Raw genomic sequence first — 144,179 nt, forward strand, 5'->3', positions numbered from 1 at the left:
TCCTCAGCCCACGGCGGTGCCGGCTAACACGGACCGAGTCCTCCCCCTCCCGCCTCGGCGCCGCAGGGGGTCGGCCCCGGCCGCTTTCCGGCTTCGGCCCTGCTGCCGCCAAGCCGGCCGCAAGCGCCGGCCAGCCCCGAGAGAGCGGGCAGAGGGTCGCCCCGCGGGAGGCGCCCGGAGAAGCCACCGCCGCGCTCAGCAGCCGTGTCGCAACACAGCCGCCACCTCCGCCCGCTTCCGCTTCCTGCGGCCCCCGCGCGACGGCCGCCGCTCGCCCAATCCCCGCGCCGCGCCAGGGGGCGGGGCCTCGGTTGCCAGGGCGCGCCTCCGCGCGGCGTCACGCCGCGCTGCCGGTCGGACTGCCACCATCGCCATGGTGAGCGCCCCGCGGGCGGTGGGCGAGCCGGGGGGACGGGGGTCGGCGGCGGCGGCTCCGCGCTGCCGTGCGGGGCTGCTGCCGAGGCGGGCGGCTGGGCGAAGCTGCCGGAGTGGCGGCCGCGGGGCCCGCCCGGGGCTCGCTCCCCTCAGGGGCTGCGCTCCCGGGTGCGCCGGCCGCGTCAGCAGCGCGGGAAGGTGCCGCCGCCCGCCCGGTGGGCACCGGTGGGGTTTGCCCTGGCTCGGGGTTTGCCCTGGCCCTTCCTCCCGCTCTTTTCCGAGGGATCCTGTGCCGCGCAGTAGGCGGGCGATTTCAGACCGCCGTTAGCTCCCGCTGGTACCCAGCCGAGCCGCCCTCGATTGGGAACAGGCTGGTTCGGAAACTCGTGAGGGACCCAGTCGCAGGCAGCCGGTGAATTTTAAGACGGGAACACGTTTCAGGTGCTACAGTCTTTATTCTTGCCTGGATCTTCTGTCTAGTAGTGCAAGGAAGATGACAAGGATTCATGGCGGGGACATGAGAGGAAAAAAAAAAAATTGCAATGGTAAAACAACCGACTGAGTCACAAAATCACAGAATGTTAGGGATTGGAAGGGACCTCAAAGGATCATCTAGTCCAATCCCCCTGCCGGAGCAGGACCACCTAGATCAGATCACGCAAGAACGCGTCCAGGCGGGTTTTGAACATCTCCAGAGAAGGAGACTCCACAACCTCTCTGCGCTTTGCTGAAGGTGGTGTGCAAAAACCAGTGTTGCAAAGCTGATTAAACCCCAGCAACTTTGAGCTGAATTTTGTAGTCAAGCACGTGCGCAAGATGCGTGCAAGAGCCTGGCCGGAGCACCAGCTGCTGCGCAGCTTTGAACGCCTGCCTGCAGCAGCGCAGGTGCGCCCCAGCCCCTCCAGCCTGCGCAGAGCTTTGTTTGCACCCTGCTTTCAAAAAACCCAACATCAGCATTTGCCGCTTCAGGAAGAACGCTACTGCTTGTTTGCAAATACAGAGGGTACAGGTCTGTTGTTTAATCCAGGAAAAATTGTAATTTTCAGTTCCCATGTTGAATTCATTCACATCCCGCGTTGTGGGTCTGCGCAGACAGCACTTCGGTAAAACGTTGGCTTTGTTGCAGTTGACTGCCACTGTGAGTGCGGTGTGTTTCTAGCCTGCCTTTATTTCTGAGGTGACACCAAGTTAACTGATTCATTGAAGTGGTGCCGAATCTTACAGCAACCTCTAACAAAATGTTTCGTGGTGAATTTGTTTAACTTGTTTTGAAGTCTTCAGTGACAAGAACTGCATGATCCTTTGACGTAGTTCCATTACATGATGATTTTTATAGTTCACTGAAGTTTTTTCCTAATGTATTCTGTGCCACAAACAATGCCAATGATTACTTGTTCTAACCTTGGTCAGTATAAAGATACTTCATTTTTGTCTTTTATGTGCAGAAGAACTTGAAGTTTATAACTTCGCCCTTTCCTCTTTTCACATAAGTCTACACTAAAAAAATTTTGTTGTCTTAGTATTTTCCTACTGATCATGTATTTTTAAAGTTTAGGTTTTTTTCTCACTCAGCATTTTTCTCTAAACGTGGTGTTTAATCTGTAGATTGTTTGCCAGCTGCTGTGTGTTTCACTGCTGCTGAACAGAGCAAAGTACTTGTTCTTGTGTCTTAGACCTTCATTCATAGTGCCAAGTTTGCCATCCTTGTCTTTCTAACTGTACCTCGCTCTCTAACTGCAACTGTCTGTAACTTTTAGATTTTTTTTCCTGTTTTTGTTATCTGTCTAGTTTTCCCCCTTGAATTTGAATTTGTTTTCTTGATCATCATTGTAGTACTTTGTCTGTCTCTATAGATTTTTCAGATCATCATTTTGAGTTCCACTTCTGTTTACTAAACTGCTTGCAATGTTTCCCATCTTAGTTATCAGCCCAGATTCTGAAAGTGTGCTTTCTCAGTTTCATTGTCAGTGTAAGAAGGAAAGTATGAAATAAAGCTAGATGCATGGCCGATCATTGTGGAACGCCATTTGACTCCTAGTTTGCAAAAGAAGTATTCCTAATTACTTCTTCCTCTCGTAGTCATAACTGCTCTTCAGTTCAGGCCATAATCCCCCACTGAGTTTGTCAAGACTCTCCGGTGACTTAGATTAAAAGCCCAATCAAAGCTAAGTTGGTCACGTCTGTGGCTTCTCCTTTGCTCATCGTATCGAAAACGGTTTGTTCTTGACAAATTCACAGTCTGCTTTTTTTATCGTATTGTCTTCTCAGATGCTCAACAACTGACTGCTTAATAACTCATTCTGTCATCTTCCCAAAGACTGCAGTTAGGTTGACTGTCTCTCTTGCCCATCTCCAGTGGCCTGGGACCTCTCTCTTGGTTTTCTCTGGCCTTTCAAGTATTACAGAGTCCTGCTTGTTTCTCTCATACTGCATGGTTTAGCCCAGCCAGCAACTAAACACCACACAGCCACTCCCTCCCTCACCCTTGGGGAATGGGTAAGAGAATTAAAGCGGAAAAGGGAAGGAGACTCGTGAGTTAAGTACAATTTAATAATAACAATTAAAAAGTACTAATTAAAAAAAATTAAAAGTACGAATGATAATAATAATATATGAATATATGTGTGTACAATGAAAATAATATATACAAACAAATGATGCACAGTATAGTTTTCACCACCTGGTGACCAATGCCTGTCCCATCCCCGTAAACAATTCCGAAACAGATAAATCTCGACACCGTAATCCTGGATGAGCAAGAGGCCCAAAAAGACAGCAAGAGAGAAATATCACACCAAAGGAGTCCAAGAGAATCCTCGGAAGAACAAGAGCCCTTCTTCCTGGTCAGTTCTCCATTATATACTGGGCATGACGTTGCATAATATGGAATGCTCCATTGGCCGATTTGGCCCTCAGTCTTAATTAAGTTCAAATCATAAGGGCAGTTGTGGACCCCCTGTCCCGGCCTTGCTCTGCCCCACCCTGTTGTGCTCCTGCACACTGGCAAGAACACGGGAAGCTGAAAGGTCCTTGAGGCCTCAGTGCCAACTGTAAACATCAGTGTGCTGTCAGCGTTCTTCTCATAGTGAATCCCAGACTAAACCCAAAACACAGAAGAGCTCTTCTAGCAGCTACAAAGAAAAACTAACTCTGCCCCAGTCAAAACCAGGACATATACTTACAAAGCCATCAGTTTTCCCACTATGTACCCTTCCTCCTGACAGTTTCCTAAAATACAGTAAGAATAATTTGATAGCTGGAAGACGATGGGAAAATAGATGTTTTGGGAACATGCGCTGCCCAGTTAGTTATGGACACAGCATCCTGGGAAAGGGATAGGTTATATGACTGTTAGACACCATGACTTTACACACCTGATCCATCTCTAACATTTTCAAAACATCTTTTCTCAGGAACAATGAATCGAAAAATAAAATACTTTTTCCAGTGGATTCAAATATTCCTCAGGAACCTAATTATATTCTGAAAGAAATGAATTTTCTACTAGAAAGCTTGGCCAACCTTTAGTACTGTGTTGCTTCCAGTCGGTTGTATAGATTAGTTTTAACATATATGCCTACTCAGGAAAAAAATGCTACAAGTCATATCATGGCCACAGAAGGAAAAATGTCATAACTTTTAGTGGGATTGGTTTGGAGTGTATTAGTGTCAGACCCCGTACTTCAGTCATGGAAACAGCACACTGGAAGTAGTTGTATTGTAAAACTGAACAGGTAACAGTGGTGGAAGCTAAGGTAAGGGGAGAAATGTTCTGAAATACCGTGCAGTTATTTGTCTTTCTGTGACAGCACTGTGGCTTAAAGGTCTGCTAATCATTGGAAAACAGTTCTCATTGTTGTCAGATGACAGTATTTCAAATCAAATGTAATGCATTCTGGCGTCTAGAGTCTACATGCCTGACACATGGCTGCTGTGGATGGTGAACAGTAGATTCCCAAAGGGAAACTTACTTATCTGCATCTGAGATGTGCTGTCTCTCTTGGCTGCTGGAATGCATTGTTCTTTAATGGTGCCTTTCATGTAATCACATGCAGAGGCGTTATTGGACCATCACCTTAACGATGTTAGTTCCTTTTTGTTAATGAGTTTGTTGTGCTCTGACACTTGAAAGTGTTCCAAATATAGAAATACAGCATTTGCCAGAAAACAATGGCCTCTGTAGGCAAGCAGCATGTCACATAGATACAGAGCCTTATTGAACTTGGAGAGGCTGTACATAGGTGCAGCTGTATGATTTCCATTCCCTCCACTCTTTAAACCAATTACTCTTACCTCTGCACATCTGAAGCTGCAGCCTGCAGTTCAAAGACTCTTTGAACAAAAGGGTAGACAAATATTATTTCTGTCTTGCCCAAAAAGAAATCAAGACACATAAAAGCCAGGTGACTTGTCTAATATGGTGCCACCTGGCTTTGATTTTGTGGATGTAGAAGCACATGGTTAGTGGAATTTGAGTGTCCAACTACCTGAGTTCTTTTTACAAAGATGGGGGAAAACATATATGAAGTAGACTCTCCTGGAGTAGGTTGCCAGAGCTTGCAGTCTTGTATTTTGACCATCGTCTTGAATATATCTGGAGATGAGCAGTTCAGCTCACTTCAAGAGAAAATTTTAAGACTTATATGTTATGTGTTTATTGTTATTATCATCAGTTCAGTGGTAAAACCCCCAGTTTAGAGAATATCAACATGGAATTGCCTGTGAGAACTTAATGAAGTTCAACAAGGCCAAGTGCAAGGTCCTGCACATGGGTCGGGGCAATCCCATGCATAAGTACAGGCTGGGCAGAGAATGGATTGAGAGCAGCCCTGAGGAAAAGGACTTGGGAGTGCTGGTGGGTGAGAAGCTCAACATGAGCCGGCAATGTGTGCTGTCAGCCCAGAAAGCCAACCGTATCCTGGGCTGTATCAAAAGGAGCGTGGCCAGCAGGTCGAGGGAGGTGATTCTGCCCCTCTACTCAGCTCTCATGAGACCCCACCCGGAATACTGTGTTCAGCTCTGGAGTCCCCAACACAAGAAGGACATGGAGCTACTGGAACGTGTCCAGAGGATGGCCACGAAGATGATCCGAGGGCTGGAGCACCTCTGCTATGAAGACAGGCTGAGAGAGTTGGAGCTGTTCAGCCTGGAGAAGAGAAGGCTCCGGGGTGATCTCATAGCAGCTTTCCAGTACCTAAAGGGGGCCTACAGGAAAGCTGGAGAGGGACTTTTTACAAGGGTGTGTAGTGATAGGACAAGGGGCAATGGCTTTAAACTGAAAAAGGGCAGAATTAGGTTAGATATAAGAAAGAAATTCTTTACATTGAGGGTGGTGAGGTACTGGAACAGGTTGCCCAGAGATGTTGTGGATGCCCCATCCCTGGCAGTGTTCAAGGCCAGGTTGGATGAGGCTTTGGGCAACCCGGTGTAGTGGAAGATTTCCCTGTCCATGGCAGGGGGGTTGGAACTAGATGATCTTTAAGGTCCCTTCCAACCCTAACCATTCTATGATTCTATGATTCTATGGAAATCCTCAGTTTAGACAGGGAAGAAAAAATGTGTAATTTTCAAAAACTCTTTGACTCGTCATCAAAAATATGACATGGTTTCTTCTCGAACTAGTGTTTCCAAATACTGCTAATTTACTTCTTGAGCAGATAGGCTATGTACGTGGCAGAAGATGTAGCTGATAAAATAACAGAATCTTTGGCCCTCTGTCAGCCAAATGAAAACTGCTAAAAAATATAACTTTTCTTTGTTTCAGGAGCTCCATCTGTGTTTGATGCTACCATCTTTATGACATTACGTGCTACATAAAGTACCACCCTATAAATATAAAGTTGGCAGATTCAGAATCTGTGAGATAAATTACCTCCTACTCCAGCCAAGTCTTGGCTTTGCCTTGCAGAAATTGCCATCTCTCTAATTTTAGATGCATTGATGGCACTTCTGATAGAGTGGCTCAAATAGTTGACAGTATGATAGTCAAAGTTATCTAGCATTACCTAATGATAAATTTGATACTAATCTCCCTTTATCATCCAGAGTTATGTCTACGGATGCTCCAGGTTGTAGCTGCAGTTCTTAATAACTTTGACACACCTGTTCTAATTGTGTGTTGTGGGTTTTTTTATGTTGCCAGAAACTGAAGAAATTCAGGAATTAGTCAGTGAACCATTGCCAGGAATGAAGAAAAGTTACAAACTTTCCTTTCATTTGATAATAAAAAATAAAAGGATTTGATGACAGAGACAGTGCTTGTTTAGAGAATTGTTCCAGGCATATTTGATGTGGATAAAATTTATAATTGAGAATGTTGTGTCAGAGCTCTTGATTTTTGGAAGCAGATCTAGGCTGTTGGGCAAGGAGCTGCCAACCTATCAAAAGAATCATAGAATCATCATTTAGTTTGGAAGGGACCTCCAACCTGCTCGAAACTGGTCTAACCAGACCAGGCTACTCCAGGCCATGTCCAGGCTAGTCCTCAACGTCTCCAAAGATGGAGATTGCACACCTCCTCTGGGCAGCCAGTGCCAGTGTTTGACCACCCTCTTGGTAATTTTTGTTTTCCTAATACGTAACTGGAATGTCCCATGTTTCAACTTGAGTCCTTTGCAATTTTTTGCTATCACTGTGTACCTTCGACAAGAGTCTCGCTCTGTCTTTTTGGTGTCTTTCAGTTAGGTAGTTGTAGGCAGCAGTAAGGTCACTCTCTTCTCCAAGGTCTCCTATGGCAACCAATCATTATTACCCAGCTGGACTGAGTTGAGATAATGAACTAATTACTAATCAACTCAAGGTACCGATCCTGCCTACAAGAGGCAGGCCATTTCCTCCTGGCTGTGGAAGATGCAACAGTGTCCTTGGTGCTGCAGCCCAGGCTGGTGAGCAACAACTGGTGACCCCGACGTGATACATCCATGAGGCCCTGGGAAGCCCTGACTCCCTTGCCGGAGCCGAGAGCCTGAGCCAAAAGAGCTGGAGCCGGGAGCCCGAGCGAGAGTCCTTCGGAGAAGAAGGTAAAGCCACAAGCCCCGACGTGGTATTCACGGGAGGGAAGCGTGCTGGAGTTGGATGAATGGGCTGGGTCTCTGCTCACCTTAAAGCCTTTGTGAAAACAAAAAAATGGTAAAACAAAAAGGGGGAATTATGGCAACCAATCATTATTACCCAGCTGGACTGAGTTGAGATAATGAACTAATTAACTACTCAACTCAAGGTACCGATCCTGCCTACAAGAGGCAGGCCATTTCCTCCTGGCTGTGGAAGATGCAACAGCGTCCTTGGTGCTGCAGCCCAGGCTGGTGAGCAACAACTGGTGACCCCGACGTGATACATCCATGAGACCCTGGGAAGCCCCGACTCCCTTGCCAGAGCCGAGAGCCCGAGCCTGAGCCAAAAGAGCCGGAGCCGGGAGCCCGAGCGAGAGTCCTTTGGAGAAGAAGGTAAAGCTGCAAGCCCTGATGTGGTATTTGTGGGAGGGAAGCGTGCTGGAGTTGGATGAATGGGCTGGGTCTCTGCTCACCTTAAAGCCTTTGTGAAAACAAAAAATGGTAAAACAAAAAGGGGAATTATGGCAACTGATCATTATTACCCAGCTGGACTGAGTTAAAGATAATGAAATTAATTAATTAACTCAAGGTACTGACCCTGCCTACAAGAGGCAGGCCATTTCCTCCTAGCTGTGGAAGATGCAACAGTGTCCTTGGTGCTGCAGCCCAGGCTGGTGAGCAACAGTCTCCTTCTTTTCTCCAAGCTGAGCTGGCTCAGTTTTTCCAGCCTCATCTCATGTGTCGTGTTCTGCAGCCCCTGACTGTCTTGGTGGCCGGTAGCTAAACACTAAAACCTGAACCTTTTATCTTTTTCTGTTCAATAGGGTCTGTTTCATTTAAGCCAAGGCAATAATGCATCTCTGAAAAGTGTTTTTAGATGTTTAGTTGAACATTTTGGTATCAATTTCTAAACTATTATGGTCATAGAGTTGTAGAATGGTTTGGTCATCTAGGATATCCAGGTGGAATACTCTGTTAATCATTAACTGGCTGGTGAGAAACAGAGGTAGCAGGGAACAGGGCTTTTTCCATGAACATTGACCTTTAACTATAGCTCTGGCTAATCACCAAAAGTACTGTTTCCTGGAAGTAAACACCGTGTTTGGCCTAATCCTTCTAAACTATTTTGTGTTCACTTGTGTCCTTACACAGATGGAAGCCAGAGGCACTGGTGCCTAAGCAACATGCCAAGGTCACTCAGTAGTGTCGTGTGGGTAGAACCTGGTAGTTCTCTCCCAGCCAACAAAATGGAAAAAAAAAAACAGTGTAAAGTTTGATAAAGGGAGCAAATTTTGTACAGCTGGGCTTTGGAACACAGTGCTGCAGCTTAATACTGAGTTTGGCAAGTATTTGCATGTATAATGAGAATATCCCCTGATCAGGTGAGTGCATACAAAAGAGAGAAATTCTTTTTTTCTAACACTAGTGCCTAATAGAGAAGTATGTTCCCAGTATGAGAGAAGGTCTGTGAAGTGGCCCTTGCAAGTTGTCCTGGAGTGGAGAGCTCTGATATTCATTTAAAACATGTGGCATTGGCATTTTTGGAGGCTGGGTATTGAAGGCCATGTGCCTGTGTGTCAGCAGTTTTCCTGTGTGAAAGGACTTTATCACCCAGGCTGTGGTGGCCTGTGCTTTATAATTTAGTCATTTCTACTTCCTCTTACAAGATTACTAATTTTGAGGCATAGCGCACTAGGAAGGCATAGCAAACAGAGATGGCTTCTTACTGATCGTTTCAGAAGTTAATTCTTGACGTTTAAATAAGGTGCTCAACCTGCCTTTGAGCACCAGAGGGTGCTCCTGTATTGCAAAGATGTGGCTCTCCGGAGATGTGTTCTGGAGAAGCTATTTCATGTTCTTTGTTTGCGTGGGATTCTTCAATAATTTTAACTACCTTAATTGTTTTTTTATCACACTTTTTCTGCAGAATATTCTAACAGACTTGGAAAGAGAGCCATGTATAAGAGAGGTCTACACATGGGACGGGGAAGATGTGGGCATGTGTGCTTGAGGCTGTTCTTCATGAACACAAGCACATTTAAGTGTGATACTTCACTAAACTTATTATCCCTCCTATTTTTGCCCTTTCTACGTATTCTTTCTCTTACTGTCTCTAGGAGCAGGACTGCCTTATGCTGTATGTTTTCTAGTTATGTAATAGCAGTGCTGTCCTCACCCTGTCTGATGTTCTCTGTCAGAAGCTCTGACTGTTCAAGGTAGATGCAGCATGTGTGGTCTTCAGAGCATTCATACAAACTCCTGGGTGCTAATGCTTATGGTACCAGCTGGCTGAAGGACCCTCTCTCCCTTAGCTGTGATTCCAAGGCAACCAACTGTTGTTAACAGTTGCTAACTTTTGGTTAAAAATGCTTTTCAGAAGGTTATTATAAGCTGAGATAATCTGAAGATGCTGTAGGCATTATAATACTTTGAAGTGCTGTTGACAACTTTAGTTCAGGATTTGTAGATGTTTCAAACCTCTACTTCCAGCTGCTCGTAACTTTCTGAAATTTTAACCATTCTGCTCGAAGATTTCCAGACAGATTCTACTGGAGGTTGAAAATTTAATGCAAGACTTGAGTAAAAATGTGTAGGGGAAAAAAAAGAAAATATTTCAGACTGCTAATTTAAAAAAAATAAAATCAGTGTTATTTTGAAGAGTTTTGATTCTGAAAAGTTTGGAAATTGAAAGCTGAAAGTTTGCCAGAGGAATGATGTCTGCAAAAGAAGACTGCCTTTTAGTATTGCCATAACTTTAATGTTGGGCCAATGCTTTTCCTGTAAGTAAAATATAGGTTGGAACTCGTAACAGGATGTGCACAGGTAGCTCAACGTGTGTGTAGCGCTGTTTCCCTTTCTGGGACCACATCATAGTCAGAGACCCCACACTCAGCAGCTGACCATGGCAGCGTTAGTTCTGCCACTACTGACTGTTTTGGTGCAAAGCACCTAAACTTTGTGCACAAATGTAATTGTGTGACCTGACTTGTGTTACAAATGCTGTTCTGAGTCAGGGAACAGCTCTGCTTTTGCTAAAATTCCTGTCAGACTCTTCTGGAGTTAGTGGAGGCAGATGGGCGCATTCTGAGCGCTACCATCTGCTCTTAGAGGAATTACCTGTGATCATGTAATTAAGAGAACAGTAATATAACTTCAGATCTGCAGCTTTCTACACATGCATGAAATGGGGACATATTCCCCTAAAGACAAGGTTTAGCTGTGCCTTCTAAAGCTAAACCTGTCTCTACAGAGTAGTGGACAGCAGTATGACATCCTTCCTGTGTTTTAGAGAAATTGTGTTCCATAATTAGAAAAATAACATGGATCCTGTAAGTAAGTACTTAACTATAACATGTAATTGCAGAGGATTGGAGTTAATGGTTGATGATTTGAAATCTTGATTCTCTTATATGAGAGACTGGGAAAAAAAAAAATAGGTTACAGTAGTCATGCCTACATGCTTCATAGGAAGCTTACAGAATTTACATAATCTAGTAGTAAAAGAAGATTTCTTGCATAGTAAATTGACAGAACAGCAAGATAATTTTGCTGATGTGAAGTGGCATTGCAGATTGCTAAATCTGAGAAGAAAATTTGAGGCCTTCAGCCTTCTCGAGCTGTGTTCACCACAATCCTTGAGCATATGGGGATGATTTACTGAACTGAGATCCCAGTCAAAGAGGAAGATTCACTTGGATAGTGCTACTGAGACAGAAGTATCTCCATGTTACTTGGCAACAGATGGTCCAGGCAGCAATAGCCATAGGAACACATATAGTCCAAAAGGCATCTGAGAGGCCTTGGTACCAGTAATATCGGGAGTCAAATAACCATGGATCTATAGAATGTAGCACTTATTTGCAGGAGGGCAAATGTAAATGCAATTGAATGACTCACTTAATAGACTTCCAAAGATGATTAAGAATTTTAGTAATTTAACCAATACTTAATTAGTTTGAAATACTTGTCTAACATTTGTGTGAAATTTTCAATAGGCAGGATTTGCTTTCTATGAGGGGAGGATAAGAAGAAATACACTTACAAAATTCACCAGTGAGCTTCTAAATATGAGGAGGTTTAGATTGAGGATCGTCTGTAGTCAAGACATTGTCATGGAAATTGCAGTTGCCAGATGTTTCTCCATTTGAAAAGTGATCTTTTGATTTTACTTTTTCACTAAAGAAAAGCCTGTTGAGAAACCGGTGGGAGGTCCAACAGCAGCGAGGGGGCTGCAAAATTGGAGTTCTAAAAATTATACCAGCTCGTGTGTCAGAAACATGAATAGAAGAGGAGGAGGAAAATGAGTTTTAAGAGACAGAGCTAATTGAGTGCTCTATCTACACAGCGTTGTGGATTTAAGTTTTGCCTGGAAAATATCCTGTATTACAGGAACTGTGAGGGTAGAAGATGGGTTGAATAATGCAACTTAATTGTGTACTGCTGAGGTTTTGTTTCAGGATTTAAGGTGCATTACAATGCTGAAAATGAGGGCACCCTCTGCCACTCAGAATGTTATTTGTTAAATACCACCAGTATGTCTGAAGTCTCTTATTTCTGTCTTCCAAAATTGTTGCTAACATTTAATGGTTTAGCTACATTTTTTTCCTTTCCCTTTTCTTTCACAAATGGAGATTTTTCTTTTAAAGAATAATTGATGATGGAAAATTACTTGTAGCGTGCAAATACAATTTTTCATACAGCTGCTTTCAGCCTGTTTGCCTCAGAAAACCCAAGACTGTGTGATCACAGTCTGTTGGTGTGTATTTGACCACCAAGTTTTCCCCCTGAGAAGTTTGAAATTTACTGGCCGATTTCAGTCAGATTTGGCAGAGAGATAATGATGTTCCTCCAGGTTTCACAAGAATGGAGAGGAGGAAGAAAACCTCTAAGGCACCTTTAAAGAAAGAATTCAGTGTGAGCTCAACTCTAGTTAGACATCAGAGAATCCAGGTGGGTATAAGCCTTTATTAAATGCCTGAGCTGAAAAGAGGCTGTGGTCAAAACAGTCAGGGATGAGAAACACGAGTATAGAGAACCAGGCCTCACTGTTTCTGGTGCTTTGCAGAAGTACTTGTCATTCAGTTATGACAAGTAGTCCTAAAGAAAGGCAGAGAATAGTGGTTTGGAAGTTAATTTGCTTGAGATTGTTGCCTATTGTAGTTAAACATACTGTTCTTCATGTTCAGTGAAGGGCATACAGTGCCTGGAAACTACGAAGATAGACACATTTGATGAAAAAGCAAGTGCTTTGCGCTGTGATGAAGTGACACCACCCATTTTGCTTCCATTCCTTTGCTCTCTGAGATGCATCTCGCTGTAGCAGCCCAGGCACAGGTTGTGTAAGAGGAAGTTAAGCCTGTTTGGTATGAGCCTCGAGTTGCTTTACAGCTTTTATAATAGAAGTATCCCTTTCATTCACTAGTGCCCAGCATGGCAAGCCCTCCCAGGATAAGGATTTTGTTACAGCTGGAGAAAAGGACACACAAAAGGTTAAGTCGACTTGTCTGAGACTGCACAGAAGGCCTTGAAGAGCTTGACACATCCCATTTGATGTCTTGACTCTTTATATTACATTTCTGTAGAGATTCCAATTGTTTTAAATGTTATTTATTTTCCTTTTTCAGCTTTATAGATTTATCTGCAGGGGACTACCACATTTAAGATGTCATTGCATGAAAGAAAAGCACTTCTCACCCATTGGTTGAGACCATCTTTAAAGCTAATTGAAATTAGATTTTTTTTGTCTGGGATTCTGACTTCAGGAGCCCTCAGTGCTACTCGGAAAGCTGGGTGTGCTGATGGGCCTGCGGCTCCCTAGACAGATGCACTTAAAAGCATTCAGCTGAAAATAAAACTAAGCCAGCTGGATGTTAGAGTTGGAGAACAGGAAAGCCAGTAAGTGAACCATTTGAAGCAATCAAGTTCCTGGGGCTGTAAGGAAAGCAGGTGCTACTGTGACATTGCTTACATCTGTGGCCTGCTGGGGGAGTGTAAGACTGTGAGTAGCTGCCTTTGAGGCAGGTGGAGACTTGCTCCTCACCCTGGGAGTTTGTCAGTGGCTTTCTTTTCCTTCCTGCTGAAGTCCTCTTCAGTACTAGGAAGCAGAGTTAAATCTGAAGTGGTGACTCGTCTGCAAGATGAGTGGTTGGTGATTTGTGAGCTTTGAGGAACTGTTTCAAGTAATTCATAACAGAACGTAGATAACTGGCTGTTAGAGGTTGATCATACATCTGCAACAATAACTTCTGGACCCGATTCTGAGAATAATGTTCTTGGTGAAGGCAACTGATAAGGTCCCCCACTTCGGCCCACTGTCTGAAGAGCATGAGGCCAATGTTTGTCTAAGGAATGCACCAACACATACAGCAATAGTGGTGGTTTTTTTTGTAGAACCTACAAGGAGGAAAGACAAGGAGAAACTGTTTGTCTGTCCCCGTTTCAACAAATGCTATTTTTTGCCAAAGAGAGTGGTTGGCAAACTCGCCTACATTTGTGATTTTTTCTTTTTTTTAAAAGTGTGAGGTTAATGCGCAAGCAGAATACCTGATGTTGGAGTCAGTCAGCCTCATGATATCTTCACCTGAAAAGTTTTAAAGTAATTTGTATCCTTGTCTTTTGATGCCATCTCATTTTTTATACAAACGTTCTTGCTCTTACAAAATATTTTGAGAGTGCCACCAGCCTGGTTTGGGGGGGAACACATTGCGAAAGAAATACTAATCTTAAAATTATTGCCAGAATTGTAGCAAGTTTCAGGGCAATCTTTCCAGAAAGTGTGTTTTTTTTGTGTATTAGGAGAAATACCCATTCAATGTGAGAAGAGTCCCTGTGTGCTGGTCCTTCCTGTTCCCAGTAATTTTCATAGAAACAGCTTGATTCTTAAGATCGGTGCTTGACCACAGGTTTTCCCTGTGACAGCACGGAGTTTTACAAAATATAGAATATAGATATCAGGATGGGTCCTTTTGGCTCTGATTCAGCTTTCACTGCGGTTTGTGCAGTCTTTTTATTGCTTCACTGGGAGTTGATTGAGGTCCTTTGATTCTTTTTCTCTCTGGTCTGATTTCAGAGTCACTGAGTCACTGAGAAAATCAACAGAGCAGCCGCCATGAAGCTGCCTGCTTGAAACGTGGCAATACTCTTCATGACTCCTAAATTTGTAAATCTGTGGGCAACGGGCTGTGAGCCTGTGTCAAATATGTCACACATGTCGAAGTTCCTGAGCGTGTATAAGCCTCACAGGGACTAGAATGCTACTAGTGTATGACGATGCACTTTCTAGATCTCTTAGGGCTTTTCTAATTTTAAGAACTGTTTTGGTGCTGTTTCATGTGAAGTTTTCTTGAGTAGCAAGCTAAAGAGGTTGTGATATGTTGCAGGCTGATAACTAGATTAAGCACAGGTAGTTGTTTCCAGTCAATTACAGATCACAGATTAGAACGGAAAAGCATGAAGTGACAAACTGGCAGAAAAATACTAACTTCAAGCTTACAGATGGGACACAATTATCTGTAAAATGGAAAAAAGAAAGTCATGTGAAAGGCAAGATCTTAGTAAAAATATGTTGCCTATATAATAGCGAGGGGAATCATCTAAACTGACTTATCACTGACACCGGTAAATCCGAGAGTGCGTATGACCAGCAGAAAAAAATTCCATAGCTCCTGATTTGCTGTGTTGTCCATTGTAAGAGAAACTCTAGGATGAAAATTTCCAGTCAAAACTAGGACAGAAGTACTCACTGCAGAACAGTAACATAGTGTGGCAGTTAGGACACACCTTAAAACTGGGAAAAACAAATCCAGATGTATGTTTTGCATGGTTCAGGCCAGAGGGATAAAATTGTTTCTCCACCTTCCCATGTGAGTTCCTTAGTCTCTGAGCTGCTGTTCTACCACATTTGCTTCTCATGAAAACGTTTGGAAGATCTGCTTTTGTTTTACTGCAGATCAGAAGCGCTTTGGAAGTGTAAAATGTTTACAGGACAAGAGATAATTTCCTGTCCAGCTTCCTAAGTGTTCTGCTTTCTGGTTATGAGCTTCCTTGGCAGCTATATTCCAGACAAAATGATTCCCTCTGCAGCAGAGTTTTTGTGAGCATGGTTCTTTCATAAATGCTTGGATTTAGCTTCTAGAACTTAGTCCCATGCTAGCTAAGAGTGACTGTGTCCCCCATCACTTTCAGAACTAAGTACAAAATGTAATTTTTTTCAATTCGGCTGTACTTCAGTAAATGTTTCTCATGTGCACAGAGCCATCCTACTGCATATTCACATGTGCTAATATAAACAAAACAACGTAAGCTAGCAAAACCTACACATGCACCCAAGTATTTTTCCATGCAGCTTGTAAAAGGAGGAAGAAAGAGATTATTCTTTCCATATTTGCAGTAGGTGAACTCTTGACATCATTAATTTCAGTGGCCCTAGATTTTGCCATGGAAGGAGGATGTAAAAATTGAGGTAAAGACAGCTACTCTGAAACTATCGGTATGTAAATATAAAGTGCGCAGTCACTGCTGAGTTTTTTAATGCTGGTAATTTTTCCAATGATGTGAAAAGTTACGAAAAATTACTTCTCCCTCACTAGGTCTTGCTTGGTTAATTGCGTAGTGATGAGACCAGAGGCTATGTGTGATTTTAATGAGAGTACAGTATAGAAATAATGGAAACTAATGCTTTAAAGCAAGAATTTTCTGAGTTATAATGTATTTATAGATTCATTTGATTTGCGATTACTCCAGCTGTTCACAGCGATGTGATTTCTCTAGTGACTAATGTGTTTCAGCAGTTTCCTGGGGGAATGAGGTGCTGAGGCTCTCTGTCAAGGGCTGTGAAATTTTCCCCTTTCAGGACTTGGTGTGGGTCCGGAGCAGCGTGATACATTGAACATGATATGACCTGACAGGTCATCACTGGTCTCTAATCACTGTGCTCTGAACCGTTATTGTCTCTCAGAGTTTCCTGTGTTAGGAGGAGGAACAGAAACCAAGGATGGAACTTTGCCTGTCTTCTGTAGTACTTTCTCATCTTTGAGACTCCCTCCCACATTGCAGTCAGGGCATGCTAGTGAAAGGGTGTATAAGAAGGTTGTTTGCTGTACCAGTTCTGTTCATTGAGCAGTAAATTGATTCAAAGTGGATGTTCAGGAAAGATCCTTTCAGGGCTGTGGAGACTTAAAGTTTTATTGCAATCCTTACAGTATGTGATGGGAAGTGGACAAGTTTTTGTGTTCGGTTTTTGCCTTCAAAATCCTACTCCTGCATTAAATAAGTAAATAAAAGTCTCAGTTCTTATTTAAAATTATGTATTATGAGCTTAATATGTAGCCACTTTTTAAAACTCATCACAGAAGGTTAGGGATTGGAAGGGACCTCAAAGGATCACCTAGTCCAATCCCCCTGCCTGAGCAGGACCACCTAGATTAGATCACACAAGAACGCGTCCAGGTGGGTTTTGAACATCTCCAGAGAAGGAGACTCCACAACCTCTCTGGGCAGCCTGTTCCAGTGTTCTGTTACCCTTACTGGGAAGAAGTTCTTCCTCATGTTTAAGTGGAACCTCCTATGTTCCAGCTTATATCCATTTCCTCTTGTCCTGTTGTTGGATGCCACTGAGAAGAGCCTGGCTCCATCCTCATGACAGTCACCCTTTCCATATTTATAAACATTAATGAGGTCCCCCCTCAGTCTCCTCTTCTCCAAGCTAAAGAGACCCAGCTCCCTTAGCCTTTCCTCATAAGGGAGATGCTCCACTCCCTTCATCATCTTTGTGGCCCTGCACTGGACTCTCTCAAGCAGTTCCTTGTCCTTCTTGAACTGAGGGGCCCAAAACTAGACACAATATTCCAGATGCTGCCTCACCAGGGCAGAGTAGAGGGGGAGGAGAACCTCTCTGGACCTGCTAACCACACCCCTTCTAATACAGCCCAGGATGCCATTGGCCTTCTTGGCCTCAAGGGCATATTGCTGGCTCATGGTCATCCTGCTGTCCACCAGGACCCTCAGGTCCCTTTCCTCTGTGCTGCTCCCCAACAGTTCAGTCCTCAACTTGTACTGGTACATGGTGTTGTTATTACCCAAATGCAAGACTCTGCACTTGCCCTTGTTGTATTTCATTAAATTTCTCCCTGCTCAACTCTCCAGCCTGTCCAGGTCTCTCTGAATGGCAGCACAGCCTTCAGGTGTGTCAGCCACTCCTCCCAGTTTAGTGTCATCAGCAAACTTGCTGACCATGCACTCTATTCCCTCATCCAAGTCATTGATGAATATGTTGAACAATACAGGTCCCAGTACTGACTCTTGAGGGACTGCACTGGACACAGGCCTTCAACTGGACTCTGTCCCATTGACCACTACTCTCTGGCTTCTATCCTTCAGCCAGTTCACAATCCACCTCACTACCTGATCATCCAGACTGCACTTCCTCAGTTTAGCTGTGAGGATGCTGTGGGAGACTGTGTCAAATGCTTTACTGAAGTCAAGATAGACCACATCGACTGCTCTACCATCATCCACCCACTGGGTGATGTCCTCATAAAAGGCTATCAGGTTTGTCAAGCACGACTTCCCCTTAGTGAAGCCATGTTGACTGCCCCTAATGACCCTTTTATCCTTGATATGCCTAGAGACAGCACCAAGGATGAGTTGTTCCATTATCTTTCCCGGGGTGGAGGTGAGGCTGACTGGTCTATAGTTACCGGGGTCTTCCTTCTTGCCCTTTTTGAAGACCGGAGTGACATTTGCTTTCCTCCAGTCCTCAGGCACCTCTCCCGTTCCCCATGATTTAGCAAAGATGATGGCGAGTGGCCTGGCAATAACATCTGCCAGCTCCCTCAGCACCTGTGGGTGTATCCCATCAGGACCCATGGACTTATGGATGGCCAGGTTGCTTAACTGGTCCCTAACCAAGTCCTCATCAACCAGGGTAGACTCCTCCCCTATCCTGACTTCCTCAGGAGCCTCAGGGTTCCGGGGCTCATCAGGATAGCCTTTAGCAGTATAGACTGAGGCAAAGGAGGCATTCAGTAACTCTGCCTTCTTCTTATCCTCTGTCACCAGGGCACCCTCCTCATTCACCAGTGGGCCTACATTGCCTCTAGTGTTAGTTTTATCTGCAGTGTATTTGAAGAAGCCCTTTCTGTTGTCCTTGACCTTTCATGCAAGGTTTAATTCCAAGGAGGTCTTAGCTTTCCTAGTTGCCTCCCTACATCCTCTGACAGCAGACCTATAGTGGCCTGCCCCTCCTTCCATGATCTGTACACTCTCTTTTTCCGCTTGAGTTTGCCCAACAGTTCCCCATTTAACCATGCAGGTCTCTTGGTACCCTTTCTCGACTTCCTACCTGTTGGGATGCACCACTGGTCTTGAGCTCGGAAGAAGAGGCCCTTGAAGGCTAACCAACTATCTTGGGCCCGTGAATGAGATCCTGAACTCCACCATTTCATGGTCACTACAACCAAGGCTACCCTCGACCTTCAGCGCTTCAACCAGACCCTCCTTATTAGTGAGAATAAGATCCAGCAGCGCTCCTCTCCTAGTAGGCTCATCCACTGTTTGCATCAGGAAGTTATCATCAATGCACTGAAGGAACCTCCTGGACTGTGGATGGCTGTCTGAGTAGGCCTTCCAGCAGATATCAGGGTAGTTGATTTATCAGGATAGTTGATAGTTATGATTTCAAATTGGTTGGTGTTTTTGATTACTTGGAGTGGCAGTTTTACAGTGATGCTTGGTAAGGGCTCACCAGAATATGTTCCTATTACTCCATGTCATGATTGTATTCAGGGTTATCTTTTATCTGTTTTAAGACTATTTGCACGAGTCTGCAATAGTAAAATTACAGTAAAATTACTAGATGACCTTTGAAGGTCCCTTCCAGCCCTAACCATTCTATGATTCTACTGTGTTTTACATTATACTCGTTTGGCAGGGTCTTTGGTTGGCTTTTAATATGGAATTTCTTCACTTTGCAGGGTGTGCTTCTGAAACTGTCTACCTGTTCGCAAACATAATCTGTTTCCAATTATTTTTAGTGTTTCCCATAAGCTCTTAAGTTTTCTTCTGATATTGTTCTCTGCTTTTAGAAATATTTGTAGTGATAATTTTATGTCCATAAAGCAGAGAAAATTCTAGTTATGGCCCAGGAGAAGCTTTACAGACTTTGTTTTGATAATTTTAGAAAACCGTTAGCTCACTCTATTTTCCAGGTACAAAATAATAATTGATTCAAATTTTCCTGCTTACTGGTAACATTACTGGGTGTTTGGCGGTTACCACTGCAGTGTTTTTCAAGTCTAAGTAGCATTTATTACCTTGCCTTTGCTTACAATGCTAGAAGAAGATAATACAGAATGGTCATTTCTGCCATTCAGCTGAGTAAGAAGCAGTAGCCAGCAGAGCTTGCTGAATAACAAACATGAATAGCTCAGGCATTAAGTAAGACCTTACAAAATGAATTTCAAGCGGATCTTAAAACCATGGTTGTGTTAAAAGAAAAAAAGCAGACCAATTCCTCACCAGACAAGACACACAATGGGGTTTCTCACTGTAAACGTGAAAGTGCCGATGATTGATACTGGTGACTAAGTGAAAAATCTAATGGTGTTTTCTTGCTTGTTCACATAAAAACATTACTTCCCCGAGAGAAGTAAGCATTTGGAAATTTTGCTTAAATGAAAATTAGTAGCTTCTCTGGCAGCTGCTACCTAGAAAATGTATTTGAAAGTGATGCTATGGTATGAAATATGTAGCATGAAGTAATGCAATTATATATGTCTTCATATTATGAGGAGGCATTGATGGATGGTGCATCTTTTTTTATTTCATACATTACTAGTCAACTTCTGGAGGTAGTACTCTAGAAACAGGACTTTTTTTCTTTTCAGGCAACCTCTTTGGTAGACAACTGCTTCTGTATAACATCCATCCTTGACAAGATGATGGTCAAATCAATCAAATGTTTCATCTTGTCTTCCAGCAGTATGAGTGTATTTAAGATAAAGGTTGAAATTAGTCATTTATTATTGTCTGCCAACCTTTATTATTGCTCATTGCCAACAACGTGCCTATACAGAAAAATCAAGGTGCGAGTTTTGACTTGAGAAAGAGTTTGTTCTGGCTCGCATGTCTCCAGAACGACGGCAGTAGCAATGAAGACACAAGTATGTCTAGCTTAAGTAAGTGCCAGAAACCAGGCTGAGTCTGGTTAAGTTTTGTGCTGGATGCTGCACCTAAAACATGAGTTTACGTATTGTCAAAGGCTGCAGTGCGTAGTGTAGAGGTAACACAGAAGTTAAAGTAGCTCGTGCAAATAAGTCTTTCAGTGCTGTACAGACTCCTACAGTTGGAACGGAAAGCTTTGCTTCCTTTGCAGAGCACTGTCTTGCTCCCCCTGAGCATGTCTTTCTGTGATGTAATAATATCTTTGTTTTGCGGTGTAGGGGTACCATAAGGGCTAACAGGAGCTTGGGGCACTTGCCATGATACTTTGAACTGAGCAGGTACAAGCATTCATCACATTGTAAAATTCTGAAATTGGTCTTCGTTATCTCATTCTTTCTTGCTGCTGCTTTTGCTCAGAGTTCAACCTGCAAAAGCGCTTGGTCCTGAGTGAGTTTTAAGCTGAAGATGCTGAAAGGAAAAGTGCACTGACAACAAAGGCGAGATCACTGTTGTTGCTACTCACTAGGAAAATGATGATGATTCTTTTCCTGATGGTGTTGCAGAACAGTCATGGAAGCCTATGGGAACTCCTTCTGCCCTGTTGCTTATTGAGCAGGCTTTGAAACAACTGAAATGCTGCTGTTTTCTAAACTCTGAAGGACTAAATAGCCTACATGGCTCAACTTGAACTCCCAGTGGTACCTCAATGTTTAAGATGTATAAGAAGCGTACAGATACCTCTACAGAGTTGGAAGCCTGTGATAAGACCATGCTTACCCTCAGGAATAGCAATCATATTTAAAGGAGGTGGGGAAAATAAACATTTAGAGCTCCGTCTAACAAACATAGACCACTGAGAGGTGATCCACATGCATTGCATCACCTTTGTGCTTACTGTCCTGCAGGGTGTTATCCTCTGAAGGATGAGGAGTGGAAAGAAACTATGGGGCTATGGATGTAGCTACAGTTTTAGAATTATTGTAGTCTAGCTTTCTTGTCACACTCCTTAGGGCAGAAAATGAGTTGTAAGTGAGATCAGGCTATTTATGCTTTATGTAAATATCAGGAAGTTAAGTAGTGAATCAAACTAATGTCATTAAATTGAATATGTTTATCTCATCATTAACAGGAGTTCAGATATGACTGACTGCTCAGGAAGAGGAAAGTTTTTTCTTTTAGGATATGCAGAAAATGTGTTAAGATTCTATAATTTAGTTTTGAGCAAACACGTCCTTTTTAACAAATGAAAGTAAATCAAACACTTTCACAAAGTTACAAAGTCTATCAACAACCTCTGCAATAGCCCACGTTTCATGACTGATGATATCAGAGTAAGTTCTGAGATCGCCTGGAAAACTGCCATGCCGTTTCCATCATACTTAAAAGATGATAGCTAACAAGTGAAAAGATGTCACCAGCTGTGGTGAGCAGATGATAATGGGCAGAAAGTGCAGGTGCATTTGCTAGTGATTTTTTTTTTACTTTTCTGATAACAAATGCAAGGAAGTTTTTTTATTTGTGTGTTTTTACATATAAAACGTCTGCTTTCTGTAATAGCCCTTTCCCCTCCTTTTCTTTTCCAGAGTCAAGATGACAGATTTGCTTTCACTGCTGAGTGGTATGACCCAAATGCTTCACTCTTTCGGCGTTATGAACTTCTGTATTATCCAAAAGATGGATCAGTTGAAATGGTAAGAATAAAAAAACCCACAAACAACTATTGTAATAACTGTAATATCCAATTAAACAGTTTGTAAAATGACAAGCCACTGCCTATGCCTATTAATTTTCCAAGTAGGGAAAACATAATTTAAGACGTACCTTGTTCTGTTTCTGTAACTAAAAGAAAAGCAAAATACAAGTTCACAGTGAAGGGTGTGGAAGATCTGTGTTTATGTTTTTTTTTTCCTCAAAGCTTGCTTCGGTGTGGAGAGATTTGTTTTCACAAATCTGTTTTCAGTCAATCTCTACTTGGGTTTCAGAATTGAAACTCAGCAGCCTTGACCAACTGTTTAAGAAACATAAATTCAAGCTGATTCCAAACAGAGGAATAAGCTTCAGCTAAAATTCCAGAAGTAAAATGTACAGGAGTCTTATCAAACTAGAGGAAATGGTAAATTGCTCTTTTAATGAAGCGAAGGATTTTTCAGACTGTGGGATCTAAATTTTTCCGTCAGTGGTGCTTGCACAGACCTTTCTGACTTGTGCTTCATACAACTAATCCCCCTTGTTTATTGATAGCAGGTTAAAACAAGCATTTTGCAGTAGCAGGCAGATATCTATAAACGTAACATGTACTGTAAAGATAATCCTAGTAAACAAACCAATGCTTTGCACTCCCTTTTAGGAATGAGTGAATGGTTTGGATTAGTCTTTTTTGATTTTAATGAAGACCCAAGGGTCTGAGGAATAGTCTATATTTAGATATTCACACTTAGTAAATTCATTATAAAATCTTAGTTTTTCTGCTATAAATATGAAATGCAGAAATAAGCAAGCTAGTGAAACCTGCCTTTTCTTACCCAAACTACTTCTCACTGAAACCATGGTACCCACCTGTGTGAGAAGATGCACTTTGCACTTTTGTCTCTTTGAACAAACTCTGTCATGATGTTGTTCCTTTTAAGTTAGTTATTTGTATGATGCCTGTGTGTGCACAGTTTTCAAAATGTGAGGATTTTTATTTTTTATTTCCCAGAGACAGTTTAGCTAATCAGTCAGGAGCCGTAATAATCTTCCTACACAGCGATGTGTAGGTTGGCAAAATTGTTGTTCATTTCACCTAGACGTCTCAAAATCAAGAGCTTTCAAGGTGTTCTCGAGCTTCTTAACGCATTCAGCATCAAATGCTGATGGCTTTGTGGATTTTACATTTTGCTAGTGTGCTCTTATGTTAATATCTTAAGTATTGTGTGTACACAGTCATGAGTGTGTACGGACTGTGTGTGATCAGGACAGGAGTTGAAAAAGCAAAAATACATGTAACGCTTTTATAGAAAGAATATATCAAAAGCAGGTTTCGGGATGAGTTTGTGGACAGAGATTAAATTTAGAATTATATTCTGGATTTTTTTTTTCATTTCTGCAGAATTTGGTGACTCTTTATTGCCGCTTAATTCTTCTGAATCTTTTGGTATCTTCCTGAGGGATGACAGCTGCCTGCTCTTTCCTGTAACATTTGTGAGGAGAAGGGAGGTAATGGATATGAACCAGCTTCTCCCTGCTTATGAGAGGTTTCATCCCTCTTCTCACCTCCCTGACCATTGCTCTGCTTTATGACACACCTCAGCTGAGGGTGGAGCAGAGATGTTGAAGGCTTCTGTTATCTGAAGTCCTCTGCTTCCCTCCTCTTTCTCAGTCCGTGTCTTCATTGTTCTTGTGACGAAAAATGACAGTGGGAATAATGAGACAAGTTTCCAGCTTGCTTTGCAGCTGGAGAAGACACCATAGGGTTTTATCCAAGGACAGCAAGCAGCTCTTGTGATCAAACTTGATGTCTGGACGAAGACATGCCCCATTCTCTGAATTTTCCATAGTTAATAACTCCCATGGGGAATTCTTAAAACCTGAACAACTTTTCTTTCTACAGGAGATTTCCTAAAAAGAGAGGACAGATCTTTAAAAAGAACAGATTCTTAGCAGAGAACTATTTTGTTCTGGATAACTTGATTCTAAATGTATATGGGCAGGAGGGGAACAGTCCACACTGTTTTATGTTTCTTCTGCTGTGGCTTATCATTCGCTTTATAAAAAGGTCTTTTAAACAGGTCCAAAATTCCACTCTAAAGAAGAATTCTTTAACACAGGTAGATTCCTCCCCACTCCCCCCCCCATCTTCATCTTCTGCTTGAGAAGAGGGAAACAGCTCCAGAGGTCCTTCTAGCAACTGTTAGTAAAATAATGAACAAAATGTTCAGATTTTTAGTCAAGATATTGAAGAATTTGAATATGCTCTAGTCAGTTAGTAGGCTTCCTGGAAAATCCAGGATAAAACAAGTAGCTGAATTCAAATGATTTTTTTTTTTTTCAGCATGTTGTCATTTCTTTTCCTGCCACGCTGAGTGAATAGGGGACACTGAGTAGGAGCACATATAAGGGGCTAAAGACATTTCAACAGGGAAGGATTCTTCCTTATAATCCTGCCTCAGCAGAAAAAAGTATTGGTATAATTTATATTCTCTGATCTGCAAAGCTTTGGCTATTCTGGAAAAAAATACAATTTTTCTAGTCTTCTAACAGGAGAGATGTGCTCACACATTTCAGAACATGGAGGAGTGGGTAATTTTGCTCTTAATGTTTTATTTTTCTCCAAAATTTGTGGAGAAAATTTTCTTTCTTTTAATGCTGTTCTAGCTTGTATATCATTGCAATGGAGGACCGTACATGTAATTCAAGACAGAGAAGCAGAAGTTTGCTCTGAGGAGGAAAAACTCTTCTTTTCATAGGATTACACTTACCCAGGAAACTGAAGGCATCTGTAATACCTACATGCAGTGAAGAAAACGTTCATCAGGTTGCCTTTTGTGCTTTGCCAGCTCACCCAGAAAACTACACATTAATGTCTTGCTTCTTGCTTGGAATGATGATACATAGCTGAATTGTCCTGACAGGCTTTTGAGCTTGCAGCCCTAGGCAGTGAGAACTTCTCAACCTAGTGTTGCAGTCACTCATCCGTCCCTAATTCTGAGTCTTCTGCAGTCAAATAAAGCACAGTATCACTGGAACGATGCCCTAAAGAGGAGATCTGCCACAGTATGTATCTTGATCGTTCCTGGTACGAGCCATTGGTCTGTGAAAGAGCATAGATCTGCTAGGGGGAACTGCTGGCAAGACTGGGCAGATGTACCCACTAGGCACCTGAACCATTTATCAGCTGGAATTAGCACAGCAAATGATAAAATAAAAAATGCAAAGCTAGCTGTCAGCCTGAGACTATTGAAATGGAACAAACTTGTAATTGTAGTTTAGTCTTTTAAGCTTTCTTGGTACACCTGCAAGTTCAAAGGGTTAGGAGTTAAATCAATTTAGTGATCAGACTAAATCCCGCAGTACTATGGAAATTTCTGAAGGCAGAGTAAAACTTATGTTGAGTTTGCCCACAGCGTAAATCTCATGTTGGGTAGATTTTAATGTTCTTTTCTCTGCAGTATGATGTGAAGAACCGTCGCACTTTTCTGAAGCGCACCAAGTATGAGAGCTTACACCTTGAGGATTTATTTGTAGGCAACAAAATTACTGTTTTTTCCCGTCATCTAACCTTAGTGGACTACGGGGATCAATATACAGCCCGCAAGCTGGGGAGCCGCAAAGAGAGGTAAGAAAGCGTGTTTTTTTGAAATCCTCCTTTGCGGTTGGGGTTTCAAAGTAGTTGTTCTTTGGCGGAAATGAGATAAGTTTTCTGTACTATGGGGAGAGGAAAAGAGAGCTACAAGTTTGCGTGCAGTTTGACATGATCTGGAATACTGATAGCTGGAGAGAAGCAAAGGGGCCCCTGCTTATCCGCAAACCCATGATTGTCACTGCTACCTGATAAATCAACAAGTCCAACTTCTCCATGTCATCAACTGCTGCCTCCTCTAGGTCTCTTGGGAGAGAAGAGGGGGAGGAGGAAAATACGAGGTCCTGTTCAGCTTTGTTACTCTCCTGGGGCAGGCAGCAGTGGAATTCTTGTGGTTTGTGGATTCCCTTGGGGCAGAATTTATATGATGACCCTGATGCGTGCTGGGCTTGAAAGGCCTGGATCTTGCGAAGCTAGCACCTGTCTCTCTGGCATCTGTGCAGAAGCCTAGTGCCTCACCAATCAGATATACTCTGTGTTAGTAGTTGTAGCTGAAAACAGTAGGAACAGGAGGGAGAGGCCCATTCCCATTCCCCATTGTTTTTCCCACTGTAGAGGATTCCTGCGTGTGGACAGGAAGTATAGAGTGAGACTGCTGATAAAACTTATAGGCTTCTTTGTTAAGACAAATTGTGTTTATAACGGATGGAGATAAGAGTCATCATCTCCTTTTGGTTGAAAGGCTTGCTTTGGAAAAGACTTTTAGAGCCCATCCAAGAGCAAAACTATCAGGAGAGGTGTAACGAAATAACAATAAGATTAATTTACAAGGAATTTAAATCTGGTTTGACTGCAGGTCAGGTAATCTCTGAATTTGTAAATTAATAAATTTTGATAATTTGCTCCAGCATTTTGAAAAAGAGCACAGAATATTTTAGGTATGATGTTCCAGTGAGCCCTATTTGCTTACTTTCTTGCTCCTTCCCACTAACTAGGCTTAATTTGAACTCTTTTCTGAGAGTTGTACATAACCAGACATACAAGAAGAGCTGCAAGTTTTGACATATATCTTTGCCCCAACCTCACAAAAACATTCCCTTGGAAATAACTGCCATAACATCTTTCCAGAAGGAGTTCTCTTGGTTCTTTTTCTCCAAGCTGGCATTGGGAATGCTGGAAGAGGAGCAAAGGACGTGGAGGACACCAGAGGGCAGCTTCTGTATATGTGGCTACTCTGTCTGTTCCTCAGTGGAGCCTTGGGTAGATTACATCTGTCTTGTTTATGGTTTTTATAGCAATCTAACTTTTGATAGTATTTCCTGCTCTGCCTAAACTAGCATAAGCCCTGGTGCTAATGCAGTTATACCAAGAAAAGGCAGCTTGTGATAAAATGACATTTTCTTCTTCTTGTAAGGGAAGTTGCTGCCTAAATGGCAACACTATAGTTGTGTCAATGAAGTGGTCCTGGGAGGAGGTGGATTTTTGTACTGCTCTACAAAAGGAAGAAATGGAATTTATGACATGTCAGCTGTTTGGAAAACATTTTAGGAATGTAGGCCGAAAGATAACATAGATATGCAAGTGGTGTTACATATTCAGAATAGCCCAAAGGAACAGAGTGAAAGGTGTCTTAAACAGACAAGGGATCCTCAAAATCCAGTTTCTTCACAGAAGCTTTCACTGGGTAAACAGGGTCATTTTAAAAGAGTCCTTGGGCAAGACAGTTATATATGAGGTGTTTGTCTTTTTGGCCTGTTCCTAGCAGGTTTTACAGCAGTTATTAGTTAAATAGATATAGTAAGATTTCTGCAATACATGAAAATTCCTAAAATAATCTGTAGATGGAATTTTATTAATAATTTTAAGGATGTTGTATGAGGTAGAATGTTTCCCTCTCTTTTTCTTCCCTTTGTGCTGTACAGAACTATCAGCAGTTTAGGTCGACTTTGGAAATACAATCTTTAGTCACTGAATATGTGTGCAGACAGGCTCAGCAAAGGTGTTTGAGGGGAGACTGAAGGAATGTATATAAAAAATCTTGCATGTTTTGCATCAAGGACCTTTGTTTTTGTCAATAAACCAAATGAATATTACTCTAGGTACATGAGGTACAAATTAGATGTGTAAAAAGGCTAGATTTGCGCAGACCCTTTCTAGAATTAGGCTAAAATTACTAAGACAGTTCTATGGAGTTTCAGTTTCTACACTCATTTTTCTTAATTCTTGGGTCATTTTTTAAATACAGCCGTATTTGGGTGTTCTTCTTCCCTGCTTCCCTCCCAGTGCATCATAAGGGAACTGTCACAAACAGTGACTAAAATGGGTAAGTAAGCATGTGCTGACTTACAGTGTACCAAATAAGGAATCACTGGCACGGGATGGGGATTTCTGCTTCTGTAGTCTTTCACTTGTGATCCTGGGTGGTTGTAACCTCAGGGAAACATTTGTCTGACTGGTGAGTCTTGTCTTAGTAGGCTATGCTTAGATTCAGTTAATATCACTGGTTTTGAAAATAGTGTTATAAAGCTTATATCTCAACCAGAAATACTTGAATTCTTTTTTGATTTGGATATATTATTCTTATGTTTCTAGTTATTGACCTAGTAAGTGTTTCTTCCCCTACAAGACATAAGCTACTGTACATGCGACAGGCCTTTTATTAGAAATAAGTAGATCTCACAAGCATGGCCACAGCGTGCTTTGCGCACCATTCCTTTGATCAGTTCCCATCTTCTGTTGTTTCAGTACTCATTGGAGTACTGTCATACAGTCCCTCTGAAAGTGTAGGCAAATGAGCTTAATTGTCATTCTTTCTCCTTTGTTCCTAGACATGAAACTGTTTCAAACAGTTGCGGACTGCATCATGTCAAACCACAAGAAACCTAGTCCTAATTAAAACTAAAAATAGGGCGCATGAATCAAAATCCAATCTCAAAAACAGCCTTCAGCATCCTGAATTATGCTTTTCTTACCCTGCATGCTTCTGAGAAGCTTACATGGAAATGTTTAAGTTTATATATCTGTGTTAGACAAAAGATGTTGTAAGAGTTGCCCATTGCAGTTTTTATTAATGTCTTCCAGATAAACTGCTTCATAATGCAATATTTCATTAGATATTGCTAGGAATTACAGTTTAACTAGAAAGCTTGAAATTAGCAAAATAAGGGACAGTTTATTTTCAGCGTCAGCAGCCTGTCTCAAATAGTCTATGCAATAACATCGATTCAAAAAAGTATTCCTCAAAGAAACATGAATGACACTGGAGATCTCGTTCCAGTGGTTTCATCCTTGCTGTCCATGGTAAGCGGCAGAGTTGAGAGCCTGTTCTGCCAGGATGCAGGTCATGCATTGTGCGACTGGATGGGTACCTGTCGTCAGTCCAGCGCGCAGCTGCTCCACGTCCTGTGCCTCGATGCACGTGGCACACCCTGTCGTGTGATAGATAATATCACAAAGTGAGGTGGAGCTGTGAAACCCTTGGGGAACAGGGGAACAGGCTACAGGCCGTAGGCTGCATGGAGTGTGCTGGCAAACTGTGTTGAATGTTGGCCAGAGGTCAGCCTTTCCTGATCTGAAGGTAGGGCTAAACCAGCTTTACTTTGTAGGCTTGGTTGACTACTCTCGTGCAGTTTCTGGCTACACCCTTAGTCCATCAGTGCTTCTGTATCATGTTTCCCAACGAATCTGGGCCTAAGCTGATCTGTGTGTATGAGCTTCCTTGTGCTTGAGGAAGCCTCTGTCTGTTTCTGAGCTCTGAAAGTCATCTATACTTCTCCCTTACTTTCAGATGAAGTGTCACATACCTTCAAATCTTCCTCTTTACATTTCCTGGTCCTAACGCCTCCCTTCCTTTGGATTTGCTGTGAAATAGTCTGTTCCCAAAGAATCTGTCGATCTGGGGTCACTTAAGGTTCAAAGTAAATGTAGTGGAAGTTCATCCATCTCCTGTAAGCTCAGCATATTTGCCCTGGCTAGAATATATTGCTGCTAACCTAAAGGCTGTTTTCCATGCTATGCTGGTACATACAACGAGAAATTTCCAATTATTTGCCTTTCTTTTAGGGAAGTAGAGCAATAAAAAATTCTGTCTTGGGTAGCCTTCATAATTGGAAACAGTGTAAAAGATGGAAAGAGCTCTTTAGGATTGTCAGAGATGTGGGGTTTCTGAGATCCAGGGTTGAATAAATCTGTTGATTTGTAAGCTGAGCACATATGAAGCTGACTCACCACAAGATGAATGCAAATAGAAAATGCAGTTTTACAGACCTTGTTTTTGTGCTTGTTATTTTTGATTAATAATATGTTTAATGCTGATGGTGTACTTGGTGCTATGCAAAGCACACTAATAAAACAGTCCTGGCCTTGAGGATGTACAGTATAAAAAGGTAATTATCGAGAAGACAGGATGTACTTGGAAACAAAGATGTGGGGTAGAGTGTAGAGATTTTTGGATTGGTCTCCCTTAGAATATAGCTGTCAGTCAGTGTAAGAGACGTAATACCTCCTCTGCCAACCTTTTATTGTGCCTATTAACAGTGTCAGCTATTTGGCATGCAAATTGTAGACCCTGAAGTGTTTGTACTGTACCGAGCACAATAGGACCTTTTTTTCACTGAGGCCTCCAAATATTTTAAAAGTAGTAATGAACCAATCATTTAACTTTGAGTTTTATGGAAGAGGCACATGTTTAAGTAGTATTTTTAAACAGAGAATTTTAATAGCTTCATTTTTATGTATATATTGATTAATGTTAGGAAAAAAGGGAGCTGAGCAAGCATAGGGAGACATTAACAAATCAATTGTATTTGAACCCAGACCCATGATTGAGGAGCTATAGAGATATACACTAGCTAAGGAAGAAGTGGTCAACTTGTTTGCTCTGAGAGTGAAGGGAGGAAGCCAGTAAACAATGACTGCTGGTGGAACACTGTGGGCTGACTTGGGTTAGAAAGCCGAGGAAATTGTAATGTACAAAGCTTGTTCTTATCAGAATAATGTCTTGCACAGGCATTCAAGAACAGCATGGAAATTGATGAGACACTGAGACCAGGATGTTTGACTGTGGCAGAATATCTCTCTTTGATGTGATGTTTTTTCATCTGAATATAAACTCAACATGCACATCAAGTGCTCTGAGGAAAGTAGCATTGGCTGTATTTCTCCACTTTTTTTTCTCCCCCCTCCAGAACGCTGGCTTTGATTAAACCTGATGCAATGCCTAAGATTGGAGAATTAATTGATATCATTATTAATGCCGGATTTACAATAACTAAGGCCAAAATGATGATGCTTTCAAGGTAAGGAATTTTTAAGGTTAGCTCTATTGTATCTAAATATTATTTTTACAGTTAAGAATGTTCATAGATTCATAGATTTTTAGGTTGGAAAAGACCTTAGAGATCGAGTCCAACCATCCCTAATCCCCATTAAACCATATCCCTAAGCAGTTCATCCACTCTATTCTTAAACACATCCAGGGATGGGGACTCAACCACCTCCCTGGGCAGCCTGTTCCAGTGGCTGACAACCCTTTCAGAGAAGAAATACTTTCTAACATCCAACCTGAATCTCCCCTGACTAAGCTTATACCCATTTCCTCTTGTCCTATCACCCATCACTAATGTAAAGAGCCCTTCCCCCACCTCCTCACCACCCCTTCTCAAGTATTTGTAGGCTGTAATTAGGTCTGCCCTCAGCCTCCTCTTCTCCAGGCTAAACAGCCCCAACTCCCTCAGCCACTCCTCATAAGTTTTATTTTCCAGCCCCTTGACCAGTTTAGTCGCCCTTCTTTGGACTCGCTCCAGGAGCTCAATATCTCTCTTAAAGCGAGGGGCCCAAAACTGGACACAATATTCCAGGTGCGGCCTCACCAGTGCCGAGTACAGGGGCAGGATCACTTCCCTGTTCCTGCTGGTCACACTATTCTTGATACACGCCAGTATCCCATTGGCCTTTTTGGCCACCTGGGCACACTGCTGGCTCATATCAAGCCGGTAGTCAACCAACACCCCCAGGTCCTTCTCTGCCGGGCAGCTCTCCAGCCACTCTTCCCCGAGCCTATAGCGATGCTTGGGGTTTTTACACCCCAAGTGAAGGACTCTGCACTTGGCCTTATTAAAGCTCATGCCATTGGCCTCAGCCCAACGATCCAGTCTGTTCTCTGAAACTATCTTGTGTTGTTTCACATATCAAATCCATTCCAGTGAGTAATAGAGGGAAGACTCATCTGTTTCATAATCATGTAGGTTTCTGAAAGCATGTAGAGAATTAAGCTAAGTATAAAAAAGTTCTGTGCAAATGGGTGATTAAATATGTAATGTCTCTGTATGAATCCAAGGTGACTACCAGAGCTTTAGCAATTTAGCAGTGTTTACTACTAACATGACTGTATGTCTTCACCTCGTGGCTGCCTGATACAAACCACATTGCTGATTATAACAGCATTGTCTTTAGAGTAGTTGGTTTGTTCTTGGTAAATCCATTGTCTGAATTTGTGCTCTCAGATCCCAAGCTTGTTTGTTTTTGACGAGTGGTGTTCCACAGGGGTCAGTACTGGGACCAGTGCTATTTAACATCTTTGTCGGCGACATGGACAGTAGGATCGAGTGCACCCTCAGCGAGTTTGCAGATGACACCAAGCTGTATGGTGCTGTGGACACGCTGGAGGGAAGGGATGCCATCCAGAGGGACCTTGACAGGCTGGAGAGGTGGGCCTGTGAGAACCTCATGAAGTTCAACAAGGCCAAGTGCAAAGTCCTGCACATGGGTCGGGGCAATCTCAAGAACAAGTATAGGCTGGGCAGAGAATGGATTGAGAGCAGCCCTGAGGAAAAGGACTTGGGAGTGCTGGTGGATGAGAAGCTCAACATGAGCCGGCAATGTGTGCTGTCAGCCCAGAAAGCCAACCGTATCCTGGGCTGCATCCAAAGAAGTGTGGCCAGCAGGTCGAGAGAGGTGATTCTGCCCCTCTACTCTGCTCTCGTGAGACCCCAGCTGGAATACTGTGTTCAGCTCTGGAGTCCCCAACACAAGAAGGACATGGAGCTGCTGGAGCGAGTCCAGAGGAGGGCCATGAAGATGATCCGAGGGCTGGAGCACCTCTGCTATGAAGACAGACTGAGAGAGTTGGGGCTGTTCAGCCTGGAGAAGAGAAGGCTCCAGGGTGATCTTATAGCAGCTTTCCAGTACCTGAAGGGAGCCTAGAAGAAAGCTGGAGAGGGACTTTTTACAAGGGCATGTAGTGATAGGACAAGGGGCAATGGGTTTAAACTGAAAGAGGGGAGATTTAGATTAGATATAAGGAAGAATTTTTTTTTCGGTTGAGGGTGTTGAAGCACTGGAACAGGTTGCCCATAGAAACTGTGGCTGCCCCATCCCTGGAAGTGTTCAAGGCCAGGTTGGATGAGGCGTTGAGCAACCCGGTGTAGTGGAGGGTGTCCCTGCCCATGGCAAAGGGGTTGGAACTAGATGATCTTTGAGGTCCTTTGCAACCCAAACCATTCTATGATTCTATGACTGGAAGTCCCAGGCAAAGCAAATGATCTTCTGATGTTGTTGCAGGCTTGGACAGATTTTACTCATGCATCTTCCTAATCCCCCCACTGTTGTTCGCTGTTCTCCACTTATCTTGTTGAGCCACGAGATTTAAAAAAAGGCATGGTGCAGAGGAAGGAAAGCGTAATTTACCCTAGAAGACTTCCCCAAAGTTACTGCACTATTTCTCCATTGCTGCTTTGCCAAACCTGTTCGTATATAACATGTCTTTGAAAAGAAAAGCTATCTGTCTTACATAAAACCATTTTCATGTGTTCTTATGGTTTCTATGTGAGGTCAGGAACAATTTTCCCCTATCTCAAAACCTTTTTGACTTTCCAAAATACTGATAAAACAGCTATGTGACTTCTCCTCTTGTCTCTGCGTTCACTTACTGCAATGTTTGGTGATACTGGTCCCAGGTCCTCCCTCAAACAACTCGAGTTTGTGAGTTCAATCAGGTTTCTAATTCTGATTGCAATTCACAGTGTCTTTCAAGCCAGCTTTTTTTTGGCTTGCTCTCCTGCAGTCTGAGAGATTTGATCCCGAAGTGTTGCGCTGGGTGGTTCTGTATTTCAGTGTCTGTCTGAAATCTTGAAGAACTGTTGAGCCAAGTCATGTGCTTTAGAATTGACTCACACTGAAGGGAAGAAACTTTGAGACTTGAACTTTTACTGCCTACTGCTGTATAAAAGTTTCTGCTTGTCTTGTATAGTTGAAAATAATTGTTAATAAGTGCAAGATTGCGCTGTGATAGTGGATATATTTAAAATAACATCTTGAGTATTTGTGGTTTCTCCACATACTATATACTCTTTCTTGGGACAGTGCCATTTTAAAATGATAGAACTATAGCTTTGCCAAAGTCTTCTACCCTTGGATCTCTGCAGGCATTCTTGTTCGAACCAGCATCATCATCTACTGCTTTTTTTGAAGGGATTATTACTGACATTTGTCTGGCAGTAACTATTAAATAGATTCATGCCCTCTGTAAAAATGTTAGCCAAGATATGAAAATGAGGGCAGGCACCTGCTTGGATAGGTCAGCTCCCCAGTCTCTTCATTTAATCATATGTCAGTTCACTCTGTTACTCCCAGATGAACACTGTTTTCCAGCCTTTAAAAGCAGAGAACTAATGAGAGAGATAAATGAAAAAGGAACTAAGTTACACAACACAACTGCAGTTTTGTGTTTATTGCAATAGGAATTCTTAACTGAGTAGTAGAACTCACTTTGTTTCAGAAACATATCTCTCAACTATTTCTTTGCATTCAGAAATTACAATACTTAATCTGTTTTCATATTTTCATATTTGCTTTCCAAAATTATTCGGTGAATTAGTTTCAGAAGAGGATTTTCTGTTGAAATAGTGAATTATAAGCAAAAACTGTAAAGACTATTTGCAGAATGTAGGTTTGAAGCTTGAGATTGCAAGAATTCTTGTGACTAGCATAATTTTAAAATTATGTTTCTGCCTTAGTCATGAAATGGAAGGCAAGTGTATTAGCTGTATGGTCAGTGCCTTTTGAATTTTGAATGACTCATACTTACACTGAACTGAAAACAACAAACCAGGAATTACTCAGTTCCAATGAGCAGGTGGTCATTTTGATAAAATGCTGGAGAAAGCTGTGACTGTTAACATACCTGCCAAGGTTAGGGAAATTAAATTCTTCTTAGTTTCTTCTTGAGGTTATTTCTTTCCTCTGGCAATATTGGGCTTAGGTCTGGACTGCAAATGGGAGAGAGATGTGAAAAGTTGCATTGCAGATGACAGAACCGTGCTTTTGTTCAGACTTAGAATCTGTTATTTGAAAAACATGCAGGTAATTTCTTTCAGAAAAGAGGGCTGCTCAAAGTAAGCAAAATTATGGAGACCAGAAAAGATCAGAAGACTGTTTCTGCATGTAAAAACTATATTTTCCAAGTGGGAATCTTTTAGTCTCCCTGCAGCTCTGCATTGATTATGAACTTTGTACTCAGACTAAGGGTGAGCAATATTGCTTGTTTTCACCTGTCAGTTCTCCGGAAGAACTTGTCCTTCTCCACAAATTCCAGCTTCAGAAAGTGGTACACACCAGGATTTGGAGGAAGCCAAGACCAAGCCTGCACTTCTGAACTGAAATTTCGAAGCTGAAGCTGCAAAATAACAGGGCTAGACTTGAAAACACTCATGGATTTTTCTAGCTGTTGCCATGCAAAAAAAAAAAAAAAAAAAGCAGTGCAGTAAGCAAGAGTTAAACACGAGAAGCAGCTGGAGAAAAAAGCAGGGAAGAGAGTAGGTTGGCTAGCTGCAGGGGGTGGTGGGGTGAAAAGCCACAGGACAGTACCCACCGGTGGGTGGATGGTGGGTCTGCACCATGGTCCCTAAATTTTGCATAGCGGGGTAGCTGAGCCCGGTGCTGCTAGCAGCGTGGCTGTGGGGCGATGCAGAGCTTGGAGAGGGCCACAATGCTGTCTGAAAAAGGGGTCTTTTTGCTTCCAGTACCTGAGTAAAGGCCAACAGCTGTGGTACAGACATACTGTGTATGCCTGGGGGCTTTTATTTGCCTGGCAATGTAAGGACCCTTCCTCATTACAGAAACTGCATTGCTTTGGGAGGAATCAGTGTGTAGTAACTGCTGTGTTCCCTGAGGGGAAGTGCAAGACCAAATTGAGTTTTCAAGTGGGAAACTGTGGGAGAAAGTAAGCTTTAATCTGAACGGCATTGTGCTGTCTGTGTGATTTGTAACATTTGAGGATACTGAATAGAAACCGGGTTATGCAATATTCTGCTGTGCACCAGTGGACTTGATAGGGAAATAAGTTCTATTTGTTTATTTGTGCTTTAAAACCAACCTTCATTAACCAACATACATGCTCAAACTGACATGAAAGACGAAAACAACATGACAGTGAATGGCTTGGCAGGAAGGTGACACTGCTGTATTTATTTCTCAACCTGAGAGTGTGGGGACCATCGGCGACCCTGAAAATCCATGCTACAGACTTCAGTAACTACTTCCTTCGCAGAGCAGGAGCATAAGGAGCAGTCAGCTACAAGCCTCACCTGTAGCTGCACTAAATATAATGGGAAATTAAATGTAGTTTCTGTTGTTGGGCATGAACACCCCGCACGCTATCCAGCTTGGGAAGACGTTACCTGTAGAAACATGTTGATGAATGATAGTTTGTGGTTTTCAGGGTTTTTATATATGTATATATCTCTCTATATATGTATATCTGTGTGTATATCTCTATCTAGATACCTATGTCTGTATCTTTTTACTCTTCCAGAAAAGAAGCAGCTGATTTCTACGTAGACCATCAATCAAAACCTTTTTATAAGTAGGTATATCAATTTCAGCTTGAAATGTATTAAGCTTATTTATTGAATGCACAGGATTCATTTACCGTATGTGGTACTGCAGGACCATGGGAACATCAGATCTTGTCTTAGTTGAGTGGAGCCCTTTGCAAAGTATGCACCCTGTTCATCTTCCTCCAGGGAGAGATCCTTATTTCAGCTATCCAGGGTTTTAACTCACACTCTTTACAGCCTGGTGATATCAGGGGAATGTCTTTGGTCTCTCAGAAGTGAAAATGTTCCTAGTGAGGCGAAACTTCAAAGCCAAGGGAGGAAGCATCTTCAAGATCAGGGTGGAGCTTGTAGGTAATGAGAATTAGGGGGAAATGCTCAGCTGTGAGAATTCATTTGGTAGCAAGTACCCCAAATCATAAGTAACTGAAAGGATAGTGCGTGGGGCAGTTGTTTACTGTACTGCTACCCTTGAACAAAATGTCGAACTTCCATGATGCTAGACTGCTCCACCTAACATGAAAAATCATGATTGACCAGATTGAAGCTTATGACCCAAAGATTGTGTTGTTTCTACTTTGCCTGAAAGTGCCAACAAACAACTTTCTTTTCCTCCCTCTGGATTTGGTGGTCTGCCTCTTTTAGGAAGAGAGTGCAGCTCTGCCTTTTGTTTTTTCAGCCATGTTGGAACCTGGATTTACACTTAGTTGGTCAAAAGACATGTTTTCAGTACTCTAATGAAATGCTTGAGTATTAGGATCTGCCAGCTGCTCTCCTGCAACAGCAACTGATTTATTGTGGGTCCAAACTCAAGCTCTTCATGGAGACGTGGCCTCAGGCTGTTCTGACCATGCTGGAGATCAGAGGAAGATTTAGAATTGCCTTTTCTTTGCTGAGTAAGCCTGCTTGAATATGTTGATAAACAAGCAAGAATTTTGCCTGTAGTGTTATTTCACAGATGTCTATCTACAACAATACTAACTAGCTGCGGAACTGTAGCCTTCGTCCACTGTGATGTGCCTGTCTCCCATCCTGCAGTTCTATTGGCTACGTCTTCTGTATAGGATTTTTCTCTAAATTAGAAACAAATGGTTATAAAGGATTACAAATCAAATAGAGCAAGAACCTTCAAGGCAGTGAAATGTGAAATCTCTGACTCATCTATATTTAGCATTATATTACTTGTCCTTAAATTCAGATTTAATTTTCAAAATCATGAGTCAATATAAGTCTAGTGAATAGTAGGAAAAAATAGCAGTTCTACTTGTTTGGAAAATAATGTTTTTCATATTAAATAATTTAATTTAAAAAATTTATTTAATATTTAGAATTAGTCTGCATAGTAAGCAGTGTTGTAGAAATTGCTTTTTTCTTGGGTGTATGTATGTCTAAGCCATTTAACTGTGTGCTAAACAAGCAGTCTCTGGCCAACAGATCCCGAGTTCCAGTAACTTCTCCCTGTGTAGTTTCTTCATGTTTATGTAACTTTTCATAATTTGATATTCCTTTAGCAAAGAACTAGTAGGATTTCTCTTCTTGCCAACTGATCATTGCATAAATGATCATTAGGAAGAAGATGGTTGGAGAAGCATGCACATCCACAGTTATAATTGTGTAAAGCTCTTTCTTTAAGTAGTACAAAAGCATTGAATCAACTTTCTCCTTTGTTGGTTCTGTCCAGACTATTACGGCGTTTTGTTTGTTTTTTAAATATAATATAGTTTGGGTTTCCAATTTTGGGTGGTTGTTTTCCATGTCAGTGAGTTGGTGAAGAGAGGAGGCAGGCTGCTCCTGACAATCTTTTCTCCCTACTCAGATTCATCCTATTAAAATCAGTTGACTTCTGCTTATGCCAGCATATGATAACTTACTTTGTGGTTAAGTCCCAGCTCATCTGCAAACTTTCCAAACTTTGCTTCTGTCTTCTCTGCCACTTTGGATTTTGGCTGGGCAAAATCCATGAGAGCAATCCATGGGCTAGTGAAGCAATATGTCCTGACAGCAGTTCTGGAGTTGTGTCACTGGGGAGCACACACAGGGCATGTGTGATGTTCCTGAAATCCTGCTGTGCAGAAGGGACATGTGTAGGAACCTTCCTGTCAGGCAAATATCTTTTAAAAATTCTTTTGAAATCTAACATACTACACAGTAGCTTGAGTGAGTGTGTGTTATGTGGTTCTTTTTCTACAATCATAGTAAGATGTGAATGTGTGTGCATGACCTAGTCCAACTTCCTACTCAAAGCAGAGCCAGCTTCAAAGTTAGATCAGGATGCTCAAGGCCTTGCTGAGTTGAGTTCTGATCATCTCTACTGAACCATATGTTTTTGTTGGTTTTAATTTGTAACGTGGATCACCATGTGCTGTTTCCATTTTGCAGTGAGCTTCTCCAGTTTATAACGAGTGGTCCCATTGTTGCTATGGAAATCTTAGGAGATGATGCGGTTTGTAAATGGAAAACATTACTGGGGCCAGCAAACTCTGCAGTGGCTCAGACTGATGCACCAGACAGCATTAGAGCGAACTTTGGACATGATGGCCTAAGAAATGCAGCTCATGGCCCTGATTCGGTTGCTTCAGCTGCTCAAGTAAGTTTTTGACTGTGTTTGTTGACTGAGGTTTATTTTTGCTTGATTTGGTAACAGCTGGGTCAGGAATTCCTCATTTTTTTTTTCCCTACTTGAGTTCAGAACTAGTTTAGATATTCTTCATGGATCTTTTTTAGCATGGAAAAATAACTGTCTGAAAACAGCAGTTTCGTTTATCTCTGTCACAAAGGGGAACCTTGGGCACTTGGATCAGGAGAGCATGCCTGGTCGTTTTCAGTGACTTCTGTACATCACAAACATTGAGTTAATTGCATAGTCTGCGTAATCTGCCTATAGCCTACCAATGTTGGTCATAAAAAGAAAGAGATTAAATAATTAAATCCTTTTGTGCCCTCCTGTGTTTCGCTTATCTGTTCTCCTCCACAGTCCTCACTAGTCCTCTGCCTTCAGCCTACTTTCCTCTGCTGTCAGTGTTCGGAACGAATAATTATGAGAACAGGCCACTTTGTATTGCTTTGTGTTTTGAGAGGTAATACAGTGGTCCTGACTTTGAGGAGTTCAATTCTCTTTTGCTTTGTTTGCAGTGTGTCTTTTCATAGTGCTAAGAAAAAGCCCTGGGAGTAGGTGATAGATATTACCAGCATTTCTGCAGAACTGAGGTGACTATTTCTGTGTGGTGTTGTGGGGTAGATATGCTGATGTATGATGGTAAGAATAAAGTTTACCTCATGATTGATTGGTATTGCACTGTGGTATCTTAGCTCTAGACCAGTGAGGGAAAGATGCCAGTTGATCCTAGTCTTTCCTCTGTTTAAATTGGAAGAGCTGCAATAGCACAGCTGGAGAGAGACCTGCCCTGGAATACCTAATAAGCTCCCAAGTGCTGTATAATAGAAAATATACGTAGAGATTATATCCTGGTGGTGAGGGCAGAGTTGGTTAACCTCTTCTTCTGGCTGGCTAGTAGGCAGTGTGGCATAGTAAGCTAACTGCAGAGCAGTGGATTTCTGCTGGTCAAGCACTCATCTCACTTACCTGCACTGTGCCTGGGCTGCTGGATTCTCCGCGTGTGCCTCTGGTTTTGACAAGAAATCTCATGCTGGACCTGAAGTACTTTTTCTGCTGGCAGATTTGATGAAGATGGTGCGTAGTCAGAAGGAGTTTGGGTGAAATTGATATTTTCTGATGAAGGAGAATTTTAATCAGAAAAGTCTTTGTAGTTCTGGTTAAAAAGCTAAATGTCTTCATATATAGGGTGAAAGTTTCTCCTTGTTCCTGTGTACTGCCATGACAACTGTGCCACCTTTTGAACCAAGAGTGTAGAAAAGAGTATCTATTAGCATAAGATTTTGATTAGAAGCATAAGCATAAGTATGTGCTTTGGCTTAAGTTTGTTGTCCTTTTCACATTTCATTATTTTTGAAATGCTGTTTGAAGGCCCCATTCATCTGCAGCATTTTTATGACTGTGAGATTATTTTGCCGAACTTTTGCAGGTGTGCGCATCTTTTGTGGTGTTACTGACACCAATCTTCAATAAATCAACCAAAATTGTTGATTTGATACCCTTGTGCCTGTTTTAGTTTAGTAGGCCCAGTATTACATGGCTGTATAGCAGTTCCCATGGAAACTAGTTGGCTGCACCTTCCAGAAGCTTTTTAGTAAAGAAATACAAGATAAAGGGACCTAAATGAACTCTTCTGAAGGAAAACCAAAGTCCCAACCACTTCTAATGAATGTATTGTAACTGAACAGTTCGGAGTGGAAGACTGAGTTGTTCTTTTGGAGGCTAAATGACTAGTGAAAGTATGCCTCCGGTATACTCTAAGCTGGTATCTCTCTGCAGGCTAAATTTGGGAATTTCTTTAGATCAGGAATAAAGGGAAAGGAAAAGAACTTTCATTTTAAGGCTACACTTGGTTTTAGTTTGGCTTTTCATTGTCCTAGTCCTTCAACATTATTTAGTTACTTTCCTTTTGTGATTTTTAATGGATAAAACGATGTGTTAAATACTGTAAATATTTTGCTGCCTTTTCCTGGATGCTTCTTTTAGAGTAAACATTAGTTAACAGAGTAGGAGAAGGCCTTTGAAGCAGGCAGTGTTTTACCAGTAGAAGGATGTAGGAAATGAACCCTTTCGTGTCAGATATGCCCACTTAAAATGCAGGTCATTTGGTAGGAGAAAAACAAAAAACATTTTCCCTTCTATTGAAAGATCCATTAGTTTGAATTGTATAATCGTTCAAGTAAGCATTACAGGAGTCATCAGAGTGCCATGAGCTAAAAACTGGGAGATAGCTAAGTTTGTTCCATCTGAATTGAGCTAGTAAATTAAATGAGACAATTCCAGGAAATGGCATTGCTGCTGTTACACAGGAAAAAATCAGATAGATTCAGTAGTAGTATCTCCAGGATATTATTATTCCCCTTAAATAGAAATTCATCAATTCTCTTCTTGAATTTGACCAATAGGTCTGAAATGGAATCTGTGTTCTGAGCATTTGACTAATGTTTATTGGCAGCTTGTGTAACATATGTGGATAAATCGTATGGAAAAAGTGTGAAGCAGGCAGTCAACAGTGAAAAAGTATCACTGAGGAAAGAAGCCTGGTTGTCAAGCTCAGCCCAGTATGGTCTAAGACCCAAGCTATATGATGCCTGAATAGTGATGGTGGGAAGAAAGGAAGTGATGGGAGACAAAGACATTCTTTTAATTTATCCCAGAAATCAGAGCAATTGAGTTCATCAGCTTCGATTCAGTAAGATAAAAAAAAAAATAAAATCAGGTCAATAAGGCATGAGGAGTGAGTCAACAATTTTACACCAAGTTTAGTTGTTTAAGACAAAAGGAAAAAAAGTTGTGAACAAATGGGATGGAGGTCAGTTTTGTATATGGAAAGAAAAATATTCTGAGAAATGGGTAGTAGTTGCATTTTTGCTCATGTAATGGAAAAGATGATGTGAAAAGAGGGAAGATAAAATATGTGTATTTGGGAGTGGATTGGGAAAGATACTGAGGAAAGAAAGAATTCAGAAAGCTGGGGACACCTCTACCAAGTGATTGTGACAGCTGCATTTTGAGTGCTCTGAATGGAAATGGATTGTGTCACGGAAGTGAAAAGAAAACACATTGCAAGAAATATTCAAATCACGTTTTTATGACTGTAGCAATGGTGTCAGAGAGGGAAATATATATTTGAGAGAATGTTGTAGGGAAAAAGTATTTGTAGCAGAAAAATCGATAATTAAGGTTTATCTTCTGTGACTATGGATACTTCAGATGTTGTTATTTATGATAAAAGCTGATGTATGCAGCTAAATCAAATTAAAATGTATTCAATACAATTGTTTTCAGGAGCTGGAGTTGTTCTTTCCCTCCAGTGGAGGTTGTGGACCAGCCAACAGTGCAAAATTCACAAACTGTACTTGTTGCATTATTAAGCCTCATGCAGTTAATGAAGGTAAGTAATGCAGATAGTGGATGTGGAAGCAGTGTGTGCTTCATTGTATGCATGATCGTTCCTGTGCCCTTTTTTGGGAGAATGAGACTGCAAGAGTACGGGGTGTATTTCATAGTACATGCAAAAGTGTGCAAATACATTGTCTTTCATGTGCCTTTAGTATTTCTGCAGTTCCTTCCATGAAGAGTGGGTCGTGTGCTTTCCATGTGGATATTTGTTAACTTCAGAATAAGGAGTGAGAGGTGAAAAAAAGAACAATACAAACATGTGTGAGCTTTGATGAATCTTACTGTGACAGCTTACCATGTCTTTGCTCCTGTCTGCCCACCGCACTTACCTGCTGGAGGTCAGCATCCCCATGGCAAAGTGAAAGCAGGACACCCGACTGTATTGTAGGGTCTTCCGTTCATGCAGTAACACGTTACATTAAAACTACTCACAGAGGGAGGTTTGTGCTGGTATGAATCTTGTTCTGCTGAATGCAGTGGGGATGGAAAGTAGAAAAGGCTTATTTACTCTACGAAAGTGAGCCAAAGTTCTAAAGCGTTTGCTGGACTCCAGGATGCTTTCTGAGCTGGAGAATGCTCTGTGAGCTCACCATATGAGTTTTGGAAATGTTTAATGCCCAACTGTTACCATGCAAAAAAATAATCTCACTTTTGTTTCCTGTACTTAAATAAAGGACCACGTGTAGGAGCAGAGAGTGCAGTAAAATATTTTGGCTCTGGCACTGCAACAGTATTTTGAGTGCAGAATAAATATTGCCGTGTGAGAGCATTGAGGTTTTTCTTAGTAAGATGCAGAGCACACTGCAACATTTTAATCACTTCTCTGTGGTTAGCTGAAATGGGAAGCAGCAGAAGTGGCCGTAGCAGTTTCCAGGCCTTTCACACCTCAAGTGGGATGTCTGGAGAGCTTGCTGAAAAAAAAATGGCTCTCACAAGAAAGGGTCTCGCACTCACTGCTGATAATATGCCTGTTATCTCTTTGAGGCCTCGCATGGTATCTGCTGCTGCTAAGTCTGCCATGCAGCAAAGACAGTGTGATGCTCCTTTTACAGACATATGGGCAGCAGCTGGAACTGTGATCTTACCTTGTGTCACGGAATGACACAGTATCCAACCAATAGAGGTCAGCTCAATAAAAGTCAGGAGCAATTCGACCAGTCTACCAGCTTCCCAAGAAAGACAATTCCCTTGCATCCGACCCACCTGCCCACCCTGGACAGCCCACTAAGTTGGAGGGTGTTTGCCTGACCTATCCAGGGACCTTGCCGGCAGCACAATGAGTCATCCTCCCTTATATTAAAGTTTCTGGAAACTTATATTCAAACAACAAATTTTAATACTGATGCTTGTGACAGGGTACAGATTCAAAGACAGCCGGTGATAGGGACTGACTGCAAAAATAGATTTGATTTAGAACAATATAAACTAGAACTGATCAGTGATAATACTCAATAGCTAGCAAAATGTTAGTAAGTACATGCACATAACACAGAGCTCTCACCCAACAGGCGTCCCAACTCTGGGGGAGAAGAGAGGTTCAGCCCGTTGACTGATCCCAGACGTTTCGATGGAAGTCTTCGCCCCTAACATCCCCCTTCTCTTTAGCCATTTTATACTATTTCTTTACTTTTAGGTGGAGCTTTGAGTGACTCTAGTCATACATATTATAATGACATTATAATGAGCAAAGTTCAGCTTCAGGGCACGATCCCACCATTGTGGTTGAGGAGGCAGTTGCGATCCATCTTTTTTGACAGCAATTGTGCTGTTATCTTCTGAAAACAGGGACAAGTCGTGGTACCTCCGCACCACTCTACTCCCCATTTCAGGGATATTGCATATTCCATCCGGCCAGATGCAGGCCTTAACTGTTTCTTGGAACAGCAACTGTGTATCACCTCAAAGCTGCTCTAATATTACAGCTCATTGTTTAAGATGTAAGCTGAACTTTGGGGGACAATATTCTCCCATTCCCCCAATTTCTGTTATTTTTCCACACCTTGCTAAATGTTTGCAGAGGACAAACTTTTCTATGGCAGGATTGTTGGAGTCCTTAGTTTGATTGTCAAAATAGCAAAGTGAGTGGTTGAGCGGCTTGAGCTGTGCTTTCTTAGACTTCAGGTATAGTTTCTATTACATATGGAGGCTTAGACTCTCTCTCTTAGTGAGCTCAGGTTTTTCCTTCCTACTTTTAATCTTAATTTCTATAGATTTCATAGTGCCCTGTCTGTTACTTTCTTTCTCTTTTCTTGAACTTCTCAGAATTTTTCTGAATCACCAAAGGACAAGTTCTGGCCCTGTTTGCACTCCCCTCTGTGAATGCGAGTGTCTTGGGGAGGTGGGGATGGTGAGAAAGAGATACAGGTACAGATAAACAGAAAATGTAAGTATACATCCAGCTTTGCAATGTGAGCACTAGAAAGACTGGACTAAAATTGAGTTTAATATCCACTATATAGTCCTTTTTCTCACACCATAGAGGGCTGGAAAGGCAGACTGCAGCTGCCAAACAGCAACTAAACTTTGAAAGACAAAGTGTGTCTTGCGTGAGCATTCTGCACCCATGCAGCTTTGATTACTACCCTCAACAGAATGGAGAAATCAAACTTGAATTTTCTGAGTCAACAAAGTGTTTTATCAGTTCTAAATTAATATCAAGAATGATAGAATTCAGGGGCTGGCTATACTTTTACCTCACTAACCTCTGTTGTTCCTGCCTGTTGTCTCCAGTGTGAGTTTGAGCGTTTCAAAGGCCACAGGTGCTGCATCTCTTAAAGAGATTGAGACTGAGGTGGTCCTGTAAAACTTTCCAGAGTTTTGGCTTATGATGGGGAGTTGAGCTTAGGGAAGGGAAGAGTCACTGTGGCTGGACAATGACCACCTGAGAGCACTGGTGTGGCTTCATAGTGCAACTGGGCTGTTTCCAGTCTGCAGTGTGAGGCAAGATGAATCCTTCTTCACAAGGGCTGCAGGAACTCTCCAGCATCAGCCCAAGGGGCCAGGAGGGTCGCAGAGGAAAGGATTTGGCTTTCTTAACCTGTCCTCTTCTGTCTTCCTTAGTCTTTCTCGTGTTGTTCTTCAGCCTATTTTATGAGTAACTAAAAATATCACTGAGTGGCATCTCTTTTGGTATGCTTGGTCTTCTTATAAAGCACTTTGCGTCGTCACAGTTGGAAGAACCACACGCAACAGAGTAGAGAGCTGCGCGCTAGCTTTGCAATAGTTTTTTGAAGTCTTAATTCTGAAACTACTCTCTTATGATTAAACTGCCTCCTTTAAAGTTGAAGGAACATAGCCTTTGCCTCCTATAGATTTTAAAGCTTTTCAAGTTTTGAGCATGCTGTGTGTCCAGTGGCAGGCTGTCTCTACAGAAATGCCACTGTTCCTCCTTCCCCGTGCAGATTGTTTTGGAGTCAGAGAATAGCATGCTGAAAGGGTTTGGGAGGACCAAACAATCTGCTCAAGAGAACTCCCAGCTGCTTGTCTGAGATAGGCAGACAAGAATGGAGAAGCTTGGCGTTAGGGATTAAAGAGCAGAGACGTGGCAGCGAGGCAGGTTGGCCCCATGGGATTGTGCATCTGTAGGCAGAAAGTTTGAGAAAGGGAAGGCCGACCAGTGTGAGCTCAGCGATCTGCGACAGAGCAGGGACACCCTGCTCTTCTCGTCTCCCTTTTAACAGCTGTTAGCGACTGTGTTCAGTGATACCCAAGACGTTCTTGTTATGCCAGCAACATCTCCTGTATCTCAGTTGAAGAAGGTGCTATAGCAACTAGTGAGCTGCCCTTTTGACAAAATTGCAGGTAGGAGACTGTGTGGTGTTAAAACTAAGCAACTTGCTTACCCCCAGCAACAGTGCTTCTAGCTATGGCTGTCCACCCTCCTGTTTCGGGTGAGCAAAATGTAAGTGGAAACACAGCAGCTGGAGAGGAAAGAAAATCCTGTGTGGCCATCAGTGTGAGAAGGTGGTTTGGCAGAGGCACGGAGAGGAATTTGTGTGGGTCAAAGCAGCAGAGCCTTGTATGCATTGTAGATTTGGTTTGTGCTCCACAATTTTTCAGTATTGAGTATCAAAAAATAAGCCTTTTTGCTATTTCCTATGCTCTGCTGAGGCTTTGAACTTGATTATCTAATTACCATGAATATAATCTGCTCATTACATGTGTACAATTACGTGAAGTTTCACTTACATGCTTGAGCTTATACAGAGCTTTAGTCTTTATTTCTGCAGAAACATTTGACCAAATTCGTGATTTGAATTTGACTTTCTGGTCCTTTTCCCCGTGTTTCTTTTTCCTCCAGAGTCTGTTGCTTAACTGATTCTTGGAAGGAGAAATCCTCCATTTTTGCATCCTAGAAGATGCAACCACAGCTGTAAACAAGAAAGCTTTTCAGTGAGCTTACCTCGCTGTCAAAGGCTGGATCTAATCTCTTGTTGATGCTGATTAATTCTCTGACAGTCCTTTCTTAGAAACTGACTTTGATTATTGCAGAGGGTTTGTAGGGTTCCCACCCAGTGACAGAGCAGTGGAAAATCACTGTTGGTTTTATCTCTGGCCGTGCCGACCCTCTCGTGACGGGCACACAGAGACAGCTGTCGCTAGGCAGCCACAGCAGCGCAGCCCCACCACCTGCAGCAGAACCTGGTCCAGCACTCCTGCACGCGATAAGTCCTGTAAGTGAGAGTGCCCAAAGTGTCTGCCAGGCTGCAGACGAGCCCTGGGGCTTGATAAAAGGTGTCAGGGCAGTTATGTGAAGTTTGACTTCAGCTGCCGACGGTGCTGGTAATGCTGGAGGAGTGGTGTCACCAGAACGTGTGTCATGCATGCCTCTTAAAGAATTAGGGCAATAGCTATTTTGTCAGTCTGGTGTCAGCATAACGTCTTCTGTGGAGGATCAGAGATGGGAAAAGAGCTGGGAAGGCCACTGAGGGGGTGTAGCCCAGCACTCCGGATTAGGCAGCTTTAGCTCATTCTCGAGCAGCTCCTCCCGGTGCAGATGAAGCACTTCCCTGGCTGGCTGGAAAGTTGGCAGTGGCGAGGTGGTTGTGTTTTAACTCTGAAGAGAGTTTCCAAGAGCAGGCCAATTCCTCTTTATTGGGAGCCGAAAGAACACAAAAGCAACCAGATGCTACTCCATGCAGACTTGTTCTGACCAGGGGTGTGTCAGAGAGACACAACGTGGTTTGACCCCTCTTTAATCTGCCACACTTTTCTGTGACTTTTAGCTTCCTCCTTCTCTTCTCCTGACACCAGTTTTCAGTGGAGGAGGATGGTAACTAGTAAGCACAGCTCCTCAGTGTGTTGACTAAGATTGTGGGGCTTAATTGTTTAATAATGGGAGAGTTTTAGTGTGGATCTGTGTTCTGTAACCCATTTGCTTCTTGTGCTGGGAGCTTCTGATAATTCAGATACAATCTGAATTATCTGCAATCGTTTAGACCTTCGCTTTTTGTAATTCTTCTCGTGTTATTAGATCTGGAGGTATTAGCAGTAGTACTCGGAAGCCAAAATTGTAAATGCACTAAAATGGATGAACTTCAGTTTAATGTCTTGAGGACAGTAATGGCTCGACTGTTTTGTTGGCAGAAAGAGCACCTTGTAGATCACTGGGTGGGATTAACTTTAATGTATTTATGTGTAACAGTTTAGTCACGTTTGCTTGTAGGAATTAGAATTTGGTTTTTCATGACTGGTTTAAAGTTTCTTTGATGTGGTTTTTACTTAATTCCTTTGAAAAATGACCAAGGGAAAAATGATGAAAAAGTAGAGGTGATCAGGTTATAAAGGCTGAGGTCAGAAGTTTGTTGTATTTCACATTTAGTACTTAGGTTACTGCACAAAGCTTGAGAGGCAAAATCCTGCCCTCCTTTTTTGCATTCCCAAGCTGAGACATGGGTTCTCCTAAAGTCAGAGTTCTGTCAAAAACAAATTTGGGACTAGAACAGTGCCATGAACTTGAAAAGCAAAACTGCTATTCAGGAGTTCGTTGGGCCTGATACAGATTGAAATGCCTGCCTAGAGATGAGGAAGAAACAGGATTTACTTATGCAGGATCTCAAATGAAGTTACTTTACAAGAGACAGTGGGGAGACAGGGACTAAAATCCATCATTTTAGTAGATTGTATGTCTGACTGCAAACAACTGAAGAGCCGTTCCTGACACTCGTTATGCTCGTTGCTCTTTGAAAGAGAGAAGGCACCACTCTGATGCCTCTGTAGTGTGCAATTGGCCTCTGTGGGGTGCTAAATATGGTTACATGTACAGAGTTAGGAAAGGAAATAAGCTGGAAGAGAAAAAGATGATGGAATACAAGAGGTGCAAATCTGTCATCATTCTCAGGACTAGGTATCTCTATCATTGTTTTTTATCATGATGATTTGTATTCATTAGGTAAGATTTTTGAAAATTGTGAACAAACTCTGGAACTTGGGTTGGGTTTTTTTCACCCTGGGTTTTTAGACGTAAGTTTGAGTGACTCATTATTTTGATTTTCAGGAAACTTAGAAGTAGAACAAGGTTTTCAGAAAGCTGTTTTCTCATATGTGAGAAAAAATGAGGAAAGCAATTTCCTCATAAGTAATCTGAAAGTATATCTTCTGTCTAAGATAAGTATTTGTAAGAGAAAGGTGAAGTGCAGGTGCTGTGGGCTTCACCTCATCGTAGGCAGAACTTTTCTTTGTGTCTTGTCTACAAGGTTGAGTACAAATGGACATCAGTGATAGTCTCCATACACTTAACAATTAGAAGTCTGGGAGGAACTGTTTGAAGATAGAATCCGAAAATGGAAAAAAAAGTGAGATGAACACAAATCTTTGCAGGTCCTTCAAAGAAAAACAGTGGATCATTTGAGGTGTGACCTCTGGATATTTCCACATGCAATATGGCAGTCTTAGTGCTGTGATCATGTGAAAACTACCTAGTAAAGCACTACGCTTTCAGATGCAGGTGTTTTTTTTCAGATGGATTTACTCAAGCAGAAGACATTTATGCAAAATTAAATGTAATTTTTTATTATTTTTTTCCTTGAACATATTATGTAGAGAGTGTTGAAGTGTCTGGTGGTGCTGGGGTTTTGTTTTATTTGTTTGGTTTTGTTCTGTTTAGAGAAACCAGGAAAAAATGATTAAAATAAAAGCAACCTACTTTATTACTTTATCACCATTTTTTAGAAAAAAAATTAGCTTCCATGAGAACAGTAGTCTATCCACTTCCATCGGTGTATTAAATTCTTTGCTGTAGTTGTAATGATGGATATTCATTGCTTGGGATGTTTTTTTTGAAACAAAGACTGTGTTGTTTCTTGATCATTTCCTGCATAGAGTTTTAGTAGCTTGGCATTGGCTTCCCAGCTTAGACTGACTGTGGATTTCAGTGGCTAGTGGGGATGTGACATTTATTTTTTCAAAGTATGAAAAATATATTTTGCATTTGAATTGATTAAGGTAGAGGAGGTGAACTGAATCTAGGAATCCTTTCTGACAGTTAGAGACTGGAAGGAAGAGGAGGAGGTATACTTCAGAGAGCAAACCAGATCAAATGGCACAGCCAGTCCTTACTGAAGCTTTTAAGTATCCGCCTACTACTGAAAAGAGTGTTTCCCAATACTGTTCGGTAGGCTTACATTAGCAGTGCTCCTGCTGCTGAAAATCATCTCTGTGCAGGGAAGATGGTATTAACATTTTATTTTTTAAAAAAGACATTAAGAATGAGTGTTTTATTACTGCATTTTGGGATTTTCATTCTTACAGGGTTAAAGAAAATTCTAAGAGTGGTCAGGGGAATTTCAGGCTAAGGAAACTTCTTTCATGCAAAGGAAACTGATGAATCAAGAGTTATAATTTAAACCATTTAGTGATGATACGATGGACATTTACCAACATGTCTTTTTTGAAGGAAAATATGCTTTGTTGATCTCTGAATTCTCTTAAGTATACTTTCCATAAAAGAAGGTAAAACAGAGCGAGATAGTCTAATTCACTTGAATATCAGTGCCTTTGTCAAAGTCCTTTGCTGTTAGGAAACCAAAATTTGCCTTTAGTAAAGTAATTCGTACGTATAGATCTCTGCAGTGTAGGCATCTGCATAGCTTTAAATGTCTTCTTGAACATTGGGCTGGACATGAGCACATCAAATGAAAAGGCCTTTACAAGTGAAATCTTGTCACCCATCCACGGGCCAGTTCTTGTCAATATTGTCATTAATGATTCGGATGGGGAAGGACAGAGCATGCTTGCAGTGTTTGCAGATGGTACCAAGCACATACTACAGTTTTTGAGGATGTGATCAGACGTCAGAATGTTCTTGATGAACTGCAGAAATGAAGTAATGTGAAGATGATGAAACTGAATATAAACAACTGCATAGCACTACCGTGGAGGAGGGAAAATAAACGCACAGATATAAAATAGAGAAGAACTGACAGGCTAACAGTGAAAAGTCTGCAGATAAATGTTTGGAATAGTGATATATTGTAAGTACAATCGGTGTTCACAATGTTGGAAACACTTTGCGCAGGGTTTTTTTTCAGCAGCTACTTCTGCTCAGTGCTGGTGAGAACCCAACTTGTGTACCATGTCCAGTTTCTGGGCACTCTGTTTCAAAATGAACGCAATCAACTGTGAGCAAAAAAAGTAAGAGATTTAGCCAATGAAAACATCATGGGTTTCATTTATTTAACCTGAGATGGAGAAGACAGGGATGTACAGCTTTCTATATGTAAATTTGGAAAATATGTGCATATTTACTAATTTAGGTGAAAGAAGATTTAGTCTAATCAGTAAGGAAAACTTCAAAGTATAGCACTGGCCTGATACCTGAGGATGTAATGGAACCTTGGTTACCAGAAGTTTTTGAGAACATTTTAGAAAAATTTCTATTTTTCTATGCAGCAATGCATAGTCTAACTTCACTGTACCTTGGAGCGAAAGATAAATATCTTGAAGTTTCTTCTCTTACTGCCCTTTTCAAATCAGAGCATAAAGAGAAAGGCAAGGTATTGTGTCTGAAAGAGCCAAGACGCAGAATGTAGAATATGTGATAGTCCTTTGTCTAGTTGAAAATAAATTATAGAGCTTACAGTATATTTACTATTGATTTAGGACAGTGAGTTAGCAAACCTTCCACAGGAAGTGGAATACAAAATTAGTAAAGGCTGGAGCAGCTTAAGGGCTATCTTCTGAGGGTTTTAAACTCCAGAGTTAAGTTAATTGACAGTGCCGTAGTAGATTAAAATTGTTTTTTATAATTATGGGCATACTGGAAGGCATCGTTTTAACCATTTCCTCTCTGTAACTGTAACCATTCATGAAAAGTCCCATGCACAGTATTCAGTAAGGATAACTAGAAAAAAATAATAATTAGTAAACATACAAATGGTTTGAATTATAATACTGAATGCCATTGTATGGTCCAGTGGTACAGTCTCAAATAAAATATGACATTTAGTTTTGTTCATACTCAATAAATAAATAAAAGTAACTGAAAATCATTATAGCCATAGAAACATTCTCCTGGCCAGCGTGATTGACCATATTCTTTTCAAGTGAGGGTGAGTGTGCTAAAGGAGTACAAAATAATGAACAACTCAAAAGAAGGAAGTAAAAAGAAAAACAAAGCGGATATTTCTTTTTAAGCTTTCTCTTAGCGCAAGAATAATGGAAAAGAAAAACCTAAGCCTTTCTGTTGTTTTTTTTGTTTTGTCTTGTTTTGTTTTTTGTAAACATACATCCATCAGTTTGAGTTCAGCATAACTTTTGCAGGGGTATTGATCTTTCCTTCTCAATCTTTCTTCTTCGAATTCCCTTCTCCGAGGGCACACACTGCACAGGCAAATTGCTGGCTATTTTCTGTAGCCTGGCTGTGATCTTTGACTTGAATTTCTGTATGGGTTTCTGTATCTGAATTTTAAGCGTGACCCTTTGCATCTGTTCCCATGCAAGAACTCCCAGAACAGTTTTTTTTTCCTACAGGTTTTCATCATTTTGTGTCTTAATGCCCTGTCTGGCATTCACAAGTGTGGTCTTGCCTTGTTCATAGTGGTTCAGAAAGTTGCAGCTGGGATTAAGCCTTTGAACCTTCCACCCCCTTTGAATCTTTCTATTGGTTCCCATTCTCAGGCACATCAAATGCCCAGCTGTTTTGGTTTCAAGGTCCCCTAAGATTTTCTGTCTGTATGCATAATTTTTCTTGTGCTAGCATAATGCTGACTGCTATTCTCTGGTAAAGCAGTGGTGATATCTTCTGTCTTCACCCTTTAAGTATTTTCAAATGAATTTTGTTTGTAAAGATTTTCACCAGTGCTGCAGCATTGACAGAGTTCTCTATAAATATCTGTAAAGTTGCCCTCCAAACGTGTGAAGATTCTTAAATAAAGTGCCTAGAGAGAAATGAGGAATGATGGAAAATCATGGATTCTATTACTATGAACAGTATTCTCTCCTAATTTCCTCACATGTTCCTCTTTATTTTCTGTCTGCATCCACTTGTGTTTTTTCCCCCCTCATGGTTAGGTTGGGTAGCTTTTGAGCTCCCCATCTCCTCTCTGTTGGCCCAGTATGGGTGTCTCAGGAGACTCTCCGTCCCTCTGTGACTCGCTGCTCTGTGCTCCAGAGTACAAATACAAAAATGACTGGATATCCTTTATCCTACAGTACACAGCAAGACTGGGAGATCAACAGCTGCAGATGATCACTATGGCCAAACTTTTGGGGAGTCTAGAAATGGTGCATTTATGTTGCATAATAAGAATGCCTAGAGAGTTGCATCATTTCTAAGTAGGAAGAACTCTCTTTTCTTCCTACCTAGGAGGTAGATAAACCTTGTTATTCAGGGAATGAGTTGATCAACTGATGGGAAGAAGTGCACTTTTTGAGAACATCTGTGTCAGCTTCCTACTGCACAGTGTTTTGCAATGTTGTCTGAAACAAAGACTAGTGAGAACTTCAACTGAAATACATTGCAGGAGGGCCCAGTTCCGAGTCCCACTTTTTCCTCTTTTGGAATTCAAAAAGGACTTTGCTCAGAGTCAAGCCTGATCATGATTCTCTGGAGTTTTGGGACAGGACTTTAACACTTGGCAATAAGGAATGAGATAATTTCATTGTACTGTGAAGCAAAATTACATTTTAAAATGTCAAAAATAGACATGAAATGAAATTGCTACTTATAGTTAGTGCTACTTTAAGCATCTGGTACTGGCTACTTCTAGAAGTATGTTACTGGATTAGATGGTTCATTGATCTGATCAGTCTCGGCAGTTTGTGTATTCCTGTCAAAAACCTGTTGTTTTTCCAGAGGAATTATTTATAATTATTGGAAGGGTATTTAAAAAAATGACATTTAGAGGTTGAGATGAGAAAGCTAGTTCTTGACTTGCTTTGAAGGCAGTCTGCTGTCTGGCCTAATAAGCTTTTAACGGTGGAATGGTTGAATCGGGAAACAGGCCAAGAATAAAGGGAAGAGAATGTAACATCCCTAGTTGTAGGGCTGGTGGTTCGTGGTGCGCTGGGACTGACAGGTCCCAGTAACACAGCTGCTACGTTCCATTAATTAAAGTGCTGTTAGGTTAAAAGTGACTTTCATGAACTGTTTTGTTTTGTTCCAATCCATAATTCTGGAAACAGCTGTAATATGTTTCAGTCTGATGTCTTCCCTGCTACTTTCTGCTTCTTAATGAAGCACATTTTTCAAATATTGTCTGTTGTAAAGCAACAAACTGTAGATCAATGTAACTGATGAGGTCTTGATGCTTTATCATTTTATCTGATTAAAATACGTTGGAAGATTATCTGTCCTGTATTAGGTGCGTAGTAACGTAACGCTGCCTAGGAGACGTGAAGCGTGTGCATGCTCTCTCACTCACATATTTGTTAGGATTAGTACTAAATTCCCCTTGGTTGTATTTTGTAATGCTTGTGATTCTTTTGTGCTTTGTGACTGAAAATTCATCATAACTGGTGCCTAATCTGCAGCTTTGATTTGGGTTCTTACTGTAATCACATTTTAAACATGCACTGGCTCAGTTTGAAGGGTCCTTAAAAAGTTTTTTCGCTACAGATCTGGATTTTAAAGTTGAAGACAAATGGGTGAAAGCTGCTGAAATGGCACTCTATGTAATTAGTTCTTCTTTTCCTCTGCCTTATCTGCCCACAAAGGAGAGGGCATGTCCCAATTCAGTCATGCAACTGGCTGAAAGCCTGAAATAGATCCCAGGCTGAGCCTTGAGCTTCCACTCTTCTGTTGCTCAGGGATTGCCTCTGTGCTTTTTGTTTCTATTTTGGTTCAGTTACAATTTGGAAGGAAAGTGTCCATAGGAGAAGGGATATGTATATTGTCTAAACTGGGACAAGGGAGGCCAAGTCACTGGATTTGTAGCTTTGCGCTGCTCCTGGCAACTCACTTATCCTCCTATGCCTCAATTCCCACATCTGCGAAGTGGAGCTAACGTCCCGCTTTGCAAACAGAAATGAAAGCTCATGCCTCTTTCTGAAGGCACTTTGATTTTTTTTTTTTTTTTTTGGCAAGACATCTATCTGTGTAGATTGGTGACAATAATTCCTTTGGTTGAGCCTTTTGGTGTTGCAGGTGTGGGCAAGCTCTCTGGAACAACAAGGTGCTCTGTTGCTCTGATGAGTGAGAGTGAACGGAGGAATACAATGCAGAGGAAAATCTTGATAGATTTATCACAGTTAATTATTAAACAAACATTGTATTAAAGATCTTCATGCAAAATGCATTCCTACTTTGATTTCTATCATTAAAAGAGCCTGTTTCTTCCCTACAGAGAAGAAAAACCTTCATGGCTTCAGTAGAGAAACAGCCTAGAAAGCTGAATGTTTGAATCTCACTTTGTTTCTCTAAAACATGGATTTTGCTTACAGCTGGTAAAACTGTCAAGGACAAAACTTCTGTAAAAAGCAGATCTCCATAGTACCCCAGAAGCTGATACTTATGAGTATCTAAATTAGATTCTTGCTGGCTGTGAGGGCCTATGCGAGTGGCCCATTCTTGACTGATAAAGTGGGACATGGAGATCTGTCATGCAAAGCAGCTTTCTCACACCAAAGTAGCCTTGTCCCTGCAAGTGGTCGTTGCCAGTTGTCTGCCACTGCTTTCCTGCCCTCTTTCTTGGTTTCTTGGGAAGCAGTGGCTGTTGACTGGTGTATTGGCTCTGAAAATTGAGAATGAGGAGATGTTTATACTCTGTCACAGATTGTTTATTCATTTATTTATTTCCTGAATGATCCTCAGCCAGACACTTAATCTCTTATAAACTGACTATTCATCTCTGAAGTCAAGACTGTAGACTGCCTGCCTCACTGGAACCTGTGTGTGGAAGTGCTGCTCAGCCTTTCCAGCAGCGTGGACAAAAAGAAACTAGAGGTCTGGTTTCAGTCTCCCATGTGGTCTTGCATTTCCTGGACAAACCAATCCAAGTCCCTTCATTTTGCTGCTGCAATTGGTAATTTTTTCACCTTGAAAAAAAGGGAAAATATGTGTTCCTGGTTTCACAAGAGTGTTATAATGAAACTTTTCTCAGTGCTAGTGAGCAATGGTGTAACAGTATAGTGGAATGGCAGGAACTGTACCTGCCTCCACTCATTTCTATGTTCTGTTAGCTCAAGGAACTGCATGGACCGAGTATGTAGCAAAATCTTAGGTTCTCCCTTTAATAATTTGAAGATTTTTTTTAAGAAATATGCATTGGTTTATATGTGGAAGGTTTTTCTACATAAACCTTAATGTGAAAACACAGTGGGGGATACTTCGGGAGCAGTTTAGCTTTTTTCATTTTCATTTGTAAATACAATTTTTGAAAGCCCTCCAGCTATCCGTGTCATTTACTCAGAGCTTCCAGTGACCTTTTAATGTGGTAGCAAGTTGACCAATCCTATGCCACAGGTATGAGCAGACTGTAAAATGGAGGTCTTGAGCGTGCTAGAACCTAGATATCAGATGTGTTTTATTCTTAGCTATTAAATTTATGCAGTGCTAAAAAATCCTACAATTTAAAGACTAGTTAATAAAAGAGTTTAATGATCAAGAGTCAAATCCTGCTGATGTTATTCATTACAGCCTATTCTTCCATGATTAATTCTGCTCTGAATAAATGTCCAGAAATGTGTACTTTCTCAAAAAGGACAGGCATTTATGTTCTATAAGAACAGGGATTCTATGAAATTCACTCACACAGAATACTGTGCTTGGCTGACATAATCTTTTGAATGACCTGATCTTCTAAGCACAGGCAAATCTAAAATACACATTTGGTGGAAAATCCGTGGTTCTTGTTCTCTGAAGTTTAGCGTTTTGTATTGCAATGTCATTCAGTCTTTGAGATGCATTCTGGAGAGAATACAGCAAGCAGTGTGATCAGCAACCACATATTTGTGAGTTATAACCTTAGAAGCCGTAGGTTATTTTGCACTAATGTGTTTTTCTCATGGAGGGCATGAAGTTTTGTGTTAGCTTATTTGGAATATTTATTATTATCCTGCATTGTGTCTAGCTTAAAGTAGGACCCTCACTCTGGTGAACATTGTATAAAACCAGCAAAATAGGCAGCCTGTGCTCTGAATTGATCCACTGCCAGTGGAACTTAATTAAAAGTTTAAATCTTGATCTTGAAACAGCTGGATGTTTTGCAGTTGATCTGAGAAAAGCAAAAGCTTCACTAATTACCTTTTTTTAGTAGAGATTCTTTTCAACAGCTGCATGAAATTTAGTTGTTTGAAATCTCAACACATCACTTTAGATAGAACACAGAGTATGTGAATTCAGCTCTGCTGTCTGCTTCCTCTCACAGCGTTAAGTGAACATTGGGTTTTTTTGGTTTGAAAATAAGTGGTAAATTGGCACAAATACCTTCCAGTTGTAAATTATGCATTTTAAAATTGAATACTGTCTTTTGTGTGTTTCTTCAGGGCTAGCTGGAAAGGTTATAAAAGCCATCATCAATGAAGGATTTCAGATCTCAGCTTTGCAGATGGTAGGTTTCCTTTTGTGTATGTTTTTCTAATGAACAGAAGTTGGAGAAGTGCTGCGTGCACTTCATAGCAACGCACAGATGTTTTCCTGCAATACAAAACCCTTGTGCAGACTGCATAGCAGTGTTTTGGGATAAGCACTGTCTCTGTGATATTGTGTTTTATTACTTGATTGATCAGCTGATCTGTTTCTCCTTACTAGGTGACCTTGGCTTGAGCCAAGACACACTACCTCTCTTTATCTCAGTTTTCCTAAAGTTAGAGGGGGGATCATGATATCTGTCTCTTCTGGAGCAATTTGAGATACCTTTACAAAATGTACTTGCTAACATTAGAGAAATGATTGTTAATATCCTTCCTCATTTTTTAAAAAATATACTTAGTATGAATTTAGGGGAAGGTTTTTAAAGATACTTTGAGGATTTTAACACCCTGGTCACCCTCAGCAGTTAAAGGAAGTTGGCACAGAGATCGTTTCCAAGAGTAGTCCCCTAAGTCCTGCCCTTTGATTTTTGTGAAAGTCTGGAGATCTGAAATCCCACTGTGACTCAAATCTCCACCACAAAAGTTACTATGTGACAAACAGATCCTCTTGCATGTCTTGGAGACATCAGCCAACACGACATTGTCTACTTGTATTTAAATTGGAAGAAGATACTGCGCGCTTTGTTGCCTATGGCATCATTGGCTGAGGTGTTGACAAACTTCATATTGAAGCTGTAAAGCCATTCCTTTTACCTAGTAGAACTTAAGAGAGTATTCTGAATGTTTGCTGGTTAGAGAAGGGGTGTCTGTTTTTTTTGTTTCTTGTTGATTAAGTCATAACTTTTTTTTGTTAGTTCAACATGGAGCGTACACATGTGGAAGAATTTTATGAGATTTACAAAGGTGTCGTTGCTGAATACATGGTAAGCATAAGTTTGAGAAGAATCTGTTTAAAAATAAAATATGATTAAATGAGGAAACAGTCACATCTTTCCTTTTATTCTGATTGTGGTAAGATTTCTTTTAGGAACCTGATATTGACCAGTTCTAGCTTGTTCTCAAATAAACTAACTCATCTTGAAAATTATGCTATTTATGCTGTGAGAAAGGAGAGTCTTTTGTGAAAATTGTTCAGCCAAGGAATTTGTAAAATACAGCAGAGTGGAAAAAAAAAATCCCTTAGATAAGTTATTTTATTGCGGTAGAGCTATGTCTTGGAGCAGAATGTATGTTTATTACTTTGTTTACAATAGGACTGCTGTATTTGAATGCTTTCCTAATGACGTTTTGAGCTATTTTCTGGCTTTTGTGGGTTTTCAGAAAATTTAAGAAGTTTAAGATATGCTGTAATCCCAGTGGATGTCTAAGACTATATATTATTATGCCTTATTGTACCGTCGCATAAAACTTCCTGACTGCAGATAGAACAATGGGAATACAGGAAGACGAGCTTGCGTTTCTCTGTCACGTTCTGTCAGAAGATTTTAGTTCATTTTACAAAGAGTAATGAGTTTAGCTTCACTGCCATGCTATGTCCTATGCAAATTACCCTTAATTTTTAAACGGTTAAATTATTAAAAGTTTTCTACACAGTTATTGATATTACTCTTATAATGACACTTTTATTTTCTGTTTTTTTCCCCTTTTATGATTGTTTAGTCTAATTTACTTCAACAGGGTTTGTGAATTTGTCTTTGAATAGATTAGGAATACCGTTAATTCACTCTCAGATTGGAGAATATTCTTAAAGTCTCCTTTGATAACACCATTTTTGATGAGGACCAAAGGAAGATTGGACAGGCAGACTTGGACTTGTAGGTACATGGCAGAATTCAAAGATGGTAATATCTGACCGGTATTTCACAGCCCAAAGAATCCCATGGTACTGCAAAAGTGTCTGCTTTGAGCCAAATTGGAAATTTTCTACCATCTTCTGCAGCTCTTTTGTACAATCTTTGACCCTTTAATAAGTTGCAAATTTTAGTTATACATCATTTTAATTGGAGAGTTACTCAGAAGGGAAAGTGACATTTAAACAGGCTAAATCAATGAAGATCTGTTTTTGACGGAATTTAAAGAAAAGTGAAAATCTAGAGCTCTGTCCTGCAAGCCATATGTGCTGGGTGTATTCAGTTGAAATGAAATGAAATTAATATCTTTGTGCACTCAGGATATCTGTGAAACAAGAAAACATGGAAAAGCTAATTATGATGGTAAAGGGTTCCAGAGAAGGTACATATGGGAACAGCAATAAATATTGTCAGTGCAGGCCAAATAGGAAGATGTTGTGAAATCGGATATTGAGGAAAGAATATGACCTCTTGTATCTGTGACTCAGAACCGTCTGTTTTGATCTGAATTTTATTTCTCATTCCAAAATAACTCAGCACAGAAGACACTTGGCATTCAGAAATCGTTTTCAAAAACTGTACTCCTGCTTCTCCTGGTTACCCCTTGTCAGTCAGATAAAGGCTTGACATTGTATACAAAGCACTTGTTCAGCTTTCTCTTTTCACAGAGAGTTGCCCAAGTTTTTAACTTTGTTGGTACCTCCTGCGTGGGATTCTGCATACTATGAATTAGTTTCTGAGCTGTTTTTCTTTGTATTTCCTTCTGTAGCCAGAATAGAAAATGGGGAAAAAAGGAGGGAGATTTTTTTGAGTTAGCTCAGAATCCACTTAGTTAATCAAAAATGCTTGAGCTTGATCCAGCTCCAGGGATGTTTTTGGTTGACAGCAAGCTGTGTTATTTGATGAATAAACTATTTGCTAAAGAAAATTTGATTTAGCTGTAACAGGGAGCCTTACCAGAGAAACAGTGTCTGCTGTTTAAATTCAACCCTGGGCTTGATGAGACTGTGTAAGGTGGACCAAGCTTGTCTCTGCTGTAGTTGATGGCAGCTGGTCTTCAGTCCTCGGCTTTGTGTTGTAATTAAGGAGTCAGGAGTAACTTTGCTCACATTGTTTGCTGTTGCTGGTGGGATGTCAGTGCTGATACAGAAACAGTAGAAAAGAGACAAACAGGAAAAACCACAGTTTGCAGGAAGGAATTCAGGTGATTCAACTAAAGTTAAAAGCCTGTTTTTTCTCCACTTCCCCGTTAACAGTTATTTAGATGACAAAATTCAATGAAATTGTACAGAGTAGTGACTTTGTGGCAATTTACTACTTCTTAACAGGTCTTTGACTTGTTCTTAACAGAGGATCCATTGGTGATAAGACAGTTTTTGGGATTAAAATATTTATTCATGTTGTAGAGCACGAAACTAGTCTGCACTCCTTTCATGTCCTCTCAGGAATAGTTTTACCTACGTTTCCTAGGATCAGGTTGATGATAGAGGGTCTTGGCTAAAATTTTGTCCTGTTGTCTTCAGAGTGGGGAGATTAAGCACGTGCTCTCAGCATGGAATCCATTATGAAGATACTCTTTGGAGCAATGCTGCTTGACTTGAAGTCTTTGTGTGTTTAGTTTCCATCACAAATCATAAAAGGCAGAGAAGGATTTAATTCTTCTTTTCCTGCTGCTCTTTTTTCTCATTCTGCTCTTGCTGTTTGCCATGGCTCATCCTTTACCTGCGCATGGCTGGTGGGTGTGATTGCAGTACCTTGCTTGTCCTTCCCTATGGTCCCTTATTTCCTGTGAATGTTTTCTCTTTTCTCCTTTCCTCATTGGTTTTGATTCTTTTAATTGTCCTGATTTGTTTAGAACTTGTCTGCCCAAATTTCTAGACAACTATGCAATTATAAGGGCATGTTTTGAAAAAGAAAGTCAGACTAGAACATCAAAATAGGTTCTTTCTGCTTGTGAAACCTATGCCTCTAATTAACAAACTCCAAATTGGCACTAGTGCCCGGAGTTACTTAAGCTTATGAACACTAAGACCCATGTTCATCAACCGCTCAGAACTCGCAGTGTCTCTTTACCCTCCAGGAAGCTCCAGCGAAAAAGATGATTTTGGTGTAACTGAGATTCTGGTTAACAGTACACCACAAGACTGTTGCCAGATCAAGGACAGTTTCCCTAACAGGTGGTGCCACAGGCCCTTTTCAGTTCTGTCCTGTTGGATCGCGTGTTTCAGCTTCTGTAATAATACATGAGGAAAAGACAGTGAGAATGAAAAGCCCAAGAGACATTTTAATGACTTAAAGCCATCAAACGGGTGTATATTTTTAAATAAATATAGGCTGCGTCTCGTACTCCCTGTAGGGAGCACTGCAAAGTACATTGCTGCCTGTGGAACTGGCTGAACATAGTGTGATTTTTCAGACTTACACCCAGCAAAGTATGTTGCATTGATTCAGTCTAGTTTGACAAGTTATGGGATACGTCTGTGAAATCCAGGCCCAGATCAATAAGGATCTACCCACAAAAGAGTTTAAAGTATTGTGGATGCTGTTGCATGCTATTCAGTATCCTGTTGAAGCTGAATATCTGATTTACCTCAATCTCCACCTTCTAAACCGAGTACCAAAATGTAAAACATTTCTGTTGTGAATACTAATGACATCTTTGTTTATGTCTTTGCTTTCCTAAATGCACCAATATGTCTTAATTATTCCCGTCCTGCAAGTTTGGATCTAGTTTTGGGGAGGAATACAGCCCTTGCTGATGCCCTGAGAAGCTCAGATTTGTTTGTCTTTTTTCTCTTCCAGGAGATGGTTACAGAGTTGTGTTCAGGTCCTTGCATAGCAATGGAGATTATACAGCCCGAGCCTCCAAAAGTGTTCAGAGACTTCTGTGGTCCTTCTGACCCTGTAAGTACTTGCTTGATTGATAAGGAATGCTTAAGAAGTTTATGTGCTGTCTGTGTGAATTAAAATGTCGCAGTGTGGCTTGGTTGCCACTTCCCTGATGAATTCACACAGAATCACAGAATGTTAGGGATTGGAAGGGACCTCAAAGGATCATCTAGTCCAATCCCCCTGCCGGAGCAGGACCACCTACATCAGATCACACAAGAACGCGTCCAAGTGGGTTTTGAACATCTCCAGAGAAGGAGACTCCACAACCTCTCTGGGCAGCCTGTTCCAGTGTTCTGTTACCCTTACTGGGAAGAAGTTCTTCCTCATGTTTAAGTGGAACCTCCTGTTTTCCAACTTATATCCATTTCCCCTTGTCCTATCATTGGATGCCACTTAGAAGAGCCTGGCTCCATCCTCATGACAGTCACCCTTTCCATATTTATAAACATTAATGAGGTCCCCCCTCAGTCTCCTCTTCTCCAAGCTAAAGAATTCCTTGGAAACATGTAAGCATTACCTTATTATGGAGGTCAAACGCTAGTCTTAGTGGACCAGTTTGAAAATCCTCTAGCAACTTTTCTGATCTTACCTAAACTGGATGATAAAATACTGTGATGATGTTTATGTGAAAGGAAAGCTATCTAGACAAAAATCTCTGTTGAAGATTCATAAATATTCTAACACAAGGCTTCAGAGCCCTGGAACAAATAGTTATTGCTTGTGCATGCCAGTGTAAATCAAATGTTAGTCCACTGCAGTCTGGGGCATTCTCCTAGGGCGAAACTGTAAAAGGAGAATTGGTTCCTTTGTTTTTCAGAAACAAGCAAACAAAAAAAGGGTGTAAGAGTTCTCGTACCTGTTTGCTATGCTAATGCTTCTAGCTTTTAGTTTTTGTTTCTTGAGGTGACTAATTGAGTATGTGTGATATTGTGTGCAATTTGGAGACAAGCATAAGTGCTGTCTCAAAGTTTGCAGTTTTTTGTTAAACAACGAAGGCTGCTGTACCACACAGGAGCCATGAGGTGAAATATCAAGATGAAGGCAATGAGGTCAGGGTGTGTATGTTTTTTGGTTATGTTGTAGTTGCAGACTGAGTGGGTTTACCAGTTCCCATGGAAAGCATTCACACAAGTTAATATTTGAAGTTGTTCCAAATATACTTTTCTTCAGATGCAGAATTTCCATGACAGAAAACACAAGTTAAAGACACTATCCAAACCTTTTCTTCATTCAAATGTTTCTCTGCTGAGTTAGCATCTTGTAAGCAGAGCGTAACCTGTTTATCTGACTTAGTTTTGGATGATATATCAGTAGTAACGTACACAATATAATGGTTTTGGTTTTGTTTCAAATTCCATTTTTAAGGTTTCTGGTTTTTAAAACTTTCAAAAATGTAGTTGTTTTATTTGGGACTAATGTATCGTTTTCATGTTTCTGCTTGTTTAATGCCTGATACGTTAAAATCAAAATATGCCTACAAACATCACAGCTGCTTTAGGTTGCTAAAGACAAGTGTACTTATACAAGGAGATTTTCTCTGTTTTCCCTTACTACATGACATGAAAAGCTCTGTCATAGCCGTACACGTGTGTGACCAAAGGAGTTGATGATAACCTGAGGAACTGAGAGATGTATAAACTGGTGGCTTCTCTGGGTAGCACAAGAAAACAGCAAAGGAGGGAAATAAATTCATATCTCTTAGATCTTTTGCTAGTGAGATCTACCTATGCTGTTTGTGTTTCCCTTTTAATGGTGAACTGTGTGACTTGTGAACTGAAAACGAGTGGAAGAAGGCGTGAAAGAAGGCAGCTGTAAGTTTTGGACACTTGACTTCATAGCAGCTACGCTAATGTAACTTTTCAAGCAAGGGAAGCACCCACAGCCCCTGCTATGCACCCAAAGCTAGGAAGTTGGAGATATTGAGATCCTATGAGCAGCTAAGCACTTCCATTTGGATACTTAAATTTCAGCTAGGAGTGGGATTTTTCAAATGACTGATTTTGAATTTTGAAATTTGTTCCACTGATTTTTCCATGGTATGTTCCATTGCAAGACAGGCAGCTGTGTTATATATTTCTGTCTACTGTTTTCTATTAGAATTGCAAATTAATTGATTCTTCAGGCACATAAAGCGTATTTACAGTAGCTATAGCTGCTTGCAAGGGTGATCTTTGCCTGAAATTTATCTGTCTCTTAAGATAGCATTTGTAGCTTGTCCTTGAGGAAGAAGGGACTGAGGTATCTCAGTGGTCTTTTGTCATTCCCAACCAGAATTGTCAGAGAAGCTCATAACTGAACTTTGTGGCTACAATATCTGTCTCAAATAGAGCTAACAGAAACCATAACAGCAGTTTCGTTACAAATCATGAAGATACCATGATTTGATATTCTAGTGGTTAAAGTAAATCTAAGTGTCATGCAAATAGTGCATTATCATCGAGAGGTCTGAATCTCTACGTAACTTTAGTGTTTGTTTGTATATGCTGGATTCTGATGTGTGTGCAGCCCATTTATAAACACAGGTGAAGAGCAAGTTTACTACAAAATGTGCCTGATCGGATCACTTTGTCTCCTGTTAAATAATACTCTATTTGGCAAGTAGTGCCATTGAAATCACTGTGATTACTCACAAAGCAAGGTGCTGTTTGAAGTAAAGGTGTTGGAATTTGGCTTATATAAAGAATCTCTCCAATTAAGTGTGTTGTTAATTAAATCTTAGATTCATAGATTTCTAGGTTGGAAAAGACCTTAGAGATCATCGAGTCCAACCATCCCTAATCCCCATTAAACCATATCCCCAAGTAGATCATCCACCCTATTCTTAAGCACATCCAGGGATGGGGACTCAACCACCTCCCTGGGCAGCCTAAAGTAATTATTACATCTGCTATAAGCAGATGTAATAATTACTTTGTGGCAAGACAGATATCTAAACTGGATATGAATGTTAAGAGCCCTTTCAGTCTGTTCTTGGTGTTCCAGGGAGACTGTTGGGATAAAAGGTATTAAAAAAAAAGTGGTACAAATTTTCTCAAATCAAAGTGAGATGTAATTTGGAAATAGGTCTGTTTTTTTCCCAAGTCCCTGATGTTTAGGGCTGAAGAAAGAGCTAGAGTTGTTCCATTTTGAGGATTATACTTTAATAAGCTTGCAATTTATACCGAATGTACAATGCTAAAAATGAAATCAAACTTTGTGCTATTTTCTATAACTGGGTAATATTTTGTTAGCACTACAGGTCAGTAAAGCTCCCTGCCAAAAATATCCTTCATTATGAATAAGCTTATAAATATTTTATTAAAACCTCTCATGTGGTAGTCAGTAAAACTCCTAACCAAAAACCTATTTTGAGCATCTTTGTAGTAGTATATGAACAGCCTATTGAATCTGGAAAGTGGGCAGTGGGGTAAAGATATTTGTAAGGAGCTGTGTTGGACATGCTCGTTCTCAAAATTACTGTGACCTGATTGAAGGGCTCAGTGTCACAGGTTGCAGACTTGTGGAACATTTGTCCCCAGTGGATAGTATACGCACTAGGAAGAGTGCTTTTCTGCAGATGTTGCTGCTACTTGCATTCTTGTTGTACCTTGGCACTTTTCTAGTGAGCGGCCAGTTGGATCATTGCACTCTTGGAGAACTGTTGGCATCTTTAATTACGCTTGGCTTAAGCTCCTGGAGTGCAGCTGGATTTTTTTGTGTCAGTGGTGTCCTCATCTGAGGCCTTCCTGTAATCTTTCAGATCAGCCACAATGTTTCTTTTTCTTGTCTTCTGATTGCAGCCTCTAGCTTAGCTGTTCCTCACAGCCAGGTCCCAGACTACTCGTGTGACTTGCTCTTGGTGTCACTCTGTGCCTCGTTCTCTCTGTCCTGGAATGCCTCTGTGGCTAATGTGCAGGGCTTAGAAATAGAAAGCTCTCTCCACATCTGCCATAATAAACAGGTATTTATGCTTTACTTATTGTTGCAGCACCCCTGTAAAAGGCCAGCAGGCCATTCCGATGCTCATCTTGAAAATACTCTTTCTTTGCAATGTTAATAAGGGCTGTTTAAAAAAGATCTCTGAATTCCACACTGAATTCTGAATAGCCCCTGCTATGCACCCAAAGCTAGGAAGTTGGAGATATTGAGATCCTATGAGCAGCTGAGCACTTTCATTTGGATACTTAAATTTCAACTAGGAGTGGGATTTTTCAAATGACTTGAGTTCCAGTGATTTTTCCATGGTATGTCTGAGTAATTTTTCAAAATATACTATCAAATCTTGTTATGCAGGTTGTTAAATTATGGTGTGGGTTTTTTTGTGCTGGGTGCTATTTCAGTCTGTTTCTACTGGTGCAGTTCCAACATGAAGAGAAAACAAGTGACACCTATGGTGAAGAGGTAACTGCCTCTAGGCAGCTAGGAAGAGGAGTTAAAAAGTTAATTAAATCAGATTAATACAGAACACAAACCTTTTGAACTTTCTATACACACTATCACTTAGAAATAAGAGTTGCTAACTGCAACTGAAGTTCAGCGGAAAAGAAGCTACGTTTCTTCTTCATTGTAAAGAAATGAAAACATCTGGAGGGGTAGAGGTAAATGCAGCACAGTGTGCACTATCAAGAAGGCTGTTTGGTTTAAGTGTGGTAAGAAAAAACCAAAACAAACTGCAAACTATTCTGCATGGATTTGACATTGTTTCACATGGATCAGGAAGCAAAAGCTGTCACGGAAAACCTCAACTTTGGAACAGGGGGATGGTGGCCAGGCAATCCTGTCACTACTTGAACTTGAAGGCATTGATGTTTCATTTGGTTGGTGTTTGTGTGGTTTTGCCCTCTGTAGCACTTGGAGGCCTTTAGTTATTACTTAGAACTGAAGCTATAGCTTCAGTTTTCACATCTTCTTCATGCAGCTTCTATGTTGAAATAGCTGCTGGTAGTGTTTTGTCATGGAATTTTTGAGGTGATTGATATTCATGAGACACAAAATTTTGTAGAAACTACAGATGTTGCTTTTATTTTTACCTTTGTTATGAACTTTTTTCTTACACAAATGAAAAGGTTGCTTATTGCATGTGATTCCAGCAGTGTACATCAGCTACATGTTCCTGACTGATTGCATAACTTTTAGGAGTCTTAAGGGCTTTTAGTTAGGATCAGCAGTACACTAAAGTGACCCAAGTACCTTCTGCTATGAGATACTATTAAAGTGATGGGATGTGCTGCAATATTTCTGCATCTAGTGGGCCGAAAAGAATTTTTCGTGTGCTTGCTTTAGATCCTAACCTGTGTTCTTTCTACATTGGAGATTTGCAATTTTAACAATAACAGTGTATTAACAATCTTTTGTACTTTTGCATCAATGCCGAAGAGCTGAAAGGGAGATTAGATGGTTTAAAACAAAGCAGTGAACTGAAAGAGCTGGAGTCTGCTTTAGCTCCATTCCTGACCTTTCTGTGTGACCTTGGACAAAAAGTTCAATATGTTTCTGCCTCAGTTATCACATCAGTTAAATAACAGTACGAGCCAAAGAGCACTGTTGCTGTAAGATTTTCGTTTGTATAGACCTCCCGTGAATCTCTAGCACTGAAAAATATCTACATGTGAGGCCCAAAACGTTCATGTTCACTCATAGAACTACATGAACAGCATGAGATTTTCATATTACATGACATAAAAATAGTTCAGTGGAAGATACAAATAAATATAAAGACTATTTTTGAGCTCCCAAGTATTCATTTTCTGGTAATACCTTCATAGCTGTTTCAATGTGGATTCTCCCTATAGCCTAGTGAGACTTGGTCAGAGTGTTGATAGTGAAGTACATAATTTGTTTCAAGAGAAATAAAGCTTATTAATTCTTTGATGAAGAAGATTTTCGTATAATTGATTATGTGCTCAGATAGCCTGAGTCATGTAATAATAATAAACATTTTCATTCAGTGTCAGACCATTATCAGCTAGAGTAGCAAACAGATTGATCGATACCAGTTACGGTATCCTGCTGTCTAAGCCTGCAATGGGAAAGACATGATTGAATTGCTTAGATGTTATTTAGGGTCAGTCATCTGACTCTGTCCTTTCAGTTTTTAATTTCCACATCAGCCAGTGCAGGTCTAATGCAAATATATTCTAGACAGTGCCAAGACCTCTTATTTCATAGAATCATAGAATGGTTTTAGTTGGAAGGAACCTTAAGGATCATCTAGTTCCAATCCCCCTTCCACTAGATCAGGTTGCTCAAAGCCTCATCCAGCCTGGCCTTGAACACTTCCAGGGATGGGGCATCCACAGCTTCTCTGGGCAACATGTTCCAGTGCTTCACCACCTTCATTGTAAAAAAATTATTCCTTATATCTAATCTAAATCTACCCTCTTTCAGCTTAAAGCCGTTGCCCCTTGTCCTGTCATTACACACCCTTGTAAAAAGTCCATCTCCAACTTTCCTGTAGGCCCCCTTTAAGTACTGCTAGAAGATCTCCCCAGAGCCTTCTCTTTTCCAGGCAAAACAACCCAAAATCGCTCAGCCTGTCTTCATAGGAGAGCTGCTCCAGCCCTTGGATCATCTTCATGGCTCTTCTCTGGACCCACTCCAACAGCTCCATGTCCTCCTTCTGTTGAGGTCCCAGAGCTGAACACAGTACTCTGGGTGGGGTCTCATGGAGAGCAGAGTAGAGGGGCAGAATCCCCTCCGTTGACCTGCTGGCCACGCTTCTTTGGATGCAGCCCAGGATACAGTTGGCTGTCTGGGCTGCAAGTGCACATTGCCGGCTCATGTTGAGCTTCTCATCAACCAACACACCCAAGTCCTTTTCCTTAGGACTGCTCTCAATCCATTCTCCACCCAGCCTGTACTTGTGCTTGGGATTGCCTTGACCCATGTGCAGGACCTTACACTTGACCTTGTTGAACTTCATGAGGTTCGCATGGGCCCACCTCTCCAGCCTGTCAAGGTCCCTCTGGATGGCATCCCTTCCCTCCAGCGTGAGGATGTACTCAGTCCCACTGTCTATGTCGCCAACAAAGATGTTAAACAGCACCAGCCTCAATACCAGCCCCTGTACCAGCCCCTGAGGAACGGCAGTCGTCACTGGCCTCCACTTGGACATTGAGCCATTGACCACAACTCTTTGAGTGTAACCATCCAGCCAATTCCTTATCCACTGAATGATCCATCTGTCAAATCCATGTCTCTCCAATTTAGAGACAAGGATGTCGTGCGGGACAGTACTTTGGACAAGTTCAGGTAGATGATGGCAGTTGCTCTTCCCGTGTCTACCAACACTGTAACCCCATCAGAGAAGGCCACCACATTTGTCAGGCACTATTTGCCCTTAGTGAAGCCATGTTGGCTGTCACCAATCACCTCCTTTTTTCCCATGTGCTTTAGCATAGTTTCCAGGAGGATCTGTTCCGTGATCTTGCCAGGCACAGCTAGTTAGCCTGTAGTTCCCTGGTTCTTCCTTCTTTCCCTTTTTAAAAGTGAGGCTATGTTTCCCCTTTTCCAGTTGGTGGGAACTTCACCAGACTGCCATGACTTCTCAAATATGATGGATAGTGGCTTAACAACTTCATCTGCCAGTTCCCTCAGGACCCGCGGATGTACCTCATCAGATCCCATGGACTTGTCCACCTTCAGGTTCTTTAGATGGTCTCAAACCTGATCTTCTCCTACAGTGGGCGGTTCTTCATTCTCCCAGTCCCTGCTTTTGCCTTCTGTGACTTGGGCTGTGCAGCTGGAGCTCTTGCCAGTGAAGACTGAGGCAAAGAAGTCATTGAGTACCTCAGCCTTCTTCATATTCCGGCTAGCCAGGTTTCCCGTTGCCTTCCAGAGAGGGCCCACATTTTCCCTAGTCCTCCTTTTGTCACGGACATACCTATAGAAGTTTTTCTTGTTGCCCTTGATGTCCCTGGCTAGGTTTAATTCTATCAGGGCTTTAGCTTTCCTAACCTGATCCCTGGCTGCTCGAACAGTTTCTCTGTATTTCTTCCAGGCTGCCTGTCCTTGTTTCCACCCTCTGTAGACTTCCCTTTTGTGTCCGAGTTTGTCCAGGAGCTCCTTGTTCATCCATGCAGCCCTCCTGGTGTTTCTGCCTGATTTCCTCTTTGTTGGGATACATCACTCCTGAGCTTGGAGGAGGTGATCCTTGAAGATTGACCAGCTTTCATGGGCCCCTCTTACCTCCAGGGTTTTATGCTACTCGACCAAGCAGAACCCTGAAGAGGCCAAAATCTGCTCTCCTGAAAGTCCATGGTAGTGACCTTGCTGTGCACCCTCCTCGCCGCTCTAAGAATCTCGAACTCCACCATTTCATGGTCACTACAACCAAGTCTGCCCTTGAGCTTCACGTTTCCTACCACCCCCTCCTTGTTGGTGAGAACAAGGTGGTCCAGCATAGCACCTTTCCTTGTTGGTTGCTCTATCACTTCGAGAAGGAAGTTATCAACACATTCCAGAAACCTCCTGAATTGCTTCCACCCTCCTGTGTTGTCCCTCCAACAGATATTGGGGTGGTTGAAGTCCCCCATGAGGACCAGAGTTCATGAACATGAGGCTGCTCTTATCTGTCTATAGAGGGCTTCATTTGCTTGGTCTTCCTGGTCAGGTGGCCTGTAGCGGACCCCCACTATAATGTCGCCTGTCTCTGACCTCCCTTTAATCCTGACCCATAAGCTCTTGGTCGGCTCCTCATCCATCCCCAGGCAGAGCTCCATGCACTCCAGCTGGTCATTGACATAGAGGGTGACACCTCCTCCTTGTCTACACTGTCTGTGCTTCCTAAAGAGCCTGTGTCCTTCCATTCTGACACTCTGGTCATAGGATTCATCTCATCATGTCTCTGTGATTGCCGATAAGATCACAGCCCTGCAGGCGTGTGCACATCTCTAACTCTTCTTGTTTATTCCCCGTGCTATGTGCGTTTGCATAAAGGCATTTAAGTTGGGTCCCCAATGAAGCTGACTTACTGGCCAGAGTGTCTGGAATTCCTTTCTGCTGCTCTTCAAGTGCTCTCAGCTTGTCTTCATCAAGCCTGATATTATCCTCCTCCCCCTTCAAATCTAGTTTAAAGCCCTGTCAGTGAGCCTCACTAGCTCATATTCAAAGACCCTCATCCCCCTTTGAGAAAGGTGAATCCCATCTGATGCCAGCAAGACTGGTGCTGTGTAGGCCATCCCATTATCGAAGAACCCAAAACTGGCGGTGACATCAGCCACGGAGCCACATATTAATAGACTGGGCGCGTCTGTTTCTTCCAATGTCGCTGCCCACAAGTGAAAGGAGAGAGGAAAAGATAACTTGTGCTCCGGATCCCCTTACCAGCTGTCCCAGGGCGCTGAAGTCTCTCTTGATTGCCCTTGGACTACACATTTCGGCTTCATGACCACCCACATGAAAGAGTGGGTAATAGTCCAAGGGCCGTACTAAGCTTGGAAGTTTCCAAGCTGTGTCCTTAGCCCTGGCCCCAGGAGGGTCTGTCCAGCATATCGGACCCTCTGTTCCCCACAGAAGGGAGTTGCCTACAGCTGTTACCTGTCTTTTCTTCCTCGTGGAGGTGGTCGTGATTCAGGAGGTAGGCCTTTTTGACCCTGGCAACACCTCTGGTGTAGATGGACCATCGTCCACATCATCCATTGACTGGTCTTCCACATCCAGAGCCAAATGTCTGTTGTACAGAGGCATCTTGGAAGACAAGGTGGGCAAGGAGGGGGTTTGCCTGCTGCCCGAGCATGAACTTGGCTCCATTCACTCCTTTCATTTAAGCTACTGCTTTCTGCTTGGTGGGGGGAGGATAGAGGATTCCCTTGATCTTTTTTTTTTTTTTTTCAGGTGGCTGTTCCTGTTTCTGTCTCAGGGAGGGCAGAGCATGACACATGTTGGTAATTTTCAACTGAGTGAGTGCCCGTGGAGGGAGATTCTTCCCTCTAGTGCAGCCCTCTTTTGCTGAGCTGACACTGCTGGTTCATAAAGCCCAAAATCTCGGTGGGTTCAGGACTTCTACCTTGTTCTGCATCACCTCTCTGTGTGTGGGCAGGGGGCTTATTAAGACTGGATTTAGAAGAAAGGAAGTGATAAGATAGCTGTGCTCTAATGACCCACAGCTGCAACGTGGCTGTAACCATGAGTTGCCACCACTGCTTTAGACTGTCAGTCTAAAGGTGGCAGTTTGAAATTTACCTCCAAAAGCGTTATGGCTTGTTGTCAGACAAGCCTGTGTCTGTGTGGATGCCAGACACCATGCCTGTGTACCACAGTGAGTTGCTTTCTGTGGTTTAAAACAGATGGAGTCTGCACTGGCTGCACCAGAAGCAAGACTGATACATAAATGTCGTATTTGTTCTTCCTGTCAAAGCTGCGTGTAGCCCTGGGAGCAGCTGAGAGTCAAGGATCCAATAGTTAATTTTTACAGGCATCAATTCAGTGTTTGTAGTAAGTTCTCCTGAGTGTTTCTTTTGCTTCCAAATGGGCATTGCAGAGGCCTGCCAGCCCCGGCACCCTCACCATGCTGTCCCACTGGCTTTAATCATGTGTATGTCCTTTGTAGTGGCGTGTATGCATGATCTGGTTACAATTTTGAGGTGACCTGCTTAGAGCTCTGTTTCTTGCATGCTGTCTTCTCCAAGCCACCCTTTGCAGGTGGTGGGAAATCCTTTGATGGGAAGAGGGACTTTTCAGCCTCACTGAAATATGTCTTTGTGGGGAGATTAGAACAAAAATCAGAGCACTAATAGTGGAGGAGCCTTTTGCTTCCAAGTGACTTGCTTTAGATGTGTCTTGTTGTTCCCTGAAGGTTGCTGTCATATGATGGCTGTTCAGTGTCATGTAGAACTGGAGTTGGTAGGCTCACTTTGATTCTCGATGGGTAGGTGCATCTGTGTTGAAAATTGCTGTTATTAGTGGTGACTGGCAGTCTCTCCATCAGGAGACCGAATACTGACAGAGCCCTCAAGACTGAACTCTGATTTAAATCCAATGTGACTGAGGCGTGTTGGCAAGGTTACAGTTTGAAAAAAGCTTGTATCTGCCACTCCTTATCTGAGGCTCCAGAGCTACCAGACTTGAACATGTCAGCAGTGCTACGTTTTCTGCCTAAATAAACCCTGGATGGGAGGTCATTTGACTTAGGTTCAGTGGTCACAAATTACAGTCCTTCAGTAAAGCAGGTAATAAAGGACACTGCATTTTCTAATATCAAGCCCACTACCACCACAGAGGTGTGACGCCTGCTGCTTTCATCCTCTGGAGAGAAGGTGCTGGGGACCTCTGAGAGAGGGCTGAAACTGGAGCGCATTTGCATTTTGTTTTCTCTAGCTGCAATGCTTTTCTTTCTTCGGTTGGCTCCCCAAGCCCCTCTAGCCTATATAGGCGTTTTTTTGGTTTCCTCTCCTACCTGTCACTGTGATATTTTAGTATCCCCTGATGACAAAGCACCTTCTTAACTGCAGTTTCTGGACATTTTTAGGAAGTTATCAACATTTTATTAAAAATCCTGTATGCCCTCCTGGGCATCAACTTCAAAAGCCTCAGAGTTCCCATCTATATTTCTGTCTTTCCTTTGTGTCTGGCTGTCTCTGGCTTTGAACTGGTTCTTCCTGCGCTCCTTGTGCCTGGTTCCAGGCTGGAATAACTTACCCTATTTTAGCAAGAGGAGCGAAGCTGAACGTGAGCCCAGAGACTGAAGGAAAGCAGGGATGTGCAACAAGGCATTAACAGCACTGGTTACTGATCTTCCTTCACTTGCTGTGCTGCCACAGAGACCTCCTAGGTACTCCCCAGAATAGATAACGTGACAGGGTATCCTGGAGGTAGGTTTTTAGGCCTTTCCCTGCAAAGCACCATAAGGCTAGCCATTTTTGTAGGGGTTTAAGCCACACTTAAAATATTTACTTTTTAAGAAAACTCAGTTTCTTGGTTAAGGACTTTGTACCGTTCAGCTCTGAGGACACTTGAAGACATTTAGCCTCATCTGAAACCACAAAGACTAATAGTATCTATAGGTAGGTGTGAAAGAAGCCTGTAGACTGGCTTAGGGATCATAAAGGCTCCCTTTGCACTCAGACTGAGTGCATCCCAAAGTAGTAGGTGAGTGTTATTAAAAAAGTGGTATTTTAAGCGTCTATGATGAACACAAGATTCTTGTAAATGCTGTGAGTTACATAAATTTGTGTATTCAGCCTTGGGGAGGTGGTTTTTTTTTTTCAGATTGTACAGGGTTTTGGTTATAACTGTCTCATCTGCAGGTCTTGTTTTGAGAAATGAATGCTTCCATATCCTGTTTGTATTGCATCTTCCTGCTTAGGTTCTCTCCAAGCTTTGAATATATGCCATGTTTTGGAGAGTGGTGTTACAGATTTAGTATCTCATATAGATGGATCATATTTTATTTAAAAGGTGACCACACAAAGTTTTAAAAATGCTTGCTTGCCTAGTTTCTTTTAGCATTTGCATGTTTGTTTTTTAAATAATGGTAGCTAATACATTTCAAAATCCTGTATCTTTATTGTAACTCTGCTTACATATTTTAGATGGATTAAGGAGAAAAGTTTTGTTTCTTACTACTGTAGAAAAAGAGGTAAGCTTCTAACGTAGCAGGTGATCGTGTGATAGCAGCCTGGAATAGATAAAAATGTAATTTTACACTGGTAGGCTGATCAAAGGTAATCTGCAGAGTTCTCTCTAGGGTTTGTTTCTCTCAGCTACACTGCATTAAAATGTAATTTACCTCACCTATGAGAGGGTCATAATGCTTTTTTAAAAAAAAATATTCTTCCTCCTTGTGAAAATACAGTCTTTGTGGGTAAGACACAGAGCTGGTCGTCAGAATTTTTACGTTGTAGTCTCCTCCTGCGGTCCCAGGAGGTCTGCCTTCCTTGGTGATTCTTTTTATTTTGTTGTTGTTGGTTTTTTCCCCCCACTTCCTCCTGTGGACTGTTCTGTTATGGTTCTGCTGTAGCTGCTGAGGTTTCCGAGAATAGATTCAATAATACATTCAGTCCATAAAGGCACAAGGTAAGAGCCTTTTCGAGAACGTGATGGTTCTGGGTTAATTTCAGCCTGTGTGGTTGTTTTCTTTGCTTCCCTTGTGTTCTGTTTGGTTACAGCAGACAGCAAATCACACTTTCACATTGGACAGTGATGTTTTTGAATACGTAAAAGTAATCTCTGAAAAGAAGCATTCAAGCAGAAACCAAATTCTGTATAACCTCAGTTCTTCCTTGGAAAAAGGAAGCAGTGTTTCCAGAAGATATGGGAAGTGCTGAGGTCACTCTGTCTGGGAAAGAAAATGATACCGTTGCTGCACTGAACAACCTTTTCTCCTTCGTCAGTTTCTTAGCATCCTGGTCACAGTGACCTTGTGTGTTTGCAGAATCTTTGATTGGAACAGATTGAAAGCATTTGCTTACATGGCTGACTCAGGCTTTTGTTGACTGTAGATAGCCTTGTCCTTCACTTGAATCCTTCCTGACTTCTGGTTGGAACATTATAGTTTTGTAGTGCTATTACATATACTTCAAGTTACGAAATAATACCAATAATATCACCAGTAAAAAAACTATTAAGAAAATAGTAAGCCAAGGTAGACCTTGGTAGAACAGACTGCAAGAGCTTTTTCTAGAGCACTACAGAAGGCAGTTGGCAAGAGTCAGCACACAAAGGTGCTTGTTGAGAATGTGCAACAGAGGAAATTATAGATGAGTAGAAAAGGGCAGTAGAGCACTTACTTTTCCATATAACCATGATGACGTTGTGATCTTGGGTATCCTGAAGTTGACTGTAGCTGTCCCAAAAGGTTTCACGTCTTTCAGTCGGCAGCTTTCAGTCAGTAGTCAATTCTTGGATGCATGTGACTTTTTTTTTCTTTTTTTTAAGATGCCTTGGAATAAATAGGTGAAGATGATCAGACCTATTAAACTCTTACCCAGAGGACTGCTTATTCAGGCTCTGCTTGTATAATAAATTGGTGGCAGAGCTAATAATAACCAAATAGAAAAGGAGCTGCAGATCACAGTGTATCTTATGTACTCTTGATGATAAACTGATGCACAAAAGAGATTGATCTGAGAGGAACTGATCACTGCTGGAAGGAGATCTATCAGTTTCTCAAGTGAGTTTCCGCTAAGAGGGATCAGTTGGCTTTCTAGGTGGCATAGGTGGTATCCTGGTACTGTATATTGCAACAGGGTGTGTATGGACTGAAATTCCCTAGGTGCTTTGCATGCCATTGTAGTAATGCAAGAAGTACATGCTGTGGCCAGAGGCGTATCTGCAGTTATTTTCTGCTTGAGCTACGTTATTGAAGGCTTCAGAGTGTGTGAAAACAAATACCGTGACCTACTCTTTTGTAACAAAAAGAAGCAGGTAGTCTGGTTTTGCATTTCTGATGATGATGGGTATTATTATTATTGTTGTTGTTACTATTATAAATCCTCTTCTCTGCAATTGTGGACAGCCATGAGAACAGCTGCAGTAATAGTTTGTATTCTGTACCACTGGTCTCATTGACTGTGGACACTATTAACTAAACAAAGGCATTAAAAAAAATGGATATAAAATTATTAACTCAGATGCTGAGAATCTGCTGAATAATTTGGGGTGCTGCCTGCTGGTCTGTTTGGTTTAGGCTGACATTCTCTGTTGTACTGCAGGGCCACCTGAGCAGAATTTTTAGCAGCTTCTTTCGCTTAAAGTATGATAGACTGCATGCGATGTGCACATCGGACTTCCCTTGGATGCTCCTACTAAAAAGTTTTCCCTTTCTCTGCGTCCCTTGACTTCCCAGATCAAGGGACTAGAACGAGGTCGGAGTGGAAGATGGCTGAGCAGTTCTTCACGTTCCCATGGCAGCTCTCAAGTTCCCCTAAGTGACCTGGCATGGCCTGAGTTTTGCAGACTGTGGCTTATGATCAGAGTGCTACACAGGAGCTAAAGCAGCATTAAATCAGGTGGAGGGAATAGTTGAGGAAGTGCTCTGGGATTCAAAAGATCTGAGCTAAGTGCTAGATGTTTAACTTGTGGTCCTCGTGAAATATGTATTTCTTTGTGCCCCTGGGAAATTACTATGTCTCTGTCTTGGTTTCCCACTCCAAAAAACAGAGTCCATTCTGCTCCTATGTTCTGTTCTTTGTGTCTTCATATAAGTTTTCCAGGCCAGGAACTGTCTCTTCGTATGTATAGGAACACGGACTAGGACAGCTAGTCCTGAACACAGCAGGGGCTTTTAAAAAACAGTTATAACACAAACAATGAGTGGTTCCTTCCATCAGAACAGGGCTGTTCACAACTATGTGGGAAGAGGTGGCAGCACGGCTGCCTGCAAGGAGAAACTTACTGTTGGATTGAAGAAGCTCGAGGGCACAGAGTGTAAGAGAAAGCTCTCTCCTATGCTAAGGCCCGAATGGGAAGGATCTCTGGGGTTTGCAGCAGATTCGTGAGTTTTGTCTTTCAGTTCATCTGCGTCTTTTGTTAAAGTGGATGGTCTGAAGTTGGTTCAGCTAGGGAAATCTCAGTAGAACTTTGAAGCAGTTTTTTCTGTTTTGCAAAGTGTAAAGCTCAGATATCTGGACTGCTTTTGCAAATGTAAAATTCCATCTAAAAAATTTCAGAGGAAAAAATAATTTATATTTTTTTCTTGTTCTTACAGGCGAAAACTCAGCCAAGATATCTGCAGACTAAAAATAATGTCTCGTAGCTTCATAGTGACTTTCACTGGAGGCTCTCCAGATATTTTGCTAACACGAATTAATGAAATCTCAAAATATCCCTTGCAGCCTAGTATTTTTTTTATCCTTGTTTTATAGATGAATTAATAAACTGGATGAAATTCTGGATGCCTTGAAGGCACTGGAAAAGCATCAGCAGGACCAATATTTCACCTTTAAAGCTTAAAGTAAAGCAACTAATAATCAAAATATTCGTTATTGCACCCAGATAATACAACAAGATAGATAGATATTTTATCTTTATTCCTATTTTGTGACCAACTTACATTTGATATATTAGTTATCCCCAGGCTTCACCATCCAACCCAGTTTACATGTAACTCAGAAGTGTGGTTGCTGGCTCTTATCTAAGTTCAGCCCTTTGATGATGACAGATAGACACACAATACAACAGTAAAAAAATTTCTGAGCAGGGCAGTTATCGTTAGAATTGCTTAAGCATCAACCAGAAATGCCAAGGCCAGTGAAAATGCTATCTCAAGCTGGCAAATGTGCCACGTTTGCTGCCCACAGCAGAGAGTCTGTGGAGGGTTGGTGCAGCACCTTTGGGCTGCCAGAGAGGAGGAGTGGTAGGGGATGTGTGGGAGTGAAGCAGAGAGAATCAAAGTGCCTAAAGGGATGGAGGGTGAGAAGAAGACAGTGTAACAACTTCTACAGACTTGTGAGCTTCCGAAAAATTGCCAACGTTAGAGTATGAAAGATAATTTTAGGTCCGTTAACAAAACTTCCAAAAGATACAGGGCTTCAGACTGGTAGTTCAGAGGTAGGCTGACTTTAAAATTAACAGAAAAGCAGATGGATATTTTTTTTTTTTTCACTCAGACCAGAGTAGGCTTTTGTAACCAAATAAACTATTATTTGATTACTTGATGCTACTGTTGCAAAACTATTTGATTTTGGAAGGAGGTGAGCCTCAGCAGCACTTTTTACAGCCTTGCAATTGAAAATTTGGCTGCTGTTGCCTGGATCAGATCGTTTAATTTGCTGGACAAACCTTTATGTACTGTTTCAAGTACATAACTATATGTGCACAGACTTGGCTCAGTTAAAGGTGGGAGAAACTTGTTAAGATGGCCAGTAAGTGATTTGAGACAGAAATATTTTACCATCAGTCAGGAGAAGACATCCTGAATGTCTAGGTCAAACGCATAGTACTCAGGAGACAGAAGAGTAGGCTAAATATTATAAAGACTTCAAATGCAAGCTTTCCAGATTCTTCAGAACCTGTATATCAGTTTGTTTTGTGATAAAGACTAAAAGATGAGGGTGTGTTTGGAGGGTGTTGTTTTGGTTTGATTTTTTTTTTTCGATATATGGGAAGTACAAAAGACTTTGTGATATCACTGGCTCCCTTGGAAGTGTGCGCAAGGCCATCGATACTGACTCCGTATTTGTACATGACGTTGCTGCAGCTCATGTGGAACACAAAGAAAGAGAAAATACGTCACTCTGTCAACAAGAGACTTCTGTTCTGGATTGGTTTGTGAAATGCAAGCTGAAGGAAGCCTATTGCATTCTTTTTAACATTGACCTGGTTTTGTATTAAGGAGCTTTCTGCAGTATCTTTCAACAGGCAGGCCCCAGGTTTCAGGGCAAAATGTGTTCTTCCCCAGCTAAAGACTTTAAAGTGGTAACAGCATCATCCTATGCAGATTTTTCTCTATATAAATACAGACAAAAAAACTTAGCTCTGCATTTAGTGGTGATAAAATGGACCCCAGATCGATGCAGGAGTAGAAGATTGTTGTGTTCTGCAGCAGCTGATGTTGAGTGCAAGGTGGCTCATTGCAGGAAACTGAGGAACATAAACCAGGTCAGAATTGAGGTAGCTAGAGAGGAAGCACACACATCAAAATTTGGCTCGAGTTTGGAAGGAGTATGTGCTGCAAAGAAAACATGTGAAGCAAGCTGAGAAAAGCTAGCCCTTGTGGTATCGTGCACAAGATCAACAAGATCATCTGTGACCACACGTTTCGTTTTGACAGTTCAGCCTTTGTCTTCAGATGAGAACTTCTGTGAAGGATGTATCAGACTGATCAACTGAGGTTGGTCCCACAGTAACAATAGCACTAAGGTGTTTCTTAGGTTGAATAAGCATTACAGGACATGCTTGTCTAGTAGTGTAGTCTGCATGACAGAGACTGTGCTGCTTTTATCATTTTACCCCTTGCTGATGGCTTGTGTGGGATTGAGTATTTTGTGCAGCTCCCTGCTGCAACCAGCAGTGTGTGATATGACCGGTCCCCTGAAAATAAAAGCCAACTGAAGAGCTGTGATGATGACGGGAAGAGAAGAGAGGAGCACTCATCCTACCTACCTTACGTAGCTGTTGTACTGCAAAAGAATCTTTTTTTTTTTCCCCTGAAAGGGCTTATCACCCTCCGCTCACTACAGAGGAAGCTCAGGTGCCTTCCTGAGATGAGGCAGTCAGCTTCCCAATCGCTAAAGCTAAGCCAGAAAAATTGCACAGTGAGTGGTGGAATTTACATTATTTTGTTTGTTCACAGTTAATGTGTATTCTGTTCTCTTCACAAGGGCGTAGCTGGTCCTTAAAGGGAGAAAGGCACTTGCTTGTTTGCCTGATGCTGACTACTGCCTTCTGAACCAGTTGGCACCCTCAAGGGGAAAGAGGGACCATGTCTTTCGTGACAGCAGTGAAGCATGAAGAACTGGAGAAGAAAAAAGCTTCATGGGTGCAGGGTGGGAAAGCAGAGCTGGCAGACCAAGTCAGCATACTGTCTTCACAAAGAGTGATGAATGAGAAATGCCAAGAAGAGCAAGGAGCAGACATGCAGTCAGGGCTTAGATAGAGAAGGAAGGCAAAGTGTTTTACAGGGGGGCTTAGAGGGGACTGTGCAGTATTTGTTGCAGCCCCAAGAAGTGCTCTGAGTGCTGCTGACCTGAAAGCGAACCTAAAAGAATGAACCTTCCCTGGGAACACACTGCGGGTAGGAGAGAGTTTGATCACAAACTCTCTTATTTTTATTCTGCTTTACTCAAGAGGACCAGTAATGAATTTTCAAGGTTCCTCTGTTCCAGTTCGTGTTCAGGTAGAACAAAGTTTTAGGCTGTGAAAGTTCCTTCCTGTGTTTTTGGTCCATTCAGAGTTTATGCTATTTTCTGCTGAGGAGGGAGGAAATGCTTGCTGCGCAGTCAGTAGTCACCTCTTCGGCTTTTTCTTGAATGCCATTTAAACAATGACAAAGCATGATGAAATATTTAAGAGCAGTGGACTTTCAGCCTTTCTAGAAACCAAAGTAAGTATTCAGGGCAGATTCTTTAAAAAACCTGGCCAAATTTTCTTGAAATCTACAGTTTTGGCTGGAATATGTTACTGTTCTATATAACCTCCCATCCACCCCGTGAAAAAAACAGCCATTTGAAGGAAAAGCAGTTAATGAGCTTTGCTCATGAGTATGTTTATGATTTTTCAGTCTGATTTTGACATATTACTGGCAGTGGTGACATTTTTGTTTCCTTTCACTTGTATAGAAATAGATTTTAGAATGTGCTAAGTACTTCATACAGGCAGTGTTGCACTGGGCACAGTTACGTGATAGAAGCATGAAATATATGCATCTGTATCTTGTGTAGGAGAAGGATCTTCAAAGGTGTAGCTGTAGATCAAAGCCCAGCCTGTAAGGTGTGGTCAAATAGCCTGCTGAATAAGACCAAAGAGGCTGCTTTTGGTACAGCAGCCCTGGTTTGTTTTGCTGTAGACAGTGTATTCATCATGTGAGATGCAAGTTTGTGACACCCCCATTTACACATGCACATGAAGTTCCAGCGCGCACATTTTACTCTCATGCATATGGTAGAGCTGTAGCTGCACTTAACTCCTCCATCATCTCACTCTCAACTCCTTTCAAAAAGTTTTTGAAAACCAGTACACAAAATACATACTCTGGAAACTAGACTCAACAGAGAGTTTAGGAAAGAGGTTTGAAAGGGGATGGAAGGGTGTAGGGGAACCAACCCAAACCTGATTATTATATTTGTATCTCCCTGTTGTTGCAGATGAGGCCCTATAAATAAAAAGCTTGGCAAGCTTCCTGTCATGGAGCAGAAGAGTGAATATTAACATGTGCTATGAGGAATAAGTTCTGTAAGGAAATATGTTCCTCTTTCCCAGAAATGTTCCCAAGATTTCCAGCCATGCATACACAGGGACACCTATATATGATCTATACAGCTCTTTGCATCTTCGTCATTTACACAGGCCTTGTTCCTTGAGGGTTCCTCAGTGGTGTAGTAAGAAAGTGATGAATTGTAAAACTTTGGAATCAATAATTATTGTCCTCTTTTGTCTATGTAAATATAAGCAGAGACTGCTTTACCTCTTGTCTTGTTTGGTAACTGATGGCAAGAAAGGCTTATTTAGAGTCTTATTAATCTAGTACTAACAATGTAAAGTGCTGGAGGACCTACCTTTGTGGACTTCTGATCTACTGCAACCCCAAGCAGAACAAGAATTAGTCCCTTTTTGTGCAACATGGCTGATGAGTTTCCTGGAGGGTAGGAGAATGCGTAGCAACCTGTGTTGAAAAACTGAAGGAAGAAGAGGAGATTGCATACTGCAACAGTAGGAGCTTTTGCTGATGTTAGTGAGAGAGAGTGAGTCCAAGAGAAGAAGTATGAGGTCTTCTGATACGAAGTTGGGAAGCAGAAATGAATGAGAGCTTAGGACAAATGAGAAGTCAGAAGGCCATATAGCTGCTTTTAAAGAAAGAAAGGGGGTGGGAGAAAAGGAAATGAGTTTGGTGAGGAAGATGGGTCAAGGGAAAACTTGGAAAAGTTTCATAAGCAGCAGTGTTTTTGGACCTGTTGGAGGACAGAACTTTTTGAGCAAAAGAGTTTGATGGATAGGAAATAAACAGAATATCTGAGCTGTTTCTTGCTAAAGTGTTTCCAAAGATTTTATAGCCACATTAATTTTTTCTAATATGCCCAAACTTTCCTTAAAATAGTTGAAAGCCTAGTGCTGTTGCTGGCTTTCTGAGAGCTCGTTGCTACTGGAATCAACAGTTGTTTCAAGGAAGGCTTGATTGAAGTGTGACATAGCTATAGTTAACTGGCATGTGACTTTTGTTTCTCCAGCAGACTTTCTTATCGCAAGCCTTTAATGAGGGCCATGTAAAGGAGGTTTTTTTTTGTCTCCTAGGGTCTTTTTTTTTTTTTAAAGTGAAACTCTTGAACTTTCTTCTGAAGCAAAATTTGTTTGCTATTGAGTGTATCTTATTCAAATATCCTTGACATCCATATCCAAAGATCCTGTATGACCTGTGACGTACACACAGTAACAATGGGGAACTAAAACTTCACCTCGAAGCATGTTTTGAGTTAGACACTGTCGTGGTTTTTGGACTGAGGGTTGAGACAAGAACCGAAAGGGAGCACCCACCAAACATGGTCCCGGGCAAAACATCACTCAGGCTTTCTTAATAAAACAAAACAATTTATTAACAGTTACTAAACAAAAGACAAAAGGGAACGAAAACCGGTTACTTGAGAGGAGAAAGAGAAAACAAGGCCAGATCTTAAAACAACAACCTCCCCACCCCCTATTTTCTTTCCTTCCTGGCTCTACCTCCCCCCCGGTGGCATAGGGGGACAGGGAATGGGGGAGTGCAGGTCAGTTCATCCATGCTGTTAACTGACGCGCCTTTCTTAAAGGAGGAGGAGTCTTTACACCATTTTTCCCTTGCTTCGGTGGATCCCCTACTCACGAAGAAAAAGTCCCCAAACTTTTCCAGCGTAAGTCCTGCCCGCAGGATTGCAATCCTCCCTATGGATCGCACCAGTTCGGGCTTTACCAGTCTCGGCCTCTTAGGGAGCTGCTGCCACTCGTGTCGGCCGTCCCACGGATTCCAGATGCCTCCACGACCTCATCGTGCATTCCATGCCCCATTGTTAACAGTACCTGGTCGCGCATTCCCTGCTCCACGACCTCTCCCGGGCTCAGGCATCTCCTTGCCGACGTGGGTTTCTCCACAGGCCACGAGTGGGTCGCTGCTCCGCCGAGTACACCCTGGCTGCAGGGGGGCCGCCTGCCATCTTCACACCGATTGCAAGGGAAACCTCAGCTCCAGTACACCTCCTCCTGCTCCATCTTGGCTGACCTGGTCGTTGTGGTTGTCTTCTCTTAGATATTAATCCTCTCTGGAGGAGCTCGGCCCGGCAGGCACCCCGGGAGTGGGGCGCTTACCGAGTCCCCCATGCGGCTCCCCGGCGCCATCTTGAGCACATGGCGCCGGCCCGGGCCCGGGCAGCCGCCCAGCCGGGAGCGAGGGCAGCGCCCTCCTGCTCTCTCCTCGCTCCTGAGCAAAGAGCCCCTTCCCGCCCCTTTGTCCCAACTTAAATAGGGCAATTCGCAGAGGCGCCGATTTGGCTCAGCCTCCCCCGGGGGGGATGGGACTCAGATCTGGTGGCACAGGGAGCAAATCCCCTCCCCTGCCACCAGAACACCCCCCCACACATCAAACTATCACAGACACACTCCAAGCATTAAAGCAGTTTGTCTTCCAAATGGATAACAGATCTAGGTTACTAGGTAAGAGATCACCATAATTGTCAATTCTTATTACAGGTGTCATGGAATGACACAGTATCTGACCAATAGAGGTCAGTTCAATAAAAGTCAGGAGCAATTCAACCAGTCTACCAGCTTCCCAAGAAAGACAAGACCCTTGTATCCAACCCACCTGCCCACCCTGGGCAGCTGGCTAAGTTGGAGGGTGTTTGCCTGACCTATCCAGGGACCTCGCCGGCAGCACAATGAGTCATCCTCCCTTACATTAAAGTTTCTGGAAACTTATATTCAAACAACAAATTTTAATACTGATGCTCGTGACAGGGTACGGATTCAAAGACAGCCGGTGATAGGGACTGACTGCAAAAATAGATTTGATTTAGAACAATATAAACTAGAACTGATCAGTGATAATACTCAATAGCTAGCAAAATGTTAGTAAGTACATGCACATAACACAGAGCTCTCACCCAACAGGCGTCCCAACTCAGGGGGTGAAGAGAGGTTCAGCCCGTTTACTGATCCCAGACGTTTTGATGGAAGTCTTCGCCCCTAACATCCCCCTTCTCTTTAGCCATTTTATACTATTTCTTTACTTTTAGGTGGAGCTTTGAGTGACTCTAGTCATACATATTACAATGACATTATAATGAGCAAAGTTCAGCTTCAGGGCACGATCCCACCATTGTGGTTGAGGAGGCAGTTGCGGTCCAGCTTTCTTGACAGCAGCTGTGATGTTATCTTCTGATAACAGGAACAAGTCGTGGTACCTCTGCACCACTCTACTCCCCATTTCAGGGATATTGCACATTCCATCCAGCCAGATGCAGGCCTTACCCATTCACACATCTGTTCCCGCACACTCTGTTCCTGGGAACAGCAACTGTATATCACCTCAAAGCTGCTCTAATATTACAGCTCATTGTTTAAGATGTAAGCTGAACTTTGGGGGACAATATTCTCCCATTCCCCCAATTCCTGTTATTTTTCCACAACAGGAAAATATCTAGGCCTTGCTGGGCTAAGAGAAGATCTTGCTCTTAAAGTCCAATTGTCTTAGTTCTAAAATGAGACACGACAAGTGGGTAAAGCTGGAAAGCGGCTAAAGAATGTTGTCAGATAATGCTCTTGTGAGGTCTTTTTGGACTAGTCTAAAACATTCACTGCCATCCCAGAAGACAGTGTGGATCCTGCAAGTGGTTCTCATCTATACCTGTGCAAAGTTTTCCAGGTCAGCCAAGAGCCACTGCTGAAGTCGCTTTGAACCCATTTGACACGGAAACTTAAGAAATGCTCGGACGATCCAGTCTGGTGACTCGGCTGTGGGAGCAGCAGCCTCCAGCTGTGACTCCGAAACAAACACCTGGGATTGACACAGTGAAACTGCGCTGGCTGCTTCCAAAGTGATTACACCTTAATGTACCCAGTGCCTTTTCAGAAAGGGGCTGATGTATGCTGTGTTGGCAAGAAAGAACACTTTTTTTTTTTTAAATTTTTATTCAGTAGCTGTAGTCTGAGTTTGTCATCGGCCTGTCCCCTCACAGGCAGCAGTGCTCAGGAGGCACTCATGGAAGACTGTCCAAAGGGTTTAAAGGAGGGAAAACTGGATTAATGCCATCACCAGTGGATTTTAAAAGGAGGCACACTGTGCATGAGATAGGCTTGGAGAAGAGCTCCACAGAGTTGGAGGGTGTCTTCCAGGGTGTTGGGAAGAGAGGCCCACAAGGTGTAGCATAGTTGATATAGGAAAGGGGTTAAAAGACAACGCTGCAAGATGATGGAGGGAGAGCCAATGAAGGCAGTCTTCTGCAGTATAAGATGGGAGGTATACCATAGTAAAGAGGTAAGGGAGGAATGTTATCTCAGGACCTGAGTGGTATCTGCTGTAGTAAGAGAAACACTCTGAGAGACCAAGGAGGTGTTTGGCATTGTAGAATCATAGAATCATAGAATCGTTAGGGCTGGAAGGGACCTTCAAAGGCCATCTAGTCCAACCCCCCTGCAAGGAACAGGGATATCTCCAACTAGATCAGGTTGCTCAGGGCCTCATCCAACCGGGCCTTGAACGTCTCCAGGGATGGAGCATCCACCACCTCTCTGGGCAACCTGTTCCATTGTAGATGAAGAGGAGCTTTGAAACATCAACTTCAAAGAACAGAGAAAGATGTACAGAGAGTCTGGACTGATCCTCAGAGAGGGTCCGAAGTTGGCACTACTCACAGTGTCACAGAAGCACTGCAGAGGGGTGACCAAGAGGCTGTTCAGTAGCTGGCCTTCACAAACGTCAGGTTCTGAGGCAGATAGCTCAGTATTAGGGGGAGGCAGTCTGCAAGGTGGTGCACTTGTGTCTGCTCACTAAGGACAGCACATTCCATGCTTGACAGCTGCAGCATTGTTAACATGAGGTAATTGTATTAATATGAGTGGCAGGAAGGTGTATGTGTAATATGAAGGGTCCTGCATTTCCCTGGAGGTAGCTTGATTGGCCCAATTTCAAGCAGATAGTTTTCACAATCTTGGTCATGGCTTTTCAGCAATTGCATAGGTGTGTAGTGCAAGCTGGAATCTCCCTCTTCATTTTCTTTCATAGTGTACCAAACATATATTAATAGCACTGTAATGTTTTACTTGTAAGATTCTATTGCATTCACAATGTAAAGGACCAGTGTGGTTCACAGAGGTCTTTTCATTTTCCTGTGTTCAATAGGAAATAGCCCGTCATCTCCGACCTGGAACTCTGCGTGCTGTCTTTGGGAGGAACAAGATTCAGAATGCTGTCCACTGCACAGACCTACCTGAAGATGGACTTTTGGAGGTAAGACCTGCTAAACAAACATGTGCTTTTATGCCATAGGAAGTTTTAAAGTGAAAAGCTGTACTTGACACTGTTTTAAGCTGTTGAAGTGTTTTATACGTGGAGTAGCTGTGCTAGAGACCAGTGATAAACTAAAAACAAAAGCGAAGAGTTTATTAAGAACATTTAACTTGGTTAATTCTAATACTGTTAAAAATTCATCCATGCAGTTTTCTTGAGTGAATATAGTACAATTAAGTATTTAATGAAGTGAAAATCAAGAGTCTTCTCTTTAGCTGAATGTGTCCTTGGGGCTGGATGTCAGCACCTTACAACACTTCTGCAGGGACCCTTTCTTAGCACTTTCTCAGATGACCATCATGACTCCTGATCTGGATTGTCTCTACAGTAAGCTTGTGTGGGTCTTGGAATATTACAGGCACTAGGAATTTAAATTTTCCAGATAAGATCCAGGTTTATTTGTTAGACAGTCATAATTACGCATATCAGTTGGTATTTCCTGTGTTTTATGTTATCTTACTAATTATTATCTGATATTGGCTTTGTGTGCTTTCATTATAGCCCAATAAAATGGGAAAACATTAAATTAAGGGAGTTTATAAAGACAGAAGTACTCACTATGAAAACCAGAACAAGCTTACTCGCTTAATTCCATGCCTCAAAACTAAAGTCTGTACAAGGACATTGAAGCAGTGTATAAACGTGCCTTGGATGGATCTCTGCATCAATGCAGATGTTTTTCCAGTGCACGCATAGCTTCTCTGTACTGTCTTACATGTGTTTGTGAGTGTTTTGCTGTCAAACTATAGCAGAACGATGGAGCAGCAAGAGTTTTCCTAGCTTGGATAATTTTACACTGCCAACAGGGTGTTTTCATTGAGGAGAGAGGAAGAGCTCACTGCGACACCGTCTCCCTTCATGACATAAAATCAGATCTGTGAGTCAAAGTGCTGTTTGCCAGGAAATTGCATCTAGTTTAAGGAATAGGCTAGTGAAATTCAACACTGAGAATGGCAGCCAGTATCGGCAAAGTTGCAGCTTTTTAAGCAATTTCCAAGCTGTCATTAAAAGTTGACAACTTCTAGTTTCTGCTCAAAGGGACTAAATTTAAACAAGCAATCAGGTATTTGTCACCACATGCCTAAAATCCCTCAGTCATGGCTTTTCAATGGCAGCAGAAAAAAATGCATAGCCTGCCAGGGAAAAATTAAAGTCTTACCAACACTCCCAGAGCATTTTAGTACTTAAAGGGGGCCTACAGGAAAGCTGGAGAGGGTCTTTTTACAAGGGCGTGTAGTGATAGGACAAGGGGCAGTGGCTTTAAACTGAAAGAGGGGAGATTTAGATTAGATCTACGGAAGAAATTTTTCACTCAGAGGGTGGTGAGGCACTGGAACAGGTTGCCCAGAGAAGCTGTAGATGCCCCATCCCTGGAAGTGTTCAAGGCCAGGCTGGATGAGGCTTTGGGCAACCTGGTGTAGTGGAGGGTTTCCCTGCCCATGGCAGGGGGATTGGAACTAGATGATCTTTGTGGTCCTTTCCAACCCTAACCATTCTATGATTCTATGATTCAGCAGAATTCTCTCTCGTGTCCACTGTCTGTCTCCTTTATGCTGATGCAAGGCAGATTGTTTGGTGGTTGTTTAAATTTACAGCTGCTATAAGTGAGAGGTGGGTAGGACAAAGCAGCTGAATTGCTTCTTCAAACCAAAAATGGAGGCTGGAGTTCTTTCTCAAGGTCTCCACTACGTGCATTTGTCCCTTGTATCCCACAGCTGAATTGTAAGCTAAGTTCTTGATCTAGTATTACTCTGACTACACACTTTGCAGTTCCCATTGCAGACTGGTCATTTTATTTATTGGTTGGATTTTTTTTTTGGGGGGGTGGGAGGTGTCTGAATCTTTTTTTAACATAGTCATAACTGTACACGGAAAGTAGCTTTTATCTGTCTGTAATTTCTTCTATAACAGTCCAGGTTAAGCCAGCAGTTGTAAAGGACATCGGTCAATGCTCTTTGATGAGTAAATAAAGCAGTGAATGTTCATTCTGATTGTTTGGCAAATAAACATTATAACGTAAACTACAGAAACCTTTTTACTACTAGAGCTTTAATTCTTGGAGTATCTTTAGATCTGTGTTCTGTAAGAAATGTAGTGGCCTGAAAACCCAGGCAAGCAAAATGAAAAATAACCTTTGGATTTGCGTAAGTGCAAGGGCTTGTCACATCTGATGAGAAAGAAATGATACGGTATACGTGGAGATCATCCTTGGGAAGCTCCGTGAGCTTTTCTGTGAGAGAAGCACAAATCCAGTCACAGAGGTCTCGTCTGCTGGCAAGCAGAAACCAGAGCTTCCTCCCCCTGCAGCCCCGATAACCAAGACAGCGCTGTAGGTGCTGGGCTAGAGCCGAGTGACTGTGGGGCGTGCAAGACCACCGTAGAGGGAAACTGAGCCAGACTAACGTTTTTAGGAAATACGTGGTTCAGCAAATGGTGGTGAATGTTTTAATTCCTTAATGGCTAACTGAATATTTTAATATCCTGAGTTTAATAGAGTTTAGTCCTCAGCCTCAGAGAAGGTGAATTCAGAGACAGGTAAGGCACTTGTCATTGAGAAGAGTGACCTTGGCCATGTTGGCTCCCCCTCAAGAGGTAGCAGTGGGACTTGCTGCTTTTGATATGGAGTTAGCCTACATTGGTTATGGCCGTGTTGTGGTAGGAAATGTTAATTGTTGCTGAGATGTTAATGCTGCTCTTCCTATAAAAGCTTTACAGTATCATTGTGGGAAAGCTTTCTAGTAGAGGGGGGAGTCTGGAGTAAATTTCAGAGAAAAACATGACCTACTAGGTTTATACTACAAAGACAAATGATCCTTTTTAAAATCCAAAGAATGTGAATTCATCTCTAGCAGTTGTCTTCCTTTCTCCAGGTGGCATTGGTTTTTTGTACAGTATTAATACTCTGCTACAGATATTACCCAGCATAGCTCCAAAAACCAGCTTATTTGCAAATTCTTACACTCCTGATGTTTTGCTGATGACAAGTAAGTTTGACAATCTGATTTCAGGCACAAGAGCTAGGAACTCCAGAGTTTCAAATCTAACTCTGATGCTGATTTTATCTGAGCTTGGCTAAGCCGCGTTTCAAAGTTTAGCATGAAAGTGTTTGGCTCTGAAATTCTGTATGAAGATGTTCTGATTTCTATTTCTCTTCTCCAAAATGAAATATTAAATGCAACAAATTTTAGAAAGGAAACTGCAGAATCACTGTTACAAATAATGTAATGAAATTTCTAACACTTTTTTTTTCCCCCAATTCCCACTACATACATACTTCTAGGGTTTTTTGGGGGGTGAGTTGGTTTTGGTTGATTGGTTGATTTTGGTTTTGGATGGTTTTGTGGTGGTGGTGGTGGCTTTTGTTTTCCCAGAATAGGAAATATCTTAATTACTCTTCTGAAAATGAGTCAGCTTTCTTGGAGAGAGGAAGCTTTCTGGAAGATGATGTAAGCTTTCTGAAACTCTTGGTGAATCAGAAAGGTGGACCTTAGGAGTTACAGCCCAAAAGCAGGCAGAGCCAGCCTGATATGCCGTGAATAAAGATGTTTCCTGCCTTTAATTCAGATCTTCTGTACCACCGTGACCATGTTTGATGGCTGAACCATCCTTTTCCAGAGGTTCCCATTTCCAGTGCAGCCTCTCCTTAAAGGTCTAAGGGCTGCAGAGTGGAAGTCCCAGTATCTCTGATCTTGAATTGAGCCCAGTGGGTTTGTACAAAGAAAGCCTTAGCTGTGTCTCTTGGCTGTCCTGTGGGGTACTTACGCTGTTAATGCTAAAGCAGTTTCTTAGGGGTCCCTGCCACAGTCCTGACTCCATTGCGGCCACATGTTTGGTGTGCACATCGCCAGGGTCAGCAGTGCCCAAAGGACCTTGGAGACAAGGTGCTCAAAGGGACTGCTGCTGTTGCCACTTTGTGAATAGGAAGCTGAACAGGTTGGTCTGTGTGTTAATTGGTTTTGTGACTTCTGAACTTCCAGAACCAAATGGAGATGAAAAGGGGAGATACCTGGTTAACCCACTGTCCTATCATGAGCCCTACATGCACAGTATTTACGGAAGCACAAAAAAGACGTGTTCCTGTGTAGAAGGGAACACAATAGGGCTTTCCTGAGGATTCAGTTAGGCATCCTTAGTGCCAGATATGGCTTGTTTTAAGATTTCTTCACCCTTCTCTGAAGTTTTCATCACTCACAGTTTAAGATCTAACTGAAATTTGAAAAGTTTTTGCAATGGCAGCTGCTGTCTCATTATCCATAAATGGAGCTATATCCTTGACTTCTTAGAGGAGATGAGATCAGTAGCTGAGAGCTAGATCAAATGCTTGCTGAAGTTAATAGCCAAACTCTAGGTGACTTTGGTGGTTCATACTTAGTTCACAGTCACTAGGAAGGGCAAGGTAGTGACCTTTCTCCGAAAAATCATGACCAAGGAGTACTCAGGGAAAGAAGAGAGAACAGCACTGTCTTGGAAACAGCAAAGACTAAGTAAGAGTCAGCTTGTGCACCTAGTTATAGAACACTATATTTAAATTAATGTACTACAGCAGTTTTTCAATGTTGTTTTTTTTTTTTTTTTTAGTTAGACCTCTTTTCCGTGGACCTGGAAAAAGGAAAGTTCATTTTTAATCTTGAAAAAACCACAAACAAACAAACAAACAAACCCCAAAAGCAAATACCAGCACTTGCTTTCACCAGTTTGACCCTTAACTCCTGTCTTTGTTCTACAAACTACTTCACATTTTAGGCAGTGACTAAAGCATGCCAGAATTAATGAATAACTCACTTTGGCCCAAGAGAAGAGGGCAGATACAGTTGAGTCTAAAAGGCAACTGGTCACTGGAAAAAATCAGTGTATTTTCAGTTGTAAAGCTGTAACTGCTTCTTTTATTCCTAGTTTAGTGATACAGGAGGAGGGTGAATATTGCCCCGGAGCCTCTTGGATGAGCTCTTCGACTTACTGGGTCAGGCACTTATTTATTCACTGCATAGCCTCGCATGTCCTTGTATTGGTGCAAAATGTATTTTCACGAGTGGCAATGGATAGACACGAAGAGCTCAGAACGGTCCATTTTCTCAGCCTTATCATCAGTTTCCCATTTTAATGAGGAAAGGAAAGAAAGGAGGAAGTAGAGAAGGGAGTCTGATAGTGATGGAGTACTTATGAGACGATGGGGTTTCGTAAGTGAAGGCTAAACCAACAGTTTCTTCGTTTTTCTGATCAACTGATGTTGCATAGGACATTCATTCAGAGCAGGGATTTGCATTTGTTTCCCACATCCAAAGCAGGTACTGCTCTACCTCCTGTCATTTTTTTTCTCTTTTATATAAAGCAGGTACTATTTGGAGCAAGCAAACAATCACAGTATTCACTTGCATTCACGTTCCTTCTTAGTCAGGTAGAGCAAGGACTGGAACATGCGTGTTTTATATGCCAAATAAGTGCTCTGTTTAACAGACCAGAGACGGTTTTGCATTTCTGTCTTTCATGTACACATGGTAAAAGATGATTCTGTTTCTCAACTCACCGTCTTTGACCTGAGGAATATTTCTGATAAATATCTTGTTGAAATAGATGCTTGCAAACCATTGGATCTGATGAGTCATCATTCTCTAGACAAAACAAGTTTCCTTGAAACTAGTCATTCCTGGACTAGTTTTAATCAAAGTGCTTGATACGAGGTGTTGTGGCTACCAGACTTCACAGTTTATGTGCCTCCTTAAACAAGTGAAGGCAAATTAAAAATCAGTCAATGAAGGTCTTATTCACATCGCTGGAAGTACAGTGAGTAAAACTTTCCACAGGAGGTGGTGCTGTACACACACCTCACCTCCTTGAGTCTCAAGTGGCTGAGCACCTTTCAGATTATGCAGAAATCCACATCATCTGCAACCGTTGAAAAACTGGTAGCTGAGACCTGCAGTTACAAGAAAACCAGTATTTCTGGGTTTTGGCATGCTCTGCCTGTAAATTGTTGCCCATACTGTGCAGTTGAAGGTATTTTTTTGGAAGCAGTTCCCTAAGGGCATTTGTACTCTGGGGACAATAGACTGCACACGTCTGGGGTAACCTGAAAGGTCTCTCCATTGAGGTGCAACCTGCTGTGTCTGAGCTGTCAACCCGAGCTTTGTGTTCCGATGCCACAGTGTTTGGGCAGAGTCAGTCTCATGGAGTTTCTTTGCCGCATGAAAAAATGCGTAATAGTCATACGTGTGTGTGTGTGTGTGTACTTACACGTAGAGGGAGAGCGTGCTGCCATCAGTAACACATGCATCGAGAAGGATTTGCTGTGGGATGGGTTAAAATTGAGTTCTGGGTGAAATAACCTTCTCCCTGTTGCCAAGGAAGATGCTGCTATTAGGTGACTAAATGTTCTAGTGGATAATAATGTGGCAATTGCTGCAAGAGTGTGCTTACCTGTGCCTGTGTGTGTCTGGTACTCTGTGTGTGAGACTGTGGAGAGGGGTGGGCTGTTAAGCCGGTTTTCCTGGGAGCGGAGGATGTGCCCACTTCCTTCTCAGTCTCGCATCCCCACGGGTGCCCTTTCCACTGACTCCTCGGGTGCTGCGTGCCTACCTCCGCATGGCTGCGGGGTGCCGTCAGGCTCTGCCTTGGGCACTGGGATTGTGGAGGGAGATGTGTCGGTTTTCAGTGTCGTGGGCAGCTTTCCAGCCAGGCAGCAGCAAGGACCTCCTCGAGTATCGTTTGCTGGCCTTCTCCCTTGCCTCGGAGCTATGTGCGGCATCCGCAGGCATGAAAATAGACTATTGAAGGGGGATGGTTTTGCTGTTATCAAAGAGTGGGTTTCATTTGTCTTCTGAGAGAGCTATCACGACGGTTGGGTTTTGCCCTACGACTTCGTTGAATTTCAGCTGTGCAGTGGTGTTCAGGAGTGAGGCTGGGGACTGGCAGACTGTGCAACGTGCTGCTGGAAGCTCCTCTTCCCCTTGCTCAGCCTCTCACCGGTGAGACTGGCTTACTGCTTCTGAGGCATTTAAGCAAACGAGCAATATCATCTCACTGTGCAGATCAGCTCTGGCGGTCTGACGGTTGGAGACTCGCACAAGTTCTGGCACTGGAAGTTCAGCTGGCTGGATCCAGCCTTGGGGAGATGGGAGGTGATGTTGTACGATAAGCGGTGACAGGACGGGCCAGTTCAGCAGGTGTGTTTTGTCCGGGCAAGGCTGTGGACGACTAAAACCAGCAGCGTTTTCCTCAGACTTGGTATTAACAGTGCTCTGAGGAGTGTTTAGAGCTGCGCTGCTCCTGGGCTTTTGGTGCAGCATGTCTTCCACCTGCTAGAAGCCAGCTGTCCTTGGTCTGGTGTTCCGGATAGTGCCAGGAGAAGCACGTCTTGTGCCTCCTTTCCCTTTGCCTTTGTTTGGGGAGGCTGGGAGGAGGGTGGTGTTTTAGCAAGCTGTTTGGAGTGGGCAAGGGGGGCACTCGCCTTGCAGCAGGGGGACACGACAAATGCTTCCCATAACTGTTTCCGTAAGAACAGAGTCCTGTTACAGAAGCGCTCTGCTGGCCGCCAACCAGTGCTTTTTCTGTGTGCTGCTTCCTTGCCTGCCTGCTGCCGTTGCCTTGACACGTGGGCTTGCTGCAAGGTACTTGCCATCATCCACCCTGGAAATGCCTTTGTACCAGGAGTGCTGATCCGTGGGGTTGGGGTTATAGTGCAGCGGTTTAGGATGGAAGGCATCAGAAGGATGCAGCTCTGTTAAACTAATCTTTTTGGTGCATCGAGGTGTAGTCCAAGCAATTTAATAAAGCATGTCAATGAGTAACTCTCAGAAGCGTCAATGTGCTTAGTGTGGAATTTGTGTATGTCGCACTCGGAACAAAGGTCTCCTGCATTGCTCGTTACCGATTAACTTGTCTGGTATTATGCAAGCTGCCTCCACCAGCTGAGAACTAACTCTCCCCATTCACAGGGCAGTGCAGCTTGTAAAACATTACACAGCAGAAGTGCATAGCATGGCAATGAACCTTTCACTGAGGGCATTTCAGCTGCACAGCATTTCCCTCGGGAGTCTTTAAAATATTAATAAAGAAGCCATTGTTTCACTCAGTCATACGGTAATTTTGCAATGAAATCTTTTATTAGGGGCCCATATTGAGCTGCATAATCCAGGGTAAGATGCTTTTAATCATCTCCAGTGAAAAGAAACAAAAAAAATTATAGGATTTGGGTGAGGTTGGTTTTTGGTGGGTTTTTTTGCAAGTTTTCATCAAAGCAGAGCTATTTTTGTCTGTCAGTTGGAAATTTCAGTTTCTCCTGGTACAAAATGATCTGTCAGATAATGGTTATTATGATTCAAGTGCTTCTCCATTTTAACTCTCTGAGACTTTTTATCAAACAGCTATGGGAACAGGTTGGAAAGAATCTGGAGTGTAGGAAAACTTCATCTTATTTGGTGGTGGTTTTGCCTATCAGAGGATGTTAGCCAGCACTGGAATTCTGTTTCACAATGTTTCCTGATGCTGCAAATATACTTGTTCAGAGAATTAAGTAATCTTTTTGCCTAGGCCTACCTGACGATAAATTAAAATTAAAAATAGCAATAATAGTGGGATGGATTTTGAACATGTTGGTGATTTCTCTCTTTAAAAAAACAATAATAATTATCATATGATTAGGTCACCTGCAGTGTAATTTTGAACATAAGTTGTATGATTATTATACTTGTGGGCCAGACAGGCAAACTAAACGAGAAACTTGTTTAAACAGAGTTGTGAAATAGTTCAGTTCTTGTGCTTCCACTTCTGGGTAAGACCCGAGGTCCAGTTGCCCCTCGTTCTGCCAACTAGGAGGTTTATAAGTGCCAGAGAGGAGAAGTTAAAGAGTGTGAACGAAGCAGCTGCCAAAGCTCTTTAAGTTTCACCTGATCCCAAAGGTAACCTATGTGATAAACAGGGCTTGGCTTTTGGCACGTGTTCACGTTGCGCTGAGCAAGGTGATTTTGTGGAGGGGAGGTCAAGGCAGAGGGAAGGCGTGACGCTTCTTGATAACTCATCTGAGGCCCAGGTTATGTCTTTGAGGCTGCTGGCTTCTTTCTTTCCCTTGGCATGTTCTCATTTCGAACCAAAAAGCCCAGGTACTCTTTCCTTCACCCTTCTTCCTCCAGCTGAAGCATAGCAACAATTTAGCTGCAACTCAGCTGCGTGATGGGCAGACTACAGCGAAGAAGAGAAAAAAGCCCAGGGGAACAGCTTGTACAGTAAAAACAGGAAGGGGACACTGTAGTTACACAGCCAGAATCCCCTTTTGTTTCTTGAGCAAGGGGTCCTGCCGCTTTTTGGGGGTAAGAGAAGCACTGTTTTCCTGGAACACACGCTGCTGGGTAATGCAGATGTATTTTTACGTGGATTCCTATTATTGACCTCAGCTGGTTGCACCTCCCACCTCTCTCTCAGAAGTCAAGTAGGCAAATCATTAGCTGTATCGGTACTTTCCGTGCAGGTTTACCCTTTCCCTCACCAGTGCAACTTTCTTGACTGACTACTGTAAACCAGCAGTAGTTAAGAGGAGAATTTGTTAGCTATCTGCATACATGTATTGAAATGTATGTGGAACATGGGAGGCAAAAATGAAAGCCAAATGTGTTAATACATGTAGGAGACTGTGAACAAGATTTCCTGTCTTGCATAAATGTTAATACTGTGGTATATCTTGAGTTGAGAGTTTATTAAGCTCTAGAAACCACTTCTTCTTCCATGAGTAATAACTAACGATTCAAAGTGTAGTATCATACCAGTATTGGTGGTGTGTTGTGATACTACCAGGATCTCAGGCACTGGGCATGATGATCTTGCACTTAGCAGCTGTGCAAACGGAACAAGATAGCAGCGGTCACCTGAAAGGCCGCTGGCTGTAGTAAGAGCCAGATTATCCCTCTTCCTCTTTAACCCTAAGTGCATTGGCATACAGGTGGGGAATGATACATCTACAAGTGTATCTTGTAGATATATCTACAAGTAGGCAAGTCACTGAGCAAGAGGCACTTAAGTGGCCGGAGTTGCTAAGTGGGCAAGTTTCCTTCTGTGTTGGTGTCAATGGTAGTTACTGCTGATCTGTGGGGAGAGGCAGAGACTGTCTGGCCACAAACCACCATCTATGGGGACTTTCTCTGGTAACTGCCTTACTCAGTTCAGCTATTGAATAGGATCTCGGTCACTCAGGTGGCAAGAGTCTAGTCTTGTCATGACGGTGCATGGTTCAGCACAGAGCGGGAGTGTTGAAATTGCAGAGAGCTGCTGAGACTTGAAACAAGCTCTTGGTCTCTTAATACTGACCCATTCCACAGGGGAATTGAGCTTTCTAGATTCAGTGACATGGCTCAGAAGATACTTTGGGCACTGCACTGGGGGAATCTATGCTGTTAGTCTGGTGGTTCATTTCCAGTCAGCACAGAAAGTCACAGTCTAGACGGGCTTGTGGTGGTGCACACAAGGCTACTACTTATGGACTGGGTGGTACTTCTGTTTGGCTGGTTTTTTCCAGAATATTCAGAGTATTTTATTACTGTCTTATCTGTCATAACTTTTACCCTGCTGCCAGGTGTAGCCTGTTGGGTCTTCTGGCCAAATGCTACACTGTAGAACATTGTAGTTGCTCAGGAAGAGCTTTAAATGCTGTCTGCCTTCTACTTCATTTGTTTGCTTGTTGCTTCCATCCTCGCTTGATTCCGTGATGTGGGTGGAAACACATTCTTGTTCTCTTTCTGCGGCCACTTCCTCCTCCATTGGCCATAATCTGGTTGCTTGTGAGGACTATGACCTTCAGTGCTCTCTGAATAGGCTGAGAGCCTTAGCTCGGCATTGGCAAGGAGCCCCCACAAACGTTCATACATTGGCTTGTATGAACACTCCCAAACCAGGCTTTACTTACATATTTCAGGTGCTTTTCAGTACTTCTATCCAGTATTCAGGACATGTTTGCAGCTTGCATTGACATCTGTGGTGGCGTGCTTAGCGTCTTGTCTGTACCTAAGCTGACTGGTTCCAGGGCATTGTACAAGAGCTCCACAAGAGCTCCTGACTTCGAGGCAGGTAAGCGTCCCTCAAGTGTGAAGTGCAGAGGCAGTGATCCTGGTGGCTGAGTGAACTGCTTGGGATCCTTGGGAAAGCAGTACTTGCTGTCATGTTGTAGCTCTTCATGCGAGATGAGAGCCAGGACCTTTCACTCTAGTTCATTCCTGGCTCTACCAGACCAGTGATCTCTTCTGATGGTCACCACAGATGTTGCTAAGGGAGGAGTAGAGCTCTTGGTGTGAGAGCCCTGGGCTAAGATGTTTAGTCCGAGCTACTGTGCAGTTGGTTTATGCCGTGGAGCAGGGAGATTCGGTGAACCTGCGCCTTCTTATTAAATCTGCAAGTATCTATACTTCAGAAATCAGTGGTCTGAGTCAGCACAGTACTTATGTATGATGTAAAACCAGTACTTTGTTATTTTAAATAAGAAGTTTTTGATTTCACTTATTTTTCTTGTAGTCTTACAGAGTAAATAGCATAAAACTCACTTTCTTGGTGTCCTGGTTGTGGTGTTGTCGTGGTTTTTTTTTTAACCCCCGCTGACAGCTAAGCACCACACAGCCACTCACTCACCTCCAGTGGGGTAGGAGGGGAGAATCAGAAGAGTAAAAATGAGAAAACTCGTGGATTGAGATAAAAGACAGCTTAATAGGGAAAGCAAAAGCCACGCATGCAAGCAAAGCGAAACAAGGAATTCATTCACCACTTCCTCTGGGCAGGCAGGTGTTCAGCCATCTCCAGGAAAGCAGGGCTCCACCACATGTAATAATTACTTGGGAAGAAAAACACCATCACTCCAAACATCCCCCCTTTTCCTTCTTCTTCCCCCAGCTTTATATGCTGAGCATGGCATCATATGGTGTGGAATATCCCTTTGGTCAGCTGGGATCAGCTGTCCCAGCTGTGTCCCCTCCCAACTCCTTGTGCACCCCCAGCCTGCTCGCTGGTGGAGTGGGGTGAGAAGCAGCAAAGGCCTTGACTCTGTGTAAGCACTGCTCAGCAGTAACAAAAACATCCCTGTGTTATCTACACTGTTTTCAGCACAAATCCAAAACAGCCCCATACCAGCTACTGTGAAGAAAATCACAGCTAAAACCAGCACAGGTGTAATGAATTATTGTCTTGTCTTCTCATTTACATCCTGTTTGGAATTCGTATTTCTCTAATCTTTCATTTTATGGTACGATTTCCAAATAGCTTCCATTGCCCTTCTCTTTCACTGTGTTTTCAGAGTTGAACATAACCGTACGCTGTGTTCGAGGAGACTGTGTTAACAGCACATAGCATAAAAGCAGAATATGCTCCACGTTCTCCTGTAGTGTTGTTTTAATAAAATCTTCCATTGCAAAGTTTTATTTTTCGGTACATAGGATTTTCTGTCCCAGCTGTACTTAAGAAATTAACTTGGACAGTTGAAGTGCATGTGTACAAATTGTTCTGCCTTGGGCAGCCTGACCGGCTTTATTTCTTACAGTGCATGATCATGATGCTTGAGAGAGAGGCAGGAGTGACTAACTTCCCTTTTTTTTTTTTTTTTTTTTCCCCATCAAACTTCCTGAGACTAAGCATTCTTCAGGTTCATGGGGGAAAATAATTCTTTATTTTCAGAACAAATAATACAGTGAGTAAGTAGACTCTCTTCTTTGAGAGTTTCCTTACTTCTGGACTGCTTGTGGCTGGAAGGATGGTATGATGGGTTTTCGGTGTGTTAATCTAAAGATTTAGTGGCGTGAGTCAGCTGAGCAAACTGCAGCTGAAATACATCACAGACTTGGCAAGGTCATGCTGATGTACAAACCAAAGTTAGTGGGCAGAGCGAGAGTTTTTGTTCCTACTAGTGACCTCTAACTGAGATAACCTGTAACAAATTATAAGAGCTTAAGTGTTCAGGGAGAGTGTCCTGATGCTGAATCTTTAGGTCAGCAAAGACTCTCTGGATCATGTGCCCAGATACCTGCGCTGAACCGAGGAGATACGGTTTTGTGGTGGTTTTGGGGAGAAGGTGCTGGTGAGCATCTGTGTAGCTGCGTGAAAGGCACCGAAATGCCTGACAGGCTCTAAGTGAACACAGGGATGAAAAAGCCTTCCATCTCCCAGCTGCCAATTTTGGTTCAGCAGAGACGAGGAAAGACTGAAATTGCCGTCATCTTTCCAGTGATGGATGAGAAATGAATCTGTGATCTCAGCATATTTCCTACTGGCACGGCTCCCCGTCAGCCCCCTTGCTTCTACCACAAATGACACTAACAGGGTCTTACTGAAAACTGCCAGCCCAAGGGAACAAGGGGAAGGGAGCTGGAATGTTGAGGCACCCCCTCAGTGCCGGGTTTTTCTTTGAGGCGAGCTGTAAGGAATGCTGCCTGTATGACATGCTGATACCATTCAAGGCGTACCTGGGTCTGTCCAAATGTAGACAAAAGCTCTGGCTCCAGAGCTGCTCAGCTGGCACCTCCCATCAGCACTGCTTTTTGCTTTGTTTTCTGGGCAGAAGGAGAATTAAATTTTAGGTGTCTGTGATTCCTACACTTGAAATCTTCAGGACACTTTGTGCCTGTGCTGGATCCTGGCTTATTACCAATATCTTTTGGTCTCCCTTGGAAGACTGGCTGCATCATTTCGATTTGCTTCCTTTCTCTTTTATCTTCTTTTTTTAAAAAAAAAAAAAAAATAAAATTGCCTGGACTGTCCATGCTCTTAGGGCTCACATTGTTCAGATAATAACTGTTCACACTCAGCCAAGGCCTTACCCTGGATTTTCTCATTGCCTGCTGCATTAACTCCTGCAACTTCGCAGTGATGCCTGGAAGTGCCCAGAGGGAGCGGCCGACTTCACGAACACGAGTTTTGCAGGGAGCGCGTGCGACTGGAGCAAAACTTCATGGAACTGAAGCAGCTCTCAGCTCCGCCTCGGCGAAACAGTTTATAGGGTCAGAGCCAGAAGGTCGCAGTTACTCACCCATTGTTACTTCCTGAGCGTTATTGTCATTTGTCCCTGGACAGGAGCTAGAGCCAGCATAGCTGTGTGCTATAAAGCAGGTAGATGGTTCCTGGGCTCTGTAAGGAGAGCACTGATGTTAAATTTAGTCCTGTTTCATCCTTGGGAAGGAGTAGAAACACCTGAATGTTAGCATCATTTGAAGGGCATTTGGGTGGCACCTGTGAAATGTGTTTGGTTGGTTTCAGTTCAGTTCCAGGTGTGGGTTTGTCCACTGCCACCTTTGGGCCCTGTAAGGAGACCAGCAGTATCCTTACATCCTGGAAGATGACCTTGCCCTAGGTCAAACATGGGGCTTGTTGAGAGGTTTTGTACAGGCACAGCTCCCTTTTCTGTGGTTTATACTATTCTTGCGACCTGGGAAAGACAGTATTTCCTAAAATACAGAGTGCTGTGAATACCTGACCCCCATCTGGATGCTTGGTGCGAGTACCTCCGAGTCCTGGTTCCCCTTGGGAAAGAAGTTGGTGCTTTTAGCATTGGGTTCTTCAGGCTGTAGCTGAGATGAGGCACCCCAAATCTCTTGGTGGTGCTGAAATCCTTGGTTCTTCTGCAAAACACCACGTGTTGTGGTGTGAGTGGTGTAATGGGTGGCCCTCATTTCCTGCTGGCTGGTGTTTCTTGTCCAGCACTGCCGTCCTTCCAAGGGCGAGGTTCTTGGAGAGGAGGATCCTTTCTGCGTACCAGAGGCATGCCAGCTCTTAACTGGTTTTACTGGGAGACAGGTGGCACTGACCCAAATAAAGATAATTATAGATGAAGAGAACAGACTGGCACCTAGTTTTGCATGTTGTAAATACATGGTGTGCTTGTTCTGATGGCCAAGCCTTGCCAGTACAGTCTGTGTGGATCTTCAACAATCCAATAAAAGTTAATGGAGGCGGAAGATGTTTTCCGTAGCTTATAAGTAAGCTGAGGTTGTTCCGCCTGGCCTGGGAAAATTGGTTGTGCAAAATCAGGGGCTTTTAAGGACTAAAACAGCGGTGATGCCTTTTGTTGCTAGCCGCAGGAGGTGGGTGAGGATGGCATTCACCTGTGTCAGTGCCTGCTGCAGGGGCGGCTCATTACCTGATTGCCAGGGGGGCTGCGGCGGCGGCAGCTGCGCCGGCACCGCGGGCCAGGGCTCGACCCGGAGCCGTTACCCGCAAAGGCACGGACTCGGCAGCACTTGGCCTTCTCCTCACTCCTGGCACAGCTCCCCGCGCGTGCTGAGGGTCATGCCTGCCTGTGCTGGCCAGGCGCCCTCGGCCAAACTGGGCACAGAAGTGCAGAAGTGGCCGCGCTGGGAGCTGCAGAGCTGGGAGCTGCGGTGCGTTAGTGCAGGTGTTCGTGCAGAGCCGGCTTCCAAGGCTCCTGTCCCTGCCTGCCTGTCTGTCTGTCTCTGCTTTTTATTTTATTGGTATTGTCGTGTGTCTTTCTGACCCTGAAGCGCAGGTGTCCTATCAACAAGAAGGGAAATAAAATTCACTTTATTGGCCACAATTATACTTAACTCTGTCGAGCCAATCTGGCAGGAGGAACAACATGTTCAAACTGGCAGTTTGCAGTGTCATGTCCCATTAGGCAGTAAGGAAGGCGATGCCTTCCTGAGGAGAACAGATTTTACATAGGCAATACCGCAGATTTTAAAAAAAAAAACACCTTGAAAGCAATGCTCATTTTAAATTGGGTTGATGAGCTGCCACATCTTGACCCAACCCTCACTGTCTCCTGCTCTCCCCCTCCTCCAGGGCTTTTGGCTGGCCCCGTACCCACTCACCACAGCAAGGCTACAGCAGCAGCGTTTTGTGAAAGGACGTTTTAGTATCATCTGGTGTGTCCCGAAAGGCCTGGTGCCACCGAGCGAGCTGGCTGGCCAGAAGGCCACACGGGCTTGCCTTGCTTGGGGCTTTTGGGGTTGGTGGTGGTTTGTGGGCTTTTTTAATTAATATTTTTTAGCATCCTGCAGCCTTTTAATGCTGTCTCTCTACTAGGTCTGACAAATTACAGCAGCATATCTAATGGGGAGTGGGGGCATGTCTGGCCAGGTGGGTTTGTGTTTGTTTTTTTTTTTTGGGGGGGGGGGGGGGGGGGGGGTGGTGGGCAGGCATGATGAGTTGTAGCCCTTTGGTAGCCCAGGTGTCATGACGCCTGTGACTACTTGGGTCTTTCAGTGGGTGGCTGCAGGGCGTGCGGCTGCTGTTCCTGCCTGGTTAATTAGTGCTCAGAGCCGGCCATCCTGCTTTCACTCGTTTGGTACTAGAAAGTTATTATGGGGGGAGGGAGGTTTGTTTTTGCTTTATTTCATATGCCATTACTGAGAGTACATTCTGTGTGCACCTTTTGGCACTCGCTCACTGAAGCCAACGCAGGCACCATAAGTTCACTACACTGTGTGGCCAAACCCCTGGAATAAGCCATTACCTTTATTACCAGGGCATGCTTGGCCTTTGTGCTCGTATAGTAAATTAGAAGGAGATAAATTATTTAACAGTGAGTTGTGTCTTTTATAAATAAAACAGATCAGGGGGTTTTGTGGTTTTGGGTTTTTTTTTTTTTAAAAAACTCTCAGAAACCATGCACCTATAATTTGAATTGAGAGGGCAAAGTTGATCTTACCAAACCCTGAGCCACATAATACCCCTTCCACCACCCCCACCCCGCCCCCCCCCAAATGGTGGCAGTAGTAAACCCACCAATTACTGGGAGCCAAAATGGCACAGCTGTCCTGCAGTTCCTGTGCATTTGGAGCTTCCTTCAGGGAGTATTTTAGCACTTTTTAATCACAGCATTTTTGTTAAATCCTTGCCTCGCTATAAACATGCAGCAGCAAATGAAACAGTTGAAGGTGACATTTCTGCTAGTCCCTGCTCCTTGGGAATAGCGTGAAACAGCTGAATGCATACGCTCACCACCACAGCGTACTGTAACTATGCTTTTTCTTCTAGCAGATGGCAAAAAGTTCAGCAGCTCACGCTTCCAGTGTTGTGCATTCCCATCAGGAAGGCTTTATCAAGCAGCTTGCTCTAGGATAGTCGTGTTTTGTCACTTTGCACAGAGGTGTTCTCCCTGGTAATGTGCATCATGCAGCACAAAGTGATCTTGACTCCTGCAGGAAGGCAGCTGCCACACTGTGCCACGTCTGAGCAGCCCCGTCAGGGATGGCCCCTTCTCAGTGCTGAGCTATTGGCCCAGCAGCAACACGAGTTGCTGCTGTGAAACGCCGTTTATTCTGCTTGCCACTTCCGTGTGCACGCTCCCCTCTGGAGCTGCAGCACATGCTGCTGGTGGAGGCTTCAACCCGTGCTAAGGATAAACCAGTTTTACCTGTAGTTACTGCTAGAACGTGTGGCCCGTGCCTCCAGAGGTGGGGAACGTGCGGTAACGGTGAATACACTGAGGACTTTCTGGATTCCTGAATGGTGCGATCGTGGGTGTGTGTGCCACAGTGGCCTCTAATGCATCCATTGCTCAGCTCAGGCCAAAACCAAGTAACACCAAACCGCTCTGTTCCAGAACCCGTCTGTAACACACGTGCTCACAGGTGGGAGCAGCAGTTTAAGGTGAGCCCAGTGCATGTTTCAGACCTTCTGCAAATGACAAAGACGTCTTTTCTGTTTGAAATAGGTGCAGTACTTCTTCAAGATTCTGGACAACTAACAACAACTTCCTCACCCAACGCAACAGACGTGCACACAGAACAGTGTGTTCATTCATTTATTTGTCCAATGTTTCAACCTGACTGAAATACAAGATCAACAAGAGCACTGTACTCCTGGCTATTATTACATGTTAGAACATAGAGTTTTGCACTTTAGACAACATTTAACACCATTCTATGGGGTACTGCATTGCTTTTATAAAGTTTAAAATAAAGATTTATTTTCAAACATGTGACTTTGGTTTATTTCATACATTACACTTTCTTGCAGAAAAAATAAAATTGTACAACTGCATAAATATAAAATTCTTCCACCATGAAAATGGTTAAAACATTCAATAAAGACATTAGCACCACAGTGTGCGATGCCTCCAGCAGTAAAAAAAAAAAAAAAAAAAAAAAAGAAAAAGAAAAGAAAACTATACAAAGCAAAGAGTCAAAGAGTTATGCCTATCACTGTGGAGAGTGATAGTCTGACCCGGTCTCTCACACAACATACTGGAGAATGAGGGAAAAGGTGGAGAGCACAGTACGCAATCGTCACCTATTCTCTTGAACGTCACTTAAGTTAGTTTCCCCTGCCACCCCTCCAAACAAAACACCCTACCACCACAGGAAAGTCAGAAGCCGTATGGAGTGCTGTTAAATAGAGTCTCACAGGTGGGCCTTTCTTTGAAAAGGAAAAAATAATGAAAAGTATCATGCCAGTTCTAGTCCCATTGAGTATTTACACCTTGGACAGCAGAAGTCTTTGCTCACAAGAAGTAGAAAACAGATACAATGCATGGCTTGAAAAATGACCAGAGTATGCACCTATAGTACTGTACACTAAATAAAATACACAAGGCAGCAATACTTAGGGGCCAGAAACACTGCTTACTACAAGTCAGTTATGGAATCATAATTTACAGTAAAAATGGGCATGTCCCAAGGCTCAATTTTGTTTTCTTTTGTCATTTACAGTAGAATAAATATTTGTCGCTATTGCTACACTTTGTTTACATTCTAACTAGTAAATGCAGAAAGCTAGTGTAAAGCATATAGATTACGTGTAGGTCCCATACGTATGACAGTTTGTTCAAGACTAGTAGGTTTTCTTTTTTGTTCTTTTTTTTTTTTTTTTTAACCCTTTTAAATGGCTAGGAGGAGGAGGAGCCGGGGGGAAGAGAGTTGTGCTTACAATCAGCTGCTTTTTATGTCAAATTTAATATCAAAGCGTCCCTGGAAGCGGTCTTTGTCGCTGTACTGGATGTTCTGCCCGTAGGCCTTGCATTCCACGCGCACCTCCACGTCGTAGGTCAGGTTGGTGAACTGCACTGCCACCAGCGGCTGCAGGTACCGCGGCTGCAGGAGCTTGCCGTAGTAGGGGTAGTACTGCAGGGCAAAGCCAGGATAGCCACCCATCCCATAGTACTCCACTGTGCCTATTTTGTCTGCATCTTCGTCTCTCTAGGGAGGCAGGAAAAGGAAGAACAAACGATGTCAATCACCCAAACTCTACCTTTTGCAGCCTTTTTCCCTAGTAGCATGTTTTTCACCAAGACTGTGACCTCTTTGGTCATCCCTGATCCTCACGGTGACGGCGTGAGGGCGAACCCTTAAGCGCTGTCTGACCAGCAGCTGCACAACAAGCACCTCCCAGCACGCATCGGCCAGGAAAAGGGCTTTTCTTTATTTAGAAACTCAACCACTTCTTTGTGCATTCAGAAGTCCTCACGGCTTCCTGTCATAGAAATGCACTATCTCTGGCTAAAAAAAAAAAAAAAAAAACCAAACCAAAAAGTTTGCCATTTCTCAGCTGCTTTACAATGCCAAGTACAATACCTCTTCCCTGGAGTCCTTTTTTCAGCCGTCCCTGCTAAGCGCTCCAGGACAGCACTTGGAAGCAAAGTAGCTACTTTTGAGGATACCCTGGGCTATCCAGCCCTGCTTTCACCCCTCCCTGTGAGGGCAGCGCTAACTGCCACCTGTCACCACTGGGGCTTTGAGAAATTCCTGTTCCGAAGGCGGAGATATTCCAAATAAGAGCCACCCCAGTTGTCTGCAGAAAGGCAGAGAGGGGTCATCACGACACCTGGGACAAAGACTTAGACAGTCTTCCCCAGCTCTGCTCTATCGTGTTTCAGCTTACCTTGGCAGCGCAGTGGACGGGGATGAGATACGGGTTGTATTTTGGCATAATGTCAAGAGGGAGGCTCTCATTTACCGGAGCCTACAAGAAATCCAGAAACAAGAGGATGTTACACACCAGACGCTTCTCTGCAGAGTGCAGCAGCAAAGCTCAGCAGTACCAAATGCGCCATTAACCAGAATCCCTTCTAGCTCAGTTTCAAAGGCCGCAGCTCCTGGTGGTGGTTCCTGGGACAGACACGCAGCATAATGCAACGAGAAGCCGTGGAACTCAACCCAAGCACAGCTCTGGTCTGTTCTTACAGCTTCACTGCTGTGGATATCAAAGCAAGCAGATCAGGCTGTTTTCCGTTTCGTGGTGTCATTGGGGAGGGTGTTTCACAGCACAGCACGAGCTCGCGGGGCTCACCCGTGCAAAGCCCAGGCAGTGGCAGGAGGATTTGCCACCTGCTGCCGGGCAAGCCCAGCCAGGACTGGAAATGCAGAAGAACGAACAAAAAGCGGCAGTCGGTCACACCTGGACATTGCTGAACTTCGACACCGCCTACGGGGAAGGACAAAGGCTCCCAGTGTGTCGGGGAAAGGTGGGACAGCCAACTCTGGTGTTGGTCTTTGGTCTGTTAACAAGTGCAGTAGTTTTGCTGCACAACCTTGCAGGTCTCAGATCTGCTTTACGCACACCGTGCCCAACACAAGTGCTATGGGGTCTCTGCTGGAGCGTGGAATGAGGGAAACAGACACTGCCTTGGATACACGTTATTTCTAAATGAAACGTGTAAAGTCAGCCTTGAACTAGACCCTGCTGTCTCATGCGGTCTGGAGCTCTCCAGAGCTCTGTGGCAAAGAAAAGAGGAACACACCAAACCCTTCTCTTCCCCAGTCATCAAACATGCGCATCTCACGTCATCCCACAACCACCGCTTACCAAGCGCCCCACATTCCTGCTGAAACGCACCCACTGTTTCCACCCTGGCTCAGATGAGCCAAAATTCAACTCATTTCTTTTAGGCACAGGGCAGGCTCCTTTCCAAGAAAAACGTTCCTCACAACACATTAGCCAGACAGCACCTCGACTACTCTGATGGGCGGTGGTGAAGGTGGCTCAGCACACCATTTACGCTGGTTTCCATCCAGGAGATGGAGCGGCATGTTTTGCACATGACCTTGTTCAACAACGGGTGCTCTGCTACTGAATTCATAAGAGAACTTTTTTAGCGTTTAAATGTGTTAGGGAAAAAACTAGAAGGAAAAGCTGTTCCTGTCCAGATTAACATCCTTCGGTATATTGCAAACACGCCTTCAGGTGCAGCACAGAGCAGGGGACAGACATCCTACAGCATCTGGGAAACTGCGTTCAGTAACGCGAAGATCTCCTCACCTTTCTTGCCAGTGAGAGCCGTGCCTGACTCTCAGATGTATTTGCACTTTACAGACTGTGTACCAATCTGATAGTGAGCGTTAGCATGACTTCATTAAACTAAGTGGTTTTAGCAAGGCAGGCAACTCCACACTGCCTGAGGAAAGAACAGAGCAGATCGGGGCATGACACAATGTACTGATCTTCCTACAGATAGAGTCGGTCTGGGCCAGTCCCATGGCAGCACACAGGAACTTAAAATGGGTTTTATCATTTGAAGAAAATACCCTGTTAGAGCAGTTCAGTGAGCAGCTCAGAAGTTACCAGATAAACAACCAGGAGTTTGCACCATGAGGTTCATCACTGCTACTTGTTCCCAACCTGCAGTACGCAGTTTTCCTTGCTTTTTAATGAAAAGTATTCTTAAAGCCAGTTACTCAAGTCGTCTCAGGATTTCTCCTCTGCAGAAGGGGTTTAATACTGATCTCTCTCCAGAGACAGAAAAGCAGGCACAGCAAATCTGCAGCCAACTCCTCCTCATCATCAATAGCTTCTGCTAGAAAGGAAAGGGATACTTGCCTTGGGTTTGAAGCCGATAATTCTGTTGAGCTTGATGAGGATGCATGGTTTGCCATCCCTGTACCCAAAGGTGGGATCACTTATTCCAGAACAGTTTTCCAGCCATTCACGTTTGAATTTGCAGACCTTCTTCTGGCCCTGGCCATCGTTGTACGATCCTCTGTCTTTGTAATCGGAAGGTATCTCTGTCGTGGTGGGGGAACGAAAAGACAAGCGTATGCATCGTGACCTTCTGCTTGGCAGGAACAGCAGCCCTTATGCTTCACTGTGCAGCGAGGACTTCCCCCTCGTCCACACAGGTAAGTGACACCACCTTCTCGAGGCTTACACCACACATCTGCACCCTGCCACCCTCCACGCGTGGGCTGGTCCCAGACAAGCAAATTTGCGGGGGTTTTGTTTTTCATCTGAGAATTCTTCCAGACTCCATGAGAACAAACACATTCATAATCCACTGGCTCAGATATTTTTTTGGGGCAGCTTTTACAAGTGGGTTCCCCTCAGATTTTACATGAGATGACAGTCTCATTCCACATTATTACGTATAATCTATTAAAGGTTAATACCTCCCAGATGTTTTTCTGCATTGCATCAAGAGGACTGACACTGGCTTTAGCAAAGTTGTCAGCAAAACCCCTGTGGCTTTCAAAAAGGATAAAGTCAGCGCCACCTGCTTCTTAGAGTCAGCTGCAACTTTCTCCAAGTGCAATCTGGGAGCTCCCAACCATGTAACCTATAAGATAAGCTTCTAGGTACATCCCATTCTGGTCTGTCCAAAGTAATCATTTAATAAGCAGCCATATGACTGAAACCAGAGCCTGCCACTTTACCAACACGCCACTGGTTACAACGAAAGGAACCGCCAAGGACAGAGACTACCACTGCTCACCCTCAGCTTCTGATGGACCTGACACAGAGGCATTGGTCAGAGCCCTCAGCTGGAGGAAACAATCGAGACTTACCCCCACAGTTCTCAAATATGATGCTTTCAGTTTGTTGATCAGCACTGTAGTCCTTTAAGAACTTCTCAAGGTTCTTCACATATGGCTCAAAACTTTTGGGATCAGAGGCAGTAAAGGAAATTTCTGTCTTTTGTACCTGAGGGATTTGAGTCAGTCCTAAGGAAAGGAAAATCAGGAAGAAAACATTAAGTACATCTCAGAGCTGCACAGCCACCAGGCAATGCAACACATACCAAGAACACAACTCATTCTAATAATCTCTATTTTTCAGACTTCATGACTTGTACAAAACAGCTTAAGCTCACTAGAGGGGAAGCTCTGATGGGCTCTTATCTCTGCTTTCCAACAACAGTCTGGAATATTCGTCATGATGTTTGCATCAGTACGCAGATAAAAATCACAGAATTCAGAAGGCAGGCTATAAGTCAAGGTTTTCCTCAAGAAAAACAGTCAACCACAGGTCCCCTGCCCACTTCTGCCTCCTCCCCAAGGACAGAAGGGAAGCTGTCTGCGTGTGAGACCAACCATACGCTATTAATAAAGTCCCATGGAAGCCTACTCTGATGTATGCATCCCTGATAGGTTAGCTTGAAAGTCTGCAGAACAGGCCACATGTTTAGGATAAAAATGAGAGCTGCTCACTCATGAACCCTTGCAATAAAGTACAAGGTGTCCCCCAAGTCAGGTACGGTCTCTGCTAATTGTAATCCACGTTGGCTTTGTGTAATCTCCCTCGCAGGATGCAGGGCAGGAGACATTTTCTCCCTCAGTAAATTCACCAGCCTGATGGCTTTCTTCAGTCTTTTCACTCCGTAAGTGGGTATTTCTGACTGCAGAAACAGCCACCTGAGCGCTCCGATCAGCAGCTCATCACCGAGTGGGTGAGCAGGAAAGAGCACCACACAGGACAGATATTTAAAAGACTCTTCTGGATTGTGGGCTGTGTAACTAGCTCTGCTCTTGACTTTAGGACAATGAACAGAAAAACAGCACATGAAGAGAAGGGAGTAGATACAAGTAATGCCTACGGATGATGAAAAGTGCCACCTCCTTTGCTTTTCATTACAGGACTTGGAAATAGTTGCTCCCGCATGATGTTTTAGGTCACGTTTTAATTGAATGCATTGAGGCATGGCTGACACTTTAAACTTAAGTAATGGGAACTGAAGTTCATGCTGCTTTTGTGGCAGCTGCAGTAGTTACTGAGGTCTTGACTTCTATTCAGTTTGTCATCTTCATTTTAGTAAGAACAAGAAAAAGGAGCAGGGGAGCAACATTTGCTTTGACAGCTTTCAGAACAGGCCTGTTGCCAACAAGTTCCCCTGGTGCAAAACTCAGGCAGCTTAGCTGGCTGGCCCCAACCCACAGAAGCTTGTGACTCCAGTAATTTTTCCAAAGCCACTTGAGTGCTTCTGCTTAGTCCCTCCTCAAGCCAGCTCACCGCTTTCCCCCCGCCCCGCCCCACTACCCACCGAGTTGGAGTTTGTAACCTAGGACAAAGATTAGCTTTGTTCCCCTAAACACAGCTCCCAGTAGCCAAAGATAGCGAGACACCCAGTGAGTAGCTCAGGGTTTCAAGTTTTATTCCAGGAAGCAGCTTTAACCGCTCAAAACCTCCTCTGGTACAAATTGACCAGGTTGAGCGTTAAAAGTTTAGAAGTTACTTACTACTCCATTAGCAGAATTATGTCCTACCCTCATAGGACAGGGGCTTTCAACCCCTTTCCAAGCAATTACTTGCATTGTTGCTTCACAAATGCTTATAAATGAATATATAGATATAAAGTAAATAAGCTGGGTTCAATTTTAGTAAGGGACTTCAATCCCATGCTGTCAAACCCTCCTCATGTTACCACTCAGCTGGGAAGCAATAGGCTCAGAGTCACTTGAAGTGGCTATCTGGAATTGCAGCAAAGGCAGGCCTTAGCTCCTCTCCTGGGGCTGCCTTTTCCAGAGTTCAAGTTACAGGTGTGTCATTCAAGTGTATAAATATAAAATTCGACAAAGTTTGGCCAGGCTTGTTCAGCTTCAGTCAGGCAGTTAAGCCATATGGTTTCACTCAGGACTTCTAAAACCAAGAACCTCTCCACCTCTGTTTTTTGTCTTGTCCAAGGTGAGGCACAAACACACCCACGCAGGGAAGGTCAGCAATGCACGTAAAAGCCACCCAGCGGATTAACTCTGGTCTCTCACTGGGAGAGCCTGGCCCCTGACACGTACAGTCCAAAGCCAACCCTCTGCCCATGGGGCAAGTGACCTGGCTGGGAGAACAGACTCCCCTCCAATGCATCCCCATTTTGCAAATCTTTGCAGAGCAACACCGAAGCCCACGCAGCAGCTCCATACAGCTGCTCCAGTGGCCAGCACAGGACAACCACCATTCCTGCCAGGTAGACTTGGTCTCTGGCCATAGCTGGGCTGCCTTCAGCCAAACTTGGGACATTTACAGGTACCTGGATGAACCAGACTAGACTGGGCTTCAGTACGGCAGGTGACAAGAGCAGAATAGAGATCAGTCTTCCCATTTATGAATCAAGGAAGTAAATCTTTGTGAAGATGAAAGTCTTGTTATGAAAATAGCTTTATCCCAATTAAAAATTTACTATTGGCTTCCACCACAACCTCTACTCTCACATGCCTGCAAGTGACCAGACACAAAGCCCATGCCCAGATCTGTCATATCATTTCCTTGTGTTCCATCTCTACATCCCATAGCCAAAACAGAAGTTTCAGTACTGTTATCAGAGCAGCACTATCACTGAACCCTTCTTAGGCAGTCTTGTTTTTAAAAAAAAAAAGTTTTGATTTGGCATGATGAGAGGAAGTAAGTAAACCTCTGCAGAACACTTCTACAGCCCTTCTGAAACCTTCACTCATCCCCATCAGGGGAACTGAAGCAAATGGGGACAAGAAGGAAAAAAGTTACAAGGCTGAGCCATTCCTGTGCTACCTACCACAGGTTGCCAGACACCTAAGGAAGTACGTGGCACAAAGTACCAGGATGAGTGAGCCTCTTAGGGGCTTCATGCACATGAGGAAGCCATTAATGAGCAAGCCCTATCAGGTGAAAGAAATGAAGCCTCAAGGGCTTTCACAACCAGCAGTCTGAACAACTCTCACATCTTCAGACTATGATCCATTTACCACAGTTCTGCATCTCATGCTATTAACACAGCAGTACACCATGGTGTCATGTGTGGTGATGCTGTTCTTCACACATAGAAGAATCAAGTAAATTATCGCTAAGAAAATGCTGACAAACTACTTTTGGCAATTTCCACAATTGGCTCTTGAAGCACATTAGTAGGAAATATGATCACTGTCTTTATTTGACTGACACTGTCCACATAAATGATAAGTGACGCCTTGACTTGGTAACAGACATCACCTTCTGTTGGCTTTCTAACTCTGTGGATGTACCAAGATACCTAAAACAAACAAAAAAAGCATGTGAAATCATTTCTTTTCCCAGCTACAGTTCCACTTCCAAAACATCACTGCAGATTAAAACCACTTTTATTCAACTTCATTTAAAACCAGATTTTCCAGATGGACTTTATCATTCTAAGCTGCAGGAGTGAGACTTCAGGAAAAAGTGTCCTGAGGGTGAAGAGAAAGAAACTGGAAGTGGGAAGTCAGGCTTGTTATTAGGAATGGTTGTGTAAGTCCATAGTAAGCACTGTTGCTTCATCATGTAATGCTCATTTCCAAGTACCACGTAATCTTGGTTCAGAATGAGTCTGAACACTGCTGGGACGACGCAGATGGCAATTTGAGTGATCACCACTTCTATTTACCATCCCCGCCCTAGATCACTGAATGAGCATAGACTTCAGAAGCCTCCACACCAAGTGAGGTCCTTCCAAGCTTCCAGTCACCCTCTGTCTCATCCCCACAGTGCAAAAAAGCAGGTGCAAGCTTTCCACAAATGCAGCAAAATCTGCTTGGCAAATAACATCCCTGGAGCTTGAGATTCAGAGTTTTCCAAGCATTGGTGCTGAGATGACAAGAGACTGAAGTGGAAAAGCACAACATCACAGGAGGTGGCATACGCTCCTTGGGGCTCTCCCCCCACTATCCAAGCCAAGCAAGCCAAGTGGGGAACACACACCAGAGTGACCTTTTCCATGACACTCTCTCTGCCCAGGCAGCACAGGAAGCAGGGACACCTGAAATCCCCCAGCTTGAGCAGGGATTCTCCCTTCCAGCTGCCACATCAGAGCAGCCTCGGGCAGCAGGGACACCAGCCCCAGTGACACGATGCTGCATGTCACAGGACGCACACCACAAGATGGCAGAACACAGCCCAGTTTATACTGGGGTGGGGAAGGGGAGGAGGAGAATGGACTATTGTTTTTTAAACACTCAGCACACGCTGTTTAACAGGCAATATCCTCATCCTTTCCTATTAGCAGGGTAGGTCCTTCTGTGAAGCAGAATCCAAGCCCACAGACCACATGGGACTGGGGCTGTTGCAATGGCAAGGCTGGACAAGAAGGTGAACTGCACCGTCTCTTCCCCCACCCCAAGACGAAAACAGGAGGAAAAAGTATCATGGAAAGGTACAAAACTCAGCTTGCCCCAAAGCCCTGGCTAGCAGTTCTGTTGTGTCAGATGCAGAAGCCAATTGGCATAGTAATGACCCTTGACTAGAAAAATAGCACTTTATGGCTTTCAATGTTATACCCATGTCAATAACTCAGTAACAACATCCTGCAGGTTCTGCTGCTGCTATGAAGTCTGTGGTACTTCAGAACAGGAACGATATTATAGCAGCCCCTACAGCATTTTCTCCTGCAAATTCTGAAGGGAAGTGTAGTTTCCCCTTTCCCAGCCATTTTGGGCTGACACAGCAGCGACTTGCCCAAGAAGGACAGAGCATTGTAACAAGAATAAAACCAGGTTTTCTAGCTTCCTAGAAAACCCAGGGCTCTATCAAGCTACCAATACACTTACTTGGTTTGCAAATCATCCCATAAGAACCAGGAATTAGAACTGCACAACACTGTTTTATGTAGTTCATAGTCTGCAGGGGTCCCAGATCACAAAGTTTGAGTCAGATGCTCACGAAGTGCAGGAGTGAACATGCCCACATGTGTCTGTTGTCAGCAGAGCAGTTGTGCTTGCAGCACAGGGCAGAGCACTGCACAGCAGGGGAACACAGGGGATGCTGATCTCCCAAACACAGCAGTGCAGCAACTCACTAGAGTGTCAAACTCTGAGGAAGCCCACATTTAAAGGCTATTTTTGACTCCTTGTGGTCTAACAGCTGCTGTTCTACAGGATGAGGAACGGACTTGACATTAAGAGCCAACCCTGCACCACGCCTTACCCCTAGCTTGTCCACATCTGTAGAAAGATTTGTCACATGATGCCCTGCTAAGGACCCCGTGCTATTAGCTGGCAGATATCTCCTTGAAGTTGTACGTGTGTGCCATTACAGCTCAGTTCAAAACCCTTATTTATGGGGCTTCCTACTGTCATGTATTCAAGGAGCTGGATTTTGTTCCCTTTGATTTCAGTATGTGTCCTGAAAACTCATTACAAGAGTCCCTGACAACCTTTTCGTTCTTCCTCCATTTTGATTTCTGTAGTACTCGCTACAAGAGTGTCTCAAAATTCAGTTGCCATTTTTGGGTATTAAAAAAAAAAAGGACAAGCTCCAGAACAACTGGTGCAGCAGGCAATTAAGAGATGAATAGAAATCCTCTGCAGGCTGAAATCTTAGAGAAATGTTACCACAGAATTGCTTTGAAATCAGAATAGCAAACTGCTATTTCACAGAAAGTGAACAGTTTACCTAGAATGAGTAATTATGTGACATCAGGCTAAACAGCAGGTCTATCTGGATGTGACCCAAGATCCACGGGCTTCTTCGCTAATTATTTCACGTCTGGTGAGACCACTGGGCTTCAGCCGGGGAAGAACACATTATTAAAATAACAACTACTCCACCATTAGCCATGTTGGCTTTTCAGATGCAGCTAACAGCTCTGGGCAGTATCAGTGACAGTTTAGTCTTTCCTGCAAACATCAGAGCCCGCTGCAGAGGCGGAAACAGCCACTTTCAGTGCTTTAGACAGCATCTACCCCAGCTGTGCTGGTACATTAAGAAGTGCTGCACACTAACACAGCGGTTCCAGTCTCTGTTCCACCTTTAAAAATCGCTGGCAGAAAAGCAATTATCGGAAAAAGATGCATCATTTTGCCGAGATGTAACACCATTTGGCGATGGTAATGTTCCCTGTGTTGTTAGAGCAGGGAGTAATCACAGCATAGCACTGCAGACAGTGGGGCTGTAAGACTCCGTGTGACACCAGAGCCAACTTCTGTAGCTACAAGCCATCAGCCTCACAATTGTCACTTAAATACCACTGTTATTAAAAGCTTCTGAACTGTTTTACAGAGCAACTGGAGACAGATCGTTACCATCCCCAGTGCCAAGCAGCCTCAAGGTCATTTGTAATGTGGGAAAGCAGCAGTTGCGCAGCTCCCCCGCCACGCTCCGAGCAGCCGCTGGCTGCAGCCGGAATCAGATAGCGCAGCAGAGCCTGGACAGGCAGAGCGGGGAACCTGCAGCAAGAGCTAATTGCTCCCTTTGTCCCTATCCAAGGCAGGCTGGCCACAGACACTGCTAAAATGATCATTTTAATTCTGAGCAGAGACTTATTTTGTCTAGTAAAGATAGGTCATGCATCGGCAACTGAAAGACCCAACTTTAACCTACCAGGACACATTACATTGGAATAGCCACTAGTAAATGCTACTGTCTCCTCTAGATCACACAGTGTAGTTTGGCATTGGCTAACACAATTCAGTAAGCACACCCAGAATTGGTAGGGTTCCCCTTCTCCTTGTCCATCCCAGTTTTACAGATAAAGCTGACGTTTTACTCTTGTCTCTTCACTTACCCATGGCAACACAGTGGCTGTGAAGAAAGAAAAACTGAACCCAGCTTCTTCACACAGCTCAGTCCCAAACAAGGCCTTTCAGCCTCACTCCATTGCTTCAGTATAAAGGAAGGGAAGAGCAGCAAGCCGGGGTCAAGCTCCTCTTACACAGGAAGCGTATTTCACATGATACAACCTTTAATTCTAGCAGGATTGCCTTCAAGCCCCAGTACTGTTAACACGGAAGGCTGAGAACATACCCACCCCCTATAAATATGTGTTGCAGCAACAACGTGCTTGTTTCATCCTCCTTCTTGAGGTGAGTAACCAGCCCGCCTCCCCAGAACAGCTTGCACCGAGTCAAACATGGGCCTCCTATTTAGTTACCTGGAGGTGCCACTCGATCCTGGTATTTGGGCTCAAATTCACTGACAGTGAGCAACATCACTTGGATGGTCCCAATGAATATACCTGCCAGGCAACCATAGAAGATGACATAGAAGAGAAGGATCTTAACTGCAAAAGAAAACAAACAGAAAGAGGAATCAAATCAAGCCCTCAAGGCAGTCACATTTCAGGGCAAGATTTCCAACCTTTGCCACTCACAAGGAAGAGCCCAGCACGTCAAATTCAGATGGTAAGCCCTGTTGCAGAGGCACGTATTTAACAGTGCCCTGTTGCATCTGCAGACAGAAAACGTAAGTATCTCCAGTTGTTTGTGGGGCTGGAAGCACGAGCCCCTGAAAACCCAGAAATCCATGAATCGGGGTTTGGGATTGTAAAACATGAAGATTAAACCATGTTCTTCTGTATTTTAAAGGATCCTTTGCCTGACCCAATGCTACCATCACACACCATCCCAGGTGACAAGCTTTCAGTGAAGCAAGTACCCAACAGCCAGAAGTCATACTATAAGTGTACTCCGAATAACACCCATTCCACAAAGCTCTGGGCCTCACAGCTATTTCCAGGAGAGTCTACAGTAAATGTTACACTCAGGTTTACAAGCAGTCATAAAGCCAGATCTCCTCTAGTGACTCAGGCTATCATCTTCATCAAAGACAACAGGAGCAGAATTCCGGCCCAAATTAGCTACGATACTCAATCTCGACTGTAGGGAAGTACTCAAGACATGTCACAGTACCGCAGGGTTACCAGCCTGGTGTGTCTACAAAGGCAGGCCAGCGCTGCTCACACCAATTAAAAAGTGAATTACATAACAAGGAAATACTGAATTTAGTTCTGGTCTACAAGGAGATGCCTAGAATAATCTTGGGGGCGGGAGGACATGAGCCTGAAGACGCAGCGTGGCTCAGACTCTGGGTATCAGTTACCAGTTCACAAGGATTCTCTCAACCGATTAACTGCACAGTAACATGCCGTACTAGGCATCACCAGGCCACCGACGGGAAGGATAAGCCAGCCCATGCCAAGCAACTATATGCTAATCAGGCTGCAGGAACAAGCAGGCCAGCACAGAGGCCAGAGAGTACTTGAAAGAGAGCCTGCTTGATCTCAAACTGTCCTCATTTAGTTGCAAACAAAAAAACAGGTGGTTTATTTGAAGGACCTGAAGTGACCAGCTACAAAGGAAGGGGAGAAAGCAGCAGGTGGAAGTATTCCTCCTCCCTCCGCAGCCCCATCACAAAAAGCTCCATCCATGAGGAAGCCTCCCAGTGAAGGCAGGCTGGTTGTTTTCTTTTCAAGTCTATGAAAGACAGGCAAGCAGGGAGGACAGACAGCAACACGGAGGCTGAGGGACACCGTCAAAAGGCATTCCATCCTCTTGTCTTCCTCGTGCACCAGAGGCAGGGGAGGTAGCCAGGGCTGGTGGGCAGAGCTGGGTACAGTAGCATGGTGCTCCAGGAGTTAAAAGCACTCTTTGGTATCCAGGCAGCGTAAAGCAAATGGCTGTGACGTCAGGGACGTGTGGAAATTTTTTCCAGAGCACGGTCATAGGAGGTGCTGTTGTAACAAACCAAACACTAATGCTGTTGTCTGCAGCGTAACGCCTTTGAGTTTTGTAACATCAAAAGGCAAACGCTGGGAGGTAGCTTATTTAATCAGGTTCCCAGCCAGGATGCTCTTAATGCCAAAGACACCTTAAAGGTCAAAACCACTCCCAGGTCTCAGAAAACACGCAGCAGGTCTAGCGACCGAGCACAACAGGGCTGAACGAGAAAGCTTCCTGCAACAGGTAGGTTTACAACAGAGGAATCGGATCATCAGCCTGCAGACCGACTCCACAAATGGAGATCAGTCCTAGGCAGATCGGTACAGGCACTCTGGGAGAAGGACCTGGTTCAGCCTCCGCATTGGAAGCACTGCGCAGTTGCCTGGTGCCTCAGGAGGAGAGAATACCTATCCATGCGCACCCACAACCCAATTCTGCTCACGTAAAGATACGGCAGAAGCCTGCCCTAGTCCGCCCGTCCGTCAGAGCTAACGCTGGCAGCTCCGGATGTGGCACCTCCAGCTGATCCATTACAACGGGAGCTGAATCCAACATCACAAGGGTGGCACACCAGCTGTGGTTGGCAGCGACTGGAAGACTGACTATTTGCCTAAAGAAAACGTTAAAAGCCTCTAAGTGCTGTTTGTACAGCACCTAATAAAATACATCACGAGCGTTTAATCACGAATCCACACACAGCCATCTCCTTCTTGCAGAGGCACTGAAAGCCAATTGTTCTCTCTCGACAAGGTAAAATTAGCTCAGTTTCCTTTATCCAGAGAAAAGGGAAAAAAAAAAGAAAAGCCACCCTGAAGTCCAAGGCAGATGACGGCTGGCGGGGCAGGCTCCCCCGACGGCGATGCTCCCGGGCCGGGCCAGGCATCGGGGAAGGAGACCCAAGGACGAGGCGCCCTCGCCAAGGTCGGCCTGCCCCGGGGCTCCATCCCGGGGCCGGGGGCCGACCCCGCCTCACCCCCGGCCCCACCTGAAGCCACACCGCGCGGGCAGCACCCCCGGCCCTCCACGGGACAACGGGGGATGGGGGTAAGGCAGGGCCCCCCCCTCCGCCCTCACCCAGTGGGGACGCGTCGCGCCGGCCGCAGCCCCCTCCCCCGCCTCGGGCCGGTCTCGCCGGGGGCCGCAGCCCCGCCGCAGCCGGCGGAGGCGGGGCGCCGCGGGCCGTGCTGCAGTGCCCGCCGCATCGCCGCCGCCGCCCCCCGCCCCGGCCCCACCGCCCTCGGCCCGGCACTCACACCAGCTGCCCCCGGTGCGGCCCAGCAGCTCCTTCTTCTCCGAGTTCCAGATGAATTTCTTCCAGTTGCCGTCGCCGTCCTTGGCCTTCCCGCGGGCCATGGCGAGCGAGCGGGCGGGGGTGCGGCGGCGGGGAAAGGTCTAGCCCTCGGCGGGCGGCGCCGGCAGGCCCCGGCCGGACTCCGCGCCCCGCGGCACCGGGAAGGTCTGAGTGCGCCCACCCGCGCTGCGGGGGCGACCGACAGCGCTGACCCGCCGGGGTGGGGGGGGGGAGTGTGTGGAAGCGACCGGGGGCGCGGGCGGGAGCGGCGGCGGGAACCAGGACCGAGCCCACGGGGCACAGAGCAGCCGCGCTCCCCGCCTGCCGCACCCCTTCATATACACCGCCGGCTCCGCCCCCGCCGCTGCCTGCGCCAATGGGCGCCGGCGGAGTGCCCCGGGGGGCGGGGTCTGCCGCCGGGAGGGGCGGTGGCACGAGGCGGGCGTCCCTGCCCGTCCGTAGCTGCGTGCCCGCCTGCGCGTGCCCGCGCGAGGCAGGTGTGCAGGCGCGCGTAGGGCGCGCGCCTGCACACCTGCCTCGCGCGGGCACGCGCAGGCGGGCACGCTTGTGCCAGGGCCCCGCCCGGTACTTTGTACCCCGGCCGCTCCCTGCGGATCCCGGCTCCTGCAGAGACCGGGGGCCGCCCGACCGGCAGCGCCGCAGCAGAGGCTGATCGGCGGGCGCCAAGCAACGCCTGCTTCCTCCCCGCCCTCCTCCTCCTCCTCCTCCTCCTCCTGCTGCTGCCCCGCACCAGCCCGCCCGCCACGCTCCGGCTGCCTCACGTGTAACGCGGTTGCGGAACGTTTAACGCGAACGGCGCCTTCGCGCTGCGAGCACCTGCCGGGAGGGGCAGGCACAGGCTCCCCGGCGCGGAGGGCTGCAGCAGGGATGGAGGGGGGGAAAAACAGGGAAACAGGCCGCGGGTGCCCTTGCGGGGTGACCTTCAAGGCGATGCACAAACGCCTCTGCCGCCCGCGGGGCTCGGGGTGGGGGGGCACCCGGCTGCCGGCAGCGCAGCCCCGGCGGCGGGCAACGGCGTGCGCGGCCCGGCCCGGCCCGCTGGGGTTTGGGAAACCTCTGCGTGGGGCGGCCCGAGCCCCGCTGCGTCGTTCCCGCCAGAGGGTCCCACCCCTCCTGCCCGCCGGGACCCCACGCTCCCAACGCCCCTTCCTTGGAATCCCCAGGTGAGGCCGCCGGAGCCACCGAGCCCGCCCGCCTCCCCGCTGCGACAGCCGTGCGCTGCCCGGCCTCGCCCGCGCCCCGGTCCCCCGGCCCGTGCGCCGCCGCCGCCGCGCTGTGCTTCGCGGAGTCCAGCACCGCTCTCCCCGGGACGCGGGGGGCGAGCGGCGTGCGGGGTTATCCTGTGTCCCACCAGGGAGGAGGTGAGTGCACGAGGGGCCTCGGGATCTCAACCTGGGAACTCATCCTGCTGCCTCGGCCTCTTCAATCCTACATCGGTACCTTTCAGGCAAACAGAGAAAAAGGAAAAGAGCATTTGAATGCAGCATGAAAACTGCGGTTTTAATCTGCGCTGTGATCACAGGTGACTCACACGCCTTGATCCCATAGTACCATTACAGGACAGTTAAAGTTACACATGATCCTTACCTCCGCGTTTCCAAAGCATATTTAAATTAACTCTGAATTTCTTACTTGGTTGCAATCCATATTGTATTCCATGTATTTTCTTGCCCTTAAGCTACTGACATGTTCTCTCAACTTTTAACTCCCCACTCCTTTTTAGGGGGGGATCTGGGAATTGAGATGAATGAACATAAGCTGGGCGTTTCCTGGTTATCTCCAAGCAGCTGCATGTTCTGGAGGTTACCTGCAAGAATGACCTAGCCTGAAAGGTTGAGGACCAACCAACCACCCAACCAACCTCAGCATGCTCTTCTCAGACCTCAAGGAGGAGTAGTCCAGCCACCCTCGTCTCCTGCCCTCCCTAAGCCCTTAAGCTAGCAGGCAGGGGACAACTCCTAATGTGGCGCCCTCCTCCAAGCGATCCATGGCTACAACCCAGAACCAGCCCCTGAAGCAACCAAGAGACCTGCTTTTTTAGGCCATCAGCCTTGGCCTACTGGAGCCCTACTGGGTCCACACAGGCCAGGTACTCTCAAGGTTGTGGCACCATTCATGGCACCGGCTGAGCATGGCCTCCTTAGCTTCAGGCATATGACCTGACTGCAAAGCCACGGAAGCTTGTGGGTTAGGAAGAGGACAGGTATCATGCAGGAGGTGTAGAGAGGTCATGTGCCTAGAAGGCTGTGTGTGTTTAATTGGGAGTGTCCGGTTTGCTAAACGCTCCACGATATGATACGCATGATCAAAGGGAGCCAGGTGTGCCGCAGGGATTTTCATCCTAGGTTAGGAGAATCGGCTCTCAGTGGCTTTTATGTGATGGGAAAGGGTTGATCGGCTAGAGAGAAGAGGATAAATGCCATCTCTCTTTTCTCCTTGGTGTCTGGTCAGAGCTGGTCTTTTAAAGAGACCTGCTGATAGCAGGTGATAACAAAAGCAAACACAGACAGCAGTATCTGATACCCAAGTGAACATCATCTACGCTGCAGGGAGGACACTATCAGTTACAAGTTAAGGCAGCTGTGATTACAATCAAGCCAATAAGTAGACGATCACTGTTGGAGGAAAAGCCATCCATTTTTAACTCCCAGACCTCAGCACAGTTGCCCTTGTAGCCAGCCAGCCAGGCAGTTTCTCTGGGCCGCCAGGTCTTCACTGGCCACTGGGGAACTGAATCAACTCTCTTTCTAATTCCCTGGGTGCAAATTATGGCCCAGGTATGTTACCCGACAAAGGGCAGCAGTTTGGGAATTCTGTGTGGGTGGTGTCACCCAAGCATGAAGTCTACTCATCAGGCAGTCTACCCTTGGATGCTGTATCTGGCATTATCCACGGGCCAAGACTCAGCTCATCTATCTGCAGAAGAAAGCACCACACGAGTTGGTTCAGGGCACGTGCAACAGCAGCAGCCAGTGCAGCCCTCCCCTCCTTGCCCTCTGCTGGAGCAATGGGATCCTCCAAAATATACAGGCATGGGATATTCAGGCAGGATCATGGTGATAATCAAATCAGGGAAGATCTGAATGGGAGTACGCTCTCCCTCAGCATTATTTCTTAAGACCATGGAGAATGAGTTTGGAGAAAGCAGCTAGAGAATATCTGAATAATTGTATCACAATCACATGGTAAATGGCCACCCAGAAACATGATCATCCTCTCAGCACGTTCTCACCCATCCCTACAAGCTCTAGTGGTGCTGGTGGAAACTGAGCAGCAGGAGCTCCTGGCTTCATCGCTGTTTGTTTAAGGATCACCGGGAAACTCTCTCCTCTTCCTGCAAGCATCTGTATTTTGTATAAATACACACAGAAGTCCTGTTGGGTTGGCAGTGGCCGGCGATACCAAATCCCTGTGACTGCGCAGGCTGGGGTGTGCAGGATCTGGAACGGGCAAAAGGCCCTTCATGAGGGTTGCACACTGTTCCTGCAAACTCTTTTACACACCCGAAGCCTCAGTCCCATTCCTGCTCAGGACATGCACTTTACTTGATGTCAGTGAATTATCCTCTCAGAACGAGCAGAATAGGCAATAAGGTGCCAAATTTTATTCAAATTTACTGTTTATTTCGCTGCTCAGACATCAATCAGGCCGTCTCTAAGGCTACCACTATATGATCTGATTTTTTAAGGCGATAAGGGCCTGAGGCAATGTTTGAAACTGCCAAGAACAAAACGCGCAAAGCCATCCATGTCCAGGAGATTAGCTGCGGGAGGAAGGACGGGGCTGGGGAAAGCTGCGCAGCAGCTCCTAGGAAAGAACAACCTGCAAGACGAAGTTGTTAAGGGTTTATCTCACCACCCTGAGGAGTTAGCACATGAAGAGCACTCTGGCTTCCTTGGGTGGATTTGGGCATAGCCACCACCGAGATCCCATCTTCTTTTGGGTCTCCTGCCTTATGGGACTGGGAGAAAGCACCTAGAGCAAGGTGAGGTGTCTCACTACAAGGCAGGAGGAGGGTGGACAATCACTTCTGATGTAGCAACGAGAGAAGGGCCCAGCACAGAGCAAAGCCAAGTGAGGATTTGTCCAGCTTAGTGACTATTCTGTCCATTAGTGCCATTTGTGGGAGAAAATAGAACCGTGCGACTGATGGTCACACAGAGGAACTTCAGGTAACGTGTGATCTAGACACATCTCCAAAGGCGGCTGTGGACAATACTGCGATATGCAGCAGAGGAAGAGGAGAGGCACACAGGGGGGTGGGACTCTCACAGACTGTGGGACCAAGTGCTAATTTTAAAATGACAGAAGTGTGCAAAATGGCCTTAAGTAGTTACTATTCATGGGCTGTCACTGCAAACAAACGGGGCTGGGCCTCCTCAGGCTGGCATGCCTGGGAGCTGGAAAAGGGCAGCTGGTCAAGAGCTTGGCACCAAGCCTGCATCACACACAACGGGTGAGAGAGGACAAGGAACAAAATGGGCAACAAGAGCTGCTGCAGCCCTGCAGACCACGAGCGAGAGGCCAGGTGGTACATGGGCATTTTACACCCCTCCCAAGGGGCCCTGAAGAGCAGAGGAGCCACCCTCGAGAACAGCCGTCAGTGTCCCAGCAAGGTGAGTGCTGGTGTATGGTCCCCACGCCAGCTTCCCGGTCGTGCCTTTAGGACTGTCCTCGGATTTTCTGCCTAGGAGGTTCAGGAGAAACAGAGCCTGCTCAGGAGGTGCTGCACATTACGCTGGCTCAAGCGGGGTCTGTAGCCTCCCAGAACACAGTATAACAAAAATAGCTTTCAAGGCTTCCTCCTTCCCCTCCCTGTTGCCCCCTCCCCAGGTGTGGGGTCACTAGGGATTAGGCTTATAGACACATGTGATTGGTCCTCCGAGCACGACGATGGCATTTGAACAGATTAATTGCATAAAGCTATGCAAGCTGAGGTAACTAAGTTCAAAAAATCGTTAACGGGTACGCAATGAGAAAGTAAATATATGTAGAAATAACCTCCCCCCAGATCCAGCCATGAGGCCAGTATTCTTTTCTTTAATTCTTTCAGTTTGATAGTTGTGTAATATAACTTGTGGGGGTGCCTGCACAGCTCACCCTTGGCAAAACAATGTGGAAAACAACAGCTGTTAAGATATGTAAGTGAGTGTAAACCGCATGTGAGGACGGAAAACCCAAAACTGTCTGAGAGGGCATTTGCGCAAAACTGATCTTGCTGAAGAGGGAAACAACCATCAGCCCTCAACTGATCATGCTAAAAAGGATGGCAGCCATCAGCTGGATTAAACAGTAACCAGGGAATTACAAAGATGATTCTGAAATAAAGAAGTCACTCTGAAAAGATATAGAAAAGAAGCATAAAAATTTGTAATGGAGCAGGGAGAGGCCTTGGAGAGGGAACAGAGCAGCAGTCAAAACTCAGTCTGGCACATCACAACCTTTGCCGAGACCAGACACAGCAGCCTCCTCATCCATGGGACACCATCAGCAGATGGCACCCAGCACGTGGCCTGACCCTGTGGGATGCAGCATGTCAAGACCTACACCTTTCCACCCCTTGGCTGCACATGGGTGACCTACTGGGGTGCCCTCCCACCAGCAGGTGCATTAGACGATTGTAGGGAGTAGTGTGGGCACCCCTAGAGCTGGAGCGGCCACAACCTCCGTGTGAGCAGGGCATAAACAAGGGGACCTGTGGTCCCAGAAGTCACTCTCCTGCCAGTGGGCGAGGGGTGGGTACCTGTGTGTGTGGGATGAGAATTTCTGGGGATTAGTTACAGAAGTGTGTTTAGGCACTTGCAGGAATTTATCAGTGTTAGTCTAAGTGTCTAATGTGGTTGAACTGCTGTATTGCTGGCATAGATCCTGAATGTATAGTTCACTGATTGTCAGTTAATTACACATCCTTAATAAATCAATAAACCTCTTCAATCCTGATTTGGTTTAACCTATGTGAGCTGAGCCATTTTTCCCTGCAACAATGACAAATTGACACAAGTTTTTCACCAGTCCTGGCAGGAGAAGGCCTACATGCTCAATGATCAAGAAAAGATTCACTTCAGGTTGAACTGGACACTACGTGCAAGACAAGAGATGGTTTTTGGGGTGGACTGGCTGTCAGGAAGGTGGAGACAGAAAAAGAGGATGAGAGAGACAACATGCTGTGTGCCTGGTGTTCAGTAAGTGGGATGAGTACTTCTGGTGTTCAGTAACTGGGATGAATACTTCTGGTGGATGGTATAGAGTTCCTCTGGCTGAGCAGAGCCACCAGTAGTGAAACCTGCCAGCTATCAACACTGTTCTGATGGAGGCAAAGGCAACTTGTGAAGGCAGCAGAAGTCAAACCAATTGCCAGAATTTCTCTTTTGGCTGATGCAGGAAAAAATACTCTCATCTCCTCACTGAAAATAATATGAAAATACTTTCTTGCACGAAATCCACCCTGTTTTCCTTGACACATCTGGAAGTGACCACCACACAGGGAAGAAGCATTACCCAGGAACTAGCCATGAAGTCGGCTGGCACAGCACATGTTTTATGAGAATGGGCACCTGGAGCCTTTACTGGAGTGGCAGCCAGCTCCTGGTACGCGGCCACCGAGCTCAGACAGCTACATGAGCTCCTGATGCAGCCAGCAGAGCTGGGGGACTCATTCGGCTTCACCCCTGCTGGTCCACACAGAACAGTCCCCATTCGGCTCCTACTGGATATAGCAGCACTATGCACCACTAAAACAAGCTGCCATTAGTTTTCTCTCTTGGCAGCAAGATCACAAGGCTTCACTCTCCACTCACGCCTAACAAGGGTTCGTAAGGGGTTTCTAATTGCAGGTTTTATTTGGGCACCAGCCTGCTCAGCTACCCCAGTTAGAGCTCTGCTGTCTTCAGGGCCAGCCAGTCTGGGACGTTCAGCACGAAACCAAAATGAAGAACGAGAACTAAATAAACTCCAAAACTATTTTGAGGCCTGCTCTAATAGAGTTCAAAAGGAAAACAAAATCAGAGTGGAAAAACATTTCTATCTTTAGCCATCAGGAGCAAGACTTATCTAAGCAGCACCACACAGGAGCTGGCAATGAGAATGGTAAGTTAGGGTTCCACTTGTTCCTAAACGTCTTCTTCTAATTGTTCAGTCAGGGCCTCAGTGGGATGCTACATGATTTACAGTGCCTGCCAGAGGCTTTTCTCCTTCTCCTCGTGGGAGGTCCTTTCCCTAAAACAACTCACAGATATCTCTGATAATTGTAAAGATTACTCCAGCATTGTCCATGCTAAAAGTTCCTACCGTCTGAAGGTAGATCACTCTGCAAACCGGGAGCTTCTTGGTGGTCTCTGCCTTGGTTTGGGTTGTTGTAAGGTACTGTGTCAGATATTTGTCTCAACATTGATGGATCGAATAACTGCCAACTGACACCACTGCCATATCAACAGAGCAACAGTCGGACCACCTGTCTTCTTACGAACCTGAAGGTGGAGCACATTCTAAGAAATTTAACCTAATCCCCTGCACATGCACCCAGACTGGGGACATGGAGGACAGAGGGGCCTGGAGACCCCTGAAGACCCCCTTGTGATGGTATTGGGCATGTGTACCACCACCAGGCGGTGGGTGCAGTTAAGCAAAACAGCTCTTGAAATATGCTAAGTGATTCTTGGAAGAAGAATGAGTTCCAATAAAAGAGCAGAAACAACCAACATCGTATGGAACATTCCTCCACCAAACTTGAAGACAAATTGGACTGTTGGGATGCCACAGCTCCGTGGTGGTAGCTATTGCAACTAACTCTTTCTTTCCTTTCTTTCTCTCTTTCCCCTGCATTTGCGAACTTGTTGGGCAAATAGTTACCTGGCACTTGACTCCATTTTGAGTCTTAATTTTGTTCCCAAGAACACGAGCAAAACTTCGCTCCCGTCTCTGACCAGCACATGACAGTTGTCTGGTTCCACTGCAACATCCTGCAATGACCAACACTGCTGAATAGCTGCACCCTCACCTGCAACACAGTAACACAATACATGTGAAACCTGAACACGTTTTGACTGGAGAATCTCCCTCCAGTCCTCGACATTCAGCTATCGTGACAAAAGACATCATGCAGCTGTGATGGGAACTGTCTGTCTTTGTTCCCCTGACATAAATTCGGTGATGTGGTAACCACGCTGGAGCCTGAAATTCCCTATTCTCTTTTCACCAGCCCTGTGTGGACAGCAGCACATCACACAGCCTCATTTCTATTTGAGAAGGGCCCCACGTGAGAGGCGTTCGCATTCCGGCCAAAGGAGGCAGACACACACCTAAAAGCACTGGATTTCAAAAAGCACTGAAGCCTTTCTCATTTTAATCAGCGGAAGTTAAGGACCTGACCCGTGTGGATGATTTGAAAAGCTGGATGGGCCTCAGATTGTATTTTTAGATGATGGCGTACCTTGGAAAATCTGCCTTGACTTTCCACAGTTCAGTCTTTCTGCTCAGACAGCCAGGATACATTTGACATGGACATTTGTACCAGCCCTGTGGTCAAAGCAGATCCGTTCTGCAAAAGAAAGCAACTGGGCACATGTGTCACTGGTGCCCGCAGATTCATCAGATGTTTCTCAGAAACTGTCAATTCTGGCTGAATAAGACACCGTGAGGTAGGGGTAGAGGGAAGTGAACACCATAAGCAAACCACTCCATCAGGTCTGGGCTAACAATGGGACAGGCAGAGGAAGAGAGCGCATGCGGTGATGCTGCTGTTGTTTACGTAAGGCAATACCTTTGTTTTTCTGTTATTTAAACGCTGTCAGCTGAATAACGCAAACCCTTGGAGGATATAATCATGACAAGACCCCTCGAGTCAGCCAGAGTTTTGAGTTGCACTGTTTTTTCTCATGCAAAACATCTCCAAAATACCAACATGCAAATCTGTTCTTCTGCATGTTGAAAGTATTCCCCAGGCAACTAGGATGGGGAACTGAAGAGAAATTCCCTGTTCTCCCCACCCATATTTCCTTGTGAAAAAGCAGTCACTACTGGTAATCAAAGGTTAGCTGCCATCGCCTGATGTTCAAAGCACTTCACAAATGAACACTCAATACCAAGATGGCCAATCAGTTTTATTACAAGCTAGTTCTGTCGATTGTGAGAACATAAAACTGGCCACACCTGAAACATACCAAGGATCCATTTAATCCAGTATGTCTTCTTCAGCTGTGGTCAGTAGCAAATATTTAGAAAAAGAGCCTAAGAACAGGTGCCAGCAGCCTGCTGCCTTGGGACTTCCCAAGCCAGAGAGTACACTGACAGCTAAGTAAACTGGACGTGGTCCCAAACCTAATCTGTGTCTTACTTTGGAGAAGCAGTTTGTATCCAGCACGTTGTACCTCACCCTCCAGCTTGGTGGTGTGACTGCAGCCTCTGCAAGTTCACTCGAGTGAGCTTTAGAGGCCAGCAACTGCGCAGAGGTGAGGGCAGGTCTGAGAGCCAAGCCACGCGCATGAACAGCTGTAGCCTGTTCCCAACCGTCCCAACTAGGAGGCTGCGTCCAAAGAAGGAGCGCAGAGTTGAAGATTCAGAGCTGTTTGTATACTTATGTGTTTGGTGCTGTTGACCTGTGGGTGACTGCTCAAATACTACTGTGACAGCAGCAAGGTACAGTAGAATGTGTCCACTGAAGTCTATGGTCCGCTCGTTACTGCACGCCCTGTGGGAAGGCTGATCTGTGGGCCCCCTGAGGCTGATGGTGACTTACATAGCAAGACCAGAAACCACTTTAAACCATCTTGCTGAATGGTGATGAAAAGGATCAGTGCAAAGCCCAGTGCAGGCTACAGCTGTTCATGCGCATGGCTCTCAGACCTGCCCTCACCTCTGTGCAGTTGCTGGCCTCCAAAGCTCACTCGGGTGAACTTGCAGAGGCTGCAGTCACACCACCAAGCTGGAGGGTGAGGTACAACGTGCTGGATACAAACTGCTTCTCCAAAGTAAGACACAGATTAGGTTTGGGACCACATCCAGTTTACTTAGCTGTCAGTGTACTCCCTGGCTTGGGAAGCCCCCTGGGAGGTCACATCGATCACTCTGTACTTGCCCTGTTCTTAGGCTCTTTTTCTAAATATTTGCTACTGACCACAGCTGGAGAAGACATACTGGATTAAATGGACCCTTGGTGTGTTTCAGGTGTGGCCAGTTTTATGTTCTTACAATCGACAAAACTAGCTTGTAATAAAACTGATTTGCCATCTTGGTATTGAGTGTTCATTTGTGAAGTGCTTTGAACATCAGGCGATGGCAGCTAACCTTTGATTACCAGTAGTGACTGCTTTTTCACAAGGAAATATGGGTGGGGAGAACAGGGAATTTCTCTTCAATTCCCCATCCTAGTTGCCTGGGGAATACTTTCAACATGCAGAAGAACAGATTTGCGTGTTGATATTTTGGAGATGTTTTGCATGAGAAAAAACAGTGCAACTCAAAACTCTGGCTGACTTGAGGGGTCTTGTCACGATTATTTCCTCCAAGGGTTTGTGTTATTCAGCTGACAGATAGCGTTTAAATAACAGAAAAACAAAGGTATTGCCTTATGTAAACAACAGCAGCATCACCGCATGCGCTCTTTTCCTCTGCCTCCATGGGAACTGCCTCTCATTTTTCAGGTGCAATGACTGACCAAGGGTAGCCTGCATGTCACCTGTGGTGACCCACTGACTTACAGTCCTTCCTTGCTGCAGTGTGAGAAGAGGCTTGCCACATGGAAAGACACACTCGGCTAGGCACATATGTAATTTATAAGTGCTAATTAATTGAATAATGGGTTGGTTAGAAAAGCCCCTGGTCTATATTGTATTCAAAATGCCATCTGGAAAAAGGCTCATGTGATTAGTAAGATGGGTGCTCTGTTAAATCTGATACCTTTGTGAGAGAATCTGTCCCAGCATTACTGATGAGACAGAATTTAACAATGAAGATGTATATTTTATTCTGCAGAAGAACATTTTTGGGATGGCAAATGTTTGGTCATTGGGATGGTGATCAGTGTGCTTCATTCCCGTGACAAGCAGCAGGATGCATATCCTGTTATAAATGGAAAGCAAATAGTTTACTCAAAGAGCTTTAAATGTCATCAGTCTCTTAGAAAATGCATGTCAGTAGGTCTCATGTGACTCTGAAAGCAGTGTGGCTGTTTAATGTAACTTTTGCCCCCACCTAGGCCCACTGGGTGCCTACAACTAAGAACAGCTATCTTTATCCTGACAGCCTTGTTCCAGGTCAGGGAGGCTCTGACCTGCCTCTGAACTGAAAGCCTGAAGCACTGGACAGATACTGCTGTTTCAGTTCTTCCACATTTATCAGGGATCGGGTTTCCAGGAATCTGCTGCAGCTGAGTTCCCATAACGAAACGGCACAGGAAAGTAACCCACATCGGGTTCTCACAACAGGCCAGCAAGTCCCTCTGTCCCCTCTCGTCTTCAAAGCACGTTAAACAGCAAATACATATACACCATTAGCGCCCCGTTTCTAGCAGGTAGGTACGTGTGGTACGCGGGAAGCTGGTGGCAAAACAAAGAGCAGAACCAGTGTTTTGCCACCTTGGGCACGGCTTCATGGGCGTGATGGCACCATCCTTGCCAGATAGCGGGCACCTGGGAGAGGGGTGCAGCCAGGAGCCTGGCAGAGCCACGTGCAGCTGCCCAAAGCCTGCGTCTGCTGGCCTCACGAGAGACAACTATGCACATCTTGTCTCATGCCTCCCACAGAGCAAAGTGCTTTCTAGTTATTAGCGAACTGAGTCTGGCAGCAGCGCTTTTCTAAGGTAGAAAGGTCCCCATTTCACCAGTGGGAGAAACTATGGGCTTGTCTACCTAGAGATGCACTGGAAGCCTAATTTGAATGAACTTTGCAAGCTAACGAAACTTTCAAAACCTCAATTAAATCACATTAAAGCCCTGTGTGGGCATTTTAACTTAAACGTATGTTTGTTCTCTGCAGTATACTTCACCTCCAAAACAAATTGAAGAATACTTAATTGAGCCCATCCCAATTCTTACTAAAGGTGTCCACTTTAATGCAGTTGATTTACCTATTTGAAATTCACGCTTTTAGTTCAATTAGATGACTTTTCTCCTTAGTTTTCCTTTGTAAAGAAGCTCTTCAAGAGAGAGGAGAAGGGACTCGTTTAGGATCATCCAAAGGAAGTGCCAAGAGCAGAAGTGAGGGAGCTCAGACATACACGAAGTATTCAGGGAGGCAGCTTTTCTCTCCACTACCTTTTTGTCACTGCTGGAAACGTTTTCTGTGGATCTAGCCCTGCCACACTCTTCTTCTACCCCTGCCACATCAGGCTTTGCAACAGACCTGAACAGCAGAGGCAAGACAGGAGGAGCAAGGTAGCAGGTGTCTTGTCTGGCTGCAAGCAACACTGCGTAGAAAATTCATGAAAATGCCACAGTCCTTCAAGACTGCAAAGTCTGGGGATCATTTATTCTGCCCTTCCAGTATGACACAGACAGCGTAATTTCATTCCATTACTTCTTCAGTCAGCCTGATAGCTTATCTTTGACTGAAGCATAAAGTCAGGTATTTGCTGCAGTCAAATTGTTCCAGGCATTTTCCTTTTAGTAAACTTCTTTTTTATAATCTTTTCCCTTCTGACAGACATGCCTTTCTGTGCAAATTCATAGTCATTGCTTTCTTGGGGATGCAGCTTTGGTTTATAGCAGCTCAAAAAAAAAGAAAAGCCCATTCTTTCCCAGGGCTCTGGAATTATTACACCAGCATGAATGCAATTTTCTCCTAACTTCAAATACATCTCTTACTGTCACCACTATATCTAGGTTCTTGAGGACATACAGTGGCTCCATTTGCCTACCTCACCATGTCAACAATGAAGCTGGAACAGGAACATCAAAGCCTGCAAGCTTCACAGGATGGTCTCAGCCTCAGGCTCCCCATAGGAGCCAAAAGGAGAACCTGGTGGGCAACTTCGAGGCAGTTACCCGAGCCATGAATTTAGCCTCTTCTCTTCCCCCTCCCCAATGGCAGTGTGAGGCTGGGCAGTCAGGCAGATTCAAATAGACACTGGAATAAAGCATAAAAATGAGCAAGACAGAAAAATGGAGAATAACCTGTATTGGGTAGATAATTCACTCACAAATATTTGAGCCTTATTGGACTAGGCTTACCAGGCTGCACTGTCTCAGCGTTCTGGGATCATCAGTAACGCTCAGAATACATATAAGAAGTTTTCCAGTGCTGGATCTTAAAACAATACTAAGGACAAGAAGCATTATTTCTTACCTTTTCCCAAGGCAGAAACTGAGAGATGGGGAAAAATGACTTGACCTTGGCCACACTAGACAGATGTTTACTAGAGAACTAGGCAAAACACCCAGAAGTCAAATGATAGTTATAGTATGTTTGGTGCCCAACATGATTCATACACCCATCTGGCCAAAGCTTATGGAGTCCACAGCAGAGCTGAGCACAGTCATTAGGTAGAGATCTGTGGACATGATCTTCTCTAGCAACATTCACAAATACCACGCATCCCACTGTCTCTAGACCAAGATCCCTTGGGCCCGGACCTTTCCTCAGGCTGCCAGTTCTCTGTTTGGAAAACTACAACGCTACAACAAGCCCTGTAGAAACAATGTTGGAGTTGTCATTAACCTGTCAAGGACTTATGCCCAGACCTTTATTATAGCACCCTTACATGAACTGAACAAAACAGCATATTCAACTGAGCCTATGACAAACGCATCACGTTTGCCTAATTTTCTCATTTGTCACAGAAGAGAGTTGGAATTATTCTTTCTGAGCAAATGAGTTTTAGCTTTTCATAATCTTTAGCGCACATATTGGGAAGAAAGGGCTTTCAGCAGTATTGGCTGAAAGTAAAACAACTAAAGGTTAAAACTGAGAGCAGGAGGGAAGGCGCCACTGTTCCAGAGAAGTTTCCAGCCTCCTTCTACTAGTCTTGACTGCATAAGAAGTTTAAAAACGGCAAAAAGTGACAGAGTCAGACAAATCCTTACCCAGGTAGTGGAATGGGCTGTTCAGGTCAGACACTGTGACTCACACAGGCTGATCTAATGTAAATAACCAACTTAAAAATGAAGGGCTTATCTACACTGAACTGTCACTTTTAGCCTTGGTTAAGTCAATTTGGATCCCTCTAACGAGTTAACTTTATGATGACACTAGACCTGTGAAATCTCACACAGTCTAAGGCAGATAAAGGGGCATACTACATAGCATGGGGCATCCTGCATATATGCTTGCACCTGTCATCTGACCTAAAGGACCACTCACTCTCCTCCAAGCCACTGCATCTTCCACTGCACAGTGCCCTGTATCATAGAATGGCATAGGTTGGAAGGGACCTCAGAGATCATCTAATCCAGCCTCCCTATCATGGGCAGGAATGCCTCTCAACTAGACCAGGCTACCCAAGGCTCCATCCAACCTGGCCTTGAACACCTCCAGGGAGGGGGCATCCACAACTTCTCTGGGCAATTTATTCCAAAGTCTTACCACCCTCATACTGAAGAATTTCTTCCTAAAATCTAATCTAAATCTGCTCTCCTTCAACTTAAACCCATTTCCTCATCCTATCAGTGGACACTTGTTGCTCACCAGCCTAGGCTACAGCTCTAAGGACATAGTTACATCTCCCACAGCCAGGGGAAAATGTCCCACCTTTTGTAGGCAGGGTCTAAACCTTAATTAGGAAATTCAATCAATTCAATCCAGCTGGGCAATCTGGGCAATAGCCACAGTTGCAATAGCCATAGACACTCTTGTAAAAAGTCCCTCCCCAGCCTTCCTGTAAGTTCCCTTCAGGTATTGGAAGGCAGCTATTAGGTCCCCTCGAAGTCTTCTCTTTTCAAGGCTGAACAATCCCAGCTCCCGCAACCTGTCCTCATAGCAGAGGTGCTCCAGCCCCTGGATCATCTTTGTGTCCCTCCTCTGAACATGCTCCAACAAATCTATGTCTCTCTTATGGTGGGGACACCAGAACTGGACGCAGTATTCGAGGTGGGGTCTCACAAGAGCAGAGTAGAGGGGGAGAATCACCTCTCTTGACCTGCTGACCATGCTTCTCTTGATACATCCCAGTTGGAATTGAAATAAGCTGAGGTGAAAAAACACTGAGCACACAGCTGCAGTATCCTGCTGATTAAAAATCCTAAATCAGAGGCAAGTCAGAAGCCTCTCATGCATTTTCCTCAAGCCTAGAGTTTGCAATAGATGCATACCACTCCTAGGAGTTGCACCAAGGTCATCAGAACACTACCTAGATTGAGTAGCTGCCAGCACCATACACCTGAGTCACCGCCAAGATGGACTGTATACCCTGTCACTAGGCATTGCATGATCTGCTCGAGATGGGGCTTGCAGGTACAGCAGTGGAAGCCACATCTAAGAGCACCAAAGGAACGCATTCCTCAAAAGGAAATTAGTTATCCAGATACATTTTTTTTTTTTCCCTGACATAACTGTGTCAACACTAGGGCTTTCACAAGCTCTGATGTTTTCATGCTCCCATCCAGCTCAGCTTCATGAGCAAAATGGTGAAATGTAGGCCAAAAACTCTGAGCCAACTAATCCTTTTTTATTTCTATGAGAGCAATCAAATATATATGACCTATCATATGCAGCAAATGTCGCAGCACGCAACAGCCCGTGGCTAAAGGAAGCAGACCACACTTCACTTTGTGCTGTTTTCAGGGAAGTGGTAGGTGTGTTTGCTTGTGCGCAACCCAGGGCGTGGGCAGGGCTTCAGGAACTTAGTGAAGGTCACCCTTACACACCTCCTTACAGCATCACCTGCCTGGCCCTAGCCTGCAGCTACGGGACGCCAGCCCAGAGGACATCGGTCGTGCCGGAGGCACACACAAGGTGCACGAAGAGAGGGAGGGTGGTGAGGGAAGGAGAGTCCCGTTGCTGGCTCTCAAGGCAGCCCTTCCGCACAGAGGCACATGGAGCACACAGGTTCTTGGGCTGCTGTTCGTCACGCCACGTATGAAGGAGAAAACGAGACTTAAGGAATCTGATGCCACTTGTAGTGTACATGCTATGGCAGATGAGCTGTAATCTTTCTCTGTGCAATGTTGGAAAGCGGGGGTGGTGTTTTTAAAGATATTTGCTATACTGGAGCTAAGAATGGCAGGTTTCACAATGAAGCTGTTGTTCAATTAAGCGTGAATCAGTGTGTTTGCAGACCTGACTGAGACAGGGAAGTAATAAAACAAAGATTCTAAAACTTCTCAGTAATTCTTACTATTTCTTAATGATATTTCTAATCTATGCCTTTGACCCTTTGGTAATTCTACTTCGTTCTCTGCTGCTGTAACATTTAGAAAGTAACTGAAAATTTTATGCCAGTTGTTAGCTTATCATGTTTGCTTTATGACAGCCCGAGACAAAGGCCAATATATCATAAAATAAAAGTCCAACTCCACATTTAGACTCCTGAGTAAATGGCTTGAATTTCAAATGAGTAGAACTCACAGTCTCTCTCACTGCTTTTGACAGAAACTCAAGGGTTCCTGAAAATTCAAGTCTTTTATCAGACTGTCAGATATGGTCTTGAGGACATAGGTTTTTATACAAATTATAGGCACAGGCCTTCAGTGGACATCGCGTTGTTCATACAGTTACTGGGCGGGGAGTCTCCTTAGTACGGGAAGGGACCTCATGAGGATATTTGTGCTTTTTCTTTCAAATGACTTGAGGGACAGCTTTGAATCCCGTCAGGTGGTTTAGCCCCAAAGGCTGGATCACTGGAGATGTCTGTTGGCCATCAGGACGGCAAAGGGGTGAGCTGCCTTGCTGGTGTCACTCTTTCAGCAAAGCCCTGCTTTCTGCCTGTGGGTTATAGGCGGTACAGAGCACAGCCTTGACAACATGCCATCTCCACAGCAGAAGCACCTCCCTGGTAAAACTCACGAGTGCTGGAAAAGTGTTTGTAACAAAGCTGTGGGTGAAAGACCTGCTGTTTTGACTGCATCTGCTCACTGAGTGAGTGTGGTCACACTAATGTACCAGTGCTTTACATTGGCAAAACTTTCCCTTCCAAGAGGAGAGAAGAGTTAACCCAACAGCAGACCTTTTCAAGCTATTGTAATAGAATTTAAATTTGGGAGTTACGTTGGTAGAGACTTGGTTAAGTGAAAAACAACCTCCCCTTGACACATACACATAACCACAACAGTTGCATAGGCATGCAACTACAAATCAGATGATAGCCTGAAAAGTTTCCTGGTGATTGAAGAAAGACTTCCATGCAGCTTGGTCCCATGGCAGGATTATGCAGAAGAAACAGCATAAAATGAAGTTACGAGATTCAGTTAGTTAGCAGATTCAAAGCTAACAAAAGGAAATGCTTCATCAAATGCATAGTTAAATCCTGGAGTTTGCTGCCAACAGTACCACTGTGGAAGCCAAAAATATATTTCAAAAAATGATCTGACAAAAGTGGCAGGCAGATCTATTAAGCACTATTAAACACCAAGATTTTAGGAACCCACAGCCTGGCAAGTACACCAGAGAATGTTATACCATTACCTGCTTGCCTTTTTCATACAGTTTTCTCTAAACATCTGCTACCAAACACCAATGAAGAGAGGATACTAGACTCGATGGACGTTTAGAGTGATCCAATATGACCATTTTTCAATTAAAACCTTCTATGTTGGTGCTAATTTACCTCAATGATGAGAGTTGTTAACCACAGTGGTTCACCAACTGCTTCGTAAGCAGCTGAGCCACCCCTGCAGCCCAGGCAACCTCTTCAAGAGACAAGCTCTAAATCGATGAGGAGATAGTCATGCCATGTTCTCCCTGGCTTAATTTATCCAGCTGTTGCCTGCGAGAAGACAGAACTTCTTAGGCACTTAGTTCACCTGGTGCAGACATGCCCTGAGGGATTCGCCCAGCTCAGACGCAAAGGATTGCAGCAGGCAAAGATAGTGATTCCAGGTCTCTCGAGTGCTTTGTTGGTGCCCAAATACCTGATCTGTTGTGCTTCCCAAGTCAGGAGACAAGTGTAGGTCAGGGAGGAGGTTGTAAAATAGGCAAGAAATAATAATTATGCAATTGGCTAAAAGAATATCGCAAACTTTTATAGATCAGCACATCATCCCCCACTAAAGTTTACAATGCACACCTCACTTAGGCAGCCTTCTTCATTGGTGTGAGCAGTCCTCTCTGCACAGAAATCTGAACATGGCTGGGAATCCTGCTGCAATAGTGGTTATTACTGCTGGTACACATAAGGTCAAATTCTGTTTTAGCAAGGAATTTGTCCCCTGAGCTGTAACATGGATTGGACTTGTGCACACAGGTGAGGCAAAAACATGCAGTAACATGGTTAGCAGAGAACCGCGCTGTAACGTGACCCCTTGGCATAGAGATCTGCCTGCGTAAATGCCATTCCAGGTGTGATAGATGGAGGGAAAGGAGTTTCCAATGCTGCTAACAGATCCCGGACTGCTGTGATTCCTCAGTGTTTTGCCTGAACCACTGTGCCCTCTTACTATCTGCTACCAGCCGCAGTCCTGTCCCTGTGGGCAGGAAACCCCTGAGGTAACTCCCCAAGGAACACTGATGGGAAACCCAGGTATAATTTCTGGTTCTGCCCCAGGATGTCTCATCACTGCTTAGGAAACTGAAAAGGTGGCATCTCTGTGCCTCCACTTCTCTTCTGTAAAGCAGGGCTTACAGCAGTCTTTAACGCCGCAGGAACATGAGGAGAATGCAAAGATGCAAGGGAAGCTGTGAGGTGCTCAGATGTGGCGAAACCAGAGACCACCACAGCACATGAGACAGACAAGCCTCATGGATGGTGCCTGGTGGACAGAACTAGGATGAGCTTTTTCCCTGATGTGCAAGGCAGGTGGCTGCAACTGAAGCTCACCCTGCTTATGGAAGACCTCCTGCATGAGCTGAGGTAGATCCAGACTTTGTCTCTTCTTCCCTGCTCAAGCTTTGCCTTGGGTAGCCTTGGGTCACAGGACTTCAACTAGGAGGGGACTCCTTGCACCGGTGTCACAAGCACCTTGTCCTGGCACAGCTGCAGAGCCCAACACCAAAATCTCCCAGCTCCACAGCATTGCTGGGAAGAATCACAATTTCTTAAGACTTCCCTGAATAACCATACAACTGCATGTTCCAGAACAGCTTGTTCTACCTCAAGCCATGTGGTTATTTCATCTAGTGGTGGGCTTTAGGGGAGCTACTTTATCACCAGCTGCAGGAAGGCTGAACTGTTTCCTGCCGTTGATTAAGGAAATAAAAGTCACCAAGCACAGGTTTTCCTGAAGTCCTTGTGTGAAGCTCTTCCCCTCTGCGTGTGCTCCACTGATTGTATTGCTTTGCCAAGCTTTGTTAAGGCTTCTCCATTGTTCTTTGTGTGCAGTCAATCAATCTCAGTTGCCTGTACACACTGGCAAGCTTTGCAAAGACGAATATGCAATTGAGATCCTTAATTAACGCCATGCAACATTCAGATATATTCACTGGGGAAGGGACATGTGAAAGAAATCAAGCAAGAAACCTAGCAGAATGGGGGGAGGGGGGTGGACCCCTTCCAAGGATTTTATCTACAGAAAGATCTAATTAAGCTAGAATAATATGCAAGCTTGCTTAAAAAGAAAATGAACATCAAGAGAAGCTGAAGCCAACAACCAGCTGTCTCCTCTTTGAGAGTTAAAGGCATTAGCTCCAGAGGCAGAAAAGAAAGAGAAAAATAGGCTTAGGATTTGTGTATCTAAAAACAAGCGAAATCTATACCCACTGGTATAACACTGCAAATCTTCCACTTCATTTGCATCACAGGGGCAGGTCTGTTCACTAACGGAAACGTCCCTCTATTTGCCGGTTAAAAACATAGGCTTTGCTGCCTGTTGTTGACAAACCTAATCCTGCCCGTCCTCTTTCCAGCCCAGCCCAGCCCAGGCCAGGCTTTCTCCCCCTGGCTTTGCTGCCCGGGGTATGTCTGAGGGGCAGCACTGAAGTCAGGGAGCCCGACAGGTAGGCTGGATTTGGTATCGAGGGAAGATGATGCCGTATTGTGCATAGAAACCTCGCATGGAGAAATGTGTTAAACTGTCATTTCGAAAGAGAAAAAATGGGCTTCAAAGGTGATTTCAAACACATCTTAGAGAGTTAGGTACCTAAGAGACCTTCTCAGGGAGCTGGAAACCCAGTTTCTCTAGGGTGTGGCTATACTAAAAGTTTTCCAGCAATATATATATATTGCTAGAGCCATGACAAAAATATTACAGTAATGGAGATACCATACGTACCACTGAAGGACTTACCTTCTCAGCTACCTAAATAAACTAAGCTGTATAGTTTTTTTTTCTTTTTTTGCAAGCATAATTGAAATTACGGGCCAGCACTGCTACGAGTTTGATGTGCATTCTCCTGTATACTCCCAACTAGCATACCTCAGATAGACAGCAAAATTTTTCAGTGCAGAATAATCCATATGCACATTATCAGTATCACCATTATCCTTTAGCAAGGGAAAAACAAATCCAGGGAAAAGTATTCACTCCAGCGTGAGAAGTCACACAGCTCTGCTGAAGAGCCAACAGCAGTCACTCCGATTTTCCCACCTTCTATTTAACCTTTCCATTCAGTGGTCTGTCCTCAGCTCCCAGGACCTTGAGGATGTCAATAGTTCCTTTATGGCTGGGAAGCTTCTACCTCTGTCTAAGCATTATCAGAAAATAAACCTGCACACATCAACTGGAAACATCAGGAAAGCACAACCCAATCTGCAAACTCTGCAGGACAATGGAGAAGCTGAGCAGCCTTCAGAGCACAAAACAACACAAAGTGCCTGGGCTCCCCAGCAGTGGCTTGTCAGAGGTGCATAAATGAATTCCCAAGGAGATACAGGGTTGTTGGAATCCAGATGAAGACCCAGATCAAAGGGCTCTCCCTCACTGCTGTGGTTGTCTCTTAAACAGACATGTAAAATATTACACTATTATAGACAGATTGGCTCAAATGTTTGTTCTCCTCTCTTCCTTAGCTGAATGGTAGAAGGAAAAGTGTGAATTTCTATAGTCCAGGAATCAAGACTGGTTTTGCCTAAATGTAGAGCAAATCAAAGGATCTCGTTTTTCAGCAGACTGTTTTTTGAAAGGGGTGCCCCAAACATGCATATATTGCTATGACACAACTGAGGAGACCAGAAGAGGAGAAAGGCTATCATTCCTTGCCCTTGGAGACTCCACTTGAACCCTCTCAGGTCTGGCTGAGATTTAACCACTCCTTTGACAACTGTCCAGCCACTCACATGGGCAACGCACCGAGAACTCAACAGTAAAGCAGGGGGTAAGAATTCCCAAGTGCCCGTGTTGAGACCTGCTCTAACTGAAGACATGATCCATCACAATTTCCGTGAGTGGAGGGCAGTGAGAGCGGGCTGGTAAATACCCATCAGAATATAGAGAAAAATGAGGGAAAAAATTTAGAGATGTGGAGGTCTTAATTATTTTCAGAACAGGAGAGAGCAGCCACTAAAGCCAAGCAGTTTTTTTAATACAAGGATAAGCACTCCAACTGCTGGAAGATCTTTAAATAGAAAATTAATTAAAGGACATAGAGGATAACAGTGTATTATTATATTTTGATATGCGCATGTACCAGATTCGTGTTATTCTTTAAAAAAGGGCAAATAGTGTATGAAGAAAATAAGCAGCTACAAAGCAAGATCTGGATTCATAACTGACTCACCAATACAATTACCTCCCCTCCCCCCATTTTTATTTAGAAGAAATGATTTAAAATTTCTTGAGTTTTTAATTGCCATTTCTGAGGCATTTCTAATGGGTCATATTTCACCTGCAGCGTAGTGTCTCTAGCCTTTTGTTTAAATAATACTTTGTTTTGGTGAAGAGAACAAACATGGCCTGGGAACAGACTGCGGCCTCCTCCAGTCAAATTCACAAACGTAATTTTAGGCTTTTATCTCCTGCTGCAGTCTGCTGCTGAAAAAATACATTATTATATATGTGATTATTAAGGTAATCATAAACATGACATATTGTTTGATTTTGTGATAATACCCTCCCCCCCCATTGGCAAAAACCATCTTTGTCTACATCACATCTTTGTCAGCTCTTTGACAGGCAAAACACATCTTTGTCATCAGTTGCATACCAGGATACTTTATCCTGAGTTTTACCCATATACTCAGGAATGTTTGACATGACTATAAATAATTCAGCGCTGACACATAGTTTTTCAGAAAGATTTAGTCTCAGTTATAATGTAAGACAAAGCAAAGTGTCTGGTAGGAAGAAGACAGTATGAGAACCATGCTCTAACCATTTTCTTTACCTACAGGACTATACATTGAAGTTGGCACTTCTGAGTCCACGTCTTTGTGGGAAAACGCACTCATCTGAGAAGCTGGAACATGCAGCGCTGGTGGAAAATCCCTGGCACAGCCCACAGCCCCTGACGGGAGGGCCAGCGCCAAACAGTTAACACATTCCTGGCCTAAAGAGATTTCCTTTCCACAAGTCCTCACTTGTGGAGGGCAGGATGATCTGAGACAACAGGCTTAAAGGACACATCTCTCACTGGAATTCATTGCGGAAAACAGAGGTTAAAAAAATCCAGTCTGAGTAAGAGAGGTGAGAAGTTTGCCTGCTCCTGGAATACAAGCAGCATGCGAAAAAGCCCAAAGAAGAGGGGCTCAAGGGGAAGTTTCTTACTCTTGTCCGCAGCATCAGAGCCTCGAGACAAAAGGAATTAAAAAAAAGAAGAGGTAATAATCCAGTCTGGCTTCGATCTTCCAACCTGATTACAGTGACGACCAAGTCCAGCTCAAAGTTTAGGATTTGGTATTTCTGCCGGTTCCAAGGAGGCCTCCTTGACTTACGACCTCCAGAGCAGGGATCTCCTGCTGAGACCTTGACTGGCAGAAGACAGGGGCTAGCTGTCCTTGCCTGATGCCCTTTTCATTGTTTCATGCCAGTCCTCAGAGCAGGAGGAGCAGAAAACGCTGTTAAGGCTAGGACCACACATCTACAGCCTCCTGCGTGACATGTAGGCAAAATCCCTGTCAGCCACACGGAAATGCCCCAGTGGGCAAGTGTGTTCCTGCATTCGCAGCAACATCAACTTTTGTTCTGAAGTTCAAGGAGAAAATGCTGTGGAACGAGATTCCTCCCCTGGCTTTTCCTGCTACCCTTAAGGGCAACTTGGGACAGCAGAAGAGAGTGACCGTGAGAGTCGTTTTTCTGCAAGGACACTGCTCCCCTGCAAACCAGCCCGTAGCACCGATGGTGCCCAGGGCAGCGCCGTGCACTGACCCTGTGCACACGTGGCTGGAGGCTGACGTAAAGCACCCCTGTCCTTCCACTCGGCCTTGTGGAGGCACCTAACGCGCGATAGCTGTGCTGCTGCTTGGCCAGCCGCCCAGGCTGACCTGCAGCTGGACCCACCATCCATACACACTCTTTCCTGCTTGCTCCCATGTCCTGCTGGCTTTCCTCTGCCCACATGCCAGCATGGGGCCCTTCATCGGTGGAAATCTGCTCCCTTGCCTGCATGGCCCAGCCTGGCCTCCGCAAAGAGCCCGAGGAGGTGCAGGGTGCTGGTACCACACTGCTGCTGTCCCCTGAGGAGGCATCGGAGGAGCCGCCCCAGGGCTGGAGCAGTGCTGTCTGGCACCTGCTCTGGTCCGGTATGTCGGCCAAACCAGTTACACCAGCACCACTGTCCTCCCAGCACCCACACCAAGCTGGCCAGACACAGGGAGGCCTCTCGGCAGACGGGTGGGATGG

The 144,179-nt window shown here is 44.0% G+C and overlaps 3 protein-coding genes across 3 annotated transcripts in view; 1 reads left to right on the forward strand and 2 right to left on the reverse strand.

Annotated features, from left to right (window-relative positions):
* The window catches only part of BLZF1 (basic leucine zipper nuclear factor 1), an 8,433-nt gene extending 8,394 nt beyond the window's left edge, over positions 1-39 (reverse strand). Inside the window, exon 1 of the mRNA XM_086622327.1 lies at positions 1-39. This exon is cut by the window's left edge and continues 63 nt beyond it. The gene's annotated coding sequence lies outside the window, so the exon portion shown is untranslated.
* Positions 40-21,901: 21,862 nt separating this feature from the next.
* On the forward strand, positions 21,902-105,260 carry NME7 (NME/NM23 family member 7). Its single transcript, XM_086622821.1, has 12 exons — positions 21,902-21,919; positions 22,172-22,279; positions 25,736-25,902; positions 31,053-31,163; positions 36,677-36,727; positions 39,078-39,285; positions 42,601-42,706; positions 57,637-57,701; positions 58,539-58,607; positions 62,337-62,438; positions 87,367-87,474; positions 105,167-105,260. Exons 1-12 carry the CDS (start codon positions 21,902-21,904, stop codon positions 105,197-105,199), a joined length of 1,146 nt encoding a protein of 381 aa, XP_086478947.1. The 3' UTR covers positions 105,200-105,260.
* A 1,122-nt stretch (positions 105,261-106,382) lies between these two features.
* On the reverse strand, positions 106,383-120,425 carry ATP1B1 (ATPase Na+/K+ transporting subunit beta 1). Its single transcript, XM_086622428.1, has 6 exons — positions 120,326-120,425; positions 117,506-117,634; positions 110,229-110,384; positions 109,267-109,451; positions 107,332-107,412; positions 106,383-106,649 (listed from the first exon to the last, which is right to left on the reverse strand). The coding sequence occupies exons 1-6, from the start codon at positions 120,423-120,425 to the stop codon at positions 106,383-106,385; spliced, it is 918 nt and encodes a 305-aa protein (XP_086478554.1).
* Positions 120,426-144,179: the final 23,754 nt, after the last annotated feature.

Source organism: Tauraco erythrolophus, chromosome 1, assembly GCF_009769465.1.
Source record: "Tauraco erythrolophus isolate bTauEry1 chromosome 1, bTauEry1.pri, whole genome shotgun sequence".
Classification (NCBI taxonomy): domain Eukaryota; kingdom Metazoa; phylum Chordata; class Aves; order Musophagiformes; family Musophagidae; genus Tauraco; species Tauraco erythrolophus.

Excerpts from the sequence above, each read along its gene's own strand:
- NME7 (XM_086622821.1), top strand. Across the intron at positions 57,702-58,538 it reads AGATCTCAGCTTTGCAGATG|TTCAACATGGAGCGTACACA; the intron begins GTAGGTTTCCTT and ends TTTTTTTGTTAG. Across the intron at positions 58,608-62,336 it reads GTGTCGTTGCTGAATACATG|GAGATGGTTACAGAGTTGTG; the intron begins GTAAGCATAAGT and ends TTTCTCTTCCAG.
- ATP1B1 (XM_086622428.1), bottom strand. The coding sequence starts at position 120,425 with ATGGCCCGCGGGAAGGCCAAGGACGGCGACGGCAACTGGAAGAAATTC. Across the intron at positions 117,635-120,325 it reads CCGCACCGGGGGCAGCTGGT|TTAAGATCCTTCTCTTCTAT; the intron begins GTGAGTGCCGGG and ends TTTCTTTTGCAG. Across the intron at positions 106,650-107,331 it reads CCGTCCACTGCGCTGCCAAG|AGAGACGAAGATGCAGACAA; the intron begins GTAAGCTGAAAC and ends CTGCCTCCCTAG.